We start from the raw sequence: 144,179 nt of genomic DNA on the forward strand, positions 1-144,179 counted from the left end.
ATTGTCTCAAAAAGAGGAATTGAAGCCGATCCAACAAAAGTCAAGGCAATCCTAGAGATGCAACCACCAAGAAATATCAGTCAACTTTGATCTTTGCAAGGGAGACTCTAGTCCATACGAAGATTCATAGCACAACTTACAGATAAATGTCATCCTTTTCAACACTTGCTACACAAAAACATCAAATTCAAATGGGATGATAATTGGCAATAGGCTTTCCAGATCCTCAAAGGTTATCTTCTGAATCCACCAGTCTTGATGCCACCAGTTCCAGAACAACCCCTGTTATTATACATATCCGCTACTTCAACAACACTGGGGGCACTCTTAGCACAACAAGATGTTGAGGGCAAAGAAAAGACAGTCTACTACATCAGTCGTACTTTGATGGGATATGAGCTAAACTACACACCAATTGAGTGTGCATGTCTCATCGTGGTCTTTGCTTCACAGAAATTATGACACTACATGCTAACTCATAAAACTAAGTTGGTTGCAAGGATCGATCCATTGAAATACCTTCTCAATAAAGCAATGCTTACTGGTTGACTAGCCAAATGGGTGATGCTCCTGAGTGAATTCGACATTGAATATGTAGACAAAAAAGCAATAAAAGGACAAGCTATCACAGATCAATTAGCAAATGCTCTTATGATAGATGATACTCCTCTAACTTCAGAATTTCCAGATAAATCCATCTTGACAGTATCACACACAGAGCTTTGGCAACTATACTTTGATGACTCATACACACAACAAGGTGTAGGAGCTGGCATCCTCTTCATCACACCTCAAGGGGATTCTATTCCAAAATCATACCGATTATCATTTCCTTGCACTAATAACATAGTAGAATACGAGGCATTAACAATTGGATTATGGATTGCAGTTCAGTGGAAGATCCAGGAACTTCATGTTTTTTGGGACTCTCAACTTGTAATTCATCAAGCAACTAATGACTACCAAACAAAGGATGAAAAATTAACGCCTTACACAAAAATGGTGGATGACCTGAAACAACATTGTACGAAGTTAAACTTTGAGTAGATACCAAGAGAGCATAATCGAGCCGTAGATGCCATTGCTACTATTGCTTCACTGATCGATCTACCACAGAATGAAACTCACTATGAGTTCTTGGTGGATAACCTTTTGGTTCCCTTGTATGAGATCACTCCTGCTGAGATGATATGTGTCATTGGTCTTGACTCCTAGTTATATGGTTACATTTTCACATACCTTTGTAATAATACCCTTCCTCTCGACTTATCCAACAACCAACGTCACACTTTCATTTGACAATCTTCTCGATATGTCATTTTAGCTGATATCCTATACCGTTGAGGTCTAGATGGCACTCTTCTTAGATGTTTAGAAAGGGATGAAGCTCAGATTGCATTACACGAAGTTCATGAAGGGATATGTGGTCCACATTCTAGTGGTCCTACCTTGGCCAAGAAACTCATTAGGACTGGATATTACTGGCACAATATGGAAAAAGACTCATATCAATTTGTCAAGAAATGTAAGAAATGTCAAATTCATGGAGACCTCATTCATGTGCTAGCACAAGAACTTCAACCGATTGTGACTCCTTGGCCCTTTTGCTAGTGGGGAATCGATCTCATAGGCAAGATAAACCCTCATTCCAATGGCCATAAATTCATTATCACTGCCACAAAGTATTTCACAAAATGGATTGAAGCCGTGCCTCTTACACAGGTCACTGGAAAACATTTTTCTACATTCATCCTCAACTACATCATTTGTCAATACGATATTCCTATTTCCATCATCACCGATAATGGGCATCCCTTCAAAAATCAAGATGTTCATGAACTTTGTGATCGCTTCCATATTACCCATCATTTCTCCACACCCTATTAACCCCAAGGTAACAATCTAGCTGAGGCATCTAATAAGACCATTCTTAAAATCCTAAAAAAGAAAGTCGATGATGCTGGCCGCAATTGGTATATCCAACTTAATCCCGCACTTTGGGCTTACCGCATAAGCGCCCGCACACCTACAAGAGCCACACCTTATTCACTTGTCTAGGTCGCTGAAGCTATCTTGCCTATTGAGATCGAGTTACCCTCTTTATGGGTCTCTTTGCAAAACATTATCAATGATGAAGACTATAGGGTCTCTCGCTTATAGGAACTAGAACTATTGGATGAACGAAGACAAACTTCTTTTAATCATCTTAAGGCTTATCAACAACAAATGAGTCGTAGTTACAATCATAAAGTCAAGCCTCACACATTTGAGGTAGGTGACTTAGTTCTTAGAGAAAATCCAAAAAATCAGCAAGATAGAGAGAAGAAGGGCAAATTCGAACCAAATTGGCTTGGTCCTTATATCATTACAATAGCCTATGGATCCTGTGCATATCAAATCTCAACCATAGCGGGTGAACCTTTGGAGGATCCTATCAACATGCACCTTCGTAGGTTTTACACATAGCTCTTCAGAATATCCTAATTCACAAAATACAAAAAAATAAAAAAAATAAAAAATACAAAAAAATCATAAAAATAAAAAAATCGTTACTTGGTGAAAAACTGGTAAATAGGCGCCTTGTGAGACACACAAAAAAAAAAAAAAAAAAAATTGAAAAAAAAAGAAGTAAAGAAAAACATTTCATCTAACGGTGAAAACCACTTCGGTGGCACCCTGGGCAAGTACCATGGTGAAAACCGACTCACCGATGCCATGTGTAGAGACATTGTTCCTCCCTCCTTCAGGATTCCATTTCATCCTTTCACTTTGCACACACTCACAACCTATCCGTCATAATAAACTTACCCATTCCCATCATGGCTCATTTTTGATCTACCCAAGATTGGTTAACCATTCATAATAATCCCTCCTTTTCACCCCTTTCCATCCATAATAAATCAGCTCATATCTGTGGCTAAGGTAAATCCTACGTCTAGTGATGGGTAAGGAACTGAGAGAATCACACATTTCAAGGAGTACAGTTTCTTCCAATTTTCTTCAATCTATCCGCACACAATCCACAATAAAGCAACATTTGCATCGCCAATCCGCAATAAAGTTTCATCTTCTCCGCAATAAAGTATCGGTTTTATGGATTCAGTCAGTTTCATATGAGAACAACAACAACAATGGGCTTCAACAAATCAAATTTTTCGAAAGACTTAGACAACATTATGGTTCAGTGCTATCTATCCTTTTGTGAAAGTAAACATTGTGACCACAATCAAATAAGACTTATACAAGTGACAAGAGACACTAAACTTGAGGACTATAGTGGATGTTGGTGTCGAGTCTTGGTTTTCTTTTGATTTTATATTTTGGTGACATTTCTTTTAGCTTTTCCGGGATGTCTTTGACTAGAGATTTTATCTCGAGGATGTCTTTGACTAGAAAGGCGAGGATGGGGTATCGTCACCTATTTTTCTTTGCTATCTGTGGATTGTCTCTTAGTAATGCTGTGACTTGTCCAAGTATATGAGGACACTGTGATCCTAGTGTGAACTGGGGCATTCCTTGTTTGCAACTGTCTGATCTCCATGCAAACATGTACAATGACTTTCTGGGTCAAACATATGCCTCGATTGTCATAACCTACTTGCCATAATAAAGCTCAATGATGATAACGCACAAGAAGCTCTTTCACTTTCATATACTTCTATCTTCCACCCCCCTTTCTTGATTGACTTCCATTGTCCTTCTTGAGTCCTTGTAGCCTACTATCACATGATTGAGTATAATGACACACCAAAAATATCTGCATTTCATGTAGTTGCACCTGCATTACCACATATTAGTATTTCATATATACATATAGATATTACAATTACATCACATCCTGCACACAACACATGTTAGCACATTTTACATTTTCATCATCTATATTTCATACATTCACATTTGCATCATGCATAACATATTAAAAACATAAAAGAACAAAAATATTGCATTGTATCATGTACATATTTGCATCCATATCATAAGTATCATATAGAAACATGCATCACATAGAAGCATAACATAGGTAGACATGCATATAGCTACCGCAAAGATGAATCATCTCATATATATATCAAAATCGTAAGTGTCATGATACAATGATGTCAAAATCATATGGCTACAATCACCTGAAGGTGTCATCATACAAAATGGTACAAAACTGATACATAGGGAGCCCTCTAAGGCTATGATGAACTCCCTCACTCAGAGCCAGTTGGCCTCAATGGAGTTTGAGCCCTGGAAGGATCCACCCCAAGATCATCTCTCCTGTCCCCTCTATCTGGTGGTGGTGGAGGACCCATAACCCCACCGCTAGATGCCTGTCTCCTATCTCTCCCTCTAGTGGTCGTCGCAGTCCGCGATGGTCTATGAAATCTCCTAGCCCGTTGCTCTGGTGGAACCATTCCATAGTATAGGTCTCTCCAGTAGCCTATCTCCTCCCTGGCCCGTAGAACATAGGTGTGTCCAGCTCCTGTGTCCTTTGCTGCCTACCTCCCTTCCCTCAGTGTTGTCTTAGCCTCTATATAGCGCTGAATAACCTAATCCCTCTCTCGCTCTATATCCCTTAGCTGTCTCCTGAGCCTAGTTGTCTCCCTCTCCAAATCTTGGATCTTATCTGCCTGCCCCTGACAGATCTCCCTCAAAGCTAGTCACTCATCCTCCTCCTCTCCCCCCTCACCTTGTCCCTGTCCTTGTACCTATCTGGGAACCTGTGCTGCTGGCACCTGTAAAGGCAATCCACCTCTTCCCCTCACTATGTGAGCCTGCCGAGCCTGTCTCTCCTCTCCACCTCCTCGGAGCCACTCTCTTCTCTACTATTGCGCCCCACCTCCTCCATCGGCCTCTACCTCCACCATCTCCATCATCATCTTCGTCACCTCCATCGTCTCCATGTATCGGCTCCCTTGGATCCGTCAGCCATGGACAAGGATGCTCTACCCAATATGCAGTGTACTCTGCATCCATGTCGACATCCTCTATATCCGCCCACATATCCCAAGGCAAGGGAATCATCTCTACTAGCTATGTCACTACCTAATCATAAGACAATAATGGACCCAATTGCATATGATCTCTCACTGTCCGTGCATACATCCCTGACCCCTGTGGCATCCGCTGTATCCTGCCAAACTGCCTGCCCACTCTATCTACCAACTCCTGCTTAAAAACATATGGAGTCCATCCGATCAGATACCTACTCCTGAATACATATGACAACTCCACTGTGCCATCCTCCCACTCCTCACAGTCCCGATACAACCTCCATACCACACTGTCTATCTCGTTAATCACCTGACGCCAGTACTCTAGTCTTCCAATCTATGGCTGCGACGTAATCATATCATATAAATGTACATAGCTATGCCCATGTCCTTTGCCTCTGAAGTGGATCGATCATGTAACTAACAGATGCTCATATGCCCATATCTGTAGTAATGTCACCCCGCATCCCAATCCTGCTGACCCATGATACACAAACTGATGCATCTATAATACAGGTGTTCCAGTAGACATGGTCCCCATACAAACTTGGTGCACTTTGTCACCAATGTCTCCAGTGTACTCCCCCATCTCACAGCCAACCCTCATGTCGCTCTATCAGGATAGATGAATCCACTGATCACTCCTGCCAACACTACTAGTAATGCTAATCCTATCTATGTCATGGTATCCCAAGCCACGTGTCTAGCCCTCATCTCGAGTCCTGGATCCTGAAAAACTTATCTCAGTGCATCTCTGTCTCCATCTCGATCATAAGGAACTAACTCCCCATTGATCGGTATCCGCATTATCCTATATACATCCTCTAAGGTGACTGTCATCTTACCCATCGACAAATGAAAAGTACAAGTCTATGAGTGCCATCTCTTAGCTAGCACAGTTAACAATCCCATGTTCGCTCAAAACTCAGGCACATACAGAATATGTCACAGGCCCATAGCCTCAACTGCTGCTCTCTCCTCAAGTGTCAGCTCTGGTCATAAGCTCTGAGTCGAAGGGAATCTCTTTGGTGACTCCAACATCGGTAGGTTCTCCTGCAGTCAAGCAAATCAACTGTGTCAATCCTAGTAGCATTCCCTGTTCATCACAAAGTGCTGCTCTTTTCAACACTCCCTGTTCATCACAAAGTGTTGCTTTCTATTCTAGTGGTACTCCCTATTCATCACAAAGTACTGCTCTCTATCCTAGTAGCATTCCCTGTTCATCACAAAGTGCTTCTCTTTATAGTACTCCTTGTTCATCACAAAGTACTACATTTTAACACTCCTTGTTCATCACAAAGTGTTGCTTTCTATCCTAGTAGCATTTCCTATTCATCACAAAGTGCTGCTTTGATCCTATCCTAGGGCCTCTTCTTGAGTGTATCCTCCTGAGTAGTTTCCTAATTGGCAACGTATGTTCTATCACAAAATTCTCAATCCTAGCCCTATCTGCTATTCTAGTCTTCCCTAGAGATTGTGCTTGAGTGTATCCTCTCAGTATGTTATCCAATTGACAACATGTTCATCACAGAACTACCGAATTGTCCTTGAAGACGCAAACACACTTACATACTGCAAAAACGTGCCTGCTCTGCAGAGGCGCACTTGAATCACACAGATGCGCCCTTGCTCTGTACAAATGCATCCGAATCACACAAACGCACCCCTGCTCTACATAGATGCACCTATCCTGCATAAACGTGCCTGCAAGACATAGACACGCTCGCATTGAACACATGCGTTGTTGCATTCATAGACGTGCCTCGCACAAACACAGACGCGCCTGACACCAACACAGACGTGCCTTAGCATTTTTTTCCCCCTTTCTTGACATACCTAAAGCGCATTTATTACCTACCTAACATGCATTTATGACAACATTTAATGCGACCAAAGTACAAAGAGGTTTTGCAGCTCACCGGCTCTCCTGCATCTGCTGGCCTCTGAAATCGGTGAACGTGATCGAATCTATGCACTTAAGCCATCGTTGCTGATTGTTGATTGCTCTCTACTCTCTCTACACTCTGATCTCTTGGATTAGTGGATGACTGAGGTTTTTTTCCCCTCGTAGTTTATTTTATAGACTACCGTAGCCCTAACCCTAGCCCTAGCTAGTCCATCTGGTCAGTCCATTCTACCATTTCTTTCTTATTGAGAGATTGTCTACGATCTTTTCAAATTTTCATCCAATCTCTCAAGGGGGCCTTTCATTCCCATCTTGGGGCAACTTTGTATCAATTCATCTTATCTTATTTGAAACAACGCGACAAGCTGCATTGTCTCAAAGAGGGGCAAAATGTAGACACCTAAAATTGTCCTGTCTAATTAAATAAATATTTTATTTATTTAATTATTTTACGCCTAATTCTTCTATTAATTAAATAAATATTTATTTATTTAATTAATTCATTTATCGTCTTCTATCTTTATTTCTCATTTAAATAAATATATTTATTTATTTAAATTATCTTTTTCTTAAATTAAATAAATATCTTATTTATTTAAAATATCCCACTTCCTCTATTAATTAAATAAATCTCTATTTATTTAATTAATTCATTAGCCTTTTCCACCTATGACACATGTCATTCATCTCTTAACTCATCCACTACCTACCCTCTCATTGTTTTCTTATTTTCTCTACCTACCCTCTAATCATAGCCGACCATTTATCTTTTACACCTCTCAATCTTATCCCTCCATTTCTTATAGTGTCTTCTATATAAGGAGATGCTTCTTTCATTATCAACCCTCGACTACTCTAGCATTCAAACTTTCATATGCGATCAAGTCTACTTGCAACCACATTTCCGTTCTTTGTTGAGCTCATGTGCACACATAAAATCTGAGAGCAAATATATCAAGCAAGATCAATGGAGATAGGAAGAATGGAGATCCAAACCCTATTGGACATGTGATGGTATAATCTTTGTGATTTCATTTGATTTGCATTGTCTTCGGTAATCTTCATATGTTATGGTGGATCTTTGTTGTTGTTAGGCTAGGGTTTTGTGGTTGAATCCATTTAGTCTTTCAATATTGTTGTTTCCATTTTCACCATATACAAGACCATCAATGAGCCAAATCAACCAAAACATTAAAAGGAGGATGAACCTTTAATAGATCCAACCTAAATTCGAATTCTATTAGGAAGAGGGTTGAATGCCGATTGAGGTCCTATTTCCCCTTTTGTTTGAGTTGAAATTGTGTAATTCTGAGTTAGGTTTGGAACTTGTGAATACGAAGTCTATTGGAATGAAATGATGAAAACATAGTGCTACATAAATCAAATAGAGCCACAAGATAGGATCTGAGATACATAAGAGGAGCATAGTCCACACCTAAAAATTTGGGAAAAATTGTTGGGACCAACGTGGAGAGCTCTAGTCCCTTTCTAGTGCCCTGGTCCCTTTGTAGCGCCTTGGTCTTGAGACAGTTTCAGAAAATCTGTAAAAGGTAGTTCTCCTTGTCTTGGTCTCCTCTGTCCTTTCTAGCCCTATATGGTCCTCGAATCTGTGACTTACACAACAAAAGAAAGAGAAAATTATGTTGTGGATGGCTATATAGGGATTTGCCTTAGTCAAAATCCTTGTTTTAGTGGTTTCCACCTCCACAAATAGCCGAAAAATGTATTGAAAATGTATGTGCAAGAATCTTCTATGTATACAAGATCCTAAATGAACAACAAAGTAGATCTAGAGTTCTACCCTACGCTTTGGAGAGAAAACCCTAAATGATTGTAAATGTAAATGCAAATTCTTCAAATCATAAATGAACTAGAGACCTAAAGCATGAATGTAAATCTGAAAATGAAGCTCATGCAAAGACATGAAATTAACATGAAACCATAGCAAACCCTAAGGGGGAGGTACAAGCCAATCATCAATCGATGATCTATTATTCTTCAATGTCTTCAAATCTCCTAAAGGGTGTCATCAATCGATGATCTATTATTTTTCAATGTCTTCAAATCTCCTAAAGGGTGTTGAAAATACTTGATGTAGACTTGGTGAATGTTTGATTTTCTATTGTAGACTTCATAAAACCTGCACTTTCACTTTTCATAAGAATCTCTTTCAATTGCTAGATCTTAGATCTTGAAATGAGGAAAGAAGGGGTTTAGGTAGGAGACCCTAACTTTGTTTTGATTCATAGGTCGACTTAGAAATGGAATTTTTCAACAATCTCTTGGATTTGAATATTAAAATACCACCTAAACATGCTCCCAAAATTCAGGGAGAAAAAGTCAGGACCATGTTGGTACCAACATGGTTCGAACACACGGTTTGAACAATTTTTCGCCAAATTTTTCGGGAAGCAAGATATTTTTATTTTAAAGAAAACTCCAGGAGTTTGTGGAAATTTGTGACTTTTTGATATGTGAAATCGGGCCTTGAAGGTTGAAATAAGAAATAATTAGGGTATTTGATGAAATGATTAATTGGGAGAATAAAATAAAAAAGGGGCACACTTGAGGTAAAGGGTCAAATTTTATGATGTGTAGAGTGATAAGAGAAGACCTTAGATTAAATTAAATTAATTAATTAAATACTTAAAGAGAATTTGAAATGAAAAATGCAAACACACTAAGGCAAGTGCTAACCTAAGGATGGAATTGTATCGCCCAATTAAGGGTGGACAATTTACGATGCTAGATTTAGGCCCCACTTTAGCGGTCATATGACACTACATGCATATGCAAGCTAAAGTACGAAAAATTAAACATTTTATGAAAAATGATATATTCATAAGGTGTTAGATGAAGCCCCTAGTGGTATCTGTAGTACACTATTAGGAACCACACCCTACAAAACCACATGTTAGATAAAATCACAAAATCATCTATATGCTTACTAAGGAAGTGATGAAATTCGAGGGTACCTATATGCCCCCCTATTTCAGCTTTCTCATTTAGTGAGGTGAAACAAGGTATCATGTTTACCATAGAGAATTGTGAAAAGAGGTGACAAAAAGTGCTCACAATGAAGCTTGATACAAGATCGAAGCGTATCATGGAATATTTGGTAAGAAAGAGAACTGAACCCAATTCCAACACAACCAAGAGTATGAGGATTGGAGATCTCTAACACAAGATGAAAGATTAAGCGAAAAAGAGATGAAAAATTAATGGTTTAGAAAATAATTACCTTTTAAAATCGTGAAAAAGTAGGAAGAGATCATTATGCAAAAGACATCCACCTTTAAGAGTAGAAGGGAATCTTTGATAAAGATATTATCTTGAAAAAGAGAAGGAAAATAAGAACACACACCTTCTCCAATATATAGGAAAAGAGGATTATTAGCAAATGATTGCACACTTTCACTAAGGAGAGATTGTTTATGAAAGATGCATCATTTCACAGAGAATAGGTCCTAAATAAGGAATACCCAAATTCTATGCAAGAGATGACATAAAATAAAAAATGCAACTCCACAAAGGAAAGGTGAATTGTCGGAGAAAGAATAGAAGATTGAAATATCACCTTTTCCCCCCAAGCATAGAGACAAGGACATTAAATATAGATCGTTTATAAAAACACTCTTCTAAGAGAAGGAAAGAGATCCTCATCAGGGATACACTGACAGACTTATAAAGCACTGAGAGTTGGGGGGGGGGGGGGGTTGAATCAGTGACAACAAAAAAAATACCACTTTAAGCACTGACCAATAGATATACTTAATAAGTTTACTCAACACAATTCATGCAATCCAAAATGATATTAAAGCATCCACAATAAGTAAAACATTCACCATAACACACGTGTTTATACATAGAAAACCCAAATGGGAAAAACCACGGTGAGATGTGACTCACAAGTTAACTATCTGTAGTAATAGGTAATTGATCGGTTAAGGTCTACAAAAGTGCTCTACTAGGAGTGAGTCTTGTTAAAGATCCCAAAGCTCTGTTAGGAGCTATACCTTGTTAAAGGTAGTACCCTATTAGGAGTAACCTCAGTAGAGGATTTTAGAATCCAAACTAATGGATCACCTTGTTAAAGGATTTGTACAATGAAGCTTGTTAGAGCTTACCTAGTTAGGGTATTTGATTGTTGTAGTGATTAGAAAACAACAGGTGGTGTGATCTAAAAGTAGTACAACTTGCTTGAATAGATCCTCTTCTGCACACTCAAAACTGCATCACCAACATATTCTGTAATGCCTTCAACAACTTAACACTTCTATCTCGCATCATATCATCTCATAAGAAATAGTTCATCATAATGTCATTATATAGACATTTAGATTTCATGTTGGCTTAGGAATCATATCATAATTTCCTAGGTGCAGTGTATCTAGACAATCTAACATAACTCATCACAAATTACCACCAAAATTGTCTGTTAGGGGTAGCTCACCACGACCGGTGATAACTCATCACACAATCAATGAATACCAATTGGAACACCGATACCGGTTAGAGTTAACCACTTCAACATGTAAACCAATTGTCCTCCATTTGCTTCTTTGATGGTCTTCGCTAAATCTTCAAGTTGGTGTCAAGTCATTCCTCAATATACCAATTGTCTTCATGTACCGGTTGACACTCTCTAAACCATCATAAACTAAACATCCAGTTGCAATACAAGTAACTTTTAGAAGTAATACTGGTAGACAATGTGAACATATGTGTGTGTGTACACGTTCCATCAATGATAACACATGAAGTCATTCATTACAATCATCATCAAGCCAAAAATCTCTCCCTTTGGCATTGATGGCAACACTTAGAAAATTTTACTTTACAACTAAGTGTGCTTAAAAAAAAATGTACAAACATAATTCAACTCCCCCCAAAAAATACATACAAAATTTTCACAACACATACATATTTCTACTCCCCCTTTGACAACAATACCAAATTGAAAAGTAAAATACATACACACATATATATAGCAAAATTTGCATCAAAAGTTTACATATACAAAAACTTAAAAGTCTGTATTAAGGAGTGTCCAGTTCAATTTTCAAGAAAATATTACTGAAAGTAAGCTTCATTTGAGAAAAATCATTTTCCCATGTTTTCAGTAAAGTTTCAGTAATCTCTATTGTAGTCATGACCTATGTAGAAAATTCTTCCATTGCATCAATTGTACTCATCTCTGGAGTAGCTAAAACCGCTTCTGTATTCTTATAAGCTCGTTGCAAGATGTCCACCTTTGATCTCAATAAGCTCTTTAACTCTTTCAGGGATTGGAGTCTCTTTGGCTTTTCAAAATCATATGAATCTAATTGAGTTTGCAAATTATCAATAAATTTTCCAAAAGCTAAGACTGAATCCTATAAAGGTATGTAGGCATTACATATCTTTTCCAGTTCCAGTTCTATCTCTATCCGCTTCTTAATTAAATCAACATAGAAAAAAATGAAACATTAGATGTGTAGGCTAGAATTTTGTCTCCTGTTTCAATAGCTTTTCTCAAAAGATCTTTGTTTAGGGATAAAGCAATTTTCCCTGTATCAATATCTTTCATTATTTGTTCTCCTCTTTTCTTCCTGTATTTTTTTCAGCCATAGTCTGAGCTGTTTCCTCAAGGGACTTGAGTTGGTCCAAAGCATTAGCAACCAATTGGCCAAGCTTATCAATAGGAGTTGACAAATTCCCTATAGTAGTCTCTGGTAGAAGAGTTGACAAAATCTCAACAACAGTTTGGATGGTTTCAGCTTCCTTCCTCTGTTCCTTAAGCCTCTTCTTCTGTGCTCTAGATTGCATCACAGTTGCAATCTCCAATAATTTTGATGGACTCATATTGTCAACATCTATAGGCCCTTTCATGCCAAATGAGTCATCATCATTATCATTCTGCTGCTTGACTAATGGATTTTCTAGTTTCTGCAAATTTCTCCTTCTCATTTTTCTCTTCCTCTTGTTCTTTCTCCTTTTCTTGTTCCGAGGATTTCTCCACAACTCTTTCTGCAGGTTTCTCCTTGGTAGCTTGTGAAACCGGTGGGAGTTGTGATTTCACTGGTTGATCTTTTACCGGTGGCAGTGGAATATCCACACTTGGTTGAGTTACCGATATATCCACTGCATTAACCTGTACAACAGTAATAACCAGTGGTTGCTTATCTAGTTCAATAATATTCCTAGATAGATCAATAGTATCCCGTATTTCATCAACAAAGATCACCAGTTGGGAAGTAGTGTCATCCTTTTTATTGATAGGATAGACAATATCAGCTTGCACTATTTCTTCCTCATCCATCTCTGGTCATACTTCAGGCTCTATTTTCTCATCATTATAAGAATTTGAATAGTTATGCATCTATTGAACATTTTGAGCTATCTGATGAGTTTCAACTTCAACAGATTGAGTTTTCCCATTTAATAAATTCAATCTTCTTGCCTTAGAAATAAACTATCATTTGTAATTATCAAGTAAGGCAACTAATTCATCTCTAGATAGTTTAGGAAAATATTGAATAAATACATTATCAATAATTTCTTGATCTTTGTCAACAACAATTTGCCACTTATTTTCAGGAAGTACAAAGAATAAAAAATATCATCTTTAAGGTCCCGAGGTAATCGATTGTACTGACATAAATATTTGATTACCTTTTGAACAATTTGTTCCTTTTGGTCTTCATCAAATGAATCAAAACATTTTTTGACATTATCAAATCTATTCCTCCCTAATGTTTTCAATGTCTTCTCAAAATTAGTCATAGGCTTGTAAGATAAGACATTGATAGGAATGCTTGCCTTTGGCACTTCTTCTACTAGTTTAGCTACTTTACCAGTTGCTTTCATTTTCTTGGGTTCCTCTTTTGTGTCAGTATCATCAAATTCTGATTGAAGAGTCAGTTGACAGCTTCTCTTCTTCGTTGCAGTCTGCTTTGTAGAATTTACTTTGGGTACCTGTTTCTTTTTGATTTGGACACTTCATGTCACTCTTGTATTAGTAGGTACAAAAGGTGTTGAAGGTGCTTTCTCAACCTTCTTCTTCTTCTTCTTCTTTCCTTTAACATTACTAGGTTGAGCACTATTGGTTTCAACTTTAACAGTTTGCTCCTCAACAATATCCAATCTTTTCTTCTTCTTTTCCACTAGAGATGCCAACAGGTTATTGGCATAACCAATCAATAAGTAATAATTGACTTCATAGCTCATGTCTTCCATTTCATCTTCTCTTGGTTCAATAGATTCCATCAGACAGAAATCAGTGGTGACTGTGAAAATGATGTCCTTAGCAAATTTTTTCACCACATCCTCAAGTAGCCTTACCCTCATACTCATTTTCTTTTGAAATTCATTGAAATACTTGTTCATTGCAACAGAGAAAGTGTTCTTAACAACCTTAATTCTATTCTTGATTTGAGCAGTTACCGGTAGGTCTTTAGACCATTCAATATCACTAATTCCCGGTAGGAAATTATGAAAGTAAAAGAATAAGCCAATCAATAACTGACCAAATTTGAACTTCTGACTGCTGTCCTTTTTAATTGACTATAGATTCAACATCAATTGACTCCTTATGGCTTGACATAGGTCATAATCTACATTCTCAGCAATCATTTTATAGGTTGTATTCACTGCTGCAGATGGTACACTGTTCATTCTACTGGAATAGAATATCCTGTAGCCTATAACCATAGTAGCCAATTTAACTTCTGGGTCCTTAATGTTATTAATAGAAAATGCACACCCATCAGAGATAGATGAGGTTAAAGTCTCTTTAGAAATTTGCCTCAGCTTGGGAACTTCATCGATTGACCAAAAACCAGTCACAACATGGATAGCTTCCTTGGCTATAGTGTGTGTCCTTTCCAGATAAATGTTTTTTCCATTAACACAACTAAGAATGATTTTTATGTGTTCCTCTTCAAAATCCTCAAGAAAATAAGCTGCATTGTGAAAACCCTTCTCATAAACCCTAATATACTCGGGTTGAATCTTTCCGCTCTTATCGCAAAGGGATTTCAATTGAGAATAAATTGATAGTGATCCTAAATCTTCAATTTTACAATCAATATAATAAATCACCTTTTACAATAACACCATTAGAAACTTGAGACAAAGCATTGTAAGATACTATTTGTTCTGATTCCTCAACCTCCATAGGTTTTGATGTGATCATTAGCCTCTCTACTTGCTTAGATGATGAAGCCATTCAGATAAAATTGATTCGAAAAGGGATTTACAAAGAAATACCTTAATTCTCGCATGTAACCTTGGTTACCAATTGGTTATTCAGATGCACACCAATTCCACCTTCACTAATCTTCAAATAAGCTTCAATCATGCAAATCACGACATAAATTCATCTAAGACTAGCTAGCAAATTTCTTTTTCGCTCTGCAAGTTCTCAAGAATTCTCTTTCAAATGCATTTAGGGTAAAAATAACATAGTAAAACTCACTTTTATCCTTTTTACCTACTGCATTAATTGCTCGACCACTAGGGTTACAAACCCTAATACGTCGCTTGACGATACATTCAATATTAACAGGTATAAAACTGGTTGATAAACTTTCAAAAAACTGATTGACAAAGATATCAAGATTTCACACATAATAACTCAAAAAGCAAGCTTTCTTACCACTCATCTTTCAAGGGGTCCAAAAGTAGATTTACCGCTATGCTCCCCTTAGCCCTGTTGAAAGGATCAATTCACCGGTGTAGGATTCTCCACACTGGGTGAAGGATTAGGTTCTTCTGCAGATATATCATCACTCTTCTTTTTCTAGATTCAGTTCATCTCTTCTCTGGTTTCCTCAATATTTACCTTCTTCTTACCTTTCTGATCTACAAAATGATTAACTGATTTGTTCTTCCGGGTTCTACAGAATTTCACCATGTGTCCCGGTTTATGACAATGATAACAGGCCATTCCAGATGATCTCCAAGGTCTTGCATTGCCTCTTCCAGTTCTCCTTTTGTAATTCATAGCCACATGACCATAATTGTTACAAATGGTGCAAATAACATTAGTTACCTTTTCCATCTCAAATGGACTAAACCAGTTGACATAAGATTTTTGCCAGTTCATGTTACCCCGGTTGTCATAGGTTCTCCTCCAGTTACCATTAGGTTTTGGATTAATGCGAGGTACTAAATTATTTGCTTCATATCTACATTCAACTAATCTATGTCCATACATGTTGCATGTAAAACAATGACCTTCAAATCTCTTAGATACATACCTAGTATTTGCATTGTAGCCTGTATTCCCATTGGGTCTGTTTCTACACACATTTGTAGTATGTCCAGGTTTATGACAGACAAAGCAAATAGGTTTAAAAACTCTCTTACCGGTAGGCTTGTTAGCCTTAGGAGCAATTTTGTCCTTGTGAATGTTGCTCTTTGATCCGGAAGACTCTCCTTTCTCAGATCTATTAAAGCCTAGTCCAGATGTATCACCTTTCATCCTCTGTGATTGGACCTTCTCATCTAGCATAGAAGAACTTTTATTGAACTTTTCCAGCTTTCCATTAGCCTCAGTGAGTTCTCTTGTAAGATATTCATTGTGTTTTGTAAGAGTCTCTCTTAGGGATGATGCCATTTCAAGATCTAGCTGCAAATCCTCTTTTTCTTCTTTCTCTGCATGCCAATGTTCATCCAGGGTTTCATTCTCTTGTTTGATCTTAGCAATCTCATGATCTCTTTCTTTGACAAGGTCTTCAGCTACCCTCCTAACTTCCAATTCTTGACTCATGCAGATAGTTAGGCCTTATAACTCTCTTCTCATATTTAGCTTTTCATCATTCAGTTTTCCAACTTCCTCAGCTAATGCATCAATGTTAGCTTCATCTGAATAACTATAATCAGATATTTCCAATAGTTGTTCAGCCAACTTTCTCCTTTTGACTTGTGAAGTTTTAAATCTGATCCTTAGGGTTTCAAGCTCTTCCTTGGTAGCTTCAAGCACTATAGCAATCTCAAAGTAGCTCATATCCCCCATGGTGGCTTTAGGGTTTCCTTCCAAGCGATTGAGCCTTAAAGAAGTTAGGCTCTGATAATAATTGATAGACTTCTAAAGAACTAAGACCGGGGGGGGGGGTGAATCAGTGACAACAAAAATAATACTACTTTAAGCACTCACCAATAGATATACTTAATAAGTTTACTTAACACTATGCATGCAATCCAAAATGATATTAAATCTACCACAATAAGTAAAACATCCACCATAACACAAGTGTTTGTACGTGGAAAACCCAAATGGAAAAAACCATGGTGATATGGGACTCACAAGTTAACTATCTATAGTAATAGGCAACTGATCGGTTAAGGTCTACAAAAGTGCTTTGCTATGAGTGAATCCCATTAAAGATCTGATAGGAGCTATACCCTATTAGGAGTAACCTCAGTAGATGATTTTAGAATCCAAACTAATAGATCACCTTTTTAAAGGATTTGTACAATGAAGCTTGTTAGAGCTTACTCGGTTAGGGGATTTGACTGTTGTAGTGATTAGAAAACAACAGGTGGTGTGATCTAAAAGTAGCACAACTTGCTTGAATAGATCATCTTTTGCACACTCAAAACTGCATCACCAATATATTCTGTAATGCCTTCAACAACTTAACACTTCTATCTCGCATCATATCATCTCATAAGAAATAGTTCATCATAATGTCATTATATAGACATTTAGATTTCATGTTGGCTTAGAAATCATATCACAATTTCTTAGGTGCAGTGTATCTAGACAATCTAACATAACTCATCACAAATTATTGCCAAAATTGTCGGTTAGGGGTAACTCATCACAACCGGTGATAACTCATCACATAATCAATGAATACCGATTGGAACACCGATACCGGTTAGAGTTAACCACTTCAACATGTAAACTGATTGTCCTCCATTTGCTTCTTTGATGGTCTCCGCTGAATCTTCAAGTTGGTGTCAAGTCATTCTTGCATATACCAGTTGTCTTCATGTACTGGTTGACACTCTCTAAACCATCATAAAATAAACATCCAATACTAATTGCAATACAAGTAACTTTTAGAAGTAATACTAGTAGACAATGTGAACATATGTGTGTGTGTACATGTTCCATCAATGACAACACATGAACTCATCCATAACAATCATCATCAAACCAACATACACATGTTCACAACATAGAAGGATTCCTTATAAAAGATACCACTCAATGAAGAAAATAATTTGATGAATAATTAAAGACTTTCAACACCAAGGAAGAGGTCCCAATTAAGGATATGCACTTAAGATTCATGCAGGAGCACCTCTTCAACAAGAAAATCATGGCTCTGAGGATGAAGACTAGGATCATAGTGGTTTTCTTAGTGTCTTGTGTTTATGCATGTTTCATGTGTTCAATAAAGACTTCACCATGTAAACCCATGTCACTAATTAGGCAATTTGATAAGCCAATTGGGACAATGTGGTCAATAGGGGTAGTAGAATGTTTGGTTTTGTGTTTGATAGGTTTTTTAGAATGTTTGGTTGATCCAAGTGTGTGGATCCCAATCTTAGTGAGTTTGACAACGTTTTTTTGCTAAAATGCAACTTTTCAAAATGCAGTTGATGTAAGCCTCTCAACATCTCCAAACTCTTCCAAATTTAGTTGGAAACCATTGGGGAGGTCTATAATTCTTGTGGACATGATTCCCAAGAGGGGTGATGTCGTGATTTGAAGTTGGAAGCAATAAGACACAAACAAGATTGAGTTTTCCTAGAAATTCTGAGTTTGCAGAAGTTGTACAATCTTGTACGAAGTGAATTGAGTGACACCATTAATGGAGTAGAGGGAGAAATGAACTATATTTTATTTGGTTGTGGTATGAGGGTTTGATTATTTCTAGGTAGTGAGAACCCTCCATTTTTCTGACTGTAACCCGAAAAGTAAGGGTTTGGCTAGGGTTTTAGCCAAAAATGGCCATATCTTGCACTCTAATCAACTAGAAGTTTCTTCCTTTGGTGGAGTGCAAGATTGGCCTATTTATTTTAGGATTTTCATGGGTTTTTTTAGGCGAGACTTGGTTGTGAGGAGAAAGAAGAAAAACTAGGTAGGCATCTCTATGTGACTACCTTAAGCAAATTTAGGACAGTCATCATAAAATCTGATAACAGTGGATTCCAGGCATGCAACCATGGAATTAGAGGTTATTCACCATTCACCACATGATAATAAATTTAGTTTTTCAGTTGGGGTACCGGTAATGGGGGTTTCTTTGTAAATTAGGCCTAATCACCCTAATTAGGTCTCTAGGCTTCTAAGGGGTTCAGATCCTTAGGTTGCAGATCTGGCCAACGCATTTTGGGGATGAGTGTAATTACCAAAAGGGTATCTAAAATGGTGAGTATTTTTTTAGAGTATATGGAATATTTTGGAGTTAAGGTCAATTCTCTCGCTAAATAGGGCTACTAGCCTAGGGGGTAGATTTCCAAAGGAGGTATAAGGATTTGAAGACAAAACCATAAACCAATACTTAGAATAGTCCTTAGTAGTCATGAATGGACCAATTATAAATCACCTAAGAGTGGGAGTCATGGGTGAGGCATGTTAGAGAAGTTGAAGCCATTTACTCATCTTGAGTAGGTGTTAGGCTTGAGTAGTGGAGAGTAGTTCAAAATCATAAGATGTGGAGTCCTTCCTTGTAGGGTCATTTTTTTCATTTGAAGTGTCAGACCCTAACCTTTTGGACTTGTCCTTAGGTGTAAGGAGGCCTCTGCATCAAAGATCTTCATTAAGGATACTTGTCCCAATATGAGAGAGGGAATCCCTAATAGGAATATACACCTCTACAATCAATGAGATCCTTATAGAAGACACTACTTCACAAAGGGGAAAATGTTTAACCACAGGAAGGAGAGATGTTTTAAACCACTCTTTCCCCCACACATAGAGACAAGAGATAGGACAAAAATAGGCTATTATGTTGCTTCCAAAGTATGATTGCATGTGAAATTGTACCATCATGAATGACAATGAGCCCCCAGTAAGTGAGCTACTAATGTCACATAATGATGAGAAATATAATAGCCACTAATTTTATTTGAAGATATGAGAAATTGGATGAAGAATTTGAATATGACATGTTAAATGCTCTACCATCTAAGAGATTAAAACCATGTAAAACAGGATAAATATTGAGAAGTCTTGATCAAGAGAGTAGTTTGTAGGAGAAGAATAAGACACTAAGTGATGTCCCTCCTGCTCACAAGAAACCTTGGGAGAAGGATAGGTATAATTCATTAGGGCCTTATTTCTAGAAGAGAGGATATTAGAATGAATAGAAGATAAAACCTCATAGGTGGGATTGGAAATCTCTTGAGGAGATTCATAAAGAGACTTGTTCATCACCAAAATTTCCTTATGAGAGGGATGAGTGTTGAGAGACATAGAGGATGATCTAATGGAGATGAGGTCATCATCACTACTAAATATAGCATTCAAATTGAGAGATGGTCTTTTGGACACTTTGGTGGTCTTTAGACACTTTGAGATGGTAAAGGATCAGTGAAAATTTGAAGGTTTTGATTAGGAGGAGCTACGGATTTGTTTCCTTTATCATTCACACCTACCACAAACATAGTATTGTTATCGATCAATTCTGGGATCTTACTTCTTAATGATTTTTTTTTTTCAGTATCATGACCATGCTGACAATGATATTAACAAAAAGATTTAGCATCAAAATAAGGGGAAGTTGTTTTTGATGGATCAATTGGTTTAATTTGGGGAAGTTTTAACACATTCTTTTGTATTAATTGAGACATAATGCAATGCACAGAGTCATTCAAAGGATTAAACTCTTTTTCTTTTTTAAAGAATTTAGATAAATATGGCACACCTGTAGCACCTATGAGTTGACTATTGTTGATGTTGTCATTGAATTTGATGAATCCTTTGTTTGGTTTTAACTTCACAAATGGTTTTTGAGTACTATCACCCTTATCACTCGGAGCCATGGAAGGAGATGATTGTTCCAATTGACTCACAATAAGTTGATAATTGTGAAGTATTATGCACAATTGTGGAAAGGAAGTAAAATCAGTTAAAATAAGTTTATCCCTAATGTCTTTTTGTAAACTAGCAATGAAAATCTTTTGAATGTTTGATCAGGCACAAGAAAATAAATCTGAGAATACAAATGCTTATATCTACCAATAAAATCAGTCACTTTTTCTTTAACACCTTGTTTACAATGCATTAAATTAGTCATAGTAACTTTAGAACCAATGTTATTGTGAAATTGTTGAATGAAAGCATTAGCCAGTTGTTGAAAAGAAGTAATAGAATAAGGAGGCAAAGAACAATACCATTGCAAAGTTCTATCCATTAATGTTCTAGTAAACAATTTTTCTAACAACCTTTGATCATGAGTAAAGTCACTACACAAAGTTTAGAATATTTTAACATGAGTTAAAGGATCACCTTTTCCATTATAAAGTTCTAATTGAGGGACTTCTACATGTTTGGGAGGGATGGCTCTAACAATGTCATTGGATAATGGGCTTGCTACATCAAATATGGGCACATTATACTTGTATTGATTCATAGAAGCAATTTGTTGTTGTAAGGAAGATATTGTTTGGGATAGACTATTGATTGTAGCTTCAGTAGAAGGATTGAAATGATACATGTTGGAGTGAGAGGGTGGAGTAATATTATTGAATGAAGGAAGAGATTGAGAATAAGAAGGCAAAACACTATGATAAGTGGGTAATGGAGGAGATTGGATAGCACATGGAAGACTCATGGGAGGAATGAAGGAATTGTGATTAAAGGAGTTTCCCCCTTGACTAACATTTATAGGTGGTGAATGTGATTGGGTAACAGGAGGAACACTCATGGTAGGAGAAATGAAAGAAAAGGTATTGCCCCCATGACTAACATTTGTAGGTATGACATTTTGTGTAGAAGTAGCCATGATGTTTGATGTGAAGGTTGGAACACTAGTCATGGAAGTTGTCAAAGGAATAGAATGATTAACTTGACTAGGAGTTTGTGTATAAGCTAGGTTTTCAGCACAACTCTTCATAGGCATGATATTAGAATCAACAATATGAGCAATACCATGCAAGATATCAACACCATGTTTATCACTTTGAATCATTCTTTTTAATCCTTCAATCAATGGGAGAGCTTCACTTTCTGGGTATTCTTGACTCATTCATTTTTGAAGATTGTCAAATTGATTGTCCATCTTTGCCAATTTATCAATGGATACTCTAGTTAGTGATTCTTCCTCATTGTGAGAATTATCAAGAGGATAAACAAGAATATCTGAGGATGAGAAGAAGCAGCAATATCCTCATTGAAAAATCTAGCAAAATTAGTCTCCATTTCCATGGTAATTAAACCTTGGGCAGCCTTAATTCTACAACTTCTTCTAACGAGTATACTATAAATAGTAGTAAAATTCATGCACTAGGGAAAAGAAATTGAAATTTCAAATTAGGGATTTGCTTAAATAACCTCTTAATTTAAAAATTTTGGAAGGAGAGAAAATCAAAATTAAAATTAGGGTTGTCCAACTTTAACCTCTTAATTAAAATTTTGAGATTTTGTCATGTTAAAATATTGAAGAAATCAATTAACTTTAAAAATTAGGGTATGTGTAGTCAACCACTTAATTTAAAAATTCAAATTGACAATGGAAATGTTGAAATTTAGATTTGTTTTCGACCTTAGGGTGACCTAAAATCAAGAAAATTTCACAAATCTCTAGAATTGTGCAGTAAAATACAATTCAAACAAGCTTCCGAAATTTGAGCAGAAAAAGTTGGGACCAAGTAGGTAGTGACTTGGTCCGAACACATGGTCTAACCAACTTTTACCAAATTTTTGGGGAAGCAAGATTTTGTGATTTTTATGCTAGTTCCAAAAGGATATTGAAATTGGAGATGTCGAGATATGCAAAATTTAAGCTTTGAATGTTGAAATAGGACACACTTAGAATGTTTGATAAAATGATTAATTGAAAGGACAACAAAATGGGCACACTTAAGGGCAAAATTTTTAAAAGGACAATGAGAAGCTTTAGATTTAATTGAGCCAATTAAATGTTTAAAGGAAAATTTGAATTTGCACAAGATTAATTTAATTTTTAAAATTAGGGTTTGTTGCATAAACCATTAATTTAAGAATTTAAATTTTAAATTTAAATGTTGGAAGGAGGGAAAATGAAAATTTGAAATTGAAGCAAAGACCAAATTCAAGATCTACACAATCCACAAGGTCAGTTTTAAAATTAAAAATTAGGGTTTTGTAATTCAACCACTTAATTTTAATTTTTTTGAAAATTGGAAGTGTAAATGAAAAATTGAATTGTAAAATGAAGAGTTATTAGATACGAAACAATCAATTCAATTTAGACTAATGACAAACTCAATTTTGAATCTAAAAATTAGGGTTTTTGTGAATTTAACCTCTAAACTTTTGAAAATTGCAAAGGAATTAAGCTTGGAATTGAAAATTTAAATTTTAAATTGTATGCACTCAAATCTGAAAACAAAATTTAGAAGCAAGCATAAGACATGTCAGGTTCACCAAAATGTTAAGTGGAAAATTGGGAACCTTAGCCAAATTCGCCACTTGGGAGAAAGGTGGGAACTTAACTAAGGTTCAATTTTCACTTGGGGAAACATTACATTCAAAAGAGGGGGAGGAATTTACTAGATCCAATCCCAAAGGATGCAAGGATTGAATACTAAGTATATTGGAATATAATTAGCCCTCTTTTGTAAGTTGTCAAGTTGAATTAAGATTGAATGCATGAAATGAAGACAAAGTATGTGGAAACAGTGAGCTATAGATTCGGGATTCAGTCATGCACCTGGATTTGAGAAGTTTGAGATGATTTGGAGCTGATCTGCAAAATCAAGCAAAAGTTGCAGGGACCGTGTCCGGACAGGGGCGCCGTCCTATCGGTCCTCCAAAATTTTCACGTGTCGAAAAGGGTTTTTTCATCTCTACAAATTAAGCTTAATTCCAAACGTACAGCTGCATACCTATTTCCTGCACACACAAAAGAAAGGGAAATGTGTTGGGAATAGGGGTTTGTCTTAAGATCAAACCCTGGTTTTGGAATTAACGAAGTGGTTAAAGTAATGTAAATGAAATGATTGAAAGTAGAAATCCTCCTCTTTGAGGGGATGCTGAATTGAATGAAATTGAAATGCTTATACCTCCTTGTGAAGTTTTGCTTGTGTCCACATGGAATTAGGGTTTCATAAAGTAGAATGTTGATCTCCTCTTCAATGCTTGAAATCTTGTCTCAATTGCTGCTCCAAAGCTTGAAGGAAGACTGCAAATGCTTAATTGCTCTTGAATGCTTGAATGCTTGTTCTCTTGAATTCTCAGATGCTTGATAATGATTGTGTGTTATGTCAAATGGGAGGGGAAATCCCTCTTATATACTTTCTAGTGGGTTTAATTGATTGATTTTTTGACTTGGGCCGACATAGGGAGGATTTTAACACTTTAATTTGAGATGAGCCAAAGGGAGGGACCCTAGAATAGGTCCCAAATAGGGGATCCCAAGGTGCCAAACCTTGGTCTTTCCTTATTTTGGGGTAGGATCAAGCTATAGGCAAAGTGCTATGTTGAATTACAATTTATTTTTGATGTGCATGAGCATATTCAGGTCTCCGATCAGGCCGAGGGGCACAAAAACTAAGGTGAAGACCCAAATGCGGATGGAAATTGCAAGGGGTACAATTTTAGGACATGACACATACATTCATTCACTACATTCACATTCTCTTTCAACTCTTTTTTCTTAGACTCCACACTTTGCAGATCTTCAAGAGCTGTCTTCAATTCTGCATCTTGCTAATATTCTCTGGTTGTACTTATTGGTGCATGATTCAACCAACAAGGATCTCCCTTAAGTAGTTAATGTAATACCCTAAAAATGGTCATCTAAACCATGGGCCCCTAATATTGACAACGTCACCAAGGTCCTAACCAAAGGCAATTAAATAAATCTTGAGCACACAATTAATTTCTAAAATCATCAATGTCACATGGAAAAATTAATCACTCAATATTAATTAAATATTTATTTAATTAATTGATCATTCCAAGTAAATAATTTTAAACAATTATCTTATTAATTTTATTAAATATCCTAGCATATTTAATTGAATAAATCAATTTGCCATTAAATCATCAAAAAGAGGAATTAATTTGATAAATAAAAATTGCCATAAATCTTCAAAAAAGGAAATAAATCAAAAAAGGAATTAATTGACAAAAAAAGAATTGAAAATTGAGAAAAGAAATCATTTGGAGATAATCTTGAAAAACAAATTAAAAATTGATAAATAATCTCAAAGAAAGCAATTAAAACAATTAAATATTAAAACTGAATGACATAGAGAATAAATCGGTTTTTTTTTTTTTCTGATTTTATCTTAATTTTAGTTCAATTTCCTTTAAAACTGAGAAAAGCATCCAATCACATCAATTCACTTGGATTGTGCTTCCTCTTGGAAAATCTTGACCGCTCATCATCATTTGATCTCAGCCTTTGGTTTCTTTCTGAATTATCTATAAATTCAGGCTCTCATCTCTCATTCAAACATCCTGGAGAATATATTGTTATTATGTTGTTTTTGGTCTAGGTTCATTGAGAATTTGCATTGAGATATAGCATATTATTTATTTTATATTGCTTAAATATTCATATATTGATTAAATCATGTTAGATTAATCTTGCATATCTAGCTTACATCTTGCATCCATTTAGCTCATATTCATGCTCATATAGATTTAAAAATCCTTCGTTTAGGCGTTGTCTAGTTACTGGATAGCTTAGCAAGCTGAGAGCAATCTAAACTCGCATCTACTAGAAGGTAGTGGGTCGCTTTGTAATGGTTTATTATTCATTGATTATTGATTTACTAACCATGCATCTAATGACTTAATTGAAGTGTTGTGTATTCCTGATACAGATACAGGTCCACTTTTCACACACACTTTTTTGGCGCCCACTGTGGGGATCGAACCCACGACTACAATAATTCTAATGTTTCTTGAACAAATTTAATGTTTGGTTTTTATAACTAATAAACATGTGTTAAATTTGCAAATAAAAATCTTTCTTTTTGCTTGTTCTTCCGTGATAGTAAAAAATGGTCTCTTTTTGGAGGGAATAACTTTTTATTGAACCGTTGGATCTAAAACCAATTTTTGATATTTTGTTGTAAAACAAGTTTTCTACAGTTTCACTGAAGCGATGTTCCTAAGAAGTTCAGGTTTGAAAGTTAGGAATGACAGAGTGCAGTAATATCATTTTACTTATTCTTCTGTGACAGTAAAAAATGGTCTCTTTTCAGAGGGCATACATTTTTATTGAACTGTTGGATCTAAACAAAATTTTAATATGTTTTGTAAAACCAAGTTTTCCATATTTACACCAAAGCGATTTTTTGAATTAGCACTAGTTGAAAAGTTATAAACGACAGAGTGCAATACTATCAAAACTGTCATAACTAGGTTAGTCATAAAAAATGGAAATTCTTGTTAGATTAGTTTAATTTATAGTTTGCATGCTAGAATTTTATTTTGATGATTTTTTTAATGTTATTTTGGCAACTAATTTTGGGCTTTTAATGTTTGCAGGTTTGCTTGACAAAGAATTTATCAATCAAACATACACCTGTCAAAGAATAAAAAACAACATGACTACTGATGCGTTGGTTTTGTAGGTTGCCTAAAGAGAATAGACCAAACATCGTGTAATCTTTAAATTAATTTTTAGGCACTTAAATTTCTATCTGGTTAAAGAAAAAATCTGTCTTTTGTGTTTTTAGAAAAATTTGAGAGGTAGGAGAGTATACTCTTGTCTTTTACAGACAATCGGAAATCTAGACCCTCGAAGGTTTTTTCTAAGTTTTGAGATTTGTGTACCTTTAGCGGGCCTGTCATAGTGGGAAAAAGTAATCACCCTGTGAGAATGACCCAAGTGAGTACAGCTGGACCTAAGCATTCCAACTCACTATAATAAATAGGCCTCTGGTGATTAAAGTCTTAGGGGATGGGATTATTTGAGTTTTTACTTTGAGATCTCTCATATTGAGCATTTTATAGGGCCTCACGGTCTCAATCACGTTTACATGACTACAACTTGTTTCGGTACCTTGTCGGGCTATAGGCCTCAATCATGCTTGCATGACTTCAAGGGGTAATTTCAAATGAAATTCCTGACTAAGAACTATAAGATAGAAGCTACCCTATTCACCTCCGAAAGGGGGATAATCTTTGTGCAAGAGAGATAGTAACTCTCCCAAGACACTTGCCATATCGTGCCCCCATTAACATTTGGAGTCGGCTAATATGGCATTGCTAATCTATTGCGTGAGACTTAGTGACCGTATTCTGATTAGCTATTGGCTGTGTACCTAAGTCAGCAAGCAAAGATTTTCTTCTCTAAGACAACTTCTGTAGGGTTAGCGTGTTGTGATTGCATTATTATATATCTTGTGTGTTTTCATCCCTGAAACTAAAATTGAAATACTAAAACTGGAGAAAACAAATCAACAACTTAGTGATAAACTTTGTCTGTGTCCAAAATGGTTTCCGTCAGTCATCAAAAACTTAGTCCTTATAAAAAACTGGTCTTTGTCAGTCATTGAAACTCTATCTGTCAGAATCTCATCTCTGTCCAATCCTCTGTCGTACGAATTCATGATTTTATCAGTCCTGAATAGTCAAAACTTTCTAAACTAGTCTACAACAAGCATAAAATTGGTTATCATCCTCCTAAGTATAAACAACCTTGATAGTGTACCCCTGTCGTTGCATTGCATGATTTTGTCGATAATCTCTCAGCTAGTTCAAACAACATCTTATCAAGCCTAAGTTAACTTAGATAACGTCTTACATAGGATAGATCATTCTTGAAACCAGACCAGATCTTAGTTACTTCACTCGATCACTATGTTAAAAAAAAACTAGCTACAATTTGATCTTGACTTCTGCAACACATCTAGCTCTCTGTCCTGTCGGTTGTAAATGCATGTTCAAACTAGAAGCTCTTCTAAAAATTCTGACAAAATTAGGAAGCCCATGGATCCATTAGCTCCAATTCCCTTGGCTACCTTGGCTCCAATGCTTCAAGATATCAAGAAAGAAATATATGACAAGAAAATCCAACAAAATAAATCAATGACTCCATTTGAAAAACAAATGCATGATATCAAGAGTGAGAAACTTCAAGGAATGCTAAAATGATTATATGATTTGACAATCAAAAGCCAACAAATAATTGACAATCAAAAGCCAAATCTCAAACAAGCTCACAAGGCACCTTCACCAAGACATAAAGACATTTCTTCAAAATATCCTTTGGATAGACAATTTACACCTTTAGGACAATCTATTGAGTTGACTTTGAAAGAGCTTCTTGAGCATAATCTTATCATATTTCCTGAAAAGACAACATGGGGATGTGAATTTGTGAGTAATTATTGTGCTTATCATAGACAAAATGAACATAAGACTTTGAAATGCATGGAATTAAAACATAAGATTCGAGATCTCATTGATAATGGTGTCATTGAAATTGAAGATCCTAATGACTCACCTAAAGAAAAAGAAGGAACTATTTCTAAGCATGATCAAAATCATGAACCTATGTCTAGCAAGGCTCCATATGTGACCTCCATCTCTTCCATAATGCCTCCATCTCCTAAAACTTCTCAGAAACAATCCATACCATCTCCTTCAAACAATGAAACTTCTCATGTTGACCTTCAAGGGATATCTCCTATGGAAAGCCAAGTTAATGGCAATATTGATACAAGTTCCTCTAAAGATTTAAAAATCCTAGATCCTATGCCATCATGCACTCCAATTCCAATCATACCCACTCCAGAAGACCCTTTCCAAAATGCTTCCCCATCATGCCAAAATATGGAGACCTTCCAAGAATCCCCTATGCCTATGCACAATCCTACCCCTTCTTTAGAAGTGGCTCCATGTCAAGAGGATAATCTGAAAAAATGAAGAAACAAGTCCTATCATAAATCAAGATCAAGACACCAAAACTCTCCAATCCCATCTAATGAATGAAAAAGATCCCATTTCACTAGATTCCCATGATGATCCCCTTATACCTTTTCATTTCTTCCGAGATGACTCACTTCTATCTCAAGAGCAAAGCATCATTCCAAATCCCATTCCTAATCCACTTCCTAAGCAAGATCATGATGCCTCTTCCACCTTTTCAAATGATCCTATTCAAAATGAAGAGTCAAACACCCTTCCTACTCTATCCAATGGTCCTCTTCCATGTCAAGATCAAAGTATCCCTTCATCTCCTTGTCATAATCCTCCATGTTCATTTCATGATCCTATCATACCTTGCAAGACACCTCCACCTCAAAATGGACTTGCCTCTAGCATTAAAAGTAAGAAGAAACCCTTTGTTAAAAAGATCTTTCAAAGCATGCATTATCAAACAAAAGGGTTAGACATTCATGAACATGGTATATTTGAACCCCCTTCTATAAAAGAAAATCTTGATTATATTAGCTACATTTCTCACTCTCAAGATGTTGGTATCTCTCATAAATCCTACATTTCTCCAGTTAAATCCAAATACATGCCTTCTCCTTCGCTGCTTCCATCTATTATAGGTCCCTATATCCCTCCATCCCTTATGCAGGATAAACAAAGGCACACATATTCGAGTACCTTCCATCCATCTAAAAGACCTCCATATCATTCCTATATATCCACACATTCTTTCCTCCCTCCAAGGAATTTGGATGCCAAGCATAAAAGTCATAAATCATGCAATCCACATGCATTCAAGGATCAACATGTCCCATCTAATCGACATGTCAAAATTAAGAAAAATATGATCCAAAAAGAAAAAGATAAATACAAAATGCTACAAAGGCCCACAAAGAAAGAAGAAAAGTCAAAAGTTATATGGGTTCCTAAGGCACTTGTACAAGCAATGCACTCTAAGGAACTACAAAAGCATGAAAAATAAAAAACCATGTGGATCCCTAAGAGATTGCTTGAAGAACAACAGTCTAAAGAAAAATCAAAATTGGCATCCAAAATTGTTGTTCCTCCATCCAAACCTTCCGAGTCAATTCTTCCATCACCTCCTTCATCCATTTTGGGTTCTTATGCCCCAAAATTTGTAACCTTTCCTCCATCCAAATCTCAAAATTTGAGATTCACTTCTCTTCCATATGTCCACCATCCCTCAAGGTGTGTGCCAATGTTGATATTTCCAACATTTCCATCTAGACATACACAATTCTTCCAACATCCCATCCATTATCCAACACCTATTTTTCACTCTTCCATCCCTCTTATCTAATCCTTTGCATAAATCCTTTCCCTAGTTTCATTTCATTATCCTACCAACATCTTTGAGCATACCTTCATAGCCATGGTCTATTGCAAATCATATTCCAAGGGAACCATCCAAAGAAGCGAGACGTTGGGGTCCCTCTTCCATCCCCTATCATGCCTCCATTATCTTCCAAAAAAAAAAATGATGAAAAAGTTAAAAAAAAAAAAATGATGAAAAAGTTAAAAAAAAAAGAAAAAAAGTAAAGAGAAATAATTTCATCCACGAGTGAAAACTACTTCTTGTGGCGCCTTGGGCAAGTACCATGATGAAAACCTGGCAAATAGGCGTCATGCGTAATCCATTATCATTTTGCACTTTACACTGGGGTCAAGTTCCATCCATATACATCCATCTATTATCCTTCTTCCTCCATTATCCTTCATCCTCCATTATCCCTCATTCGCTCTATCTACATTTATTTCCCTTTTCCACCTTTGATCTTGACAAGGTTAAGGATCTTTGTAGGCTTCATGTGTCCTATCTATTACACTTGATCCAGACCCTTTATCTCCTATCCATTGCTTGCTTACATCCTTCATTACCACCTTTGATCTTGATTATCCTATTTGTCCCCTATCCAGACCTATTCATTGATCTTGATCAAAACTACGGACAAAATGCAAAAACATGCTTTCCAAAAACCTCTTGACATAGCCACTTCTTTGGACCATATAGCTTTGTTACGCTATATCCTTGCTTTGCTGCGCTATATCCTTGCTTCGCTACGCTATATCCTTGCTTTGCATCGCTGAAATCCTTGGTTTATATTGCTATATCTGGACCCTGTGCTTGGATTAACATTTTGAGATAGTCCTTGAAAGCATCCACCATCATTCGCTTATCCATTCATGTACTCAAAATCCCTTTTGCCTTGCTAGACACTAGGAGCAAACATCAAAATCCTAAAAAATTATAAAATGTCCTGAACAAACTCCTAAAAATCTTAAAATGTCCTGAACAAAAATTCTAAAAATCATAAAATATCCTAAACAAACTCCTAAAAATCATAAATGTCCTAAACAAAATCCTAAAAATCATAAAATGTCTTGAACAAAATCCTAAAAATAAAAAAAACTCACTAAATAAATAAAAAAATGAAACAATATCAAAGCAAGAAAGCATAGACAATCCTTCAAACCAAATCAACCACAGACAAACTCTCAAGGTCTGCAATCAAACTTATTGCATGTCTTGTTAATCAATCTATCAAACTCTATCAAACATCAACATGTCTTATACAAGGAAGGGTACACTCGAAACCAGACAAATCGGTCTTATACGGGGTACTTACTCTTTGAAACTAGACAAATCGGTCTTAAATGGGGTACTTACTCTTTGAAACCAGACATTCCTATCAATGATCAAATAAAAACAATGACATAGATCAATATGGCTGCTGGATTTTGTCCAGGGTAGTTTTATCTCTTGTACTCAAATGTTGCATCATTTCTTTAGCTTGTACATATCTTTTAGTCACTTTTGTGACATCCTAGTTCTTTTAGAACTCTCATGGATTGAAACCAATCACTGTCCTAGTCTTAGGGTAATCAACTAAGCAATTTACATGTCTTAAGAAGTATCAACCAAGTTATCTTTTAGTCAGTGATACTTGGTCGTCTACTCCGAGTCAGTCACCTGTCTCTTGACTACTAAAGAGTTTTATCACTGAGTACACAAGCAAAACAACATTACTGAAAATAATCACTAAACAATTTGAGCTATGTATGAAAATTTTCTTTGTGTGCTCTCTTTTATATCGGTTTTCAATTATTATCCCTCTGAGTAACTCAAGGAAGTCTATCTTGACTAAGAGGAGCAAGGATTGGGGGCATAATATTTTCTTTGTTTTCTTCTTGTAGGAATGATTTTGATGATCTAAAAACATCTAATCAGTTGGGTGTCTGTGATAAGTTCCTTCACATTAAGGTGAAATCACCACACATACCTCGACTCTGCTTATTTGTATTCTACAGGGAGGTTCCCATCATTTCTTTGTCCGTTTTGAGGGAATTTCTTTATCACGCAATCCAGGTCCATACGAAATCTATCCGAGGATATGAACGAAAAAAGGGTCATTACGGACAAGATAATTAATATTGCACATAAAGAAAGGAACTCTAATCTACCTGCTATGTTTGTAAAATGCTCAATGATAAAAATTAAGCTTTTTAAATCTAGTGACTAGGTTTAGGTTGCATCTCATTTTGCATCTCATTTTGCATCTCATTTTGCATTTCATTTTGCATCTTGTGAATTTAGAGTCATTTCGGCATGGTAACAATGATCTCTTTATCTTTTGAATGAGAGTTGGAAGCTTCTTCATTTCTTAGCTAAGTGGTCTCTTTTTCATCATCATTTCTTTGATCGAGTACTTGTGTATTGAGATGTTAGCTGCATACATGAGCATCCTATATAGATCCATACATTTTATTTTATCTTTATTTGGATTCATATTATTGCATGAAGAAAAATAAACATTTGCATTACTCATTACTCATTTTCATCATTTATTTGCATATGAAAAAGAAACAAAACAACAAACATCCATATTCATTTGCATTTCATTCACCTATATTGAAAATATATGCATACATATAGAATAAAGCATATAGATGGACATCTCATAATCAATCAACACAAGTACGATGAAATCAAATCAAGAGCTTGTACATCGACTGTTCTAAGTCCATTTTTGGGATCGGAATCAAAATCTGACATCAATTCTCTAATCAAAATTTCACGATGTTGACCACTTAGCGCTTTCATCAACTGCTCATTGTCTTCCTCAATTTGTGCTCAATTTCTAATGAATCAACGCTGAATCTCAATTTTATTCTACAAATCAACTTTGTGCTCAATTTCTCGCTTAATTTTCAAATATTCCTCTGTATCACTTTGTGCTCAAATCATTATCATTGCTAAAAAATTTGCCTAAAATCACTGCGCAACCCTCACTATCTTTCGATTTTGCTCCCGAGGGGGCATACTCACGACCTTATGACCTCATATCTTCAAATGTTGAGAAATTTTTTCAAATCTTCAAGCAGCTAAGCTTCATCAAATCAATCATTGGGGGCATATCAGTTTTATCGCTTAAAATCAAGCTAATATTGTCTTTGTCTAAATCAGTCTCTTAATGTTAATCTATTTCATCACTTTCATCAAGCTGATTATTTGTTTAAACTCAATCAATGGTTTAAAGAGTATCTTCGATCACACACTCAATCTAAGAAGGTGTTCAGTTTCATCGCATCGAATCAAGCTGGACAGTTTATCTTCGCTCATCATATCTTGATCCATCAAGTTCAAGATTGATTTTATCCTCACTCACTATATCTAGTTCAATCAAGTTCTAGATCAGTAAGATCTGCTTCTTGATCAATAAAGTTCAAGTTCGACATCTTTGCTCTCTATCGGTCCTAGTTCAATCAAGTTCGGGATCGGTTTCGCTTTAATCAACTCTATTAAGTTCCATCGCTTCAAAACAAGCTAAATACCTCGATGTTCATCTGGTTCGTGATTAATCAAGTTCAGAACTGGTATCTCCTAGACATCAAATTTTCTTTGAACCAACGTGCTGCTCGCACATTAATTCAAAGAGAGGCAAATGTAATACCCTAAAATTGGTCATCTAAACCATGGGCCCCTAATCTCGACAACGTCACCAAGGTCCTAACCAAAGGCAATTAAATAAATCTTGAGCACATAATTAATTTCTAAAATCATCAATGTCACATGGAAAAATTAATCACTCAATATTAATTAAATATTTATTTAATTAATTAATTGATCATTCCAAGTAAATAATTATCTTATTTATTTTATTAAATATCCTAGCATATTTAATTAAATAAATCAATTTGCCATTAAATCATAAAAAAGAGGAATTAATTTGAAAAATAAAAATTGCCATAAATCTTCAAAAAAGGAAATAAATCAAAAAAGGAATTAATTGACAAAAAAAGAATTAAAAATTGAGAAAAGAAATCAATTGGAGATAATCTTGAAAAACAAATTAAAATCGATAAATAATCTCAAAGAAAGCAATTAAAACAATTAAATATTAAAATTGAATGAAATAGAGAATAAATTAGTTTTTTTTTTCTTCTGATTTTTTCTTAATTTTAGTTCAAGTTCCTTTAAAACTGAGAAAAACATCCAATCACATCAATTCACCTGGATTGTACTTCCTCTTGAAAAATCTTGACCGCTCATCATCATTTGATCTCAGCCTTTGGTTTCTTTCTGAATTTTCTATAAATTGAGGGTCTCATCTCTCATTCAAAGATGCTGGAGAATATACTGTTATTATGTTGTTTTTGCTCTAGGTTCATTGAGAATTTGCATTGAGATATCGCATATTACTTATTTCATATTTCTTAAATCATTTAGCTTAAATATTCATATATTGCTTAAATCATGTTAGATTAATCTTGCATATCTAGCTTACATCTTGCATCCATTTAGCTCATATTCATGCTCATATAGATTTAAAAATCCTTCATTTAGGTGTTGTCTAGCCATTGGATATCTTATCAATCTGAGAGCAATCTAAACTTGCATCTACTAGAAGGCAATGGGTCGCTTTGTAATGGTTTACTATTTATTGATTATTACTAACCATGCATCTAATGACTTAATTGAAGTGTCATGTATTCCAGATATAGATACATGTCCACTTTTCACACACACAATTAAGCTATCAAACAAGGGACCAAGCTTAGGTACCAATTGTTGAATGGTTGAATGGACCAAAATACTGAGCCGGGGGGGGGGGGGGTGAATTAGTATTCCCACACTTTTAATTTTTTTTTTTTCTGATATTTTAACATTACAATTAATCTCATCAACATGAATCATCAAATGCAGAATAAGTAAACAACATAACCACAAAAGAAACACTAGATTTTTACATGTGGAAAACCCAAATGGGAAAAACCATGAAGAGGGTTAACTCTCAAGATAATATAACTAGTTATATGGTGTTTACAAAATGGGTGACTCATTGTCGAAATGCCCACTACAATACAAATAAGTGAACTAAGGAAAGTGGCATCTCCAAATGCATGAAGTCTGTTTCAAGATAAGCTTAGATGTCAACTTACAACAACTCACAACAAATCTAGTAAAGGATCTTACCACATTGTCCACAACTACCTACAACAGATCCGGTAAGGGATTACTACAACACTATCTACACTCTGTCAATTCAACTACTTGTAGTAGATTTGGCAAGGGAATACTGCAACTCTGTCTGCACTTTGAATTCTCATGTACACCTTCACTCTTACACATGCATCATTCTCCACTTTTTACACTGCACACCACTCGTATACTACTACTGCTCTCTTTACCTTAGCCTTGTATGAGAATGAGAAGCTAAGCCTTGTATGGAAGGTTAATTGCTAAGGTAAATGATAAAATATCCTAAAAAAAATTTAGGAGTGTGGACACCAAAGTGAGGTCAAAACATAGTGTGAAATTGGTGGTGTATAAAAAATTTGATTTTATATTTCCCCCACTCTAAAAGGCTTATTAAACTACAACAATATGCATGCTATAGTACACACAAATAAGTATAAAGCGAATAATATCATAATACCTAAAAATGATACTATAGAGGAAGCTAGTTTTTTGAGCAAGGTAATCATGCAATTGGGTTGAGAGGTTGCAAAAGAATGCATTAGACCACAAAAAATTTGCGAAATAAATAATGCCAAAGAAAGATATAAAACTTGGACAAAAGAAGGATCATACATTTATATTCTACAAAATAAATATTTCAACAAATCATAAATCTTAAAAATATATGAACAAATATAAACTAAAATACAACATGAACAAACATGCAATAAAATCACAAGACAAATGTATAGGTGAAGAGAGAATGTAGGAGGAAAATGAAGAGACATTTTCTTAAAATGTGTTGTTGGAAAGGATTCCAAGTATGGTTTAAGGGATAACACACTATGAGGGTTAGGAGCTATACAATACCTCCATGAATCACATATGCTACAAAATAGGTTGTAGGGTGACAAATAAAATAATGCAAAAGGTAGGTTGGATATGAAGTGCATGAGCTAGCAAGTTGTGTTACACTAGGTGGATCATAAACTACCAAGGTAGGACTTATGAAGACCCACATACTAGAAAGCTATATTATGGTAGGTGTAGACACCTAAAAATGTCTCAATAATCACACACTAATTATTCATCTAAATTAATTAAGTAATTCTTTAATTATTTAATTAAGCTAATTATTCTTCTAAACTGAGTCAATCATCACCCTTCAACATTATTAATTATTCAATTATTATTCTTTAATTAATTAATTAATCAAATAGCCCTTTCCTAAATATTAATTATTTAATTAATTTCAATCAATTTCTTTAATTAAATAATCTTTATTATTTAATTAATTCTATTTCTAATGTTTAAATAATTTCATTTAAATTATTTAAATTAATTAACTTATTCCTCCAATTCCACAAATGAGGAATGGGGAGTTTAAATTAGTTTAATTCTTCCATTTCTTTCATTTATTCTATTGCATTATGTTTGATTTTAGCTAGATTAGTTAAGGACGTGATCATCCTTTTAGCCTAATTACCTTAATTTACATGATTTCAAGCATGAAAACAATGGTAAACCCGATGTGAAGTTACAACTTATTGATCTAACTGTCTAATTTTCTGAATTTGCAAGGCCGTACGGATCAACAAGATGGAATGTGCAATTGACTACCAAAAATTCACAATTGCTCATTCTGATGTGCAATTGATATTATTTTAGTTTGCAATTGAATTTAGAAAAATTTGCATTTGATTTATCTAGTGTGTAATTGCAGGCTTAACCCAGATTTCAAATTTCTTGTGACGTTCTGGCTTTGATTTGGTTTGCGAGATGAACCCATAAAAATCTTTCAATTTTAGAAAAGTTGATTTTTTTGTTGCATAAAATGTCTCTAATCCCATGGTAGGAAAGGTAACTTTCAAACTTTGAGGTGCCTGGAAGAGAAGAGAACATAGAAGGCAACAAAGAACCTATCAACGCCTTTTGAAAGTAGAGAGAAAACTTTGAGAACTTGAGCAAGAAGAGGCCACAACCCAATATCACAAAACTATACATCAATTTGATTTTATTAAAAAGAAATCTGTTTATTTGATGCACAATTGATTTGTCAGAAATTCGCATTTGATGTGACATAAATTCGTAATAGATCATATATTAGTTCACATTTGATCAAATGTTAGTTCGCAATTGATTAGAAGTTAATTCACAATTGCTAGAGTAGGTTAGATTGATTCTATTTTTGTTTTTTTGTCATTTTGTCAGAATTCTATTCTGTTTTTGCAAACAGAAAGTTGTAACCAAGAAGAAAGTTAGGTTGGAGAGACCACCATGTGTCAACTAACCTTTTCTAGTTTTCTTGCAAGGGTAGCTTAGAATCTTTCAATTTGGTGCACTGCTTTTTTATTTCCTCACCATTTCTATGAAGGATAAAATGAACACCATGTTTTCAGAGAGCAACATCTCCATCTAGACTAGAAAATTTTGCAATGAAGGTTTAAAAAGAATATTGTTTTCTATGTTTTCAAGGTGGTAGGCATATGCTCTCCCCTTAACTGGGTGACCAAAAAGCCAGACCCATCTTTTTCATGATTTCTGTCAAATCTGCATTAGGATAAAACCCTTACAAGGCTTTCCTACCAAGTAGCCCATAAAGCCAAGTGAGAGGGAATGACCTAAGTGGCAACGAATAAAGCCAAGTAATTCGAGCCACTATAAAATAAATGTGTTTGCAATAAAAAATGTAAGCAACAGGTGATACATGCTATCATAATGACATTATGCCTCCCACAGTGCCTATATGGTATGTAAAAACCTGAAGAGCGTAATGTCTTTAGACCAGGAGACCTCCTTAACGAACTATAACAAGGTGCTGATTATGACCACCTGAACGGAACTTTGACTAATATCTTTAGGATCTAGAGGCCAAACTGAGTCAGTAACCAAACACCGTGGTATCATAGTGCAAGGGTGGGTAAGAATCTTCCCCCAAGTACTCACCATATATCTCCGAGGATAATGAGCCAATAGAGGAGCAATCTTCTTTGGTTTAATTTCCAAACAAAGGCAACAAAACATGTGCACCCTAGGGTGTGACAGGGATGTTTGAGCTGACAGAGTATTAAGTTGTGGGCTATGGTATCATTTGTGACCTTTTGACCTTAGGAGAGTCTTCTTGATGTGCTATCAAAGGACCAAAACTTTATAAAAAAAAATGGGGTCTTGAAAAAGATTTCAACATTCATGGGAATTTGAAAAATTTCCTTAAACAACATTCTCTCTATGTCATTTTGTTTCTTGATATGTCTGTTGTGTCTTTTGCTACATTTCACCAAGTTCAAACATTTCAAAAAATACCAAAAACAAAGAGGAATATCAACCAAGTTTTGTCCAAAAAAAAAAAAGAATCTCAGAGAAAAACTTCAAATGTCAACATCAACATCAAAATTAAAATCGAACATTTTAACATTCAAAAAATGGAGGAAATTATATTTTCCGTAATCTTAGGTCCTAGGCATTTAGTCCATACATGGTCTCTTTAGTGTCCTCATATTATACAAAGTCCTTGGATAAGTCCCCGCTCCACACATAAATAGTTTCAATCTTTGTTCAATCATTGCATTATCAAATATCTAGATTCATCGTAGGATTCACCTTGGTCTTACATATCATAATAGAGTTTATTAAATTCCACACCTATCATCTTAGTTTCAAAGACAACCCTTGCATAGTCTATATTTTGGCTCATCATTCATTATAAGTCTTAAGAGAATATCCTTTGCATGGGTCTAAAAGGAGATGATGATTTTCCATTCGAACAACCCAATCTTGGACCAGACAATGATCAATTAGAGATAATTGATGGTCAGGATAATCTTGCTTGGGAAGTAAGAATTGATCTTCCGCAATATGAAGAAGTCGAAGCTGTCATAGATAATGAAATTTGGAAATCTATCCACCTTGATGCAAAACTAGAAAAAAAAATCAAGGAACAAAGAAAACAAGAAGAATTTTGACGATTTGTCAAAAAACTTATGGCAGATAGTCCAATCCCTCGTCAGAAACCTAAGTAGAGTGTCATCATTCGTAGATTGCATACATGCATAGTCAGTCATTTGCACAAGTCTTGCATCCATCTTAAATCTACCATTTGGATTTTAGAAGGTCCTAGTGAGTTATAGAGAGTCAAGATCACTTTGGAGATACATTGATGCCATTAACAAGATCACAAAAGGGTAAGATGAATCCAAACAATGACCCCTTGGTCAATCCAACTTGGAATATGGGTTTATCTACAATTCAACAATCACAATATAAAAGACCTGCAATGTTACCAACAAAAAACAACATGATGCTTTCCATAGATGAAATTCAACATAATCTAACACAAGAGGAACTAGAGGCATCTAAACAAGATCCAACACTTCTAATGGTTTTGAATGCACTCATCCATAATGACAGAGACTGATATCTCATGATATTAATTCAAAATGGGGCCAAGTTGCCTCCAGATGTTGACATAATGACAATCTTGCCACCAGGGGTAACATTGACCCAAAATGTGACTCAAGAACTTAGTGTGGTCCAAGTTCAAGCTGCAAAAAATTTAGCTCAATCAATAGTGGCATCTTCGAGCACTAGCGTCACATCTCAGACCACACCAAGTGTTACAATGTCAAGCATGTTGAATACTTCAACCCAAGCTACAACAACCATGGCTCAAAACACTATTTCTGCAAGCACATCTCAACCTACTGTTGGTATTTTGGTATGGTTTTGTCATTGATGTCAACACCTACTAAAAACTAGCACTTTGGAGATCTAGCAACATTCACCAGCAAGCAAGTAACTATTTCACAATTATTGGTATATGGTTCACTAGAAGGATATAATATTCACCAGTACCTGGAATGATATGGAAGACACTTGGTAATGTTGAAGACATCATGTGGATACTTTGTTTTGAAGAATTAATCATTGGTATATTCATATTTGCATATTTGCTTTTACCGACAAATAGGTCCAGGGTTATCTAGGGTTACACTAGTAGGTTTATCTTTTCCAGATCAGCATGGCACGCTATGGAGATAATTTATTATTGTTGTAAATGCATTAAGCTGACATGTTCAATCAATTATTGCATTGGATATTATATTGTATGTAAAATGTTTTTTTGTAATATCTTGTAGAGCCGACCTACTAAAAGTGGTCTTAGGGTATGGTATAAATGTAAGATCTTATTTGTAAGATTGAATGTGGAATGCAAAAAAAAGGAATTATGTGAAGGTATATGTGATATTAAGCAGAGGTATACATGAAGACATCATTTGAAGGTGAAGCTAGGTTTTTGCAGAAGCATATTAGCATTACACCGGTATTGAATCCAGCATATGAAGATGCTATTTTATGCAGTACATTCTTATTGGATTTAACCATCCACTTGTAGTCAGTGTGACTCCCATTTTGTGTTTGAGCAGTGAGATCTAGGCTGTTGGCCTTTCTGCATGTGCAAACCCCATTTATGTACACTTACTATCTGCAGTAGTATCATCTGATTGTGGGTAAGGTTTCCCACCATGGTTTTTCCCCTTACAGGGTTTCCACATACAAATATTGGTGTTATGTGTTGTGGATGACTTTATGTTTATGTTTCATGCATTAATTCTTATCGATATAGAAATTAACTATTAACACTGTCTACCGACATACTTAACTAGTTTACTGGTATTAAGCATTAAGCTGGTTAAATGGTTTTTGGTTTAAATTTATTAGACAACTGATTCACCCCCCCCCCCCCCCCCTCTCAGTTGTCTCCGGGACCTAACAATTGGTATCAAAGCTTAGTCCTCCTTTGTAGAAGTTTAACAACTTGAGGAGATCCAATGTCTACAAATTATTTCAGGAAGGACAGTCCTAAACTTGATGGAACCAACTATGGGATATGGAAGATCAGGATGGAGGCACATCTGAATTGCATCGGTAAAGACATCTGGGAAGTTACAAAGAAAGGTTATACTGCTGCTATAGCTGGTCAGACTGCTCCAACTACCTTAGCTAAAGATGAAGAGAATGATTGCAAAGCAAGAGAAGCACTTTTGAGCGCATTATCAGATCAACAAATCATGGGATTATCAGATAGGTCTACTGCTAAATCTATTTGGGATCATTTGGAAACACTAAATGAAGGAGATTCCATATTTAAGATTGCAAAACTTGAAAGCTTTTGAGTCAGGTATGAACATCTGAAAATGGAAAAAGATGAAAGGATTTCTGCTTTTATGGAAAGAGTAAATGAAATTGTTTTGGGTATTAAATGTTGTGGAGGAACCCTGAGTGAGGATGAAATTGTTTCAAAAATCTTAAGAGGTTTGCCACTGGCATATAAAATGAAGGCTACTGCTATAAATGAGTTGAGAACAATGCCTAATACATCAGTAACTAGGGATACATTGATTGGAAAACTTTCAGCCTTTTAAATTGAGGAATTTGGTCCTGTTGCTACTATAAAGACAGATTTGGCCTTTAAAGCATCAACATCATCTACTCCATCATTTGACAAATCAGACTGGAAAGCCTTTTATGCAAGAGAACTTGAAGAAACCAGGAAGGAGAATGAAGAACTTGAAGAACTTGAAGCACTATTTGCAAGGAAAATGCCAAAAGGTCCAGTTGGAAGTAAGTATGAAGGTAAATCACCCTTTAGATGTTTCAACTATAATAAGATTGGTCATATGGCTTCGAGATGCCCTGATAGACATGCTAGACTAAGAGAAGAAGCAAGAAGAACATACAAGCCTAATCCTCAATATCAGAGATACAGATTTAAGAAGAACAAAGACAAATCTTGTTACATTGCTGATGAAGGTGTGACTAATGATTCTGATGAGGATCCAGTAGACAATGGATGGGGTTTTGTTGCTATAACAGAGGATCAACTAGTACCTACTACTCAACTGGTAGAACAAGCCCTAGCAGCTAAAGTTGAAGCAAAGGATGAATGGATCATTGACTTAGGATGCTCACATCATATGATAGGAGACAAAGGCAAATTCTTGAACTTTCAAGAATACAATGGAGGTTTATTAAGATTTGGAGATGACAAAGCCTGTTCAATCAAAGTTAAGGGTTCAATATCTCTTGATGGTAAGCATAACATTGACAATGTCTACTATGTTGAAGGATTAAAGCATAATCTTTTAAGTGTTGGTAAATTAGTTGAGAAGGGATTTTAGTTACAATTTAAAAATGGAAAATGCAAAATCATGAATAGAACTAGTTTGGAAATTGCAACTGGTAACCAGACTAGAGGTAATATCTTTCATTTGAATAACAGTAAAAAGGCATGCTTGATTGCACATATAGATGAAAGTTGGTTATGGCATAAGAGACTATGTCATGTAAACTTTGATTGCATGGTAAAAATTTGTACTTCTAAGGCAGTTAGAGATCTATCTAAAATTGTGAAACCTCAGAATACAATTTGTAAGGAATGTCTATTTGGAAAACAAGTTATAGCTAGTTTCAAAAGTATTCCAGAAAAATCAAATAATGCTCTTGATTTAATTCACATTGATTTATGTGGTCCAACTAGAACTAAAAGCTTACAAGGTGATAGATATTTCATGCTAATTATTAGTGATTATTCTAGAATGTGTTGGGTTACTTTTCTTAGAGAAAAATCAGAAGCACTTGGAAAGTTCAAACTATTCAAAGCAATGGTTGAAAATGAAACTGGTAAGAAAAACAAATGTTTAAGATCAGATCAAGGAGGAGAATTCACATCTAAGGACTTTAATACATTCGGTGAAGTGAATGGAATCAGAAGATAGTTATCAACACCTCAGACACCACAACATAATGGAGTTGTTGAAAGGAAAAACATAACTATCTTGGATGCAGCAAGAAGTATGTTATCAGAAGCAAATCTACCACATGTATATTGGAGAGAGGCAGTTAGCACTGCTGTCTATACATTCAACAAAGTTCACATCAAAGGTGAAACCGGTAAGACCCCTCATGAACTATGGTTTGGTAATACTCCTACTCTTAAGTATTTCAGAATTTTTGGAAGTAAATGTTACATTAGAAGAGATGAGTATATTGGCAAATTTGATCCTAGAAGTGATGAAGGAATATTTCTTGGTTATTCATCTAAGAGCAAGGTATATCGATGTTTTAACAAGAGATTGCAGAAAATTGTTAAGAGTCCAAATGTAAAGATTGATGAACAATTCAGAGGAACTTCAAGGTATATAGACTTTGAACTGGCAACAAAAATTGTGACAAATGAACCTACACCAAATCCACCGTTACAGAATGAAGATACAATTACCCCGGTATCATCAAAGGATTCCACAGTAATTGAAGAACAACGACAAACTAAGACACCCCGGTATGTAAGATTGAATCATTCTGAAGATCAGATAATTGGAAACAAATTTAAAGGAGTTATGACAAGGGGAAAATTGGCAAATGAAGAGGTATGTCTTATTTCTCAAATTGAACCATCATCTATCAATGAGGCATGTGAAGATAAATTTTGGATTAAAGCTATGGAAGAAGAATTAGGACAAATTGAGAAAAATAATACTTGGACATTAGTTCCCCGACCTAAAGATAAAAATGTAATTGGAACCAAATGGGTATTTAGAAACAAACTTAATGAAGATGGTAAGGTTGTCAGAAATAAAGCAAGACTAGTGTGTAAGGGATATTCTCAGAAAGAAGGAGTTAATTACAATGAAACCTTTGCACTGGTAGCCAGAATTGAGGCAGTCAGATTATTCTTGGCTTTTGCAGCTCACAAGAACTACAAAGTTTATCAAATGGATATTAAATGTGCATTTTTGAATGGAGATCTTGAAGAAGAAGTATATATTGAACAACCTGATGGATTTTCTTTAACAGATGACAATGATATGCTTTACAGGTTAAGAAAAGCTCTGTATGGATTAAAACAAGCCCCAAGAGCTTGGTATGCAAGGTTGGATAAGTATCTGTTAAAGATTGGTTTTACTAAAGGAAATGCAGATAGCAATTTATATTACAAAATAACTAATGATGACATCTTAATTATTGAAGTATTTGTTGATGATATAATCTTTGGAGGAGAAGATGGATTATGTAAAGAAATTTCTATTAAAATGCAACAAGAATTTGAAATGTCTATGATTGGAGAAATAAAATTCTTTTTAGGATTGCAGATTTCATAGACTGATAAAGGTATATTTTTGAGTCAATCCAAGTACTTGAAATAATTACTAAAGAAATTTGGGATGGAGAACTGTAAATCGGTAAGCACACCTATGACTACAAATGACAAATTATCTCAAAGGGATGAATCTACACCTGTTAATCCAACTAGATACAAATCTATGATAGGATGTTTACTGTATTTCACACAAACCAGGCCTGATATTATGAATGCAGTATGTATTGTTTCTAGATTTCAAAGTAATCCTAGGGAAAATCATGAATCAACTGTGAAAAGGATTTTTCGGTACTTACAAGGCACAACAAATCTTGGATTATGGTATCCTAGAGATGAAAATTTTGACCTATGTGCATACATAGATGCTAATTGGGCAGGAGATGTGGATGATAGAAAAAGCACCACTGGAGGAGCATTCTTTCTTGGAAAAAGAGTAGTTTCTTGGTTGAGTAAGAAACAGAGTTGTACATCTTTATCAACAACAGAATCATAATATGTTGCAGCAACAACTAACTATACACAGGTACTATGGCTTAAACAAATGTTGAAAGACATAAAGGTAAAATGCAAGGAACCCATTACTATATATTGTGATAACACTGCAACAATTGATATATCTAAGAATCCGGTATTACATTCTAAAACAAAACATGTTTCTATCAAACTTAATTTTCTAAGAAAAAAAGTTGAAGAAAAGGAGATAAAACTGGTTTATGTGAATACTAAAGAACAGCTTGCAGATATTTTCACAAAACCTTTGCCTAAGGAGACTTTTGAATATCTCAGAGATCAGCTTGGAGTCATACCACCATTGGTAGAGACTTAGACAAATGATGATTGTCATCAACTGGCAGAGTAGAAATTCAAATCTTTTACTCCGGTCTTTTTGATGAGGAAGCTACTTCTTAGGGGGAGTAGTTGGTATTTTGTATGAACTTGATTTTTGTAACTTTAGAATTTGATGTCAAAGGGGGAGAGATATCTATGGAAAAACACATTATCTTTTTGAGGAGATATTGGTATGAAAATAAATCTTTGGATAAACACATGTTGCTCCCAGAGGGAGAAATTATTGTTTAAAGAAGATTGTTGGTTTTTGGTATTTGGCACTTTGATGGTTTTTCCATCTTGTGTTGCCATCAATGCCAAAGGTGGAGATTGTTGGTACTTTGGTATGGTTTTTTCATTGATGTCAACACCTACTGAAAACTAGCACTTTGGAGATCCACCAACATTCACCGGCAAGCAAGTAACTATTGCACAATTACTGGTATATTGTTCACCGACAGGATATAATGTTCATCGGTACTTGGAATGATATGGAAGACACTTGGTAATGTCGAAGACATCGTATGGATAATTTGTTTTGAAGAATTAATCATTGGTATATTCATATTTGCATATTTGCTTTTACCGACAAATAGGTCCAGGGTTATCTAGGGTTACACCGACAGGTTTATCTTTTCCAGATCAACATGGCACGCTATGGAGATGATTTATTATTGTTGTAAATGCATTAAGCCGACATGTTCAATCAATTATTGCATTGGATATTATATTGTATGTAAAATGTTTTTTTGTAATATCTTGTAGAGTCGACCTACTAAAATCAGTCTTAGGGTATGGTATAAATGTAAGATCTTATTTGTAAGATTGAATGTGGAATGCAAAAAAAAGGAATTGTGTGAAGGTATATGCGAGATTAAGCAAAGGTATACATGAAGACATCATTTGAAGGTGAAGCTAGGTTTTTGCAGAAGCATATCAGCATTACACTGGTACTAAATCAAACATATGAAGATGCTATTTTGTGTAGTACATTCTTATTGGATTTAACCATCCAACTGTAGTTAGTGTGACTCCCATTTTGTGTTGAGTAGTGAGCTCTAGGCTGTTGGCCTTTCTGCATGTGCAGACCCCATTTATGTACACTTACTATCTGTAGTAGTATCATCTGATTGTGGGTAAGGTTTCCCATCATGGTTTTTCCCCTTATAGGGTTTCCACGTACAAATATTGGTGTTATGTGTTGTGGATGAATTTATGTTTATGTTTCATGCATTAATCCTTACCGATATAGAAATTAACTGTTAACACTATCTACCGGCATACTTAACTAGTTTACCGGTATTAAGCATTAAGCTAGTTAAATGGTTTTTGATTTAAATTTATTAGACAACTGATTCACCCCCCCCCTCTCAGTTGTCTCCAGGACCTAACACCTACAACATCAATTTCCATTAGATCCAAATACAATAGTTAGAATGTGAACAAAGAATCAATAGGGATGAATAGCTAGTCAGCCAAGTGTCAACACATAGTTTTCATATTTCACACCACCTAGTCGAATCCAGGGTGCACAATTACATGGTCAATCAACATTTCAACAAGCTCCAAGGTACTCAAACACTATTCCTTTTGTAGGAAATGCTTATAGGGTTAGCACACCCTTGACCCAAATAAAGATCTTGGCTCAACAAGTAGAAGATCTCCAAAAGAAGATGACCAACATGCAAACTATTGGCATCCTGGTGCATTTTGTATGACCGGTGAATGAAATGGCTATCATTGTTGGCAACATTCATCTTCTAAGTATTCATAGTGCATTGACAAAAAAGTAAAGGATAACTGGTAAAGAACAAGATTTCTTATTCCTATCAGCAGTGAGTAGACCTGTATACAAAGGTTAATTGGCTAAACAGAGTATAGACCAGCTAAGCAATGTGTAGATAGGGTAAGCAATGAGTAGATCGACACACAGGAGGTCAACTGACTAAGCAATGAACAGATCAACACATAGGAGGTTAATCATCTGAGTAGATAAGAGATCGGTATACACGAGGTAACCAGTTATGCAAAATTTTATTGGTACTCTAGCATAATAGGAGTCTCAATCAACATACCAGGAAATGTCCAGTTGACATCCAGTTAAACTGACAGTCTTCTCTAGTCAACTGATAGACTTATCAGCATGAACGAATGACTTTATCAATATTCCTGGAATGATTTCTGCAAAGTAATTTAAGGTGTGGTAACAAAATTTTGAATCTAATGTTTTGGAGGGAAGTTAGCACCAGAACCAAAGGCAAATATATTCACACAATTCATTCTGACTATGTTGTTTTTTATGTGAAAAGAGATTAGTGAAAGTGAACACAAGGGGAGCAGAACAAAGTATAGCAGATACAGGTATGAATCAGTGAAGATGACACTGATCAGTTGAATAGAGCATGTAGAGAGGATCTATGAGACAAAGGTAGTGTCATCAGATAGATCAATCATCTTTGTTGCCTTCTAACAATTGCAACATTGTAAATCTCTTAACAGGGTGAACCTTAACTGGTTCTTCATGTAAAATCTCTTAATAGAGTCACTTCAAATATGAAGTTGTCAAATCCTCTAGCAAGGTTAACTTTAACATGTTCTAAGGTATTCTTAACCAGATACTAGTCACTCCTAACAGGGTGATGTTCTCGGGTTGAACAGATTGTAAGCTCTTAACAAAGCATCTTTCTTCATTGCAGTAAGAGAGAATGTGGGTTATCCCCACCATGGTTTTCTCCCTCTTACTGAGGGTTTCAACATATAATTACCTATGTTATGTGATAATTATGCGTGCATGCAAATCTCTTTTCTATGATGTTATTTTCTTTCATGATTTACACAATGTTTAAGACAATGCAAATGATAGTTGTAGATTGTTTATTTTGATTGGTTGAATTATGAGGAAATTACTTAAACTAATTCACCCCCTCTCTTAGTCACTGGTTAAATACTAACAATTGGTATCAAAGCTATGGTCCTCTGAAGTAAAGCTTGACAACTTGAGAAAAAAGATCATGGAAGAATACTGGTATCAGAAGCATATTGATGAAGAAAATGAAATTATTGCTCAACTAAAAGAGAGATTGAGAAAATCTCTTGGTAAGAGAAAGGAACTAGATCAAAAACTAAATGAGAGTCAAGATATCATAGATAAACTCTCTGAACAGAGTGGATATGAAGAAGTAGAAGAAGTAGTCTCAGAACTCATGGAAAAGAACAAGAAGCTGACTGAAGAAATCACACATCTCAAAAGAGAACATGAAAGTCAGGCCTTGAGAATGACTAAGATACTAGAAGCTAACATAAGTGTTGATGAAAGAAAAAGAGAGACAAAAGAATCTTTGTCAAAAGATGAAAGAGCCAGGAGGCTTGCTGAAGATGCCCTAAGAGAAAATGATGCAATCATGATTGAAAAAGATGAAGAAATCCAAATTCTCACTCAGGAGAATGAATACATACATAAGCATCTGCATGACAACATAGAGGAAAAGGAGAAGATGATGAAAGGGATTGAACAACTCAAGAGTGAGTTGAAAGATGCAAATGAGAGAAATGAGAAGTTGAGGAAATTCAATGAAATCTCTAAGAAGATAGATGAATAGTTGAAAGCTCAAAGAAGAACAAAGGAAACAACCAGTCTTGTCTACTCTGGTATAGGTCCTATGGAAACTGGAGAATCATCTAATCCAAAAATATGAAGGATGATAAAAGGAACCATTCAGAAGTGAAAGGTATGAAGTTTTTTAAATCTTCTTGTAATCATTGTGGTAAACTGAGTCATAAGTTTGATGACTGTAGAAATAAACCGGTTGGTCAAAAGAATATTTTCAGCTTTGATTATTATTGCCATAATTGCCATAAGTATGGCCACATCGCTTATGAGTGTAGATCTCAATCTAGCAGTATGTCAAATAGAAGAATATTCAATGGATATTGCTTTACATGCAATAAATTTTGACACAAATCAGAAGAATGTAGGTTCAAGTCAAATGTATCAAGATCACCATTCAAATCGGTTAGTCCTAATAAAAGGAGTAATCAGTTCAATGCCACCTGTTCCACTTGTGGTAATTTTGGTCATGTTGCAACAAATTGTAGAATGAGAATGGGTCAAAGAAATAATTCAAGACCATTGAGGACAACTGGTATGGCATGTTTCAATTGCCATAAGGTTGGCCACTGAGCAAGAGAGTGTAAGAGCCGATCCTATAACCGGTCTGAAGACAAGAACTGATTTAGCAAGAAGAAAGAGAAAAATGACCTAAAAGGAAAGAAGACAATTGAAAAAGTGAGAAACAGAATGAAAAAGATGTGGATTAAGAAGCAAGAAAGAAAATAAGGAGAAAGTCATTTTGAAACCAAGTCATCATCCATCGGTGATGACAGTTCCTCTTCTAACTAGGCATATTGATGCTTAGGGGGAGCACATATGGTAAGATTGTTTTTGAATTCCCTTAACCAATATAAGGTTATGTCTATCTACATAGTTGAGATGCATAAAAGTTATCCTAAATGTTCTTGTTTGAGAAATGTCTTGTGAATCAATTGTTTGTGTATCGGTATCAGTAACAAACAACTGGTAAAAGGTTAATTGGTGTACTTTAAGTTGTAAGTTTCAATACTAACCATTGAATCATAACACTGATAAATCTCAATGGATAAAAAAGGAAATATCAATACATTTCACTTACCCTAATGTCTCGTGAGCTTTCTCGAGCTCTTGTGTGACCAAAGACGATTGAAATCTTGCTAGTGATATTTGTGTAAAGAGTTCTAGCAAAGTGATAGTGGTGTTTGGTATTTCTAAGGAGAAGGTATTCAAACCACATTTGAGAAAAAATTGTTTGAAGGTCATCATGGCAGCGCCTATATCAACTCTTGTGTTGGTTGAAGCTATTAAAGAACCTCAACCCGAATTCAAGCTACATCCAACGAAAGTCAGTGAGATCGAAATGAATGGTGCCTTATCATTTGTGCCCTCTGGTGTATTATTGGTTGAAGATATTCACTCCTACATCCATTTCAAGCTTGAAGAACTTGGAGACAAATTCATTCAAAATGATTTTAAAGGGTTTTGTGTTAATGATTTGTTGAAGGCAAAATATTTACCTCTAAAGACCAAGGGTTTGTCAAATGTTGTTGATTTTCCTGATCAGTTTCATGCTGACTAGGTTAGGTATGTATTAAGTAGAGCTCATGATCAATTTTTGTGGCTGGAAGCTCAAGCACCGATTAAAATCACAAAGGATGTGATTTGAAGAGTGACAGGGTCTAGCACAATCGATGAAGCACTAACCCTAAGAACAATTTCATCAACTAAAGTCACTCAGTAAACCAAATCCAAATGTGATAGTAGAGCAATAACAATCACTCATATTGAGGATGCTAAAGTAAGATTTGTTTCTGCAGTGCTGGGTTACAAAATTTATCAATCAAGCCAAATGAATAGTGTGCCGAGCAGTGCCATACATGCTGCCTATCGAATCATCAAGGAGGATGCTACATATGATATCTATGAGATGATCAGAAGCCATTTTTTGGTGAACATGGAGAGAATCAAGAAGGGCAAAAAGCAATCTTTCAAATATGGCTCACTACTGGTATGTATATTTTTCTATGTGCAAAACTTCTTTCCCGGTAAGGGTAATATAGTATGGTCTGAAGAAAAACCTATCATGATTCAAATAGGTGAAATGATTAGGGATTTAGGAGATAGGTTTGGAGAAACAATGTGGGGATACTTTAAGGAATTTCATATCAGGATGCATAGAAGAGAAAGAATACCAATCGGTATAGTACAAAAGTACAAAGATAATATTTGCTTTCTTGTAAACACAGATTATTGCATTATTCAAGTGGTTCAACCCATAACCTTTTGGGTTCCACCTATGGGTTATGAGGTTGCAAAAAACATTGTTAAAATTCATGTAAACATTCTACTGTCCAAATGGGTAGACCACAAGGCTCTAGAGATTTGGAACTTGTGAGGAGGCAAGCTCCAAAATAAAATAGGAACTTTAGGTGCCAATCATGAAAAGAAAAGTAAGAAGAATGATTGATACCCTTGACAAAAAATATGGAGGTGAAGCATCCAGTGCCATTACCTCCATCGATACCAGTGAAAAAATAGGGGCCAAACCTAATAAAGATGAAGAACTAACAGGTGAAAAGAAGAAAGTGTCAATGACAAAACCCAAGGGGACTACAACTACCAAGCTAGCAACATATACAAAAGAAAAGGACATAGGGAATCCTATTTCTTCACCAAGTAAAGATAAACCGATAGGAGTAAATTATACCAAAAAGAAAAAGAGTGAAGGAAAGATTGACCCAAAGGCTGAAAAGAAGCCCAAAATGTATGAAAAAGAGGGTGATAACACTGACACTTAATTAGATGTGGAAATTAAAGAGGCTATAAGAAGTGGAAGAAAAATAGCTCTAACATTTGATGAATTGGTCCATGGATATAAGAATTTGGAGGTCTGTCTGGTGTTGGGAAAACATATTCCCTCTGTAATAAAGAAGACAAAAGGAAAATTGAAGAAGCCCTTATCTGGAACTTGCACAAGTTTTGTAGAACTCCTAGTGAATTATATGGAATAATTCCCTCAGATTTGTAGGATCAAATTGAAGGGAGATGGAAAACAAATCTAGCTATTGAGAAAGAGCACATGATAAAAGAACTCATGGAAGTGCAACATGATCTAGATCTTGAATCTTGATCAAGCTTCACTAGTGGCTGAAGCATGCATTCAACATTTTAAGAAAAGAAATGGAACAGGGAGAGTGGTTTTAGGTGAAGTTGAAGCAACATATGAAGAAATTTTTGCTTTGTGGAAAACAATCATGAATCAACAAAAGAAAGCTAAAGAAGAAAAAACAAAGGTAAATGAACAGGGATCAGAGTGCAGTTGCCCTTGATAAAGGGAAAGGTAAATAAAAAGGATCTACTAAAGGTTTTGATGTTTTCTCAGTTGATGAGATCATAGGAAATGTTGTGTTAGACATTCCCAATCTGACAAGGGATGTCGAGAAACCAGTTCATACTACACCGGTGAAGGAAGCTGATCAAACTAAGCATCCTGGTCAAGATGAAGTGGCAGTTGAAGACATTACTTATGAAGATACACCCCACAAAACTTCATTGACACCAAATCCTATTATGTGAAAAAAAGGCAAAGAGGAAGAGAAGAAAGTAGAGGATAAGAAAGTAGTGATGGATACTCCTCTGACAAAGATGAAGTAAGACTTAGAAGAGGAAAGTGAAAAGAAGAAAGTAAAACTCACCACTGCAACTAGCTCTGAGGTTGAGACTGTAGAAAAGGAAGATGGAACATAGGAGGAAGAAGAGGAAGAATCGGTCATTGATATATAGAAAATGACTCCCAAGCAATTGATGAAAGTCTCAAAAAAACTAAAAAGTTCAAGTTGAAAAGGCTAAATTAAGAGAAAAGAAAAAGAAGGCAAGAATTCTCAATTCTGCCAAGACAATTCTATCAGACCTAATCCTTGACATTGTTGTTGATGACAATGCATCCATCATTGATTAGTTAGGCACTCTTGTAACAACAATCGGTTCAGAGGCAACCAATCTGGAAAAGGTTGTAGTAAGACAATATAAATCAAGGAGAGGAGAAAAACTAATGGAAGAAATATCAGTTGGAAAAGTTGCCCTCTCAACCGCACAGAAGAGGTGAAAGATATACTACATGAAGTTGTCCAATTATTGGTCAAATCTTCAAGTTTTGCTGATTTATTCAGAGATCTAGAAGATAAAAGAACTCAGACTCAAAGAGAAATTCAAGATCTGATAGGTTCTTTTGATCCTCTTAACAGCTCAACAACAATCTTTAGTGGCAAGGTAAAACAACTCAATCATGAAATCAAAAGGTTAAAATAAGAAGAGGACAAATGAGTTTTTAGTTTGTTAGAGCTACAGTGCTATCTAGCACCAATTATTGATTTCATGCAAAGGAATGTTAAAGAAGCAAAATGTCTCATAAATGAACTTGACTACAAAACAGTTGATGATATGGAAAATTTTGTTGCAGTTTTGCATGGACACTTCACCACCATGAAAGAGGTAAAGCCTTCATGGGAATCCTCTTTGATGACAGCTCAAGAAAATTTAAAAGAAATTTTTTATTTACTTTGATAAATTATTTTGTATAGTCTTTGCCATTGATAGAAAAAGGGGGAGTTTTGATAGAGTTTGTATATTATGCGGTAGATGAATGAAACAGGGCTACAGGGGTCAGAAACAGGGGTTAGAAACTGACACATTTTTGTAATGTTTGCCACCAATGACAAAGGGGTAGTTTGTTGGCATTCTGGTGCATTTTGTATGACCGATGAATGAAATGGTTGTCATTGTTGGAAAAATCATCTTCTAAGTGTTCATAGTCCACAGACAAACAAGTAAAAGATAATCGATAAAGAACAAGAGTTCTTATTCCTATCGGTAGTGAGTAGACTGGTATACAGAGGTTAACTGGCTAAACAGAGTATAGAGTGGCTAAGCAATGTGTAGATAGGGTAAGAAGTGAGTAGATCAGCACACATGAGGTCAACCGGCTAAGAAATGAACAGATCAACACACTAGAGGTTAATCGACTAAGTAGATAAGATATCGATATACAGGAGGTAACCAGTTATGCATAATTTGATCAGTACTACAGTATAATAGGAGTCCCAACTGACATACCAGGAAATGTCCAGTTGACATCCAGTTAAACCGACCCTCTTCTCCAATCAACCAACATAATTATCGACATGAACAACTGACTTGACCGATATTCTTGTAATGATTTTTGCAAAGTAATTTAAGGTGCGGTAACAAAATTTTGAATCTAATGTTTTGGAGGGAAAGTTAAAGCCAGAACCAAAGGCAAATATATTCACACAATTCATTCTCATTATGTTATTTTTAATGTGAAAAGAGATTAGTGAAAGTGAACATAGGGGGAGCAGAACATAGTATAGCAGATACAGGTATGAATTGATGAAGCTGACACTGATCAGTTGAATAGAGCATGCAGAGCGGATCTATGAGATAGAGGTACTTTCATCAGATAGATCAATCATCTTTATCGCCTTCTAACAATTGCAACATTTTAAATCCCTTAACAGGGTGAACCTTAACCGGTTCTTCATGTAAAATCTCTTAAGAGAGTCACTTCAAATATGAAGTTGTAAAATCCTCTAGCAAGGTGAGCTTTAATAGGTCTAAGGTATTCTTAACTAGATACTAGTCACTCCTAGTAGGGTGATGTTCTCAGAAAGAACATATTGTAATCTCTTAACATGACATCTTTCTTCACTATAGTAAGAGAGAATGTGGGTTATCCCCACCATGGTTTTCTCCCTCTATCTGAGGGTTTCCACGTATAATTACCTGTATTATGTGATAATTATATGTGCATGCAAATATCTTTTCTATGATGTTATTTTCTTTCATGATTTACACAATGTTTAAGACAATGCAAAGTATAGTTGCAAGTTGGTTATTTTGATTGGTTGAATTATGAGTAAATTGCTTTAACTGATTCAACCCCCTCTCTTAGTCACCAGTTAAATACTAACACAAATAACTAATGACAAAAAGAGGTATACTATGGAGGATCTCCATCCTTATCCTTTTGAAAGGAATTTATACATGCTACCTCTTGCACCACATTTTGAGACTCCAAGATTTGACAAGTATAGAGGAAATGGTGATCCCCGAGATCATGTCAGAGAATTCTTCACAACATGTATAGAAGTGGCTCATGAAGATAAATACTTGATGCACCTATTCCCCAAAAGTCTTAAAGGAATGACACTAGAATGGTTTTCACACCTACCACCCAAGATTGCTTCATGAGGAGAGTTGGTTGAGCTATTCATCATAATTTTTTTAATTAAACATAGATAATCCAGTTACCCTAATGGATCTATGTGAAATTAAACAAAAGGAAGGTAAAGAATTTGCCACATTCTTACAAAGATGGAGAGCTCTATATCACATATGTCTTAGTCATATTCCTAAAGTTGAGCAAGTAGACATTTTACAAAGAACCTTGTTCCATAGATCAAATATGCATTGCAAATGCAATGTATAGGCACTTTCAAAGGAATCACAAAAAAAGGCATAAAGTGTGATAAGGGCTTGATATAACAAGGAATAGTAAAGAATCACAAGGATAATGGACCAGCCATGGCCACAAGCAATGAAAAGCCAAAATTTAGTCTAAGAACAAGAATGTTACAAATGATGGGGTTGTAGAAGCCTGTGTTGTTAATAGAGTTCAACTAGAGGTGTCACTCCAAGGACCAATTGATTCCTTCAATAGGAATCCAACTCAAAACAACAATGCAAATGCCAATGTGGCTCAGTCAAGCAATCCAAGGCCTCCAAGAATCAATGCACCAAAGGAATTTCACGCCATCGGGGGAACCAATTGAATCCGCTCTCAAGAAGTTGATACAAATTAATGCCATAACTTTGCCAAAAGATTGACCATATGAACCCGGTCCATTCAAGCCCACTTGGTGGAATGACAATGATTTCTGTGAATATCACCATTCCAAAGGACACAAAACAAAAAGTTGTTACAAGCTCAAGAACCTAATACAATACCTTATTGATCAAGGGGATATCACTATGGATGCCAATAAAGGATCAGCTAATACAAAGCACACAATATTCAAAGATCCTTTTGTTAAGCATGATAAATAGAAATCTTCTAGTTGAAATGCACAGAATAATAATGCAAACTATACCAATGTTTCATATGATTAGGCAATCAATACAATCAATGCAGGAGATAATATAGGGGCCACAATTACAGTGAATCCAAGGAGTAGAGTTTTTGATTTCACTTGAAGATCCAAGGTCACATTGCAAGGGGTACCATGAAACCCCCCTCCACCGACAAGAAATTACAATATGGTTGACCAACTAAAAAAGGCCCCAACCCAAATTTCATTGTTTGAGTTACTTCGCATCTCACCAATTCATAAGGTGGTCCTAGACAAAGCATTACAAAAATATATTGTTGCTAGAGATATAGATGAGAATAGACTTCAATCCATGGTTGGAAACTTGGTAGCTTCCAAAGTAGCATTCACTGAACATGATGTACCTATAGGCAGGCCTATGCATGATGATCCTTTACACTTAGAAGCTCTTATTCACAAAAAGAAGGTTCAAAGAGTGCTCATAGATGGTAGAGCTAGGCTCAACATATGCATCCTGTAGCTAGTCAAAGCTCTAGGTTACTCTGAACATTATATTGATCCTACCAAGAGAATCAATATCAAAGCCTACGATGATGAGAAACACCCCTTTAAGGGTGTAGTAACCCTACTAGTGCAAGTAGGACCAATTACTATAGATGTCACACTCCAAGTCTTAGATAGAGAATTGGGGTACAACATACTACTAGGATGCCCTTGGATACATGCCATGCAGGACATCCCATCAATATTTCACCAATGTGTCAAATTTCCTTACAATGGTATTGAAATCACAAATCCTTTTCAACACTGCAATTACTTAAGAGCAAGCACATATAATCAAGTACCCATCAATCAAGCAGCTCCACTCCACATGCAAATAGAATCCCTAAATATTGTAGAAACATCAACATAATTATCCCACACACCTACAAAACCTCCTCTCCAAATAAAGGATGAAGGGTGTGGTGAGTATTCTTGTTCCAAAATATTATCAATAGGACAATTGTCTCCTAGATCTTTTGAGAGAGCATTACCAAATATGAAAAATAAAAATAAAGGAAAATAAATTGTTTAGCTCTCTGACTCTTGTTCCTTTATCAGATGGGGAGAGATAAATGAAGAATCTCTAGATGAAGATGTCAATGGATGGCTAAATAGAGAATAAAATGACACTCCAAACATCAAACTCCCTTTAGAACAATATGGTAATGGTTTTAAGATGTTACAACAACATGGTTATGATGGAACCATAGGCTTGGGGGCACATGCACAAGACATCATAGAACCCATACTACCTTTAGAGAATCCTAAAAATTGGGGATTAGGGTACACTGGATTGAAAAGAAAAAGAAAGATAGCTAGACCAGATACCCCAATTATTCAAATCTTAGCAGTGACAAGTGAAGATCATGACCCAAAATCACCAAGGTAAAACAATGCATTACAAACACTCTTTCAGCTAGCATCCCATGTCAATATAGTGATGGAGACATGAATTATACCAACATCAGATACTTCTACACCTTCATCACCAAGTAGCACATGAACAAAAACAAGGATAGCACCAACAAGAGGTGGTAATTTAATATTACCCATATCTCTTATTCAAGAACTCAATGAAGCTTATATCATAGAATAAGAGCCAACCAATCAAGATAATCTCCCATTCATCATTGATAGAATTGACTATCCTAATGATCTTATAAGGCACTGAGAGGGGGGCTGAATCAATGCAAGCAAAAACAATATAAATCTAATCACCAACTTTAACAACTTAAAACTTATCAAGCATATGAGAAAGATCACCATATAAGAAAATGCCTAATAAAATAAATTCAACATAACACTAGAGATTATACATGAAAAAACCACAGTGGGAGTTAGTACTCACAAGATCCACTATATGTAGAACAAAGATCTTGACTAGTTAAGGTCTTACAACTATGCCCTGTTAGGAGCAGACCAGTTAAGAGTCACCCAGTTAAGGGATTTGAATGATATGCCCTGTTAGGACTAATGACCTATTAGGATCAACCTCGTAAGAGGATTTAAGACTTTGATTCAGAGCTACCCTATTAGGGGATTTACAAATTAAGGCCTGTTAGGACCAACCTGATTAAGGGATTTTGCTACTGCAAACCATTAGGAAAACAATAGTGATAAGATCTTCAAGTAAGACCTTCTATGTCTGATAAGATCCACTTTTGATCCTTAAAACATCAACACTTATTCATTATAGAACTTCCCTAATCACCACATGATCACATTCACAATACTCACTCATCAATTCTCTCTTCACACACATACCAACTTATACCTCTTCACACTTTATAAACATTTACATTTAGTCAGCTAAAACCTTGGAACAATTTCCTAGGTTCAATGAATCTTGACACACTTACATCACATGCTTTACATCTATCGTCCATTGACATAACAAATTAAAACTTGTGCCGTGTCACCGATTTAAGTGACTATATCACTATAGGTTAAGTGTTCTACCACTTTGTCTGTTCTATAAATCAAATATCACTCATCCCGTTGAATCTTCCAATGCAGTTGTGATCATAGCTCCAAATACTTGTCACCAACATTGTTGTGAAACCGCATCATCCTACTCTTCATGAATTGCCCATATCGATTGTCGGAATGCAACTTTGTCTCAGTTTATCGGTTAAGATGTTAATTACTGATTCTCTGTAAAACTATCTTTTGTACTGGTTAACCCTTACCAGTTGGCTTCTAAGACTTAGATGACTACAAAAACATTGTTGCCATTGATGATGACACAAAACTATTAGACAGTTCAAGTAACCGGAAGACAACTAAGAGGGGGGGGGAGGGGGTGAATCAATTGTCACAGATTACCAGAACATTTAGCAATTAAAACTTCAATATCAGAACCCAAAACATTAATAGTGGAATGTTTAAACCAAATACTGGAATAGAAGTTAAATCAATTAAGCATGAACAACAATCACATAATAAATACCATCCACATGACTCCAAGATTTATAAGTGGAAAACCCAGTAAAGGGAAAAACAATGGCGGGAAGCCTACCCACAATCAGATAATACTTCTGTAGTAAGTATGTGAATTACAATTGAGGGGCCTATTAGTCCCAATGGTGCTAAGAGGGGAGGGGTGAATCAACACTTATTTTAAATTTCATAATTTAACTATTATCTTAAATCTTCATTCATCTAAGATCTAACAATATACTTAATCACTGAAGTAAAATATGCAAGCATGAAAAGTTGATAGTGACACCAAGGAGTTATCTCGTGAAAACCCAATAGGGAGAAAACCAATGTGTGAGTAAGAACTCACAAAATTTGCACTCTTTTGGAGTATGCTCGGTTAAGAGCCATCCCTGTTAGGAGATTACAAAGACACTCTTAGGTGCCACCCGGTTAAGGGATTTTGATCAAGGCCGGTTAGTGCCTTTACCCTGTTAAAGGTAGTCCAGTCAAAGGACTTAGGACATCAGTTAAGATGTTACTCGGTTAAGGGATTTTATATTAGGGACTTGTTATAGTCCACCTAGTTATGGGATTGATGTTGTAGTTGTTAGAAAGAAACAAATGGATGATCTGCTGAATTAGATATTGATAGCCAGATTAGATCTCAATATGCATTCCACTCAATACACACTGATTGTGTCCTCTCTACACAACACCGGTTTCCTTCTTACTCTTTCTGCTATTCACTTAGCCGGTCACCTATCCCTTGGCATTGCACTTTGTTGGTCCTTTGACCTTTGGCTCTACACTCTGTCGATCCTCTGTCCTTGGGCTCTGCCCTTAGCCAGGTCTCTATCCTTCAACTTTGCACTCAGCCGATTCTCTCTCTATTGACTCTGCACTTAGTCAATCTACCTCACACACACATTCAACTATGCTAACACCTCTTAGCACTTCCTCTCACTTTGCTCTTCACCTTGGATTGCCTTCAACAAGATTTCCTTATTCCAAATTTCATGATCAAAACTTTTAGAAAGAGTTCTAGAACTCTTTATACATTTTCTATCAACACCTATAGGCATATCCTTAATTAGATCAATCAAGGATTTCAGAAGATTTCAAATTGAAACTCTCCCTCTCTTTCTCTGTGCGCCTTTTAGAAATTCTACCAAGTGTTCAACCAATTCTGCCACCGCATCTTCCAAGGATAGAAACTTTTGAGTCAAGTTCAATCAATTAAATGCGAACTATAGAATCCAGATGTAATCATGATTGACTACATGATAACTAAAAGTTATCTTTACCAACAAATGACTTGGCGTAGACACAAGCTTACCAACTCATTCTTTGCTACCGCAACTAAATAGCCGATCACTATTCGGAGATTTATGGTGATCGCCTGTCTTCCATCATACCTGTGTACCGGTATGTAATTATACTTCTTACTTTACCAGTTCATTCTTTGAATTTCGGTTTGTTGTGCTAGCATCATGTCTCTCCCCTATTTTCCAGTGAGTTACCGGTTGGTTGGAGCAAACAAGTTTTCTTGCCTGAGTCACCTTTTGTAACTTTACCACCACCAAAGTGATCGATCTTCTTGAATGATAGATCGGTTGACTTAATGTATGTTACCTTGAGTTGAAGTAACCTTTGATCATTCAATATCAATGTTGTTTCCATTCACTATTGCTTACTAAAAAGCAACACCACTTTACCTATACCACTTCACTGGTTAGTGTCTTCATTGGTAAGTGTTGGACATCAATGACAACCCTTATCACATATACCGGTTTTCTAGATTGACCGGTTTCATCAATGCCAACAATCCAACAAGGCCTACACTTGCAAGAAGGCCAATAGCCTAGAGTGCATTGCTCATAACAAAAGGAGTCTCACTGACTACATAGAAATATAGACTACAATCTAGAAGAAGTGTTTGAACTGCAAAGATAGCATCTCCTATGCCTGAGTACAGTTCTGGTTAAGCTCAATACCAGAGGACTAAATCCTCTTACATAAACCCAATTTGATCTCTATTGATCGACCAAATCCTCTGCCTAAATGATATTACATTATTTGCACATTACATATCCATATCCATTCCCTGACCTTATACCTATCATGATCTACAATAAGATCTTACATCATATATATACAAACGCTCGACCATAAACAATCAGGTCGACAACCAGACAATAAACCAAATACATAACTACAAAACATGTCAGCTTTATACCAAACAAATAATATCCAACACATAAGACATCCCAAAAACACATCGAGAGGTCCAATCCACATGTTACATTAAGCCATTCCATAACCTAGATTAACTGAGACCCAATATAGGTCCACACGCTAAAGCAATGATCTCCATCTAGCAAGTCTCAAACATGATCACCAACAACATCCTGAATCTCCACCAAAAGTTGCACCAACACCACTTATGCATATCATCAAAGATCTTCATCAAAATCTCTACCAGTGAAACCCTTGCCGAAACCACAAGCCAGGCTTCCAAGCAAACAGGACAACATTGAATCACCAGATTAAAACTAACTTACTGAATATGAACGTGAGTATCATGAATAAGACAATTTCATAATCAAACCATATTGGAGCTTATGTAAGATTAAATCATTTAGAGAAACAAATTATTGGCGATAAAAACAAAGGTGTGATGACTAGGAGAAGAATTACTGCTGAAGAAACATGTTTGATTTCTAAGTGTTGTGAGTGTGAAGTAGGGTACCTATAGCTGCAACACAAACACTCAATATATCATTACAAGAATGGTTATCAAATTAAAATAAAATGAAAGATAAGCCATGACAAAGCGACCTATCACCTCCTAAGAGATGCGAGTGTGGATTTTCTCTAAGATCTGGATAAGCAATCCCAGTGACTTGACTACACCTAGATGAGGGATTTGAAATGATAATGATATGCAAGATAGATGAGATTGATTATGGTATATTTATCTAAGAGTCTAATTAAGCTATGATGATGATTCAATTAAACTAAAAAAGAGATTGATTAAGCTACATGATTCAACAATTATGCTAGAAAATGATAAAACTATACTAGATCTAAGATGCAATTGCCTATAATAACAATGCTCAAATGATATGCTAAAATAGATATGCCTATAGTAACAATGCCTAAATTGATATGAGATCAGATCCTTTGTGCTCTAAAATGGGGGATATTTATAGGATTTCCAAGGCCATGGGTGAGGTGGCAGGAATCAATAGTCAAGATTGAGTCTCAAGATATCAAGGGTGAAATTGAAAGAGGTTGGAGAAGAGGTTGGAGGGAGGGACACTTGTCATCTCTATGGTGACAAGTGTCAAGGAGCCTTTCTCATAAGAGGGAAAGTGTCCAAGAGAGGAGACATGTGGCTAAAGTTCCATGTGTCTCAAGGGGAGAGTAACCACACCATAGGAGGTTAGGAGACATGCGGGTAATTTGAATTTAAAAATTGAAATAATAGGAAACGACTAATTAATTTTCAACAACTCATAAATTTATTTGTTTTAATTAATTAGGGGATTAGAAGAAATGAATTAAATGGGGGAGGGGATTAATTAATTTGAATTAATTAATCAAAAGGGACTATTGAAATGAACCTATTAAATAAATCCTTAGATTTATTAATAAGTAGATGAATGGGAGAATTTAATCAAATTGCTAATGAATTCAATTAAATTAGGAAGGGAGACTAATTAAACAATTTCTTATTCAATTAATTATCTTCAGACCATTTTTAGGTGTATACATTTTGCCCATCTTTTAAACGAGGTGTGATGACACACTGATTCAAAGAATAATCTCATTTTGATGATGATAATGGTTCGATAGGATGCCCCAGACATTGATTGATAAATTGTGGTATGATTATGCCCCCTCGGGAGATCAATTGAGATAATTGACTGTTGGAGTGTTTGATTTTTTGTGAAATTGATTTCCCAATTAGAAATGATTTGATTTCTGCAACCGTGGTTGATGAAAGTGCGAGTTCTTAAATCATGATGATGCTATTCTTGATGTGATGATTGACAAAGCTTGATTAAATTCGACAAGATTGATTAGTTTGATAAGATTGAGATTTAGTCTAGTTTCAGGAATGACACCTCTTGTATAAGACAAAGATGATCAAAGTGTCTAGTTTCAAGAATGATATATCCTGTGTAAGACTTGATCAGAATGTCGGGTTCCACGAAAGATACATCCTGTATAAGATATGATAGAATAGATTATATGAGATCAATTGATAGAATTGATAAGGTTTATTGGATAAAGAACTAATATTTTGTTGATATTAGGTTGTAGGAAGATTCATATATGCTGATGTTGGTTCTGTTGAGTGGGTAACATAAGATTTTTGCTAGGTTGACAATATCTAGAGAGAGATGAGTCATCAGTCTTGTTGGTTACCAAAACTACATATTGGAAAACCAAAGACTTTCCTAATCCTTAGTTGATCCAATCAACCTTGGCCAACAAACAGGGATGGTCAAAGACCAAATCCCTTTTCACTTTAGGCTCCACTAAACCCAGGTGGTTATACCTTACACTCTCAAGCACAAAAGAGGTCTATTTTGAGTGAATTTAAACTATGGGAATTAGCAAATGCAGGGATTGAAAAAGGTTTTCCTGCAACTATGCTAATAGAAGTTCTTTTTATTTAATGCCTTTAAAAATGATAAAATAAGTGTGAATATAGTTATGTTATGTAAAAGATTATTGTTAGGACTTTAAGCCATTATGAAAAAGAGCAGTACTTATAGAAATTAGAAGATTTGTTTCTTTGACAAGGACCTAATGCATACAAACTTATTCAACAAAGATTAATAACATACTAGTGCCTTTATCTGACAGTTAATGAATAACTTTGTGGACAAGAATCACTATCAACTCAAGAGACAATTATAAGACCATCACTGTGAAGGTTTCATTATGTGTTGTATGAACAATAAAAACCCAATTTTACATTCAAAACAACATCATGTGATGGCACATCACAACAAATCTAAAAGATTTATCAAGAGGACATATGATTCCATGAAACACAAAATTACACATAATGATCTGAAGATAAAAACATGAAATCTTGTATATTAACTTCTGGAATAAGAATGTACACAAAAATTGCACTTACAAATACTCCAATACATTCAGTTAGCACAAAATAAACTCCTCATTCCTATTAGACCTTTCTAAAACATAACACTTGCAACCCATCCAACAATAGAATTATCTATGTTCATGATACAAAAATGACTTACTACATATATGTGAGCCAAAGGATTTTAATGAAAGTACACACCTTTTCATCCTGCTAAACTAAACTTAACTAAAACCTAACATATAACTGCTTAACTACTAGACACAAAATATAATAAAAAATTAGTTCTGGCCGTTCAGTATTGTATCACACTTTGGTATGTGCTCCAAATACTTGTTTTCCTTGTGAGTGCTGGTGTTGAATACAATATCTCTGACAACGATTTCCATGGTAACCAATCTCTCCATCTACTCACCTGTCTCCTTCATATCTAAAACATCTTATTGGGCAACATTAAGGGATGTGTTAAGTACATTCGAGCATTCTGCAATCCAAATCCCTTTGTCCTTTAACTGCTCTGCATCATCCACAATATTTGATACACCATACCTAACAATATCTTTGCAATCTTTAAATTCCTACTTAATGTCTACACCAAATGCCTTATGCTTGTTCAACCTACTCTAGATCTTCTCAACCATTTTCTCATCGACACTCTTCTCTTTCAACAATGCCTTCAACCTGTTCAAAGTTCTTATATGAGAAGCCATATTATCCTGGGTCTTCTGACAGTTTGTCCACAATTCTCTAAGAACTTCCAATAAATGTTCAAACCTATTAGTTAACAAAACACAAGCAACATCTACCCTAGCAGTCTTGATTTGCCTCTTTAACTTAATGTTTTCCTTCATATAGTCTTCATATTTCTTCTTCCATTGAACACTAGTATAAGCTATCTATGGTACTTCATGACCATGAATTCTCAATAGGTCTTCATATAAATTCTTAGATTTTTGACCCTCTTTTACCACCCACTGCATTTGGGCCTTATTCAATTTTGCAATGTCAATCCCCAAATATGCGGTGATAATTGGATTAACCTCTCCCACTTTCAGCTTCATCATGTGCCCAAATACCTTATGTACATCTATGATCTTGGGTCTCTTATTTGGAGGTTATAGGGCCCAAAGCAACATTTCCTCTTCATTTGGATCATACCTTGATCCAATGAAGATATCATCAACACCCAGTGTGTCCAATTTTACATCCTTTCTGTCAGAATGCAACAAGCTATCAAAGATAAAAGAGGCACTTAAGTCCCATCCTGGGAACAAAATGATGCCTACCTCACTGAGAAGTTGTCTCCCTCTCCGTGGTGTCATTGTGGCCACTTCTGCATCAATGTCTTCTTTTATTTTTTTAAGCATCTTTGCTTTATTTTTTGGGATAACATTTGGTATGTTCTCCCTTAATTTTTCCCTTTGTAATGGTAGACAAATGACTTGAACTCTTTAGACTGCACAAATACCTCATTTGCAATAAAAGTTGCATGTTGTTCAAGTCTTACATCTGCATTGTCATATATTCTCACCATGATTTGCTCATGGCTTTCTGCTACTTCTTCTAATCCAGGTACACAAAGGGTTGATACAGTTGCATTCCCATCAAACCCACTCTCTAAATCTCCTTCTCTTAGTTTCTGAAGCCTCTGCTTTCACTCTTCTAATTTTTGGTTTAATTCCTCTAAGAGTGCAGCAACCTCATCTCATTCCTTATTTCTAAAGAAATCTTCACCCTCCATGGGTATATGCAAATACTCTCCCAGATTTTGGCTCTTCCTGTAGTAGTGGATATACCCCTCTGGATCATAATTTTTCTGAGCCTCGTATCCATACAAATTATACTCATCTACTAGCTTCTTTTCTATCATCTCATAAGCCTTGGTAGATACAATGGTGAAGTCTCCAAAATGCAAAGTTACAGGAATAAATACCTTCTTGTGTGCACCACCCAAATGCTTTGCATTTGACATACTAAGCTGCCTAACAATCTCTAAATAGGCAATCCTGTCAGGAACTAATGTAGGCAACATATATGGAACACCCTCAAAACCATAAACCCTGAAAAAGGTGAAATTCTGACATACAAACCAGTCACCCCAATTGTGGCTGACCCTAGTGTCTCCAAAAGCATGGGGTCTCAGGAATCTCTTAATCTTAGGTGAGATAGACCCATCACATTCTACTCCAAACAATCTATACAAAGGTTTAACAAAATATTCTTCAAACAACACATAATGTGATTTGGCAAACCTCGAGTCCCACAGGGATACCCATAATTGAACTGGTTGGTCCTATCCATCTTTTTTCCTGGGAGTCACCCTTAATTCCTCTTGCCACAAACCTTTCATCTGCCCATGAAACAAAACCATATGCATTAGCAATGAGTAAAATTTAAAAGTAGGGTTAGGTTTCATTTGAAAACTCAAGAACCTTTCATGTAGCTTCTTTGCTAAGTAAGTCACATAATCAAACAGACTTGGCTCGTGCATTTGAATATTTGCAGCCAACACCAATGGGCCTATCTTTTTGACATCAGGTACTTCTTCCCTGCAGACCTGGCCGCATGCCTAGTATGTGTATTGCAAGTATTGTCGGAACAAAGTAATTTCGAAAGGAGGACCATCCTACTCTATGAGTCATCCTTTCTCCTTCTTATGAATTGCCAACTTCCACATTGTGTGAGGAGTGTCCATTTGGGTATACTTTTCTTCTAGGTTTGTAAAGGATAGGGGCATGTATGGCTCATAAGATGTACCAAAAACCTCCTAAATAGACCCAACAGATATCCAGATGAATAGATCCCCATTGGGGAATTGAATGCATCTTTTTTCTTTGTTTTACTTCCTAGTAAGCAATTCCAATAATCTGAGATTCAGAAAAACATTTGGGACCACCAGTCTGCCCAAATTTATCATCCAAGGGTTCGACAATGGCATCTCCTTGTTCTACCTCAGGTAGTGATATAGAAATAATTTGTGGCCCTTATGGTTGTCTAGATATCTCCAACCCCTTTGTATTTGTCCTCCAATTTATCCTTGGGTGGCAAATAGGTTTTAGACATCCTCGACTTAGCACCAGATGACTCCATTTGGTCAATCATGTCTTGGTTCAATTATTGCTTTTGCACACCCTCTATAGACTTCATCTTTTTGATTTAGCAGACTGTGTCTGAAATCTCTATGTCTTTCCTTTTCCCTTGTGAACCAAAAGCCTCCATGGTTAAATGCTTGAACTTTCAAATTACCTATGCTTCTTGTCTACAACTTCAATGTTGATGGCTGAAAACACTGTGAATAATTATGGCATGAAAACTCTTTCTTTATGCTAGATAAGCAATGACTAGAGTCTATAACAATCATAAACTCATCAGATTTGCTTCATGTGGATTCAATCCACCCAATCTCGAGTATTAAATAATGGCCATCATATTAGATATTCCAATGGCTAATCAATGTAACCCTACCCGATAATTCAATTACTTGGTGCCACTCGCATTTTGCATTCCTTCAATTACCTTTTTGTCTTTCTGATTGGCATAGGTCACTCCGATCAGTCCATCAGATCTCTCCCCAGCCATTTTTCTTTCTTCCTCAAGGCTTGGCTTATCCTGATGGATCACCTTTCCTTTCTAAGTCAACTTTGCTTTATGTTAGATTGGGGTATGTTTCTCCGATGAAACCTCCTTCTGTTTATCCCTCAAATCACTCCATCGGGCTTTGGAATGAATCACTTAATATTTTATTTGATGGTCCCATGACATCTAACTTTCCTTTTGATTAGTATAAATTTTCCTTATTTCTTCATCGGGCGTTGGCATAGCATATATTCCTTGCTTCCAATGGTTATAGTTTCCTCGATAGATCTGCCCTCTATGGCATTCTGCCCATCGGGCCTCGACACAACTTTGAAAATGCTTCTCTGGTAATGTAAGTTACCCCGATGAGTCTTTTATCTCAATCCCACTTTACTCTCATTATCAGGTTACTTTGATCTATCGGCATAGATTTTTTCGATGTGATCTCTTCATGCTCGACTCCCTCATCGGGTATCAAGATGACTCAGAATACAGCTCCCCGATGATGTATGTTATCTCGATGAGTCTTTCTCCTCTTTTTGCTTGGTACCACTCTATCAAAGAAAGTATCTCCAATATAGTCTCCTTCTTAAGTTGGTGTTACCAAATTTTGCACATGCCAAAATTAGTGCCCTAATGAAGCCTTGCATTCATTCATTTTGAAAAGATCAAATCTTGAACTAGGGAGAAATGCATTGTTTTTGTCTAGCATGTTTGCTTCATGTGCAGATACAGGAAAGTAAGACAACATGTGGGTTAAAATGTGGCTCCCATGAGGGTTGAGCTCAGAATGTTGTAGACCATAGAGATATTTATGCTCCATTGCAAATGAAATAGCTTGGCCTATTAAAACCTTCAAGAAAATTTATGTTGGCAAGTGTATCGCCGAATCCCCTGCGTAGCTGATGAAAGCCCAAAAGAAGCTCAGAGAAAATACAATCGGCCTGTGTAAAATTTTTACTTGGGCACCAAAGAGGGTTTTAAAGGGCTAGAGAACTTCCAGCATTTTCAGTTGTTAGGCAAGAAGAACATTTATCCCACATTGGTCGCGGGGAGGAGCATTTTTTTATTTAAAGCTAAAGTCACATATAACTATAGTGTCAAAGCTTACGAGCTTTTGACAAGAAGTGTCTCGTCACCTAGTGGACCCTGCATGCGTGCACATCTCAAGACATCTTAATTTTGTGACCGACAGGTGAGAAGAGGTTAAAGGTCGAGTAGTTTGAGGGCAGATCGCGGTGATCCAACGGCTGTTACTATGTCATGATGGTAAGATGCACATCGGATATCATCGCGACTTGGTGACTGATGATGTGGCAGAGCAGAGGGTATAAGACCAAAGATACATGGAAAACATGTGCAGCTTCAGTGGCTGGTGACATGACATGAATGGACGACATTGAGTAGATCTTGGCTGCAATGAGTTCCGAAAGAGTTTCACTAAAGGCTCAGTTTCATCAACATAATAATATTGATGAAACCTTAGGCTTGATGAGACTAGTAAATGGTTCACCGAGAGAGTAGTTTGGCCAAAAGAAGAGATCTGACAGAGCAAGATGAGTGGGGACTAATGATGTGGCACACATGTGGTGCCTAGACGGATCTCTGGAACCAATCAGGGGGTGATACATGTTGACATGCATCACAAGAGAGAAGGTTAGTTGGGGTTAAAGGTCGAGAAAGTTCAGGAAAGATCAATGACAATCTAAAGGATCTAAGGGCCATTGCTATACTGATATAGAAAGAAGCTCGCTAGTTATCATAGCAACTTGGTGACTAAGCACATGTGGAAAAGGCAAAGGAAATGTGAGCGAATAAGAGATTAAAGATTGAGCAGTTTGAGGGAAGATCAATGGTCGTCGCTATACCGCATGATGAAGGTGCTCAATAGTTATTTCCTGTGACTTGGTGACTGATGACTTGGAAGTAGAGGTGGCCATCCAAGTGGCCATCTAGGTGGGCTTAGAGAGAAAAAGAATCCACCACATGGTAGAGGGAAGATGAAGAACCAAGGCAGACCAAGAGTAAAGATCAAACAGATTGATCACATCCAACGGTGATCGTACAGATCCGATGGTGGTTGCTAAGCCACAAGGAAAAGTTGCTCGCCTAGTTGGCGACAAGGTGGGTCCAGTCCAGATGGCGGTCCAGATGGAAGACAAAGTGGACCCATGAGAAAATCAGAGGCTGACACGTGTCAAAAGGCTACAGACGAGTGGATGTATATATTTTCTAGGTCAACTTTGAACTTGAACTTTGAATGGATTTAAAGTGTTTCAACAGTTCAAAGTGGTTCAATGGTTCAAAGTTCACTGATTTAAAGTGGTTCAATGGTTCAAAGTTCACCGATTTAAAGTGGTTTAATGGTCCAAAGTTCATTATCATCACTCATTTCCCGTGGGCCCAGGATGAAGAGAGAAACAAGATAAAAGAGATCAAACAAGGAAAGGCAAAAAGGAAGTAGGTTCCTGAAGATCTAGCGGTGATCGCTATACCACATGATGAAGATGCGCGGTGTTTATTCACCAGGACTTGGCGACCAAGTAGTGGGGCCCGCTAAGGAAGCAATTTAGAGGAAGAAATAAAGAATGCAGATTAAGGTTGATTGGATGGAAGAGCTTCATTCTGGTAGTGAGTCTAGGCCGTGCTAAGATGGCAGGGAAGGAACTCCCGAACCAACTAGGAAGTGACATGTGGTGGGCCCGATAGAAAAGCAGGCGAAATGGAGCCTATCATCGGTCATCAGAATAAGTGTTTCAGTGCTAACCCGATGACCTGATGAAGAAAGCAATGGTAGTTATAGTCAAAAGCCGAAAGTAGTGGTAGGCAAAGTAGTGTCCAGGGATCCATACAAAATGAGAAGAAAAAACCATCAGGTAGTTTGAGGTCTGGTTACCCAGCTCAGAGAAAGTCTACATGAGTCTTTCTCATGATCTTGAGGTGATAAGGATTGATTTTTAGTGCCATATAGATCAAATTTTAGTTGACTAAGAGTTTGAATTGAATTGCATGAGTTTTTTCTCATGATTTTGAGCCTTTTTGGTGGCTTTTTATTTCTATGAGAAGATCAGTTTTTAGAGGAGATATTTTCAATGGGAGTTCATCTTCAGTCATTCTAGAGTTATCTTTCCTCTACCTTTTGGAAGGTTTTTGTATAAAGTGAAAACGCTTTATCTTTCTTCACTAGTTCTTGATGATTCTCTGGTTGGTTTTAGTAGAGAATACATTCTTGTAGATCATATGCAATTTTATGACATAATTCTGAATAAAAAATTACCAGCTTATGCCTTATGTCTTTACAGTTCATTTTCTTATCCTTGATTGAGAGTTAGTTTATTGTGTTATTGTCTAGATAGCCTTTGAATTTTCTGTCTCATTTGTAAGTTACAAGTTGTGCATTGTGATAAATTGGCTCATTGGGTTAATTGTGAAAGTTTTCTTTCCTTTCAATTTCTTGAAGTTTAAATCCTTTACATGAAATATTTATGTGTTATGAACCAGAAGTCTATTTGTGCAGATTGGTGTTTTTAGGATTGTATCTCTATCATTTTGAGATATCTTATTGATGCTTCACCTTCATGTAGTATTTGTAATTTCTTTATTATTTCATTTAAGTTTTCCTATCCCTTTTCTTGGTAAAGATTTAGAGTTTTTCATAGGGAACCAACCCTTCATCTGGAGGTTAATTCTCACTATAGGCAACCCACAGGCCTGAGATTATCCCATGTGTTACCAAGTTCCTTGAGCTTTCATCTTGTGCACTACGTGTGCAATTTGAGTGACAATAGTGTTTGGCATGCCTGATGGGACATGTTTGAACTATCCCAGTTTAACAAATATTCACTCTTTCTACTTTTGGTGTGAGGAGCAGCAATTCCAACCTTCAGACGCAACAATTTTCATACCTGGCGACTCATTTTCTTGGTTTCTATGCAGATCTAGTGACATTTTGTAGCATACAAGATAGTATCAAACAAGACAAAGTGAGGATCTGGTTGATCATATTGAGCTACCACCATCATAGAGAAGGTCAAGGATAACAAAAAAGATAGAGAAAGCAACAAAATCAGCAGTTGAGTTTCTAAAAGTTCTTCAGTTGAAGTTTTTCAAGAAATTCTAGATTCCGATCTCCTGTCTAATTCTTCTCCTCTACCTAATTCTCAGCCTAATTTTGCCTCCTGCATAAATCCTCTTTTTGCAACTACTCCAATTCAGCCATCTATTACCCAGAATCCACAAGTAAATCCACCTGTTATCCCAACGACTCTACCAAGAGCTTAGCCTTTTGTACCTTTCAATCAAGACAACCCTTTGAATTTTACTCATTATGATGATATTCCTGTAGCAGCATTAAAAATCCTACCTTTTTTTACAGGAGAAGATCATAACACTCCCATAAAACATATAAGGGATGTAGCTTTTGTCATGCCCAAAATTTAGGGCAAAACGGAACAAATTTTTTTTTTTAAAAGATACTATTTTAATTAACAAGTTCACTCTTGTGACAAACGTTAACAAAATTTTTATTATTAAACTCGAGCTAATTCTGAAACGAACTAAGCATCGATTAATCGTTAAATTTTAATTGCGGAAAACCTACTAGTTAAATTCTATCTCCAAGAGATACTTAGTCAATAGTCTTATTAAATTATTTAAACTGAAGGAAATAGGAAAGATATTTAATTTATCCTCCAATATGACTATATAGTCTTTTCAAATCTTTTCTTTAAATTCCTCTTCATAATTTGTCCCAACATTAAAATCAGGATTATATAAATATATATACATATATACATATTTGTATATGCATATATTTATATATTTATAATTTAATTACTTATTTAAAATACTCAAAAATTCATATATATATATATACCCATATATATATATATGGATATTTATATATATATATTATATATTTGGCAAAAATGACAATATTTTAATTCAAAATTTAAAAACCATTACATCTTCCTAAATATTATTTCATAATGTTGCCCAACCCTAATTTGGGTTCTGATTTCTTATATAAACATTTTCTAAACCAAATAACATATTTATTTTTTTATTTAAAAGCTAAACTGCCCTAGCCCCTTTTGAGCTAGGGTTTAATCCAATTTTTTTTAAAACAGTAATATTTTTTTTCGCTGGGCCGAAGCCCTTGGCGGCCATGAAAAAACATGATATCGTAGGTCACGGAGGAGGAAGGCAGGCCTGGCCGTGCGTGCGCCACTATGTGAGCGCACAGTGGGCGCCGCGGCACCACTGTGTGCCCACACAGTGGGAGCCGCGAGCGGCTCCACTGTGTGTGCACACAGTGGGCGCCGCGTGGTCGTCCACTGTGCGTACCACAGTGGAGTCCGCGGGGACCCAAAGTTTAATTTTTTTTTAATTTTTTTTTTTTAAATATAATATATAAATATATATATATATATATATATATATATATATATATATATATATATATTTTGATATTTACATAACTTAAAAGATGAAATTTATTCCAATAAAAAATACATATTAATTTTTTTTTAAAAAGAAGAATTTACATGCAAAATTTTTAAGCTAATTTAATAAAGGGAAAACACATAAAGATAAATCAGATTTATAAGTATATATATATATATATATATTTATATATATATATATATTTATATATATATATATATTTATATATATATATATATTTATATATATATATATATTTATATATATATATATATTTATATATATATATATATTTATATATATATATATATTTATATATATATATATATTTATATATATATATATATTTATATATATATATATATTTATATAAAACCAATAAGCTTTTAAAATCATTGCTAACTACAATACAAATTAAAATTCTTTTAAAAAGATACAAAATATTCTTCTCTAGAATAAAAGGAATTTTTTTTTCATTGATTTTTCTCCTCTAATCTAATATTTACATAAAACTACTTTTTTATTAAAAATACATAAAAATCTTTCAACAATAATAAACTTCTATTTGCCTCAAGTAAAAATATAGGTAGAATCTAAATGAAAACAATTCTTTTATTTTCTTCCAAAATTCAAGAAGCTTTTGCAAGCAACACAAATTAACTTTTCTTTTTCAAATAAACCAGAAGTAGAAATAACAAGCTTTTCTTTTTTAAAACATCTCTAAGATATTCTACCAATTCTACAGAATTGTTTTCTCTGAATAGTCACAATAGTAAGACTTCAAGTCTACTTTCACAAATTACAACTTGCTTCTTTTTTTCTTATGAATGAGGCATATATCTTTAACAACTATAAATAAACATCTGCAATTGAAATTCAAGTATCTTCAATAACAATCTTCTGAATCCCTCTCATGATTCCTATTCTCTTTCCTCTGAATTTCCTGCATAATAGAAAACACAAATATGACCATGGAGTGCTCACCTCCCAACCTAGGCTAACTGGTAGCCACCCCCGAGCTCGGAGAACCAATTCCTAGACGGGTAACAAACAGGAAAACACATAGAAAGCATTGCATACAGATTTTTTTTTTCAGACACATTCCCAACTTGGCTTTCACAACACCACACTCTGGTGATGAACATTTTCAATGGGTGGTAGTGGACCAAATACCCTGAGGAGAACTGCAAGTATGAAATAAACAAGAAGCCACCTCATGGCACAATAAAAATATCAAGAATCTCAACCCCTTAATCCTTATGCCCCCCAAAGGCATTCTAGCCTTATATCCCTCCTTATGACCCCCATTGCACAAACAGGCCATGCAGCAAGGGTCACACAAAGATCCCTTGTGATCGCTCTCAAAAGAGAGTCTCTCACTCGAGGGCTGTCACTGCTACCACCCTCAAGATCCTCTTCTCTCCCAAGAGTAAGAGATCTTGAGAAAACTCCCAAAACACATCAATTCAAAAAAAAACAAAACACCAAAAGAATTTCTCACATAAACTTTCAAGAATATAGATTTCTTATTCAACAACTTCCAGACATAAACAAGAAGAAGACATTAAAAGTAAAAATTGAAACCAACCTTAATTTGCTCAAAGGTTATAAGGATATCTAAAGAAGAGCTACCCAATCCACAAATCTTTTTTTTTATTCAATTTTCTCTATCCCATAACATTATTTTTCCTTCCAAATTTTCTTCTGTCTCCAAAAATGGAGAGTGGGTGATTACCCTGCTATTCCCAAAAATCTTCCTTAAGAAGCTCTCTCACTGAGTTCTCACAGGATTCTCAAAAAAAAACAAAAAGAAGAAAGAAAGCAAAAATGCAAAAAGACTCCTTCCCAAAAGGAAAAATCTTGATTTTATTTCACTTCAATTTTCAATTTTCGCTCAACTCAAAAAAACCAATTTTTAAAGCGTTAAAAAGGTCATTATAAAGTAGAAACTTGCCTAAAATTACCCCTAACCCCTAGGTATACCTTATGAGCATTAGGAAACCCTATTAAACTACCCCTAGGTGTTCATTTAACCCATTTTAAACCCCTTTGAAGTTTATTTTCGGGTCAAACATAAGTTGACCACTCCAAATATTATATTCCCAAAGTATTTATGACAACACATTAATTTATTTAAGAAACTATAATTAAACACTTTCCTTCCAAGAGACAAAATAATTAAATTTAAATACACACGTGTCAAGTGACACAATTAAAACACTTTTACAAAAATAAAACATGAAACTGTCTCTTGAGGTTTTTACACATTAAAATTTAATTAACACTTTAACACTCATGCAGCATATACAGTTACGAATAAAATACAACACAAACGGGGTGTTGTCTCTCCAAATAGACAAACCCTGGCTTTACGAACATACATAAGTCTAGGTTTGATTCTTCGTAATTTTTCATGGTCACATGGTAAATTTCCTGCGCATCTCAATTTACACATTAGTACTTCCAAATATCCAAATATAATATAATTCAATACTATAACAATGCACATCATCACTTGCATACAATTTTCATCTGCACAGATTGAATACATCTTTTATCAAGCAAATTCACATAAGCAATTTCATCCCAATTCACATAAACTAAACATACATCATGGTTCTATATTCAGAGTAAAGTCCTGCAAATTCAATAACGACATCTAACATTGAAATATCATCCTATCTAACAATTATGTAGTGTTCTATCTCATAAAGCATGTAAGTAAATCATCAAATCATAGCAATGTTATCCAAGTCCTGAAATCATATAAATTCTAAGTCTCAAAATGCATCAAAATAAAGTATCCATAATAGTCTAAAATATAAAATCCACTGAATGTCAGACTGAGTCGAGGTGAGGCCTCACAACTTTGTTGTATGGTGTACATCATATCACACAAGAGAATGTTGAAATTAGACTCTTGGCTACCTCATTTAAAGGGAAAGTGCTTCAGTGGTTCAGAGGACTACCTATAAACTCAATTGATACCTGGGATCAACTAGGTGATAGATTAAATTCACAGCTTGAGGACAAATATGACCATTTGTCACTATTAGAACAACTGAGTACCATAAAGGGACCCCCTCAAGAGCAAATGACCGACTTCAATTTTTTGTTTCCAGAAGACTTGGAGAAAAATCCCTCTCATGGTAAGGCCTACTCTTGGTCATGCATTTCTATCTTATCTTAGAGCCCTTAATAGTGACATTTCAGTCATGATTCAATCTATGGGTGCAAATACTCTACCAAATGCATTTGATGTTGCTATTAGGGCAGAAAAATGCCTAATTCGGGCTGGTAAAATAGCCCCTAGGCACCCAATGCCCATATTTCTAGAAATACAACTTATTGTACCTCTTTTAGAGCCTCCTCTAGTCATTGTCCCACCTTTACCAGCATTGAATTATCAAGTTGCATCCCAAACAAATATTGTCACACTCCTGAATCAAGAGTTTCAGGAGTTTAAAAATGAAATGAAAACCATGTTCCAAGGCTTTGGTAAAAAAATGACCAATATTGAGAAGCAAGTTTACTAGAACACCAAGCCTTATCAAGCCCCTTATCAGAATAATCAGCAGAACAAGCCTCCTTATCAAGCTGACCCTTAGGGTCAAAGGAGAAATTATAATCAAAGATCCAATACACATTACAATCCCAACACTACCAGCACATCCAAAGATATCATCCCAGCTCAAAATAACATGGCATTGAATTATGATTGGTGTTATCCTTGCAACCAAACTCATAATCAGACCACTTGTTTGAATGGTATGCTACATCAAGCACTCATGGTTCAAAATAATGTTGTTGTCTCAGAAGATAGTACTCATGGAACTCATGATCAACAAGTTTCTCATTTGGAACAAGGCCCAAATGTTACGTTGGTCAATTGGCAAGGTGAAGAATTCTCTGGAGTAAGTCAGCCACAAGATTAGAATCAGCCCTACACTTCTATTGCAACCAATACACGGTCCAAAAAGAGAGCCATTGATATAGGACAACAAGCTGATAAAGGCATCAATCAGGCTTCTACAAGCCAACAAGCATCACCTAGACCTCAACCCACTCCAAATATACAAATCCTACCAAAAGGGCAACCAGTGGTCAACAAGGATCAGCCAAGAGGTCAATTACCAACAACACAAGTTCAAGAGGATGCCGATGTTAAAAGAGGGCAAAAGAAGGTTAGTACAAGCTCATTTAATATTTTAGATCAATTGAAAAAGACGCATGCCAGTGTCTCAATGTGGGATTCCTTATCTCTACCAAGGCAAAAAGATTTGCTTAAAAATGCCTTGTCTAACATCTCTTTGTCACAAGAGCTTCCTAATGAGCAACCCAAAGTAGTCTTATCCAATGTCCCTAAAGAAAAGAAGGGCAAACAAAAAACTTAGAAGGTTAAACCCCCTCCTTTTTATCTGACTTTAATCATAGGTCAGCACCTAGTGCATAATTGTATGATTGATTCAGGTGCAAGTAGTTTTGTCATGCCAAAGAAGATAGTTGATAAGCTGGGTTTGACATATGAGCCTCTTTCAAAAGGGGTATTCCAGTTAGATGGGACAATAGTAAACATAGTAGGTGTGATTAAAAATTTGGATCTCATATTGTATGCATGCCCAAACTTCTGAATCCCACAAGATGTCTACATCATAGATCTTCCACCTTACTTTGCTTTATGTTTGTCCAGAGATTTCACAACCAAGTTGGGTGGGTATTTATCTTCTAAATGGTCACACTTTTTTTTTCAGAACAAGATATGGTACTAAAGTGACCATAAAATTAGAATTGTTAGCTAATGATCATATAGAACCATACATCCCAAGTGTTGTTAATGCAAATTTGTCTATACAAGAATCTAATGAACAACCTGATATCCTAGATCCAAACACTCCAATAGAAGGGATACCTGATGTAGTATTAGATGAATGGGTAGTAGAGAATGATGAGGAAGATCCATTCAAGCATATGGAAGAATTAGAGCTAGGTGTCTACATGATCCATGAAGAAGGTGTCGCTGTCCCTAATCTTGAAAAGGATGACATTCAATTGCCCAATCAGCAAGGTGAACAACAAAACACTGAATTATGGCAACTCTATTTTGATGGCTCGAGGAGCAAGGTTGGTTCTGGTGGTGGTATTATGTTAATCTTTCCTGAAGGTAAGAAATAATTTTCATCCTTTAGATTTTCTTTTAGTTGTACTAATAATATAGCTGAATATGAGTCACTTGCACATGGATTGGAATGGGCTAGAAAAAGAAATGTAAAGTGTTTGCATGTATTTGGGGACAGTGAGCTAGTGGTAAATCAAGTAAGTGGTGTCAATGTGACTAAAAATAATGTCCTTAAAATGTATAAGCATAGGATATGGGACTTAATTGAAGAATTTGATGCTTTCAATCTGCTGTTAGTGCCTAGAAATCAGAATAAGGAAGTAGATAAGTTGGCTGCCTTGGGTACTCAATTTGACATACTAGATGAGGTAAGCAATATTGAAAGACAACAATATGTCAAAGTGGTTGTTAGGCCTTCAATTTTAGATAACAGTGTCAATTGGTAAGTCTTTGATTCAGATGAACAAATTATTAATTTTCTTATTGAAGAGGCTGAATTTGCAGCTGGTAATTAGCATAAGTTTGTAAAGCAATATGAAAATCAGATTCTTCAATTGAAAACTAATAAGTTGCCAAATGGATTGGTAACCCTTGAGTCAATCTTTAACATTGATGATTAGGTTAGAAAGGAAAAGGGGAGCATGCTAGTTAAAGAGGAGCACTATGAACCTATTGAGATCTTCAAAGATATGTTATTAAAGCTTGGAAAGGTATGTACAACTGATGAGAAACAAACATTTGTTTTTCTTTGTCAAGAGTTCAATGATGTATTTGCATGGCAATATGAAGATTTGAAGGGTTTTAACCCCGCATTAGCCCAACACACCATAGAGTTGGAAGTTGATGCCAAGCTTGTGAGACAAAATCAAAGGCCTCTTAATCCAAAGCTTGAGCATCTCATGAAGACAGAACTAAACAAGCTGATCCAAGGTAATATCATCTTTTCTATAAAGAATACATCTTGGGTTTCAAATTTGGTTCCCATAAGAAAGAAGAATGGTGAGCTTAGACTTTGTGGACATTAGAGATCTTAAGAGAGCTTCTCTAAAAGATCATTACCCGCTGCCCTCAATGGAACAAATCTTACAAGTAGTTTCAGGTTTAGATAGATTTTCACTACTTGATGGTTATTTTGGTTATAATCAAATTCTGGTAAAAGAGGATGACCAATTTAAAACTACCTTTACTACATAATGGGGAACAATGGCATATAGGAAAATCCCTTTTGGTTTGTCTAATGCAGGAGCAACCTTTCAGAGGGCAATGGATATGGCCTTCCAAGGTCTTATAAATAAATTTATTTTGGTTTATCTTGATGACATAACCATTTTTTCAAAGCATGTGGAAGAGCACTTTTCTCACTTAAGGTAGATTTTTGAAAGGTGTAGAGAATATGGAATATCTTTAAATCCCCAAAAGTGAATTTTTTCCGTACAAGAGAGTAAGTTGTTGGGCTATATTGTCTCCAAACATGGAATAACCATAGATCCGAAGAGGGTAAGTGATATTTTAGCTTTACCTTTACTTGCACATAAGAAAGGCCTTCAAAGATTTATAGGCAGAATCAATTTTGTAAGGAGATTCATCCCTAATATAGCATTTATTTTGAAGACATTGACTAGCATGCTTAAGAAAAATGTTACTTTCAGTTGGTCCAAAGAGGCTAAGAATAATTTTGAAGAAATTAAGACTGCCATAGCATCAACACCTACTTTGATTAATCCAGACTTTGCAAAGGATTTTATATTATATGTTTTTGGTACTTTTGATACTATTTTAGCTATGTTGATTCAACATAATAATGAGGGATTGGAATAGCCAATAGCATTCTTCAGCCAAGGCCTAGAAGGGTACGAACAAAATTATTCTTTTGTTGAGAAACACGCATTAGCAGTCATTAGAAGTCTAAAGAAATTTAGACACATGCTTTCAAATAACAAAATTCACCTAATGGTTGCTCATCCTAGTATAAAAGATTTTTTGTTGAATAGAGATCTTAATGACAAAAGAGCTGGTTGGATCATGACAGTGATGGAGTATGATGTCAATATAAAGGTAACAAAGCTGATTAGAGGTAAGGGAATATGCGAACAACTCGCTTGTCACAATGAAAATACCAAACAAGAAAGTGAAGAAGCTGTCCTAGTTCATGAAGACAATGAGCCAATTGTTGTAGTAACACCTCCTACAAGTTGGGTGCAAGAAATGATGAATTTTCTTGAGACTGGTGAGTGTCCTAAAGGCCTGAACAATGCTAAACAAAGATACTATAGATGTCAAGCTATCCCTTATATCGTTTGGGATGGAATTTTGTTTAGAAAATATTTTAATGGTGTATTCTTAAGATGCATAGATTCAGATCAAATTGAGAGAATATTAGAGGAATTCCATAATGGACCAGTTGGTGGTCACTTTGCACCACAGACTACAACATTAAAGATCATGAGGGTAGAATATTTTTGGCTTGATTTGTATAAAGATGCTTATGCTTGGGTAAGGAAATGTAAGAATTCTGTAATATTTGCAGGCAAACAAAAGATGATAGCTCTACCCATGCAACTTGTTCAAATTGAACAACCATTCATGAAGCTGGGTCTTGATTTTATTAGAGTCATCAATCCACCTTCAAGTTCTGAGCATAAATGGATCTTGACAGCTACTGATTACTTTACCAAGTGGGCTGAAGCTGTATCCTTGAAGGAGGCAAATGAAAGTGCTGTCCTAAACTGTTAGGATTAATGATAGTCCCAAAGATACTAGGAGGGGGGGGGGGGGTGAATCAATATCTATTTAACCTTATTAAGTATTTTGCATTCCAAAACAATGTATCGATAAACAAGAATTAATGTAGTAAATAGGAACACTAAAGACAACATAGAAAACACACCATAACACAAGATGTTTAACAAGGATACCCAGTGTGGGAAAAACCTCGGTGAGATTTGTGACCCACAATATTCACTCACTGGCCAATGAATAAATATTACTTACAATAGGGGCCTGCACATGCATGAAGGCCAACTACCTAGAGCTCACTGCTCAATCTACGAAATGGAAGTCTCACTAAATTACAAATGGATTATGAAAATCCAATATAATGTACTGCTACAATTCAACATCTGCTATGCCAGGTTCAATACCGGTTTAAGCTCATACTATAACCATAAACCTTATACAAAATCTGCCTTAATATTCGCTCATCACTTCTATTATCATATGTTCATCCATACAAAATGATTTACAAGATCTCATACATATATGAGTCTATTACAATATGCCATGTCGGCTTTACAAAAGATATTTACAATTAAATACAATAAACAAAAGTTTGTTCCTATCAGCTAGGGTGCCGGTATACATTCTTGCCTCTATCGGTGAAGTATCTGTCGATGCCAGTGCTTGCCAGTGATTTACCAGATGAATGTCGGGTGGCATCCTGTAGGTTGCTGGTAGGTTTCCATCAATGACAACACCATCATTTCTTACTATAGTGTAGAATGTCAACAATCTCCCCCTTTGGCATTGATGGCAACACTCGTGATAAAAATCAAAAAATCTGTTTCCAAAAATAAAGTCCAAAAAGTTACCAAAAATGTGTGCTCCCCCTGAGCAGATGATCTCCTCTGAATAGCCATTTTTCTTTGTCCACTACTCCCCCTTTGACATTAATGACAAAGGTTGTCAAAAATTGTCAGATGAGTGCAAACTTTCAACTTGAACTTTGTAACCGGTTGGTTACAATCTGGAATATGTCTGCTAATACCAAGTTTAAGCTCTGTATAAATCTGTTGCTGTCCTTCATAGTTTCCTCAGTTCTCTAGATTGTACTGGTGAGATGATGCATATGCTCTTCTGGTGACCTTTGACCTTGAATTAATGCCTCAAAGATTTCTTTCCTCAGAGAGATAAGGTTGTCTAATTTAGGACTGAGTTTGTGCTTAAGCTCTCTGGCTTTTGTCTTGATCCTTTCTTTCTCTTTCTCTAACTTCTCCAAATTTTCCTCAAATAAAACAAATTCTTGTTCAATAACTGATATAGGTTCAGATGAACCAATGATATTATCATCTATATCATTTATCTCCTTTTGAACTTTGCTTATTTCCTTATCAATGTCCACTGTTAACAGATTTGTCTTGCAAGTATCTCTGTACAGTTCCTTATACTCCAAAATTGTTGTATTCAGTGCCGATAAAAGTGTATTGATGTGTTTCATGCATTTGTTTATTATTTCCTCAAAGAATTTTCCTTTTTCCTTTTCCATTTTCTCCTTGAATGTTTCCTCATTAATTTGATCAACTGTCAGTATATTACCAACAATATATTTAGACAATGTGTCTAACTGACTTAAAGAATCATTTACATTATCTACATTGCATTTTGGTGAAATCATCTTAAGAATGGGTATTGTGTCATCAATCGCTTTATAGGCCAATGCATTACAATATGTTATTTTCTTTATTGAATCCAGAAGTACTTCAGTCACATTAGTAGGTCTAAATTCGGTCAGTGAAGTACCAGATGTCTGACCAACTACCTTTACAATCTCAGTGCTTCCAGTGGGAGTAACCAATTTTCTTGTATCGACCTCTGGTAGATGAGTTTGTGTTTGCATTTCTACTAGCAATGGTTTTGGTTTCTCAGTGATTGCCGGTTGCACTACCTCAATGTGTACCTGTGAATCAGCTAGTTTCTCAGTTGGTTTCTCTGCACTATCTCTGCTTGCTTTGCTTTCCCTGTTTGTGTTTCAACCTCAATATGTTCTGTCGATTGCTTAGTAGCAATATCTTTCTTTACCTCTGTGTTATAATTATCCACTACAATGTTTACTTCCTGAGTATCAATGTTCATAGTGTACAAAATTTATGACTCAGGGTTAGTGTCCTCATGTGTTGTGTCCACATTCTCAGTAGCCGGTGTGTTATCAGTCTGTACTGGTGGAGTAACCAAAGGTGGTGGTAGGTTGTCAGTTACTTTTATGTTTGGTAATCCACCAACTTTACCTTTTCCTTTGTCTCTGTCCTTTTGATAAACCTTGAAAGTTTTCTTAGGGCTGTTCAGCTCTTCCTGTTTTTCCTTCTCTACAAAAAAGATGTCCCACTTGTCTATTGTTTCCTCTGCAATTTTATTGACTCTACCAGTCATTAGGCTTACATGCCAGTGTCCACTTGCAAAAATTGATCTATTAGCTTCGCTAATTAGTTCATCAATTTCCTCTACAGAGTTAACCAGATGTATAGCTAGTAATTTTTCAATCTTTAGTTTCTTATCTAGCTCCATAACTGCAATCCTCTTAGCATCTAACCTCCTGTACAATTCATTTGGTAAATCATCTACAACTTCTATTAACACTTTCTTGTATATGTCAAGATGTAGAATTATGCTATTCTCAATACTTTCCTTTTCTTCATTAGTGAATATATTGTACAATTTTCTAACATTAGCTAAGTTACCATCATCAATTATCTCACTTAGTAAGTTGTCCAATGGTGGTAAAACCTTTTTTTGCTTTTTCTTGGGTGTCAACTTCTTTGCCAGTGGTCTCACTACCTATTGCTTCTGCCTTGGTGTTCTTGTTTTCTTGGGTGGAGGAGAGGGTACCTGTTGGGACTCATTAAATTTGAGTGAATTTTAGAGGCCCAATTCAAAATTTTTCTCTGCATTTCCAAATGATCATAAAATGAGTCAGTTTGAATGGCCTAGTTAGAGAGAGGGTAAAATGGAGCCAGTTGATTTTGAAAGGGTAAGGCTTGGGAAATGTGTCCTACACCTTTCATTTAGCTAATGAAGTGTTCTGAAACTTTCAAATTTCAGTTTGGATCAATTTATAAGGTACCCATTTCAAGGGGTGAGTTGAAAGTGCATTTTAGGTGCAAATGCAGATTTTACCAAGTAGCCTACTTTGAGCGCCTATAACTTTTTCCCTCTTGATCATCATGATGAAATTCAAAGTGGATTGAATTCTGTGCATAAAATTATGCCTCCATGGAAAATTTCAAGTCTCTAGCAATTCATTTGCTCAGTTTAGCAAGCTCAATCTCTTTGTAGTTTGTATGGTTTGACAAGTCCCTGTTTCAGCTTCTAGTCGGAGCCTTGTTTTGCATAAGTGTAAAAGTTGCCTCAGTGAGTGTCATGTTAGAATGTTTGTTCTCAACCATTTTTGGTATAAATGAAAAGCTATGTTTCCAGTTTCAAGCTCCTGCCAATCTGTTTAATCAGTTTTCAAAAGGGTTTCTTGAGCCATCTGTTTCAGTGTTCCATACTTTCATTGCTACATCAGTTAAAGTAGCTATTTTCATGAGCAGACCATTTGCACCCAGTCAGCTTTTTGGTCAAATTGAGCATTCCAAGTTTTGATATGTACTTCAAGGTACCTATGCCTCATATTTCAGGGTCTACGGAGATCGTTTGATATTTTTAAGAAAGACATCATGAGTTTTATGCGCATTGACTTCATCAGGTCCACAGTGTCGACAAAGCCAGTTGGTCATCTTTGACCATTAATATCTCTTCACCCAGGATTTGGATTGAGAAACTGCTTGGTAGAGTTCATGCTTGTATATCAGAGTACACGCCTGTCATTTTGCAAAGTCCAAAAAGGTGTTTTGACTAGTTTGAAAATTACATCTCTATGATTAAATGCGAAAATGTGGTGCAAGTGCCTAAAAGTTGCAAAACTCAGTTTGATGATCCGAAAATTTTTGCTGATCGATTCCAGAGGTATGTTTAAGGTTCATGAGGCATTTTGAAGGTTAGTTGCATGAATTTTTTTTTTTTTAGTCAGACCCACTTTTGGGCCCAACCAGGCTCATGCTCGTGCATTAATTCTATGGTGAAATGGTCTTAAATTCATGGCAAATGTATATCAATGTCAGCTCGACTACAATTCACAAGTAGGATGGTGAGAGGCGACTTTAGTTTACTTGTCATCTATGGATTGATGGACGTATATCTTGCATGCTAGTTATAAACTTCAAATAATTATCAAAGAGTATATGCAAATTGTAATGCTAAGCCCAGGTTCGGGTGGTGTAGAAACTATGTAGTAAAAGAGATCTGTTTTGGAAATGAAGCACACATTTCAATGTTGCAAGGTGTAGAACAACTTGCAGATGTAGTGAAGGTGACCATGGGACCAAAGGGTCGCAATGTCATTATAGAACAAAGTTTTGGATCCCCAAAAGTCACTAAGGATGGTGTCACTGTTGCAAAAGGCATCGAGTTTAAGGATAAAATGAAGAATATTGGTGCAAGCCTTGTCAAGAAAGATGCTAATGCAATGAATCATGTAGCTGGAGATGGTATAACATGTGCAACTATACTTACTCAGGCAATATTCACAGGGTTGTAAATCAGTTGTAGCTGGTATAAATGTAATGGAGTTGTAGACATTAATGTTCAAACAAATTGTAACTGGTATGAAACCGGTCATCGTGGTTGAGGAGGCATTTAAACTTTTAAACAAAAGCAATTTATGAGTTTTAGGCAAATGTAATGGGCAGGTTCCCAGTCAAATTTCCCCCTCACGCGCCTCCCCTCTGCGTGGTTTTTGAGCAGCATTTAGAAACTTTTATGCAAATGCAAGTTGTAGGTGTAGATTTTCTCCTCCCTACCGTGAGCTCCTATGTGGAGAGTGAGGAGGGCATGAATAAAGTTCAAACCCTTTGGCAAAGGCTGCATAAACTTTCAACTAAATGCAAACAGTGCAAAGCCCCCCTACATCTTGTAGCAATCATAAAACTCCAACTTTCAACCATAGCAAATTCTCTCCCTCTACGTGGCATGGTAAAGGGCATTAAAACAAGTTCAAGAAAATGCAATATGGCAAGTGCGTGAGCTTCTGCGAGGTGGGTGAGCTATAGAAGGAAGTTTAATGAGCATAGAAACTTCCAAGCAATGCAATTGGCAGGTGCATAGCCTACGTAATATGTGGAGGGGCCAACGTTAAACCTCCTGTGTGTGGTTGAAAAGGGCATTATAAACTCCAGCAAAATGTTTGGCAACCATTGAAACCTTCAGTAGAATGCATTGACAGGTGTTTAATCTTAGTCCCACATGCTCTCTCCTTGCCCCTACGTAGTTGAAGAGCATTTAATGTGCAAATAAAGGCTCAAAGCCAATACCCCCCTCCCATTTTTGAGTAGCGCCATGGTAGTTTTTAGAAAATGGAAATCTACAGGTGTATAACTAGTTTAATGCCATGAACTTTGCTAGCACCTCTTTGGTGAAGTGGTGAAGGGAGATTTAAAATCCCAAACAAATGCATTGGCAGCCATGAAAAACCCAAGAAAAGCTCAAAAAATGTGTTGCCAGGCAAAATACTTTAGTCCCACATTGGCTAGGTGAGCAAAATTTTTGGTATTTAAAAGCAAGAACACACTCATTCATAGTGTCAAAGCCTCAAGGGCTTTTGACACAAGGTGCCGGTTGAGCTCAAGACGGACCCCACATGCATGGGCATGGTTCTCGAGGTGACCAAGGAGGCCGAGTGGTGACCAGGTGGACCCCACGCAAGCATGGATCCCGAGGTAGGTGATTTTTGTAGAGAAAGGGTGACTTAACTGGTGAACAGGTTGAAGGAGATCCGACGACGTGCACTGTTTCGTGAAGCGGAGGTGCTCGTCAGTTAAGCATCACGAAGTGGTGAAAAGATTAATGAGTCAGCAAGTTCCATGAAGATCAATGGTCCGCGTGATTTTGTGAGGCAAAGATGCACGCTCGTTACCCTTCGTGAAATGGTGAAAGATGATGTGGTGGGTCCAGCTCGCGGGTCCCGCTGACATGGCGAGTGAGGTGATGATGACATGGCCGACAAGTGGCACTCCAGTGGCGATCCAGGTGGCTGACAAGTGGCAGATTGATGAGGTGTCATCATAGATGGCGCCTAGTGGACCCTCTTGATGAATCACAAGCTTCCACGTGGTAGGGCGTCAGGAGTTAAAATGGATTGAAAAATCAAAATTAAATATATAGTGCATAATATAATGTGAAATTAAACAATTTAAATGATGGTTTGCATTCCAAGTTTAATTCACCTAGAGGTTAGTTTTTGGCCAAATATGCAAGTATTGTATATCACCGGAAAGCTCGTGGAATGAGGAATCTAGTCATGAAGTTTGTTTCAACAAATATGATATATTTTGAGAGAAGTTTCCATGGGAAGGAGAAAGGAAAATATTCAGTTAGGGAAAGAAGACACTTGGTAGTGTGTTATGCAAATATGATCTTTTCCCCTCCTCTTCTTATTCCCATTTCTTCTCAATTGTAAGGGTTCCATAATTTTGGAGAAGTGCTCCAGATTTTCATGGCTTCCAATGGTGAATTTCTTGACCCAATTTTGTAAAATCTCTTTGGTTTATTTTAGGGTATAGAGGTTACATTGCAGTCTTGGAGATGTTTTTTTTTTAGTTGAAGGTCTTACTTGTGTTAGGCATGAGTAAATTCCACATAATATTGTCTCTAGGCATGTATTTCATCGTTATAAATTAAATCCTCAAGGAGGATGGAATTTGTCAATTTCAAGGAGATTGTGTGATTGTTTGTAGGTATCCTTCAATGAAGGTTTTAAATTATGTAATCAGTCATGAATAAATGGAATATGTGTCCTAGATCTGATAATTTTGTGAATGAATCAAGTAATGCATTAGTATAAGGTATTGATGCAAGAATATCTTGTAAGGAAAATACATTTTTAGCTATGATTTGCATTTTGTAGTTCTGTGTGTGACTCTGTTGCCCAATGAACAAGGCATTGGTCTTTGAAAGATTTGGGGATAGTTGCAGATTTACAAATTTAAAGACAAATCTATTTCTCTTTATGTTTAGGGGTTTGTGTTCTATTCATTCCAAGCTCCATTTCATCCATTATTTGTATAAGATCTAGCCAATTTGTATGTGTTTTCTAATTTGTTGAGCTTGTGGAATGATCTATCTGCTTATTGTTGATGCAATCACATGTCTGTAACTATTGTATTTAATGCATCAAAAGGGTGTCCCCCCTAGGTCTAGCAGAACTTGAAGTGCGGGAGGATCAATTAGAGTCCTATGTTATGTTGTCCAAGTCCTGATGTGTTCTATAGAGTGAAATTTTCCATTTGATAGAAGGATTGCAGGTGAACTTGGGTTAATTAGTTTTGATGAACAACAGTACCGGTGAAGGTTTTCTCTTCCTATCAACTCTTTTAAACTCAGCAGGTATCTCACTGTCAAATGATGTACCAACCAGTGATATGTGTGCCTCTATTTGTAATCCTTCTAGGTCACTTTCCTTTATTCCAGTTATGTTCATGAAATTTTCTTTTATTTCCTTAACTTGTTTAGATGCACTCCTTATGTACTTTTCTCTTCTCTTTCTCTGTTTCAATGTTTGTACATCACTCTCTATTGTTTCTACATTTCCAAAAACCTTTTCTTCTAGTTCTCTAGGTGCCTCTAACAAGGCTTTAGCATAAGTTTCAATGATATTTACATCTGCCTCATACCCCATTTCTATTACCCATACAGTTCTAGGAAGAATTGCCTCCATCCAGATTTCATCCTTTTTTATTACAAAACATATTTCTTTTTCATATTTGTCTACAATACTTTGTGGCAGTCTCTCTCTTGCTTTCATTTTTGCTTTGAAGGTTTTGAAATACTCTGTTATATTGTTTTCCTTGTCAGTGCCCATACCAGTGAAGATTTATAGCAATTGTTTACCTACTGGTATATCATATCCAAAATCTTTCTTTCCAACACCGAAAACTTCTTTTGTGAAGTACAACATGAGGCATACAAGAAGATTGACAAAATGAAAAGTTCCTTTCTTATCACCTTTGATCTTTTTTAGATTGTCTATTAATTCATCCTTTAGCCACTCACATACATCTATTTTTGCATCATTATTTACCATATCATAAGCACTTTTAATGCAAAGACTGGAAACTGAGTTAAGTTGGTTTGCATGCGTGGTCTTATAACCTAGGATCATGCTTATGAATCTAATATTTTCATCTTTGACATCATTTACTCTTAGGGATTTGCTATCATATGTTGCTCCTGTTAATGTCATGACAATATTATGAGGAACCTTCTTAGTCTTACCTAACCTGCTACCGGTGGAGGGTAAACCTGTCACTGCCCTAATTGCTTCTTTGGTGATTTTGTAAACTAAATCTAGCCAAAGAAATTCTCCATGAATTCTGCTAAGGACAATTCTTACTACCTCAGGAAAATCAGGGATGTCCAAGATTTCCACAAAACCTAAAGTTTCAATTACCTCGTGCTCGGGTTTAACATTTCCATTTTCATCACAGATAACAGTTTTAAAATTTTTCAATATTTCCTCAGAACCTAATTCCTCAATATGGCAATGAATATAGATTCTAGGGTTTTCAGCATAAGCAACACCGTTTGAAATTTTTGAAAAAGCACCTATGGAATCATCTTGTTTCACTATCTTGGGAATGATTTTAAAAATGGGCCTAGGGCGTTTCACAACTTCCACAATAGTAGGGTTTGCAATAAATTCCAGAGCAGAGGAGGAAGCCATTGATAAATACCTTAATCTGCCTGATAATGGTTTGAGTGCTTGAAAGAGATTGCTTCACTTCTTCACCTTGGATGTCTTCGCTTCGATTTTCATGCTCTTTGAAAGTTTGAATGCTTAGTGAATTGAAAAAGGGGGAAAACCAATGATTTATAATGTCTTTTCTTCCAACAACTGCATTAAATGCTTGCTGGTTAAGTGAAACTTAACACATCTGCCGATAAAGAAGAAATCTATCTTCTCACCATCTACCGAGGGTAATTTGCATGATATTCAACTTGCTGCAATACCCCCAAAGGGTTACTTTTTCAGTTGGATGAAGAGTTTCCTGTCGATGGAATAATACTCTGTTCTACCGGTGAAGGAATAGTCTCATCAACATTCTGATATGTCTTTCTAATCCATTGTCTTGAAAATTCTTTCTTTACCTCATCAACCTTCTCCTTGCCTTTCAAGCTGGGTCCTTTATTGTTTGCACGTGAAGTCTTGCTTCTACAAAATTTTGTAATATGTCCAATCTTGTTACAAGCATAACAAGTCACATTGTTCTTCTGAATAGCCTTTCCATATCTTATGCCGGTTTGTGTTCTGCATTGATTAGATAGCTGCCCAAATCTTCCACAAATAGCATCTTACATTCATTCTTTAGTTTTCTAAATTGTGACCAATTTGTTTGCATTTGGAACATTGACCAGTGGGTGCATTAATGTTCTGATTGTTTCTAGATCTACACTAATTTTCTCTATGACCATACTTGTTATAGTTAAAACATTTCCCATTAAATTTGTAAGCATTAGGTTGTCTTACCGGTTTACTGTGATCATGATTGTTTGCAGTACCAGAACTTTCTCAAACTTCAAATCCAAGTTCATTAGTGTCTCCATTAGGTTTCTGACTTTACAGCATATCATCAAGTTCTTCTGAACTTTTCTTGAATTTCTCTTTATGTTGATTTGCAGTAGCCAACTCATTTTCCAAAATTCCCTTTTGTCTCCTAAGTTTAGTTTTATCATGTTCCATGTGAATCAAATCTATCTTCAACATATCATTTTCATGACTAAGTCTTAGATTTTCATTTCTAGCATCATTGAGTCTGCTAGTCAAGTCATCTTCATTCTTCTTTCTGTCTTCAATGTCTTTACAAAATCTCATAGTCATGTCTTGCATTTCATTCCTCAAAGTTATGTTTTCTTGCCTCATCTTGTTTACAAGATCATTAAGAGTTTCCTTTTCATCATAATCACTCTACATCTTCTCATGAAGTTCTTTTCTCTTATTTCTAGCAATAGTGAGATTCTCCTGAAGTCCTTGAATGAATTCCTATGCAGTCCTCAAATCATCTTCAACTTTTATATTCTTCAACTTCTCTGCATCATAGTCCACAAGAGCTCCTTCTAATTGCTTTCTTAAGTTCTCCATCTGTATTGGTGTCAGAATATTCCTCAAATTGTTAGGCTTTTGAAATTAGAGGACTAGGCTCTGATACCAATTGTTAGGATTAATGATAGTCCTAAAGATACTGAGAGTGGGGGGAGAATCAGTATCTAACTGATGAACAAAATATTTAACCTTATTAAGTATTTTGCATTCCAAAATAGTGTATCAAGAAACAAGAATTAATGCAGTAAATAAGAATAGTAAAGACAACATAGACAACACATCATAACACAAGATGTTTAATGAGGAAACTCGGTGTGGGAAAAACCTCGGTGGGATTTGTGACCAACAATATTCACTCACTATCCAATGAATAAATATTACTTACAATAGGGGCTTGCACATGCAGGAAGGCCAACTACCTAGAGCTCACTGCTCAATCTACAAAATGGAAGTCTCACTGACTTACAAATGGATTATGAAAATCCAATATAATGGACTACTACAATTCAACATTTGCTATGCCAGGTTCAGTACCGGTTTAAGCTCATACTATAACCATAAACCTTATACAAAATCTGCCTTAATATTCACTCATCACTTCTACTATCATATGTCCATCCATACAAAATGATTTACAAGATCTCATACATATATGAGTCTGTTACTATATGCCATGTTGGCTTTACAAAAGATATTTACAATTAAATACAATAAACAAAAGTTTGTTCCTGTTGGTGAAGTGTCTGCCGGTGCCGGTGTCTGCCGGTGATTTACCAGATGAATGTCAGGTGGCTGCCTGTAGGTTGTCATCAATGACAACACCATCATTTCTCACTTGAGTGTAGAATACCAAGATAAAATTTTATTAGGAATTATTAGTAAGGTTAGGTTGATGAATAAATGATGAACAGTTAGTACTAAACTGGTACTGAGAGGGGGGGGTGAATCAGTACAGGCAAAAACACTTTTCCTGAACCGGTTTGACTACACACATTGAACTTTGACTGTCAAGCAATAACACCGGTCTAAACCAGATTACTACCGGTAAAAAACAACGAGAATGTGAAAGACATAAACCAGTAACCCTTAGCTTTCCATACAATCTAATACCTCATTTCCACTTCACCCTTATGCATAAACAGGTAATCTATCATCAAAAAATATAATGACTGCTAGTTCAACATATGTTACCAGTTTGACATAAAACACTAAACCATCACATGAAAGGCATCACACATGACACACTGAGTTTTCATGTGGAAACCCAACTGGGAAAACCCATGGTGGGGATGAATACCCATAAGCTGCTCTTTGAACTCTCTTGAAGTTCACTCTGTTAGGAGCCTTGTCTGGTTAGAGACTATTACAATAGGTTCTGCTAGGAATCGATCCTGCTAGGGATCACTCGGTTAAGGGATGGCTAAATACCCGGTTAAAGGTTAGAACCCTGTTAAAGGTTACCTTGCAAGAGGATTTGAAGAACTCATTGAATTGAGTCACCTTGTTAAAGCTACTCGGTTAAGGGATTTTCCAACTGCTGAAATGGTTAGAAGTCAACAGGTAATACACTGATCTAATAAAAACACTCAATGCCAAGGCAGATCTGCTTTAGCTCCTTTTCTTCGGCAATCACACTCTGCAGGTATCAACACACTTCTCCAGTATAGCAAGAATCAAGTATCACTCACTAGATACATGCATACCATTTGCCAACAACTTCAAAATGAAAAACATCATCGACCTTATAGGAAACAGATAGGTCGGTAGCATAAACCCTAAACCCTAAACATTTAGGTTTTACAATCCAATCGATTCAATCCTGATCATTAACCACACTGCATCAAATACAATAGTCTTGAACAGATCTCAAGATGTTCTCCAACGTTCATTCTTTGCAACTTCAGGAAGTTGATAATTCATCACGCACTCTCCACCATTTACAGAGACTTCGCACATTCCTGAGCTAGATAGGATCAATCTCCATGCAAGATCCTCAAGGAAATCCTTCATGCACACAAGGCTGATGTGGCAACACTTATCTGGTTTTCATTACAATGCTAACTCATCACAAGATGTCATCGGTTGAATCGCACAATCTTGGAATGCATCAACCAAAAACCTTGAAGCTAAGACTACCAACCGATAGTCATGCCAAATGAAACCCCAATACTAAACTTCCATTTACCGGTTCTTATTCCAACATACCGCTTCACTTTTTCACAAATACTAGTTTACATCATCATACCGGTTCTCTTGCTAGTTTGCTTACTACAACATACCAGTTCATACTTCAACATATTGACATCAATGACAACATACAATATCATCATGTCATCATGCTCTGCACATATACCAACAATCTCCCCCTTTGGCATTGATGGCAATATACAAAGATATCTTTATGATTCTGCTTCACATCTTCTCCCCAATACTGCAGATATCTTCTCCGCTTCACATATTCTCCCCCTTTGACAACAATGCCAAAGTGGAGGCATACACATCTATGTTTCACTATGCTGCTCCCCCTAAGGAGTAGGATCCTTCAACACACCAATCCTGAAAAAGATATATCAATGTAAGACCTGATTGATGTGGAGCACACACCTTTAGTTCACCTCTTGAAGGGGAAACACCCCTAATTCACCTCTCAAATAGGTAAAGGTAGCCTTCGGTAGAGGTTTGGTGAATATGTCTGCTAACTGCTCCTTACTGGAAACATGTTCTAGTACAACCTCTTTGTTTTGAACCTTCTCCCTCAAGAAATTATACTTGAGCTCTAAGTGCTTGGTTCTAGCATGTAAAACTGGATTCTTGGAGATGTTAATTGCACTTGTGTTCTCACAAAATATACTTATCAGTTCAGATACAGGAACTTTGAAGCCATTTAATACATGATTCATCCAAATTGTCTAGGTGCAGTTCATAAATGTTGCAACATACTCTGCTTCTTACTCATCCATGAGACTAGTCTACCGCCAAGAAAGAATGCACCACCGGTTGTGCTCTTCCAGTCATCCACATTACTAGCGCAATCAACATCTATAAACACTTTTAGGTTGAAATCATTACTGTATGGATACCATAATCCATAGTCAATAGTTCCCTTCAGATATCTAAGAATCCACTTGACTGCTACCAAGTGGGATTCTCTTAGGCTTTTTTGGAACCGTGCAGTAATTCCCACTGCATGTGCAATATCCGGTCTTCTATGTAATACATAGTGTAATTTACCAATCATTGATCATTATTCTTTTTCATTTATCAACATTGAGTCATCCTTTTTTGATAATTTACAACCGGTCACCATCGGTGTATCAACTGGTTTATTGTCTTCCATGCCAAAGGTCTTCAACACCTCTTTGACATACTTGGACTGAGTGATAAAGATTCCATTTCATTTGTTGAATCTATAGCCCAATCAAGAACTTAATCTCCCCTATAAGTGACATCTCAAATTCCTTTTTCATCTCATCTGCAAAATCATTACTCATCTTGTCATCTCTTCCAAAAATTATGTCATCAACAAATACCTCACAGATTAGAATCTGATCTCCTTCTGACTTCAGATAGATATTGCTATCTTCACTTGTTCTCTCAAATCCAATATTTACAAGATGGGAGTGCAAGCATTCATACCATGCTCTAAGTGCCTGCTTTATTCCATACAAGGCTTTATGTAGCCTACAGACCATGTCACTGTCTTCTGATAGGGCAAACCCATCTGGTTGATCTATATACACCTCCTCTTCTAGTATTCCATTTAGGAATGCAGATTATACATCCATTTGATATACTTTGAATCCCTTGAAGGATGCATATGCAAGAACCATACGAACTCCTTCCAATCTGGCTACTAGAGAAAAGGTTTCTCCATAGTCTTCTCCTTCTTCATGAGCATATCCTTTACACACTAGTCTGGCTTTGTTTCTTACCACTGTGCCATCTTCATTCAGCTTATTTCTAAAAACCCATTTGGTGCCTATGACATTTTTATGCTCAGGTCTGAGTACCAAAGACCATGTACCATTCTTTTCTATCTGGTCAAGTTCCTCTTCCATCGCCTTGATCCATTCTTCATCTTTATGTGCCTCTTTAAATGTTTTAGGCTCAAATGCAGAGATCATGCAAGAATTTTCTCTGACCTTTCTTCTTGTAAGAATTCTTGCATCCTTATCTCCTATGATCTGCTTTGAATCATGATTTAGCTTTACATACCTAGGAATGATCTTAGTTGTTTTCTCTTTCTTTTCTTCTTCATCCTCATCTTCATCAGCATCAGCATCTACTAGTGTAGGAGCACTATTACTGGTGCTAGGCAGTTTTGCAACCGGTTCCCAGAAGGTTACTACCGGTTCCTCTCCTACTTGCTCACTGCCGGTTTCCTCAGGTTTCTCAGAGGTTTCATCAACTCTAACATTGATGCTTTCAAAAATTCTCTGAGTCCTATTGTTGAAACATTTGATAGCTTTTCTCTTTGTGGAATACCCTAAGAATATTCCCTCATCACATTTTGCATCAAACTTGCTCTGATGTTCACTCCTCTTGATATAACATTTTCTACCAAACACTCTAAAGTAGCTTACCATTGGTGTCTTACCGGTCCAATACTCATAAGGAGTTTTATCCTTACCTTTCTTGATGAGTACCCAGTTCATTGTGTAGACTGTAGTGCTCACCACTTCTCTCCAAAATGTGTGAGCAACTTTTCCTTGGATCAACATTGTTTTGGCTACTTCAACTACAGTTCGATTGTTTCTCTCTGCTAGGCCATTCTGCTATGGAGTCCGGGGGGAAGATAGTTGCCTCTTGATGCCGTTCTCTTCACAGTACTTGTTGAATTCACCAGAAGTGAATTCTCCTCCTTGATCAGTTCTTAGGCACTTAATCCTTTTACTGCTTTCATTTTCAACCAGTGCTCTGAAGGCTTTGAACTTTCCAAAGGCTTCAGACTTGTCCTTCAAGAATGTGGCCCACATCATTCTTGGGCAATCATCAGTAAGAATCATAAAATACCTATCTCCCTGTACACTCCTAGTTTTCATAGGACCACACAAATCAATATGCACAAGATCAAGTAAATTGTTTGCAGTGAAATATTTATCTTTGAAGGTTGAGGAAGACATTTTCCCTAGTTGACACTCTCTGCATAAAGGATTCTCCGGTTTGCTCAACATATGCAATCCTCTAACTACCTTGACCTTACTGGCCTTCACAATATTATCACAGTTTACATGGCAGAGTCTCCTATGCCATATCCAGCTATCATCAAACTTAGCCATTAGACATGTACTGATATTTGCATTCAGCTGGAATAGGTTACCTTTGGTCTGCATACTGGTGGCCATCAGTTCACCACTCTTACCTTTTATTTTACACACTCCATCTCTGAATTCTAGAGTGAGTCCATTATCATTTAGCTAGGCAACACTCAAAAGGTTGTGTCTGAGACCTTCTACCCAATACACATTGTCAGCACTACTTTTTCCATTCAGAGAGATGGACCCTCTGCCTTTTACCATACATGGTGCATCATTACCAGAATGAACCACACCACCATCATACTCTTCCAGAGATAGAAACTTACTCTGGTCACTAGTCTTATGGTGAGAACAACCACTGTCAATAATCCACTCATTGGAATTATCAAAGCAGGAGACAAGAGCCTTCTTGTCTGACACATCTTCCTTAACTGCTACAAACACAATGTCTTCACTATCTTCATCTTTTGATTCCTCATCAGTGACACCTTCATCAACTACTACTAAATAGTTTCTTCTGTTTCCTCCTTTGAACTTCTTGAACTTCTCTGATTTGTCCTTGTTATCACCATTAGGACAACTTACATCAATGTATCTTATCCTATTGCAAGAAAACCATTTCAAAAGGAGCTTACCTCTGTATTTACCAGTTCCCTTAGGAAGTCTCTTGGCAAGAAGAGCTTCAAATTCCATCAAGATCTCCTCATCATCCATTTCTCTGCTTTGTCTTGGTTCACCACTGGTACTAGCTTCTTTGCCCTTTCTAGATGGTGCATCATATGATCTAAAGGCTGATTCAGTCTTCTGAATATTGCCATCATAATTATTTAGCTCATAAGATGTCAACTTAACAATGATGGAGTCTAGGGATACCTTTGTCTTGTCTATAGACCTCAACTCCTGAATAGCAGCAACCCTTATTGAATAGATTGGTAATAAGGATCTCAAGACTTTGCTAACAATAGTGGAATCATCTATTATACGACCTACACTCTTGATGTCTCCAACAATAGTTTTGATTCTTATTCCATATTGTTGAATGATCTCTCCTTCAACCATTTGCATGTCTTTATCCTCAAGAGCATCCCATACTTCTTTGGGATTGTCTTTATCCCAAACATCAATAAACTCAATGTCAGATATACTGCTGATTAGGGCTTCCATGACTTGCCCATTCTCCTGAATCTCTCTCCTTTGATCATCAGTGAGAGTACCGGTAGGGATAACATAAGCATTCTCAACATAGCTCCAGTGTTGAGAACCCATGCTTTTGATGTATATCTTCATTCTTTCCTTCCATATTTTAAAGTTGTCTCTGTTGAACTTTGGACCTTCCCTCTTCATCATTAGAGTATGATCTTTTCCTCAAGTGGTTAAGCTTACAACACAGAGGACCTAGAGGACACTCTAATACCAATTGATGAATAAATGATGAATAGTTAATACCAAACCGGTACTGAGAGGGGGGGGTGAATCAGTACATGTAAAAACACTTTTCTTGAACCGGTTGGACTGCACACACTAAACTTTAACTGGCAAGTAATAACACCGGTCTAAACTAGATTACTACCAGTAAAACACAGTGAGAATGTGAAAGACATAAACCGGTAACCCTTAGCTTTCCATACAATCTAATACCTCATTTCCACTTCACCCTTATGCATAAATAGGAAATCTATCATCAAAAAATATAATGACTGCTAGTTCAACATATGTTACCAGTTTGACATAAAACACTAAACCATCACATGAAAGGCATCACACATGACACACCGATTTTTCACGTGGAAACCCAACTAGGAAAAACCATGATGGGGATGAATACCCACAAGATTCTCTTTGAACTCTCTTGAAGTTCGCTCTGTTAGGAGCCTTGTCTGGTTAGAGACTATTACAATAGGTTCTGCTAGGAACTGATCCTGCTAGGGATCACCCGGTTAAAGGTTAGAACCCTATTAAAGGTTACCTCGCAAGAGGATTTGAAGAACTCATTGAATTGAGTCACTTTGTTAAAGGATTTACACAAAAGCCTATTAAAGCTACCCGGTTAAGGGATTTTCCAAGTGCTAAAATGGTTAGAAGTCAACAGGTAATACACTAATCTGATAATAGCACTCAATGACAAGGTAGATCCACTTTAGCTCCTTTTCTTTTGCAATCACATTCTGCAGGTATCAACACACTTCTCCGGTCTGGCAAGAATCAAGTATCACTCACTGGGATACACACATACCATTTTCCAACAACTTCAAAATGAAAAACATCATCGACCTTATAGGAAATAGATAGGTCGGTAGCATAAACCCTAAACCCTAAACATTTAGGTTTTACAATCCAGTCGGTTCAATCTTGATCATTAACCACACTGCATCGAATACAATAGTCTTGAACAGATCTCAAGATGTTCTCCAACATTCATTCTTTGCCGCTTCAGGAAGCTAATAATTCATCACGTTCTCTCCACAGTTTATAGAGACTTCGCACATTCCCGAGGTAGATAGGATCAATCTCCATGCAAGATCCTCAAGGAAATCCTTCACGTGCACAAGGCTGATGTGGCAACACTTATCTGGTTTTCATTACAATGCTAACTCATCACAAGATGTCATCGGTTGAATCACACAATCTTGGAATGCATCAACCGAAAACCCTGAAGCTGAGACTACCAACCGGTAGTCATGCCAAATGAAACCCCAATACTAAACTTCCATTTACCGGTTCTTATTCCAACATACCGGTTCACCTTGAACATACATACCACTTAAATTTTTCACAAATACCAGTTTACATCATCATACCAATTCTCTTTCTAGTTTTCTTACTACAACATACCAGTTCATAACAAAATACAATATCATCATGTCATCATGCTCTGCACATATGCCAACATTGGATCCCTGATTCTATTATTTCAGACAATGCATTAGCTTTTGTAGGATTTAAGATTACTGATTAGGCTGTCCAGAACAACATATTTTTGATTACTTCATCCAATTATTACCCTCATGGTAATGGACAAGATGAGTCTATTAATAAGAACTTGATTAGGATAATCGAGAGGACAATAGAAGATAATTAGAGAACTTGGCACAATTAGTTTTAACATGCATTGTGGGCTAATAGAATCACCCCTAAGAGAGCTGCATGTATATCTCCCCATGTCCTTGTTTATGGTAAAGAGGCAAGACTCCCAATTTCAGTTGAAATGCCTACACTAACTTTGATTAGAGAGCTAAAAATGTTGCAAGAAGAACCCATGCATGTTAGGTTGGCATAACTAATAGAGTTGGAGGAGGTAAGAAAGCAAGCACTGTTGACTATTGAAAATCATCAAACTCAAATGAAGAGGACTTTTGACAGAAAGGCAGCTCTGAGAGTTTTCAATGAGGGAGATTTGGTTTTGAAATGGGGTGAATTAAAGAGTAAGCCTGGAAAGCATACTAAATTTGATGCCATATGGGATGGTCCATACATAATTACTGAGAAAAAGCAACATAATGCTTTTCAGCTTTCAAAGTTGAATGGTGAGACCCTTCCAATCCCAGTATGGGATTCATCTCAAAGATTTCCTTTGAGATTTCATTTAAGTTAATAAGTGTCGATACTCATTCTGTTTTTGCTATTCTATTTTTCAATAGGTGCTCATGCACAGTTTTGTGGTTTCTGTTTTAGGAAGCACCACTTGTTTATTCCTAGTTTTCCTGTTTTGTTTTGTTGTCATGCTACGAAGCAGCTGAATTTTCAATAAGTTCCATTTGGAGAGAGGGCTGAAATGACTCCATAAGCCCAATGGATAAGTCATCACTGGTCTATAGTGTTTAGCAGGAAAACACTTCACAAAAGTCACCAAAAATGTTACCAAATTTTGCACATGCCAAAATTAGTGCCCTAATGAAGCCTTGCATTCATTCATTTTGAAAAGATCAAATCATGAACCAGGGAGAAATGCACTATTTTTGTCTAACTTGTTTGCTTCATGTGTAGATACAAGAAAGTAAGACAACATGTGGGTTAAAATGTGGCTCCCACAAGGGTGGAGCTCAACATGCTGTAGACCACAAAGATATTTATGCTCCATTGCAGATGAAATAGTGTGGCCTATTAAAACCTTCAAGCAAATTCATGTTGGCAAGTGTATTGTTGAATCCCCTATGTAGGTGATGAAAGCCCAAAGAAGCTCAGAGAAAATGCAATCGGCCTGTGTAAAGTTTTTACTTGGGTGCCAAAGAGGGTTTTAAAAGGCTAGAGAACTTCCAAGCGTTTTCAATTGCCAGGCAAGAAGAACATTTATCCCACATTGGTCATGGGGAGGAGCATTTTTTTATTTAAAGCTAAAGTCACATATAACTATAGTGTCAAAGCTTATGAGATTTTGACAAGAAGTGTCTCATCGCCCAATGGACCCCGCATGTGCATGCATCTCAAGGCATCTTAATTTTTAGACCGGCTAGCAGGAAGAGGTTAAAGGTCAAGTAGTTTGACGGAAGATCATGGTGATCCAACGGCTATCGCTATGTCACGATGGTAAGATGCACACTGGATATCATCGCGACTTGGCGACTGATGACATGGCAAAGCAGAGGGTATAAGACCAAAGATACGTGACAGACAGGTGGAGGTCCAGTGGCTGGTGACATGGCACACATGTGTTGGTATTATGGATATGTTGCTTGGTTTTGTCATTGATGTCAACACTTATCAACAATTATCCTTTTGGAGATCTTTGATTATGTTCACCGGCAAGTTCAGTGATCTATGCACAATCATTGGTATTTGGTTCACCGATAGGTTATATTGTTCACCGACACTAAGGATGACTTGTTATCATCTAGAGATCACTTGGTTATGTCGAAGACATGGTTTGGACACTTGGTTTTGGAGATTTGATTATTGGTCTAAATGGGTTGACATATTTGCTATTACCAGCAAATTGGTCTAGGTTATGGACTGACATGCATTATCTATTCTAGATCAGCATGACACGTTATGGAGATGGTTTAATCAATTAATATTATTGTTGAGCCAACATGATGCATCACATCTTGACTTGTTCTAATTGATTTTTATTGTAATATTTTTTAGTGAGCCAATCTACACATTTGGTCTCAGGTTTTGGTATATATGTAAGATCTCAATTGTGACATTAACATGGCATGGGTATGATATGTAAGAAGGTATTGTAAGGTTATATTTAGTATATGGGAATATAAGAAGAGATACTCACACAGACATCATTTGAAGATTCAAGGAAGGTTTGAAGAAGACAATCAGAGCTTAACCAGTACTGAATCTAGCATAGAAGATGCTACTTTGAGTAGTACATTATCATTGGATTTAATCATCCATTTTGTAGTCAGTGTGACTCCCATTCTGTGACTGAGCAGTGAGCTCTAGGCAGTTGGCCTTTATCCATGTGTAGACTCCATTTGTAAACACATACTATCTGCAGTAGTATCATCTGATTGTGGGTAAGGTTTCCTACCGTGGTTTTTCCCCTTATAGGGTTTCCACGTACAAATCTCTATGTTACGTGTTTTGGATATTGTTTCTCTTTTTGTTTCATCCATTATGCTTCACTGTTACTATTATTAAATGTTAATCTGTTTACCAACATTTAGTTTGGTTTACTGATATTATGTTTCAAGTTTGGTTAAAATTGTATTTGAGATAAAATTATTAGACAACTGATTCACCCCCCCTCTCAGTTGCCTCTAGGTCCTAACAATTGGTATCAGAGCTCAGTCCTCTTTTTATAGAAGTTTAACAACTTGAGGAGATTCTATGGCAACTAACTATTTCAGGAAGGACAGTCTGAAACTTGATAGAACTAATTATGGTATATGGAAGATCATAATGTAGACACATCTTAATTGCATTGGAAAAGACATATGGGATGTTACACATAATTGTTATGTTGGTCCTACACCGGGTCAACCTAATCCACCTACATTGGCTAAGGATCAAGAGAATGATTGTAAAGCAAGAGAAGCACTTTTGAGCGCCTTGTCAGGTCAGCAAATCATGGGACTATTAGATTGATCTACTGCTAAAGCTATTTGGGATAAGTTGGAGACATTGAATGAAGGTGATACCACTGTCAAAATTGCAAAACTGGAATGCTTTCGGGTTAGGTATGAAAATTTGAAAATGGAAGAAGATGAAAGAATTTTTGCTTTTATGGAAAGGGTTAATGAAATTGTTTTGGGAATACAATGTTGTGGAGGTTTCTTAAGTGAAGATGAAATTGTTTTTAAAGTTTTAAGAGCATTGACATAGACATACAAAATGAAAGTAACTGCTATTAATGAGTTGAGAACTATGCCTAATACACCAGTATCTAGAGATACCTTGGTTGGAAAACTTTTAGCATTTGAGCTTGAGGAGTTTGGTCCCGTTGCTACAATTAAGACAGATTTGGCTTTCAAAGCATCATCATCTACAACATCTTCATCATCATTTAATAAATCTAATTGGAAAGCACTCTATGCAAGAGAACTTGAAGACATCCGAAGGGAAAATGAAGAACTTGAAGAGCTTGAAGCACTATTTGCAAGAAAAATGCCTAAAGATCCTATTGGAAGTAAGTATGAAGGTAAAGAACCTTTTAAATGTTTTAACTATAATAAAATTGGTCATATGGCATCTAGATGTCTGGATAGACATGCAAGATTCAGAGAAGAAGCTAAAAGAACATAGAAGCCTAACCCTGAATATCAGAGATACAAATTTAAGAAAAATAAAGACAAATCATGTTACTATGTTGATGAAGGAGTTACTACTGATTCTGATGAAGAACAAGGAGACAATGGATGGGCTTTTGTTGCAATAATTGAAGGTCAACCGACACCTACTATTCCACCGGTAGAACAGGCCCTGACAGCTAAAATTGAGGAAAAGGATGAATGGACTATAGATTCTGGATGTTCACATTACATGAGTGGTGATAAAGTAAATTCTTATCTTTTTAGGAATACAATGGAGGTCTAGTAAGATTTGGAGATGACAAAGCTTGTTTGATTAGAGGAAAAGGCACTATATCTTTTGATGGTAAGCACAATACTGACAATGTTTATTATGTTGAAGGTTTGAAGAACAATCTTTTGAGTGTTGGTCAATTAGTTGAAAAAAGATTTCAGTTACAATTCAAGAATGGTAAATGAAAAATCATGAATAGAACTGGTTTGGAAGTTGCAACCAGTAATCAGACTAAAGGTAATATCTTTCATTTGAATAACATTGAAAAGAAATGCTTGATTGCACATATTGATGAAAGTTGGTTATGGCATAAAAGACCCTGCCATGTAAATTTTGATTGCATTGTGAAGATTAGTTCATCTAAGGCAGTAAGGGATTTACCTAAGATTTTAAAACCTCAGAATCCGGTATGTAAGGAATGTCAATTGGGAAAGAAAGTTAGAACAACTTTCAAAAGTATTTATGAGAAAACCAACAATGTTCTTGATTTAATTCATACTGACTTATGTGGTCCGACAAGAACAAGAAGTCTACAGGGAGATAGATATTTTATGCTAATCATTGATTGTAATTCTAGAATGCTTTGGGTTACCTTTCTCAAGGAGAAATTAGAAGCTTTTGGGAAATTCAAATTATTCAAGGCACTTGTAGAGAATGAAACCGAAAAGAAAATCAAATGTTTATGATTAGATCAAGGAGGTGAATTTACGTCTAAGGAGTTCAATACATTTTGTGAAGTGAATGAAATTAGAGGACAACTATCAGAACCCCAGACACCCCAGCAAATGGAGTTGTGTAGAAGAAGAATAGAACTATTCTAGATGCTTCTAGAAGCATGATATTAGAAGCAAATCTACCTCATGTATATTGGAGAGAAGTAGTGAATACATCAGTTTACACTTTCAACAGAGTTCACATCAAAGGTGAAACTGGTAAGACCCTATGAATTATGGTTTGGTTATATTCCTACTCTTAAGTACTTCATGTTGGCATTATGTGAACCGGTATGAGGACATAATGAAATTGTGTGTTGTCATTGATGTCAATATGATGAAGAGAAGAGAACCAGTATAACACTGTGAATCGACATTTGTGCCAAAGTGAAGTGGTGTGTTTGTTCAAGGTGAACCGGCATATGGTTATGGGAACCGACACATGGAAGTGTTGTATGACTACCGGTTGGTAGTATCAACTTCAGGGTTTTCGGTTGAAGTGCTTCAAGCCTGTGTGGCTCAACTGGTGACTTTGTGTGATGAGTTAGCATGTGAAGAGGGGAAAATAGATTTGAAAGGTAAACTAATCAAAACACAACAAAATAAACATGCAAAATGCTAAAATATCATTAAAAGACCATTTCACCTTGCTATTTTACCTTCTCCTTCGGATTGAGCTTGATGATGCTCCACTTGATGTGCTCCTTTGATTGTTGGATGTGGATGGCTCTCCAATATTGTGCACAAATGATAAGGATGAATGATAAGGATGAGATGATCAAGTTGCCAAGATGATTTCTTGGGCTCAAAAGGGCAGCATAAGCTTACTGGATTTCAAGATGTTTTTGAATGAAGGGATGGAACCCTATTTTATAGGAAGAGGAGAGGAAAATGGATGGCTAGGATGAATTCAAGATGAAGGGATAAGATTTACTTGTGAGCTCACACAAGCTCTAAGAGAGGGTGTGGAGACCAAGAAATATGCCTTAAAGGCATTTCGTATCTCCACACTCTACAAGATGCATTGGAGGAATTAAAAATTCTCCAAAAACGGATATTATGGGGATTAGAAGAATAAAAAGGAATTAAAAATTCCTTGGGAGAGGGAAATACCTAGAGGAATGTGAGATTTCGAAAATCTTACATTCATCTAGAAAAAGAGCTTTTAAAGCTAGTGGTTGGATGAAAGGACAAAGAGTTGACTTTGTGGCTAATCATGATGATTAGCCATTAATGACTCATTAGGAGGGGGATTAGAGGAAATGTTAGGTGGGATTTATATTTGTAGGAGAATTTGACTAGGAGAGAGAATGAGTGGAGGGAATAAAAAATTAGAAGAATAATGTTAATTGAGTTTAGGGAGTTTCTAGAAGAATTTATTAGGTTAATGATGAATTAAGAAGATGATTTGTAGGAATCATGTAGGTTAACTAATTAATTGAAATTAATTAGCTAAGAGGAAGATTTATGAGGATTTGATTTTTTAGAAGAATAAAGAAAGGGATTGATTTATTAAATAAATCATATGCTATAGTGACAATATTAATTATATTTAATTAATATTGAGAAGAATTTTAATTAATTAAAAATAATTAAAATAATTATTTTTAAGTGTCTACAACATGATAACGAAGAACAGATCATGTTGCCCTGCAAGCCTTGTGTGCGTGAAGGATCTTGCATGAAGGAGATTGTTCCTATCTACCTCGGGAATGTGTGAAGTCTGTAAACGGTGATAACGTGTGATGGGTTATCAGCTGCCATGAAATCGATGGAAAACGAACGATGGAGAATGTCTTGAGATTGGATCAAGACTGTTGTTTTTAATGCAGTGTGCTCAATGGTCAGGATTGAACCATTTGAATTCCTTAACCTAACAGGTTTAGGGTTTAGGGTTTATGCTACCAACCTATCTATTTTCCTATAAGGTCGATGTTGTGATTCTTTCTGAGGTTGTTGGCAAAATGTTGTGTGTGTGTATCCAAGAGAAGAGATATGTGATTCTCGCTAGACCAGAGGAGAGAAGTGAAACCTGTAGAGTGTAAGTGCAAAAGGTGAAGAGGAGCTTAAGCGGATCTACATTAGCATTGAGTGTTGTTACCAGATCATTGTAATACCTGTTGATCTCTAACCACCTCAACAGTTGGAAAATCCCTTAACAAGGTAGCCTTAACTAGCTTGCTGTAAATCCTTTAACAGGGTGACTCAAACCATTGAGTTCTTGAAATCCTCTAACAAGGTAACCTTTAACAGGGTTTAACCCTTAACCAGGTGATCCCTAACAGGATCGGTTCCTAATAGAACCTATTGTCTCAGTCTTTAACCGAACAAGGCTCCTAAAAGAGCGAACTTCTAAAGAGTTCAAAAACAAGCTTGTGGGTATTCATCCCCACCGTGGTTCTTCCCAATTGGGTTTCCACGTGAAAAATATGTGTGTCATATGTGATGTATTCTTCATGTGATGCTATGTTGTTTTCTGTCAAGCGGTGAATCATGTTGATCTAGTTGCTTATATGTATATCTTTAATGGTAGATTACCTGTTCATGCATTAGGGTAAAATGGAAATGAAGTGTTAGATTGTATGAGAAGATAAGTGTCAACCGGTTTATGCTTGTCTCAGTTATTCTAGGTTTTGCTGGTTGTACTCTATTTAAAGACCGGTGTTACTGTTTGTCTGTCAATACACAACGTCTGCCGACAAACTGGTTTAAGATTGTGTTTTTGCCTATACTGATTCACCCCCCCCTCTCAGTACCAGTTTGGTACTATCCGTTCATAATTGAGTTATCAATTGGTATCAGAGCATCCTCCAGGTCCTCTATGTTATAAGCTTAACCACTTGAGGTAAAGATCCCAGTCTAATGATGAAGAGGGAAGGTCCAAAGTTTAATAGATACAATTTCAGTATATGGAAAGACAAAATTTAGATATACATCAGAAGTATGAGTGCTCAACACTGGAGCTATGTTGAGAATGCCTATGTTTCTCGTACTGGTACTCTCACCGATGACCAAAAGAGAGAAGTGTAGGAGAATGGGCAAGTCATGGAAGCCCTAATTAGTAGTTTATTTGACACTGAGTTTATTGATGTCCAAGATAAGGTAAATCCCAAAGAGGTATGGGATACTCTTGAAAATATCTATGGCGGTGATGAGCATGTAAAACAAGCTAAGGGAGAAAGCCTTAGAGGGAAGATTGAGGATATGCAGATGGTTGAAGGTGAGCCCATTCAACAGTATGGAATAAGAATCAAAACCATTGTTGGAGATATCAAGAGTGCAGGTGGTAAAATGGAAGATTCCACTGTGGTAAGAAAAGTCTTGAGATCCTTATTACCAGTCTATGCAATAAGGGTTGCTGCTATTCAGGAGTTGAGAACAATAGACAAGACTAAGGTATCCCTAGAATCCATCATTGCAAAGTTGATAGCCTATGAGCTAAATAGCTTTGATGGCAGTGTTCAAAAGACTGAATCAACTTTCAAAGCTTCTGTTGTACCATCCAAAAAAGGAAAAGAAGCTAGCACTAGTGGTGAACCAAGACAGAGTAGAGAAATGGATGATGAGGAGAATTTGATGGCATTTGAAGCTCTTCTTGCCAGAAAACTACCTAGAGGAATCGACAAATACAGAGGTAAGCTCCCTTTGAAATGCTTTTCTTGCAACCAGATAGGACATATTGCTGTAAATTGTCCTAATGGTGACAACAAGGACAAACTAGAAAGGTTCAAGAAATTCAAAGGAGGAAACCAGAGAAACTGTTTTGTGGCAGTTGATGAAGGTGTCACAGATGAGGAATCAGAAGATGAAGAAAATGAAGATATTGTGTTTGTTGCTATCAAGGAAGATGTGTCAGACAAGAAGGCTCTTGTCTCCCAGTTTGATAATTCCAATGAGTGGATCATTGACAGTGGCTGTTCTCACCATATGACTGGTGACCGGAGAAAGTTTCTATCCTTGGAAGAGTATGATGGTGGTGTGGTTCACTTTGGTAATCATGCACCATGTATGGTCAAAGGCAGAGGGTCCATCTCTCTAAATGGAAAAAGTAGTGTTGACAATGTGTATTGGGTTGGTGGTCTCAAACACAACCTTCTGAGCATTGCCCAACTGAATGATAGTGGTCTCACTCTGGAATTCAAGAATGTAGTATGCAGAATCAAAGGAAAGAATGGTGAATTGGTGGCCACTAGCATGCAGACCAAAGGTAACCTATTTCAGCTCAATGCAAATATAAGTACATGTCTTATGGCTAAATTTGATGATAGCTGGATATGGCATAGGAGACTCTGCCATGTAAATTTTGATAATATTATGAAGGCTAGTAAGATCAAGGCAGTTAGAGTGCTGCCAGTGCTAAGCAAACCAGATAATACCTTGTGCAGAGAGTGTCAATTGGGGAAAATGTCTTCCTCAACCTTTAAAGGTAAACCTTTCACTGCTGACAGTTTGCTTGATCTTGTGCATACTGATTTGTGTGGTCCTATGAAAACTAGGAGTGTGCAGAGTGATAGGTACTTCATGATTCTCACTGATGATTGCTCAAGAATGATGTGGGTCACATTCTTGAAAGATAAGTCTAAAGCTTTTATAAAGTTCAAAGCTTTCAGAGCATTAGTGGAGAAGGAAAGTGGTAAAAGGAACAAGTGCCTAAGAACTGATCAAGGAGGGGAATTCACTTCCGGTGAATTCAACAAGTACTATGAAGAACATAGAATCAAGAGGCAACTGTCTACCCCCCCAGACTCCACAATAGAATGGCCTAGCAAAGAGGAATAATAGGACTGTGGTTGAAGCAGCTATATGTTGATTCAAGGAAAGATAGCTCACACCTTTTGGAGAGAAGCGTGAGCACTACAGTCTACACAATGAACTGGGTACTCATCAAGAAAGGTAAGGATAAAATTCCTTATGAGTATTGGACCGGTAAGACACCTGTGGTTAGCTACTTTAAAGTGTTTGGTAGCAAATGTTACATCAAGAGGAGCGAACACTAGAGAAAATTTGATGTGAAATGTGATGAGGGAATATTCCTAGGGTATTCCACCAAGATAAAAGCTCTCAAGTGTTTCAATAATAGGACTTAGAGAATTATGGAAAGCATCAATGTAAGAGTTGATTAAACCTCTAAGAAAACTGAGGAAACCGATAGTGAGCAAGCGGTAAATGAACCAGTTGTAACCTTCTGGGAACTGGTTGTCAGTCAACCGAGTACCAGTAATAGTGTTCCTATACCAGTGGATGTAGATACTGATATTGATGGAGATGAGGATGAAGAAGAAAAGGAAGAGGAATCTATCAAGACCATTCCTCGGTATGTCAAGCTGAATCATGATCCTAAGCAGATCATAGGAGATAAGGATGTAGGAATCCTTACAAGAAGAAAGGTCAGAGAAAACTCATGTACGATCTCTGAATTTGAGCCTAAATCATTCAAAAAGGCACATAAAGATGAAGACTAGATCAAGGCAATGGAAGAGGAACTTGACCAGATAGAGAAAAATGGTACATGGTCTTTGGTACCCAAACCGGAGCATAAAAATGTGATTGGTACCAAATGGGTTTGTCAAAAATTAGCTGAATGAGGATGGCACGATGATTAGAAACAAATTCAGACTGGTGTGCAAAGGATATGCCCAAGAAGAAGGAGAAGACTATGGAGAAACCTTTGCTCCTGTAGCCAGATTGGAAGGAGTTCGTATGCTTCTTGTATATGCAACTTTTAAAGGTTTCAAAGTATATCAAATGGATGTAAAATCTACATTCCTAAATGGTGTCCTTGAAGAGGAGGTGTATATAGAGCAACCAGATGGGTTTTCCCTATCTGAAGACAGTGACATGGTATGTAGGCTACATAAAGCCTTATATGGTCTAAAGAAGGCACCTAGAGCATGGTATGAACATCTGCATTCCCATCTTGTGAAGATTGGATTTGAGAGAACAAGTGAAGATAGAAATATCTACCTAAAGTTTGAAGGAGATCAGATCCTGATATGTGAGGTATTTGTTGATGACATTATATTTGGTGGAGATGACAAAATGAGTCATGAGTTTGCAGATGAGATGAAGAAAGGGTTTGAGATGCCACTCATAGGGGAGATTAAGTTCTTCATTGGACTGCAGATCCAAAAGATGAAAGATGGAATCTTTATCACTTAGTCCAAGTATGTCAAAGAGGTGTTGAAGACCTTTGGCATGGACGATAGCAAACTGGTTGGTACACTGATGGTGATCGGTTGTAAACTATCCAAAGAGGATGACTCAACATTGGTTGATGAGAAGGAATACCGATCAATGATTGGAAAGTTGCATTATGTAGTGCATAGCAGACCAGATATTGCACATGTAGTTGGCATTACTACAAGGTTCTAGAAAAGCCCAAGAGAATCCCACTTGGTTGCAGTTAAGCGGATTCTTAGGTATCTGAAGGGAACTTTTGATTATGGATTGTGGTATCCATATAGCAAGGATTTCAACTTAAAAGTATATAAAGATGCTGATTGGGTAGGTAATGTAGATGATCGGAAAAGCACAACCGATGGTGCATTGTTTCTTGGTGGTAGACTGGTCTCATGGATGAGTAAGAAGCAGAGTTGTATCTCTCAGTCTATAGTGGAAGCAGAGTATGTTGTAGCTTTCATGAACTACACTCAGACAATTTGGATGAAGCATATATTAAATGGCTTCAAAGTTCTTGTATCTAAATTGGTAAGTATATTTTGTGACAATACTAGTGCAATTAACATCTCCAAGAATCCGGTTTTACATTCTAGAACCAAGCACTTTGAGCTTAAGTATCATTTCTTGAGGGAAAAGGTTCAAAACAAAGAGATTGCACTGGAACATGTTTCCAGTAAGGAGCAGTTAGCAGACATATTCACCAAGCCTCTCCCAAAGGCTACATTTATGTACTTAAGAGGTGAATTAGGGGTGTTGCCCCTTCAGGAGGTAAGCTAAACGAATATGCTCCACATCAATCAGGTATTGCATGGTCAAATTTTTTTTGTTGATTGATGTGTTGAAGGATGCTACTCCTCAGGGAGAGTAGCATAATGGAATAGGGAAGCTTGTGCCTCCACTTTGGCATTGTTGTCAAAGGGGGAGAACATGTGAAGTGGAGAAGATATCTACAGAAATTGGGGGAGAAGATGTGAAGCGGAGATATATATTTGTATAATTCCATCAATGCCAAAGGGGGAGATTGTTGGCATTATGTGATCCGGTATGAGGACATAATGACATTGTGTGTTGTCATTGATGTCAATATGATGAAGGGAAGAGAACCAGTATAACACTGTGAACCGACATTTGTGCCAAAGTGAAGCAGTGTGTTTGTTCAAGGTGAACCGACATATGGTTATGGGAATCGGCACATGGAAGCATTGTATGACTACTGGTTGGTAGTCTCAACTTTAGGGTTTTCGGTTGAAGTGCTTCAAGCCTGTGTGGCTCAATCGATGACTTTGTGTGATGAGTTAGCATGATAAAAAAAATAGATCATGTTGCCACATAAGCCTTGAAGGAGATTGTTCTTATCTACCTCGGGAATGTGCGAAGTCTGTAAATGGTGATAATTTGTGATGGGTTATCAGCCGCTAGGAAATCGGTGGAAAACGAATGATGGAGAATGTCTTGAGATTAGATCAAGACTGTTGCATTTAATGCAGTGTGCTCAATGGTTAGGATTGAACCATTTGAATTCCTTAACCTAACAGGTTTAGGGTTTAGGGTTTATGCCATCGACCTATCTATTTTCCTATAAGGTTGATGTTGTGATTCTTTTTGAGGTTGTTGGCAAAAAGTTGTGTGTGTGTATCCAAGAGAAGAGATACATGATTCTTGCCAGACCAGAGGAGAGAAGTGATACCTGTAGAGTATAAGTGCAAAAGGTGAAGAGGAGCTTAAGCAGATCTGCATTGGTATTGAGTGTTGTTACCAGATCATTTTAATACCTATTGATCGCTAACCACCTCAACAGTTGGAAAATCCCTTAACAGGGTAGCCTTAACCGGCTTGCTATAAATCCTTTAACATGGTGACTCAAACTATTGAGTTCTTGAAATCCTCTAACAAGGTAACCTTTAATAGGGTTTAACCCCTAACCGGGTATTCTAGCCATCCCTTAACCAGGTGATCCCTAACAGGATCGGTTCCTAACATAACCTATTGTATCAATCTTTAACTGGACAAGGCTCCTAACAGAGCGAACTTCTAAAGAGTTCAAAAACAAGCTTGTGGGTATTCATCCCCACTATGATTTTTCCCAGTTGGGTTTCCACATGAAAAATATATGTGCCATGTGTGATGTCTTCTTCATGTGATGCTATGTTGTTTTCTGTCAAGTGGTGAATCATGTTGATCTAGTTGCTTATATGTATATCTTTGATGGTAGATTACCTGTTCATGCATTAGGGTGAAATGGAAATGAAGTGTTAGATTGTATGAGAAGATAAGTGTCAATCGGTTTATGCTTGTCTCAGTTATTCTGGGTTTTGCCAGTTGTACTTTGTTTAAAGACCAGTGTTACCGTTTGTCTGTCAATACACAACGTCTTCTGACAAACCGGTTTAAGATTGTGTTTTTGCCTGTACTGATTCACCCCCCTCTTAGTACTGGTTTTGTACTATCCATTCATCATTGAGTTATCACTTCAGAATATTTGGAAGAAAATGTTACATTAGGAGAGATGAGTATATTGGCAAATTTGATCCTAGAAGTGATGAAGGAATATTTCTTGGGTATTCATCTAAAAGCAAAGCATATAGATGTTTTAATAAGAGATTGCAGAAAATCATTGAAAGTGCAAATGTGAAGATTGATGAACACTTTAGAAGAGATTCAAGGTCTATGGACTTTGAACCGGTAGTTGAGAGAATCACAAATGAACCTATATAGAATGCACCGGTACAAAATGTTGATCTAGTCACACCATCATCATCAGAGAATTCCACAGTGACTGAAGAACAACAACAAGTGAACATACCCAGGTATGTTAGATTGAATCACTCTAAAAGTCAGATAATTGGGAATAAGTATCAAGGAGTTATGACTAGAGGAAGAATGGAAAATGAAGAGGTATTCTTAATTTCTCAAATTGAACTAGCATTAGTTAATGAGGGAGGTGAAGATAAACATTGGATTAAAGCTATGGAAGATGAATTAGAACAAATTGAAAAGAACAATACATGGACACTGGTTCCCCGACCTAAAAATAAAAATGTAATTGGAACTAAATGGGTATTCAGAAATAAATTTAATGAAGCTGGTAAGGTAATCAGAAACAAAACAAGATTAGTGTGTAAGGGATATTCACAAAAAGAAGGAATTGATTACAATGAAACCTTTGCACCGGTAGCTAGAATTGAGGCAGTCAGATTATTTCTTGCATTTGCAGCACATAAGAACTATAAAGTTTATCAAATAGATGTTAAATGTGCATTTCTGATTGGTGATCTTGAAGAGGAAGTTTACATTGAACAACTTGATGGATTTTCGTTGAAAAATGATAAAGATATGGTTTGCAGGTTAAGGAAAGCTTTATATGGATTGAAGCAAGCTCCTTAAGCTTGGTATGCTAGATTGGACAAATATCTTTTGAAGCTTGGTTACACTAAAGGTAATGCTCACAACAACTTATATTTCAAAGTGACTAATGAAGACATTTTGGTTATTGAATTTTTTTTTGATGACATCATTTTTGGAGGAGAAGATGGAATGTGTAAAGACTTTTCTAATAAGATGCAGGCAGAATTTTAAATGTTTACGAGTGGGAAGATAAATTTTTTTTTAGGATTGTAGATTTCTCAAACTGATAAAGGTATATTCTTATGTCAATCAAAGTACTTGAAGGAATTACTGAAGAAATTTGGTATGGAAAACTCTAAACTGGTAAGTACTCCTGTGACAACAACTGATAAACTATCATTGAAGGATGATTCGGCCCTGTTAATCCGACAAGATATAAATCCATGATTGGAGGTTTATTGTATTTGACACAAACAAGACTTGATATTATGAATGTAGTATGTATTGTTTCAAGATTTTAGAGTAATCCTAAGGAAAATCATGAACCGACAGTGAAAAGGATTTTCCAATATTTACAAGGCACAACAAATCTTGGTTTATGGTATCCTAAAGATGAAAATTTTGATTTATGTGCATAGACCGATGCTAATTGGGTAGGAAATGTAGATGACAAAAAGAGCACCATCGAGAGTGCATTCTTTCTTGGTAGCAGATTGATTTCATGGTTGAGCAAGAAACCGAGTTGTACTTTACTATCAACAATAGAATCAGAATATGTTGCAGCAACAACTAATTGTACTTAGGTATTATGGATTAAGAAAATGTTGAAGGACATAAAGGTAAAATTCAAAGAACCTATAATCATCTATTGTGATAATTCAACAGCAATTGATATATATAAGAATCCGGTATTTCACTCTAAAACTAAACATGTTTCTATCAAATACAATTTTTTGAAAGAGCATGCTGAAGAAAAAGAAGTGATATTGGTTTATGTGAACACTAAAGAGAAGATTGCAAATATATTTACTAAGCCTTTGCCTAAGGAAACCTTTGAATATCTCAGAGAGCAACTTGGGGTTATACCCTCACCTGTAGAGACTTAGACAGTTGATGCTTGGCATCAAACCGATAGAATTTACAGAGAAACCTTTTTTCGGCTTTGATGGAGGAGAGATACTTCTCAAGGGGAGTAGTTGAGTACGTTGGTTCTATGAACTGGTTGTATCTGGTATTTATATTACCTTGGCATTTGATGTCAAAGGGGGAGAGATATCTATGGAAAAACACATTATCCTTTGGGGATAGATCATTCATTAGGGGAGAGATTTTTACTCTCTGCATTTGCATTTTAATTTTTGGTATTGATCTATTCTAGAGATTGTTGGTTTTTGGTTTATTGGCATTTTTGCTTTGGCACTTAGATGGTTTTTCGATCTTGTGTTGCCATCAATGCCAAAGGGGGAGATTGTTGGTATTATGGATATGTTGCTTGGTTTTGTCATTGATGTCAACACTTATCAACACTTATCCTTCTGGAGATCTTTGATTATGTTCACCAACAAGTTCAGTGACCTATGCACAGTCACCAGTATTTGGTTCATTGGTAGGTTATATTGTTCACCGGCACTAAGGATGACTTTTTATCATCTCGAGATCACTTGGTTTTGGAGATTTGATTATTGGTTTAAACGAGTTGACATATTTGTTGTTACTGGCAAATTGGTCTAGGTTATGCACCGACATGCATTATCTATTCCAGATCAGCACGACACATTATAGAGATGGTTTAATCAATTAATATTATTTTTGAGCCGACATGATGCATCACATCTTGACTTGTTGTAATTGATTTTTACTGTAATATTCTTAGTGAGCCAACCTACACATTTGGTCTTAGGTTTTGGTATATATGTAAGATCTCAATTATGAGATTAACATGGTATGGGTATGGTATGTAATAAGGTATTGTAAGGTTATATTCAGTATATGCAAATATAAGAAAGCTACTCATGTAGACATCATTTGAAGATTCAAGGAAGGTTTTAAGAAGACAATCAGAGCTTAACCGATACTGAATCCAGCATAGAAGATGCCACTTTGAGTAGTACATTATCATTGGATTTAATCATCCATTTTGTAGTCAGTGTGACTCCCATTCTGTGATTGAGCAGTGAGCTCTAGGCAGCTAGCCTTTTTGCATGTGCAGACTCCATTTGTAAACACATACTATCTACAGTAGTATCATCTCATTGTGGGTAAGGTTTCCCATCGTGGTTTTTCCCCTTACAGGGTTTCCATGTACAATCTCTGTGTTATGTGTTTTGGATATTGTTTCTCTTTTTGTTTCATGCATTAAGCTTCATCGGTACTATTATTAAATGTTAATCAATTTACCAACATTTGGTTTGGTTTACTGGTATTATGTTTCAAGTTTGGGTAAAGTTGTATTTGAGATAAAATTATTAGATAATTGATTCACGCTCCCCCCTCTCAGTTGCCTCTGGGTCCTAACAAGATGGACGACATCGAGTAGATCTTGGCCATGATGAGTCCCAAAAAAGTTTCATTGAAGGCTCAGTTTCATCGACATAATAATATCGATGAAACCTTAAGTTCGATGATAATAGTAAATGGTTCACCGAGAGAGTAGTTTGGCTGAAAGAAGAGATTGGAAAGAGAAAGATGTGTGGCGACTGATGATGTGGTAGACACGTGGTGCCTAGGTGGATCTCTGGAACCAATTAGGGGGTGACACATTATGACATGTGTCACAAGAGAGATCAGCCACGGTTAAAGGTTGAGCAAGTTTAGGAAAGATCAACAGTAATCCAAAGGATCTAAGGGCCATCGCTATACTGCTATAGAAAGAAGCTCACCAGTTATCATAGCGACTTAGCGACTAAGAACATGTGAAAAAGGAAAAGGAAAGGTGAGTAGCTAAGAGATTAAAGATTGAGCAGTTTGAGGGCAGATTAACAACCATTGCTATACCACATGATGAAGGTGCTCGATAGTTATTCTTTGTGACTTGGTGACTGATGACGTGGAAGTAGAGTTGGGCATCCAAGTGGGCTCAGAGAAAATGAGAATGTGCCACATGGTAGAGAGAAGATGAAGAACCAAGGTAGACCAAGAATAAAGATCAAACAGATTGATCACATCCAATAGTGGTCGCACAGATCGAACGGTTGTCGCTAAGCGGCAAGGAAAAGTTGCTTGCCAAGTTATCGCTGTGACTTGGCAATAAGGTGGGTCCAGTCTAGATGGTGGTCCCGATGGAAGACAAAGTGGACCCGTGAGCAAATCAAAGGCTAACACGTGGCAAAAGGCTATAGATGAGTGGATGTATATATTTTTTAAGTCAACTTTGAACTTGAACTTTGAACCGTTTTAAAGTGTTTCAATGGTTCAAAGTGGTTCAATGGTTCAAAGTTCACCGAGTTAAAGTGGTTCAATGGTCCAAAGTTCATTAACATCACTCATTTCTTGTGGGCCCAGGATGAAGAGAGCACAAGGATAAAAGAGAGAAAACAAGCAGAGGTAAAAAGAAAGCAAGTTCCTGAAGATATAGCGGTGCTCGCTATACTGCATGATGAAGATGTGCGATGTTTATTCACCATGACTTGGTGACCAATTAGTGGGGCCCACTAAGGAAGTAATTCAGAGGAAGAAATAAAGAATGCAAATTAAGATTGATCAGATCGAAGAGCTTCATTCTGGCAGTGAGTCCAAGCTGTGCTAAGATGGCAGGGTAGGAACTCCGGAACCAACCAGGAAGTGACACGTGGTAGGCCTGATAGAAAAGCAGGTGAAATGGAGTGTATCATCAGTCATCGAAATAAGTGTTTCAGTGCTAACTTGATGACCTGATGAAGAAAGCAATGGTAGTTACAGTCAGAAGCCGAAAGTGGTGGCAGGAAAAGTAGCGTCCAAGAATCCATGTGAAATGAGAAGAAAAAGCCATCAGGTAGTTTGAGGTCTGGTTACCCAGCTTAGAGAAAGTCTGCATGAGTCTTTCTCATGATCTTGAGGTGATAAGGATTGATTTTGAGCTCCATATGGTTCAACTTTTAGTTGACTAAGAGTTTGAACTAAGTTGCATGAGTTTTTTTCTCATGATTTTGAGCCTTTTTGGTGGCTTTTTATTTCTACGAGAGGATTAGTTTTCAGAGGAGATATTTTTAGTAGGCATTCATCTTCAATTATTTTGGAGTTATTTTTCCTCTACCTTTTGGAAGGTTTTCGTATAAAGTGAAAAAGTTTTATCTTTCTTCACTAGTTCTTGATGATTCTTTGGCTGGTTTTAGCAGAGAATACATTCTTGTAGCTCATATGCAGTTTTATGACAAAATTTTGAATAAAAAATTACCAACTTATGCCTTATGTCTTTACAATTCATTTTCTTATCCTTGATTGAGAGTTAATTTATTGTGTTATTGTCTAGATAGCCTTTGAATTTTCTGTCTCATTTGTAAGTCACAGGTTGTGAATTGTGATAAATTGGCTCAATTGGTTGATTGTGAAAGTTTTCTTTCCTTTCAATTTCTTGAAGTTTAAATCCTTTGCATGAAATATTTATGTGTTATGAACCAGAGGTCTATTTGTGTAGATTGGTGTTTTTAGGATTGTATCTCTGTCATTTTGAGATATCTTATTGATGCTTCACCTTCATTTAGCATTTGCAATTTCTTTCTAGTTTCATTTTAAGTTTTCCTATCCCTTTTCTCGATAAAGATTTAGAGTTTTTTACAGGAAACCAGCCCTTCATCTAGAGGTTAATTCTCACTATAGGCAACCCACGAACCTAAGAATTATCCCATGTGTCACCAAGTTTCTTGAGCTTTCAGCTTGTGCACTATGGGTGCAATTTGAGTGACAACAGTTGGTCTATCGGGTATCGGGCTAACATAAATTAAGACCTCTCGATGATTCGATGTCATCTCTATAAATAAACCACCCCATCAGTTGTGGGAAAGAGTTCCACCGATAACCCCATCTGGTATTAGGATAACATTTTTTCTTCATTCCCAATATTGTAGTTTACTCTGATGACTCTGTATTCTTATCATATCATCATCGTAAATATCCCCGATGGATTACCACTAAGTCGCACTTCTTCATGCCACTCATGCCTTTTAGGAAACATCATTGGCACGAGTTACTCCGATCAACATACTCCGTCCTCCTTGGGTGATCTCATCAGGATGACTTATGTCGATAATCAAAATTTTGCATTTTTTATATAAGAAGCCCTTCTCCATGGATGCAACTTTTAATAAGCATATTGAAAGGTTTCTCCCACACCATTGACATCTCTGAACATGCTCACAAGTCTTCTCTATGTTGATCTTCCAAAAAGTGCTCTTGTAATGAAACTAATTGTGAAGATGAGGATTACCAGAATGCATGAACTAATAGATGGAAGAGATAGCTGATAGATAGCACCTGTTTGCCAAGTTTTCACCATCTATTTTCATTGCACATTTTCCCATATTTGATTTTTTTAATTTTTCACTGTTTTTAATGTTTTTTGTATTTTCTGCTTTTTCCCTGCTTTTGGTTTTTTCTGCTTTTTTCAGACATAAAAATTCTTCAAATGCATGCTATTCATGGGTTCCTCAAGTTGATCCCCATCTTGTGTTGATAGATGATATGCTCCTGGCCCAAATACTGTTGTGACCACAAAAAGACCTAACCAGTTTGGTTCAAACTTCCCTTTCTTTTCTCGATCTGCCTGGTTGGGTGGATTTTATTTTAGTACTAGTTCTCCAACTTGAAAGACCTTGTGATTGTAACTGCGACACATTCTTTACTGATATACCCTAAAAAAATCAAAGACATGTTGTCTTCATTCATGAATAAATTCTAACTCTTGCAATCTAGATACTCATTGTTCTTCATCTGGGATAAGGTCTATTGATGACACTCGTAGAGAAGGTATCTCTACTTCTATTGGTAGTATTGCTTCTAATTTATAAAATGATAACTCAATGATGAACGGATAGTACTAACCTGATACTCAGAGGGGGGGTGAATCAATACAAACAAAAATACAGTCCTAAACTGGTTTGACAGTAGACACTTCAAATGACTGGCAAGCAGTGACATCGGTTTGAAATAGAGTGTAACCGGTATCGCTAAGAATGAATGAGACAAGTATTAACCGGTTACTCACATAGCTTTTCACTCAACTCAAGACTACACTACCATTTCACCCTTATGCATAAAAAGGTAATCTATCATCAGATCATAATAACAGCTAGTTCAACATGTTTTATTGACAGGGATAAAACACAGAACCATCATATGCTTGACAAACAATAGGAAAGCGTCACAAGATAAAAGCATCACACATGACACACATATTTTTCACGTGGAAACCCAACTGGGAAAAACCACGGTGGGGATGAATACCCCCAAGCTATTTTTTGAACTCTTTAGAAGTCCACTTTGTTAGGAGCCTTGTTTGGTTAAAGACATTACAATAGGTTCTGCTAGGAACCGATCCTGTTAAAGATCATCCTGTTAAGGGATGGCTACAATACCCAGTTAAGGGTTAAACCCTGTTAAAGGTTACCTTGTTAGAGGATTTCAAGAACTCAATAGCTAAAGGATTTCGAACTCAATAGCTTTAAATTACCCTATTAAAGGATTTACAGCAAGCCAGTTAAGGCTACCTTGTTAAGGGATTTTCCAACTGTTGAGATGGTTAGAGATCAATAGGTATTACAATGATTTGGTAACAATACTCAATGCCAATGCAGATCCGTTTAAGCTCCTCTTCACCTTCTGCACTTACACTCTGCAGGTATCACTTCTCTTCTTTTGGTCTAGCAAGAATTACGTATCCCTTCTCTTGGATACACACACACAACTTTTTCCAACAACCTCAGAAAGAGACGCAACATCAACCTTATTGGAAAATAGATAGGTCGGTAGCATAAACCCTAAACCTGTTAGGTTAAGGAATTGAAACGGTTCAATCCTGGCCATTGAGAATGCTCCATTAATTGCAATAGTCTTGATCCAATCTCAAGACATTCTCCATCGACCATTTTCACTGATTTCATGGCGGCTAATAACCCATCACACATTATCCCCATTTTACAGACTTCGCACATTCCTGAGGTAGATAGGAACAATCTCCTTCATGTAAGATCCTTCACTCGCACAAGGCTGACACGACAACATGATCTTTTCTTCATTACAATGCTAACTCATCACACAATGTCACTGGTTGAGCCACACAGGCTTGAAGCACTTCAACCGGAAACCCTAAAGTTGAGACTACCAACTAGTAGTCAAACAACGCTTCCATGTGCTAGTTCCCATAACCATATGTTGGTTCACCTTGGACAAACACACCGTTTCACTTTGGCACAAATGCCGGTTCACAGTGTTATGCCGGTTCTCACCTCTTTAGCATATTGACATCAATGACAACATACAATGTCATTATGTCCTCATACTAGTTCACATAATGCCAACAATCTCCCCCTTTGGCATTGATGGCAATATACAAAGATATCTCTCTACTTCACATCTTCTCCCCCTTTGACAACAATGCCAAAGTTGAGGCATAGGATTCCCTATTCCATTATGCTACTCCCCTGAGGAGTAGCATCCTTCAACATATCAATCCAAAATAAATTTGACTATGCACTACCTGATGGATGTGGAGCATATGCTTTTAGTTTACCTCCTGAAGGGGCAACACCCCTAATTCACCTCTTAAGTGCATAAATGTAGTCTTTGGGAGAGGCTTGGTGAACATGTTTGCTAACTGCTCCTTACTGGAAACATGTTCCAGTGCAATCTCTTTGTTATGAACCTTTTCCCTTAAGAAATGATACTTAAGCTCAAAGTGCTTGGTTCTAGAATGTAAAACCGGATTCTTGGAGATATTAATCGCACTAGTATTGTCATAAAATATACTTACCGGTTTAGATACAGAAACTTTGAAGCCATTTAATACATGCTTCATCTAAATTGTCTGAGTGCAGTTCATGAAAGCTGCAACATACTCTGCTTCTATTGTAGATTGAGAGATACAACTCTGCTTCTTACTCATCCATGAGACCAGTCTACCACCAAGAAGGAATGCACCATCGGTTGTCCTTTTCTGGTCATCTATATTGCCTGCCCAATTAGCATCTGTGTATACTTTCAAGTTGAAATCCTTTCTATAAGGATACCACAATCCATAGTCAATAGTTCCCTTCAGATACCTAAGAAACCGCTTGACTGGAACCAAGTGAGATTCTCTTGGGCTTTTCTGGAATCTTGTAGTAATGCCAATTGCATTTGCAATATCCGGTTTGCTATGCACTACATAATGCAACTTACCAATCATTGATCAGTATTCCTTCTCATCAACCAATTCTGAGTCATCTTCTTTAGATAGTTTACAACCGGTTTGCTATCTTCCATGCCAAAGGTCTTCAACACCTCTTTGACATACTTGGACTGAGTGATAAAGATCCCATCTTTCATCTTCTGGATCTATAGGCCAATGAATAATTTAATCTCCCCTATGAGTGACATTTCAAACTCTTTCTTCATCTCATCTACAAACTCATGACTCATCCTGTCATCTCCACCAAAGATAATGTCATCAACAAATACCTCATAGATCAGGATCTTTTCTCCTTCAGACTTCAAGTAGATATTACTATCTTCACTTTTTCTCTCAAATCCAATCTTCACAAGATGAGAATGCAGACGTTCGTACCATGCCCTAGGTGCCCGCTTTAGTCCATATAAGGCTTTATGTAGCCTACATACCATGTCACTATCTTCAGATAGGGTAAACCCATCTGGTTGCTCAATATACACCTCCTCTTCAAGTACACCATTTAGGAATGTGGATTTCACATCCATTTGATATACTTTGAAACCTTTAAAAGCTGCATATGCAAGAAGCATACAGACTCCTTCCAATCTGGCTACAAGAGCAAAGGTTTCTCCGTAGTCTTCTCCTTCTTCTTGAGAATATCCTTTGCACACTAATCTGGCTTTGTTCCTAATCACTATGCCATCCTCATTCAGCTTATTTCTGAACACCCATTTAGTACCAATGACATTTTTGTGCTCTGGTCTGGGTACCAAAGACCATGTACCATTTTTCTCTATCTGGACAAGTTCCTCTTCCATTGCCTTGATCTAGTCTTCATCTTTATGTGCCTCTTTGAATGTTTTAGGCTCAAATTCAGAGATCATACATGAGTTTTCTCTGACCTTTCTTCTTGTAAGGATTCCTGCATCCTTATCTCCTATGATTTGCTTACGATCATGATTCAGCTTGACATACTGAGGAATGGTCTTGATAGATTCCTCTTGCTTTTCTTCTTCAACCTCATCTCCATCAGTATCAGCATCTACATTTGCCAGTGTAGGAACATTTTTACTGGTACTCGATTGGCTATCAACCGGTTCGTCTACCACTTGCTCACTGCCGGTTTCCTCATTTTTCTCAGAGGTTTCATCAACTCTTACATTGATGCTTTCCATAATTTTCTAAGTCTTATTGTTGAAACACTTGAGAGATCTTCTCTTGGTGGAATATCCTAGGAATATTCCCTCATCACATTTCACATCAAATTTGCTCTGGTGTTCACTCCTCTTGATGTAACATTTACTAACAAGCACTCTAAAGCAGCTGACCACAGGTGTCTTACCGGTCCAATACTCATAAGGAGTTTTATCTTTACCTTTCTTGATGAGTACAAGGTTCATTGTGTAGACTGCAGTGCTCACCACTTCTCTCCAAAAGGTGTGAGCTACCTTTCTTTGAATCAACATGGTTCTAGCTGCTTCAACCATAGTTCGGTTATTCCTCTCTACTAGACCATTCTACTGTGTAGTCCGAGGGGCAGACCATTGCCTCTTGATGCCATGTTCTTCACAGTACTTGTTGAATTCCCCTCCTTGATCAGTTGTCAGGCACTCGATCCTTTTACCGCTTTCCTTCTCCACTAACGCTTTGAAAGCTTTGAACTTTACAAAGGCTTCTGACTTGTCTTTCAAGAATGTGACCCACATCATTCTTGAGCATTCATCAGTGAGAATCATAAAGTACCTATCACCCTACACACTTCTAGTTTTCATAGGACCACATAAGTCAATATGCACAAGATCAAGCAAGTTGTTTGCAGTGAAAGATTTACCTTTAAAGGTTGAGGAAGACATTTTACCCAATTGACACTCTCTGCACAAGGTATTATCCGGTTTGTTGAGCACCGACAACCCTCTATCTGTCTTGATCTTACTAGCCTTCATAATGTTATCAAATTTTGCATGGCAGAGTCTCCTTTGGTTTGCATGCCGGTGGCCACCAATTCACCATTCTTTCCTTTGATTCTGCAAACTCCATTCTTGAATTCCAGAGTGAGGCCACTATCATTCAGCTGGGCAACACTCAGAAGGTTGTCTAAGACCATCAACCCAATACACATTGTTAGCACTACTCTTTCTATTCAGAGAGATGGACCCTCTGCCTTTGACCATGCATGGTGCATCATTGCCAAAGCAAACAAAACCACCACGATACTCCTCCAATGATAGAAACTTGCTCTGGTCACCAGTCATATGGTGAGAACAACCATTGTCAATGATCCACTCATTGGAATTATCAAACCGAGAGACAAGAGCCTTCTTGTCTAACACATCTTCCTTGACAACAACAAACATAATATCTTCATTTTCTTCATCCTCTGATTCTTCATCTGTGACACCTTCATCAACTGCCACAAAATAGTTTCTCTAGTTTCCTCCTTTGAATTTCTTGAACCTTTCTGGTTTGTCCTTGTTGTCGCCATTAGGACGGTTTACAGCAATATGTCCTATTTGGTTACAAGAGAAGCATTTCAAAGGTAGCTTACCTCTATATTTGCCGGTTCTTTTTGGAAGTTTCCTAGAAAGGAGAGCTTCAAATGCCATCAGAATCTCCTCATCATCCATTTCTCTGCCCTGTCTTGGTTCACCGCTAGTGCTAGCTTCTTTTCCTTTTCTGGATGGTACTTTAGAAGCTTTAAAAGCTGATTCAGTCTTTTGAACACTGCCATCAAAAATATTTAGCTCATAGGCTGTCAACTTTGCTATGATGGAGTCCAGGGATAACTTAGTCTTGTCTATTGATCTTAGCTCCTAAATAGCAGCAACCCTTATTGCATAGACCGACAATAGGGATCTTAAGACTTTGCTTACCACAGTGGCATCTTCTATTTTACCACCTGCACTCTTGATATCTCCAACAAAGGTTTTGATTCTTATTCCATACTGTTGAATGGTCTCACCTTCAACCATCCACATATCTTCAAACTTCCCTCTAAGGCTTTCTTCCTTAGCCTGTTTTACATGCTCATCACTGCCATAGATATTTTCAAGAGTATCCCATACCTCTTTGGGATTTACCTTATCCTGAACATCAATAAACTCAATGTTAGATAAACTACTAATTAGGGCTTCCATGACTTGCCCATTCTCTTGCATTTCTTTCTTTTGGTCATCGGTAAGGGTACCGGTAGGAGCAACATAGGCAGTCTTAACATAGTTCCAGTGTTTAGCACCCATGCTTCTGATGAATATCTTCATTTTGTCTTTCCATATACTTAAATTTTCTCTATTAAACTTTGGACCTTCCCTCTTCATCATTAGACTGGGATCTTTACCTCAAGTTGTTAAGCTTATATCACAAAGGACCTGGAGGATGCTCTGATACCAATTGATAACTTAATGATGAACAGATAGTACTAACCTGGTACTAAGAGGGGGGGTGAACAATACAGACAAAAATATAGTCTGAAACCGGTTTGAAAGCAGACACTTCAAATGACTGGCAAGCAATGACACCGATTTGAAATAAAGTGCAACCGGTATCACTAAGAATGGCTGAGACAAGCATTAACCGGTTACTCACTTAGCTTTTCACTCAACTCAAGACTACACTACCATTTCAGCCTTATGCATAAATAGGTAATCTATCATCAGATCATAATAATAGCTAGTTCAACATGTTTTATTGACAGGCATAAAACACATAACCATCATATGCTTGATAGAAAATAGGAAAGCATCACAAGATAAAAGCATCACACATGACACACATATTTTTCACGTGGAAACCCAACTGGGAAAAACCACGGTGGGGATGAATACCCTCAAGCTGTTTTTTGAACTCTTTAGAAGTTCACTCTATTAGGAGCCTTGTCTGGTTAAAGACATTACAATAGGTTCTGCTAGGAACCGATCCTGTTAAAGATCACCTAGTTAAGGGATGGCTACAATACCCGGTTAAGGGTTAAACCCTGTTAAAGGTTACCTTGTTAGAGGATTTCAAGAACTCAATAGCTAAAGGATTTTGAACTCAATAGCTTTGAATTACCCTGTTAAAGGATTTACAACAAGTTGATTAAGGCTACCTTGTTAAGGGATTTTCCAACTATTGAGGTGGTTAGAGATCAATAGGTATTACAATGATCTGGTAATAGCACTCAATGCCAATGTAGATCCGCTTAAGCTCCTCTTCACCTTCTGCACTTACACTCTGCAGGTATCACTTCTCTCCTTTTGGTTTGGCAAGAATTACGTATCCCTTCTCTTGGATACACACACACAACTTTTTCCAACAACCTCAGAAAGAGACACAACATCGACCTTATAGGAAAATAGATAGGTCGGTAGCATAAACCCTAAACCCTAAACTTATTAGGTTAAGGAATTCAAATGGTTCAATCCTGACCGTTGAGAATACTCCATTAATTGCAACAGTTTTGATCCAATCTCAAGACATTCTCCATCGACCATTTTCACTGATTTCATGGTAGCTGATAACCCATCACACATTATCACCATTTTACAGACTTCACACATTTCTGAGGTAGATAGGAACAATCTCCTTCATGCAAGATCCTTCACGCGCACAAGGCTGACATGGCAACATGATCTATTCTTCATTACAATGCTAACTCATCACACAATGTCACTGGTTGAGCCACACAGGCTTGAAGCACTTCAACCAAAAACCACGAAGTTGAGACTACCAACTGATAGTCATACAATGCTTCCATGTGCTGGTTCCCATAACCATATGCTGGTTCACCTTGAACAAGCACACCGCTTCACTTTGCCACAAATGCCGGTTCACAGTGTTATGTTGGTTCTCACCTCTTCAGCATATTGACATCAATGACAACATACAATGTCATTATGTACTCATACCTGTTCACATAATGCCAACATAAACAAGAGAGAAAGATGTGTCACCTGTTGGCATGCAGATACTGGTATGGTAGGCCCATAGAGAAGGGTTCAATTGAATATGCCAATCTCTGCCAACATCATTCACTGTCTTTTTGAGGATTTTTAAAATAGTTTTGTTTGATGCTTTTGCTTGTCCATTCCTTTGTGGATAGTAGGGTGTGGAAAATATGTGTTGGGTCTTGAATTTCTCACATAGCTCTTGGACATCCTAATTCTTGAATGATTGCCCATTATCAAGGATAATGGTCATGGGTATGCCATAGTGACATGATGTAGTTCAAGATAAATGCAACAATTTGTTTTCCTATGATATTGATGAGAGGTACTGCCTCAATCCATTTTGTGATATTTTGTTGCTACAAGGATGAATTTGTGACCATTGGATAAAGAAGGATTTATCTTTCCTACTAGATCAAGACCCCATTGGTAGAAAGGCCAAGATGTTGCCAAAGCATGAAGTTCTTGTGCTACTGTATGAATTAAATTTCCTGGATCTGACATTGTTTGCATGTTTTAGCTATCTAAAGAGAATCTCGTTCCATAGTTGGCCAAGTATGAGTTTTTTTCAAAAGGGTAAGACCACTTGAATGAGTGCCACAAATGTCATTATGGACTTCATTTAAGACCTTCTCATATTATTCTTGTTTGAGACATCTTATAAGAGTACCGTCTAGACCTCGTTTAAAAGGGGTATCCATGACGAGATTATAATGGGAGGATTGGTGAATACAATTTTTCTTTTGGTTCTTTGATAGGTTAGGAGGGAGGATATTATCTTTCAAGTATGTGTAAGTTTGGCCATAGCGAGAGGAATCATGCCCAACAAGGTGATAAATAGTTTGGGAATCAGGACAATTATGTGCAGGGTAAAACAACTCTTCCACCATGAATTTGTAATGCTCTTGATTTTGCTGTGTCTGAAGGAGAGAAGAAAGTGTTGCCATGGCATCTACTGCTTTGTTGTCATTTCTTGGAATTTTTTGAAAAGTTATTTCTACAAAATATTTCTTGACATCATCAACCATCTTTTTATAAGGCATTAGCTTTTCATCCTTTGTTTGGTAATCATCATTGATTTGATTGATGATGAGCTGAGAGTCTCCAAAGACTTGAAGTTGTGTAATGTTCCATTCTATATCCATTTTGATACCTTTAACCAAAGCTTCATATTCTGTTGTATTGTTGGTGCATTAAAAACTTAATTTGTACACTTTTGGAATTGTATGACCTTGTGGTGTGATTAATAGAATTCTTGCTCCTGTTCCATGCTGTGTATATGAACCATCATGTTTTTGTGGTGACCGTTAGGATATCGGCATCAGGAAACTCAATCTATAAAGGACTATCATCTTGAAGCAGTGCCTCGGCTAGTTGGTTTGCAATGACTTGCCCCTTCATATCTTTTCTATCAACATACGCAATATCAAACTCGCTTATAATCATGATCCATTTTGCTAGTCTTCTTATTAATGTTGCCTTTGCTAAGCAAATACTTCAATGGATCGATTTTAGCAATCAACTTGATGGAGTGAGATAGAAGATAGTGTCTTAATTTTTGAGAAGCAGAAACTACTACCAAGCATGCTTTTTCTATTGGTGAATAGTTGATCTCGTATCCTACTAATGTTCTGTTGATGTAGTAGATGGCTCGTTCTTTTCCTTCATTGTCCTGTTGTGCAAGAAAAACTCCTTATGATACTTCGGTGGTTGATACATAAAGTAACAATGACTTTCCTGGAATTGGTGACATTAGGATGGGTGGTTGCATGAGATAGGCCTTGATCTTATTGAATGCATCCTCACATTGATGGTCCCTCTTGAAATTAATATTTTAATGCAATAAATGAGTAAATGGTTGGCATTTATCTGCTAGCTGAGCAAAAAATCTTCTGATTGACTCTAGTCTTCCTTGGAGTGATCTGAGTTGATTGATATTCATGGGAGATGCCATTTCCATGATTTCTTTGACCTTAGCTAGATCTACTTTGATACCTCTAGTTGAAACAATGTATCCCAATAGATTGTCAGAAGTGACACCAAAGGCACATTTCTTGGGATTGAGTCATAGCTTATATTGTTCTAACCTATCAAAGATCTTTTCTAGTATTCCTATATGGTCTTCTCTATTGTATGATTTGGCCAATATGTCATCCACATAATCTTCCATGAATGTATGCATCATGTCATGGAATATCATTTTCATAGCTCTCTAATATGTAGCACCTACGTTCTTTAGTCCAAAAGGCATGACATTCTAGCAGAAAGTACCTCATGGACATGTGAAAGTTGTCTTTTATTGATCTTCATGTGCTATTTTAATCTGATTGTATCCAGAGAAAACATGTAGTGTCCAGCAGTTAAATCCACAATGATGTCAATGTTAGGCAAAGGAAAATCATCCTTTGGACATGCATTATTAGGATCTCCAAAGTCTGTGCATATTCTGATACTTTTATCTCATTTGGAAATAGGAACAATGTTGGATACCCATTGAGGATAAACTATAGTTCTAATGAATCCAACTTCCAGTAATTTATTTAGTTTTGCTTTGACTAGAAGAGCAATATGAGGATGCATCTTCCTTAATTTCTGTTTAACTGGTTTGGCTCCTGGACTGACATTTAAATGATGCATAATAATCTCTGGATCTAACCTCGACATGTCTGCATATGACCAGGTGAAATTGATTTGCCTTCATTTGAAGAATTCCATATATTAATGCATTTCTTGCTCTAACAGAGAAGTCATTGGATGGAGAATCTTTGGTTGTTTTGTTGTTCCAATGTTAACCGCCTTTGTTGGTTTGATAAAAATAGATGACCTTTCTTGACAGTGCACAGGTAAAGTATCAAGTCTCCCATCTTTCAGTGCCTCGAGGAGGTTTTCACCATTAGATGCATCCTTTCTTTTTACTTTTTTCCCAATCTAATGTTGCCAAGAAATGGTTTTCAACATTAGATCTGATATTATTTTCTTTATTTTCACTTTTGCGACCGGGAGATTTGGTACCCACTTGACTAGAAGATGCATTGTTGAAATTCCTAGTGAAAGTTGTTGCGGGTTCAATTGCATTAAGATATATAGATATGGCATGGTCATTAGGATAGGTATCAATGGCAGCATGTCTTTCATTTTCCCAATCAATAAGTTCAGGGTGGATTAGAGGTAAGGGGTCATCAGGTTGAGATGTTTCAAGGGTATCAAGGGTCATGATAGATATGTCAAAGTTTTTGATATGTATTTCAATGTCTAGAACGATACTCTCATCATAATTACCTCATACAAGGAGCTCCTGATCATCCTCGATTAAGTCCAAGTCAACCAAATGTGATTCTAATTCAAGTGGGCTAGTTCCTAACGTTTGCCTTACATACATGTGAACTACATCAACTCCTACATCTTCTTCAAAGCAATTTTCTTCATCTCATTCTTCAAAGTGATAGGAATCCCATTCCCATTCATTAGAATTTGTCTCACTTGCAGCTTGCAATCTAAATTTTTTTCATATAGTGTTTGATTTGTTTCTTCTGCTTTTCTTGTTATATCTTTTCTTCTATCATATTCAACATCTTCTGGAATGATATTGAGTTCTGTCAACCTTACTCTGAGTTCTCCTTGATTAGTACTAGGTTCATTCTTATTTTGATTAAGAGTTAATGCTACTTGGAAGGTACCATTAGTTTGTTTTTCCTATTGATTTGAAGCTTGCTTCTTTTTCTATTTCATGTTTTCTTGTGCTTGTTGCTTGGCAGATGCTTCTTCCCTTTCAGTTGCAAGTTTTTCTTGTCTGTTTTCATATTCCTCTTGTTTTTGGTGAGAATATGTGTCTTCTGGTAGAGTAACTTGTCCATACCCTAAGCCTGCTTTGTCTGTAGCCCGCTGAGTGTAAGGTTGGATAGGTTCTGAGATGCCTTCTTTTCTTTTTCCTATAGGACCTGTTCCAGTGTATCCCAATTTTTTGAAGAATGTTAAATCCTTTTCCATACTATTTTGTAGGTATTCTGACATTGTTAATCTTTTGTTGGACTTCTTCATCCTTGTACAGCCACTGCAACACATCTTTGTCTTTTGTTTTCTTTGATAAGGTCTCAATGCGAACAAATTCTCCATCAAATATTGACAGATGTTTCACAATTGGTTGTTGTTTAGAGTTTGATAGTTTTCCATAGAACTTAGGAGAAAGTGGTAGTTGTGATATTGAATATTATCTATTCCTTTGATCTCTTAGTTACATTTATTTTTCCATACTTGACAAAATTGAGGCAAATGATTTTTCTTTGGTTTGTGTGTTCGAAGATGATGCCTCCCTATTATGAGGAACAATGATCTCTTGAGCTGGTTTTAGATTACTACAGTACTGAAATGGATTTGAATCTGCTGAGATTGTGATTTCTTGTCCATTGTAGGGAAATTTTAGGCACTGATGATATGTTGATGGAACAACTTGTATGTCATGTATCCAGGGTCTTCTTAGGAGTATGGTTTATGATAAGTCCAAGTCTAGAACTTGGGATGTTGTGTCTTTTTGCAAAGGTCCCACTCTGATGGGTAATATCATAATTCCTTTAGAGAAATGATCTTCTTCATCATAAGCTTTGATGGTGATCTTTTTCTAGGGGTCAAATGCATCTTTTGAATAACCTAGAGCATGAACAAGACTCAAAGAGAAAATGTTTAAGCCAACTCCCCCATCTATTAGGACACGTTTAAGTGTCTTATGAATGAGAACTTAGATATGCAAGGGAGAATTATGGAGATGTTGCAAGGACATGTCATCTTCTTCGGTGACTGATAAGAAGTGAGGGGTTGTGAGATGTCCCACCATGGTGTGGAATTGATCTATATCAAGATCCTTAGACATTGTTGTATCTACTAATGCTCATTCAAGATTTTCTTTGTGTGCAGGTGAAATCTTTAAAAGTTCTAAGATGGATATTTGTGCGAGCATTTTCTATAATTGATCCACTAGACTATATTGTTTTGCAGTGGATGACATGTTAGTGGTAGGACCCGGCAAAAAAACTTTAGCTTTGCTACTTGTGATAGCATGAGAAGGTTCTTGATGTTTCTTTTCTTTAACTACATTCATATTTACCACATTGTCATATGTATGAGCGTAGTTTACCTTTTCTTTACCCTTACCATTATGTGTTTCTGATGATTCACCCTTCTCATAGTTTGGAAGCAGGGTTTTAAAAGTTGTATGAGATTCATTTGTCATATGTCCATCCACAGGTATTACTCCATTATCAATCAAATCTTGGATAACATGTTTTAACCACTGACAATTATCTGTGTGATGTCCCTTTTTTTGATGGAAACCACAATAATGGTTATCGTTCCACTAAGAGGGTTTTAATTGAGGTTCGTAGTTCCTTCCTTCTAGCAAAGTAATCAATTTGTTTGTGAAAAGTGTCTTTAGTGCTGACCCAAGTGGTTTACCAATGTTTGTAAATTTCCTTCGAAAGAAATTGTTGGAAGTTGATTTTTGGTGATTGTTGTTTTGTTGAGTTGGTGTTGAGTGAGTGGATAAATTAAAAACTGGTTGTTTTGGTTTTACATTGTTGTTATCCACTATTCTGTCATTGACAACATTTTAATTTCTATTCCAAAATTTAGGATTATCATTTTAATTATTGCTAATATTGTTGTTAGGAGGATTAACTCCTTTGTATAGCTTCAACACACCCTTCTTTACCATAGCTTCTTCCATTCTGATACCATTATCATTCATCTTTTCAAAATTTTGATGGCATTGCATTTTGAGATGATAGCTTATTTGTCCATTTAGGTTGTCGATGAATATGTCTATTTTCTCATACTTTGGCACCGTTCAAGGATATCGTGAAGCTAAACATCTCCATCACTGTAGAAACATCATGAAAGTTTCTCCACTCTTTTGTTTAGTATTACATAAATAGAGCATTGTTACCTCATGTTGAGTGTTGTAAGAGTATTGTGAAACAAACTTATCCACCAATTCTATGAATGATCTAATTCCAAGTGGAAGTTTGGAGAACCATTCCATATCTAGTCCACTTAAGCTCTTTGGAAATAATCTCATCAAGTAGGTATCCTCATGTGCAAAATCCATGCTCATCATGCAAAATTCCCATCTATGATCCTGGGAATTAGTGCTTCCATTATATTTATCATATCGAGGAGTTTCACAACCTGTAGGAAATGGTATCAAGTTTAGATTTTTGTTGAATGGGTAAGGACATATTTTTTGAAGCGAGTATCTTCTAACACTTCCTCTCTGCTTATCTTAAATTTGTGTTTGCAACATTTGTATTTGTTGTGTAAGACCCGTGATAGGATTATCAATATGATTTGTACTTGTATAACCATGAGTGTGAATTCTAGTATGATCTTGATCTCTTCTTGTATCATCTCGACTCTTTCTTGTGTCCTCATTAGATTTGACATGGTTGAGAATTTCTACATCCTTTTTGGGAATGGAAGTTTCCTCATTAGTTCTTGTGTTATCAAGAATTTATGTGTCATCAATTTTGAGACCAAAAATATCCTCATGTCATTCGTTATTAGGGGAAGAGTAACTTCTCTTTTGTGCTAATTTTCTCACATCAAAATCTTTGGGGAGTGTAGCACCAGATTTAGCTAACATTAGGAAGTGTTTCTCTTTTTCTCCCTCCAATATTTTTGCCATAAATTTATTGAATTTTGGATCTTGTTTGATTTCTCTAAGATGTTGTTCTATTATTTTTGCTTCTTCTTGTATTTCTTTCTCATGTTCCATGTTTCTATAATCTTCAGTTATTTAAAATGTTTCTATTTTAATTTCTGCAATCTTCCATCTTTACGCTCTAGTTAAAATAGGCATATACGTGTGTTGGATATTGTGCAAGGATTAGATTGTCTAAAAGTTGTTTCGATAAGTGATCAACTATCAATGTAGATATGATAGAGTGATATGACACAAAAAGATGATTCGGGTGTTTAAAAGTTTGCTTTTGATCTTCAATTTTGGAGTGCAATGATGATAATTTTGATAAAACCAAGTCCAATAGGAATGATATATCCTACGATGTGGGACAAAGTTATCCTGACCAAATGTTGTAGTTTTGTGATAGAGGATGATAGATCTTGATGAGAAACTATGTTTTGTGTGATGAGTTTATCAAACAGGGTGATAATGCACTTTGAGTTGTTTAGATCTTGAACTTGTTGAAGGATAATACTTAAAAATCTTGAGGTGTTTATTTCTAGAATCTGATTTGACAGATGATAACTTGACCAAGAAAACCAAGAAGACAATCTAAAAATAGAATGAAAAATATCAGGTGTTTATGCTCACTATAAATTGACCAAGAAAATATGACAGATTTGAAAAAGACATGCAAGAAGACAGCTGTGAACTGATAGAGATAGAAATTTGTATGACAGTTTAGACAACCTTAGATGACAACCTAGACAGGCCCATATGATAAACTAGAATTCTCACACGACAAAGGCATAAACTCATACAAGCTTTCTCATGGAACCAGACGAAAAAAGATAACACAAATCCTTTGTTAAACTAACTTGTACGTCAATTCTCACCAAACCAAATGATAAACTAGATTTCTCATATGACAAACTAGAAAACTCGTACGACTGAGGACAGAACAGAGACAAAAATTTTGTTTAGACATATTTTTGATCAATGAAGTTTGATGTTTTTCTTTTGTTTTCTAGTTTTAGATGTCTGATTTTCTATTTCAGGGATGAAGACACAACAAACAATTGATATGATAAGTGACCTCAAGCACAACATGCTAAATCCTAAGGAAGTTGGCTGAGAGAGAAAACCTTTTCTTGCAAACTTAGGGACACACCCAATAGATAATCAAAATACGACTGTTGAGTCTCATGCAATCGATTCTCAACACTGTATTATTGAACTCCAAATACTAAGGGGGGCACGATATGGAAAGTGTCTTGGGAGAGTTACTATCTCTCTTGCACAAAGATTATACCCCTTTCAAAGGTGAATCAGGTAGCTTCTATCTTAGGGTTTGTAGTAAGGGTTTCCATTTGAAATTACCCCTTGCAGTCGCAAGCGCGATTGAGGCCTATAGCCCAACAAGGTACCGAAACAAGAAGTAGTCACACAAGCGTGATTGGAACCATGAGGCCCTACTAAATGTATGAAATGAGAGATCTCAAAAGAGAAAACTCAAATAATCCCATCCTCCGAGACTTACCCCCAGACGCTGATTTTTTAGAGTGAGTTGGAAAGCTTAGGTCTAGTTGTACTCACTTGGGTCGTTCTCACTGGGTGATTCCTTTTTCTCACTGTGACAGGCCCACTAAAGGTAATCAAATATCAAACATAGAAATGCTTCAATGGTTGGGATTTTTGATCATCCAAATGGACAAGAGCATACTCTCCTACCTTTTAGACAACTTCTCAAACATAGAAAACAAGATGCTCATTTACCATTAGCAAAATAAGTGTGCCTAGAAAACTTAAAGAAGACACAAAGTTTGGTTGAGTTCTCCTTTAGGAAACCTACAAAATAGATACGCTAGTAGTCTTTTTGTTTTGATGAAATGAAGCTTTAAAAAGTGTAATCTTTGATAATCATCCTGCAAAAACTAGTTAGGCTACTAGAAAATTTTGCAAACAGACTAGGGTTAGCAATAGTAATAGCCAAATTGAAGCATGAAAACCCTAAAATGTAATCTATTTTGAAAACAGAGAAGAAGAAATTCGTACGAGTATTCTCACCTACTCGTACGAGTATTATCACATGCTCGTACGAGTACACAAAGAAACTCGTATGATACTGCAAAGGTACTTGTACGATATTCTAAATTAGACCCAGCTAGAAACTTGGGAGATTGAAAATTTGATGATGCCAAGAGGCCAAAAATGAGATTTTCGGCCCCACGGTGGGCACCAAAATGTCATGAGTGTGAAGTAGGGTACCTGTAGCTGCAACACAAACACTCAATAGATCATTATAAGCATGGTTAGAAAATTAAAAGAAAATGAAAGATAAAGCATGACAAAGTGACCTATGACCTCCTAAGAGATGTGAGTGTGGATTTTCTCTCAGATCTGGATAAGCAATGTTGGCATTGTGTTGTCATTGATGTCAACCAGTATGGGATGACTACTGATATGAGAGATGTATGTGAAACACAGTCATGGAGGAGTACATGTTGAGATATCTTTGATATCACCTTATGTTGCAGGACACCGGTAAGATAAGGATGCAAGACACTAGTAAGGTAAGGAAGAGAATATCATTTAGATGGATGACCACTCCATCGGTACACAAGTTATTGCCTAACTTGTAAGGATGAAATGAATAGGTTATCGGTACAGTGTATCCTCAGTAAGGAGAGTATGTTAACTGATAAGTGAAGTGTTGACAATGGGCAAGATGCTTGGATGTTGTTTGTGATGAAGAGGCAGAATGTTACCTAAATCACATCAACATCGAAAGAGAAGAATGAATAGGTCACCGTATGCTATGAGGTTGTAGAAAAGGAGGACTCCCAATGGATGAAGATGCAATCACTATGGGAAGAGATGACTAACAGTGAATGTGCCCACACCGGATCACATGTGCCTATTTGAAGGTTTGCTGCACAAATAGGGAAGTCACATAAGTGATTGCAGGATGCAGAGGACAAGGTGTTACTCCACCAGTAAAGATGAAGAGTAATGAGTTTGTTAACTTGAAAAATTGGTTGAGATTTGGTCTGAGTTGATCAGGGAGAAGGCATGGCTGAGTAGATGTAGATAGAGGAAGATTGGCCTGATTAAAGATGGAGTCTGTGGAAGGTTGATGACATGGTGTCATCAAGAGGTTTTACCTATATGAATGGTCACCGGTAATATGGACAAGGTGCAGATGAAGAAGACTCCCTACCTAATGAAGATGAGTATGCTTTGGATAGACATGTCTAATGATTGGTTAAGGAGTTCCATCAATAGTTTAGCATAGTACAGACATGAGGAGTTAACTGATACAGTGTAAGATATCGGCAGGCTTAGTAAACTAGCAGAAAAGAGGAACAGGTAGAGTTTTTGGTCGGTGATCCTATCTAAACTGACATGAAGATCCAAGATGGTAGTTAGTCGACATGAATTCTATTTGGAAGTCAAGGTGGCAGACTTGCATGCAGTGGTAGATAGAATGTGCACCAATGAGGTAGGTACAAAGTTGGTCAACATTAATGGCAGATCTCACAAATCATGGGATGTGTTGCAGAGGTTTGTGGCTTGAGGTCTGGAGGACAGTTGAGAGACAACTCAGAGTGAATGAGGAGATCCATGTAGATGAAGAAAACCATAATATCAATCTTGGTGTTTGACCAAGAAATCAGCATACAGGGTAAAAAGAAGATTGCCAAAGATAGAAGGCGTGATCAAGAAGGCAAGACAAAGGTGGTGATGAGGAAATAGCTTTCTGGGTGATTAGATCAGACAAGATCTGATTGGATTTGGTTTGCCTCAAGGTAAGTGAGGAAACTCTAACTGCTGAAAGTTTGAATTAGTTTATGGTGGAAAAACCAGGCTATAAATATGTAGGCCAAAGACATAGATAAGGTGTTGCTGCAGAGAAGAGGATAGAGCTGTTGTGAAGTGATTGAGTGTTACTTCTGCATGTGAAAGCAAATCATTCAAGTGCTCAACAATTAATTGAGAAGAGACTCTAAGAGTGAGGATGAACCAGGTTGAAGTGTTCAACCAGTAGCAAAGCAGAATCGATAGTGTCCATACCGGCAGAGCATAAGTGAAGGAAGCTGTAGAGAAGGTAGACATAGAATTGATAGAGCGTAGTACCAGTGAAGAGAAAAGAGTAAGGTGAAGATTCAGTAGAGAAGAAGAAGAGGAGAGGTGTACCAGTAGTAAAGTAGTATATGAGAGCAGCAGAAGAGGTGTACCGGTGTAGCAGAGAAGGTATCTCACCAGTAGAGTAAGGTGTATGAAATGGTTACAAGATTCACTTGTAACAAGATAACTACTTTAGTAATTGATGTTTTCATTATGATCACTGAGTTGTAGATGCAGGGATTTTAGCTCCTAAATCAGGTAGGGGTCAGTGCTCCTTGGGCTGGTGCCCTAAACATTGTAACATAGATTTGATTGTGAGGCTGGATTGGAGTAGTAGATTCCAACAACATTGCTCACCGAGTTTTTTCCCATCTTGGGTTTTCCTCATATATGATGGTGTTATGTGTTGTCCCTTTGTGTTATTGCATTTGTATTTCTGTCTTCCCATTGACCGATAAGTCTGCATTGTGTTAGATCCCATAACTGGTATACACACCTAGGTTGTTAAAGGGAAATATTTGAGAACCATTGATTCACCCACCTCTCAGTGGTGCATTATGTCTGAAAATTGGTATCAGAGCCTAGGTTCCTATTCAGATGAGATTTATCCATCTTGGGTAGATTTTGGCTTAAAGACACAATGGTTTGTTTAGTGTCAATCCCTGCTCCAATGTTTAATGGATCTAACTATGCCATTTGGAGTTGCAAAATGGAAGTCTACCTATCCTCCCTAGGTTATGATGTCTGGATGGCGGTTGTTAATGATCTCCCTAGGAATTTTAGTCCTCCCACCAGTCCTGAAGAAGAAAGAAGAATGCAAGTGCAATGATGGAGCCATGAAGGCTATTCTTTGTGGGTTAACAAATGATGTCTCCTCATAGGTGGACAGATGTAAATCGACAAAAAGCTTATGGGAAAGATTGAAGAAGCTTGATGGAGATGAACCCTGCACATTTGGATCAACTTATGAGAGTGAGAATAACAATGTAGCAGATACATGTGCAAATGGTAAAGGAAGATCAGAGTGTTTCAGTGGCAATGGTCATGAGGAAACTCATCTCTTCATGGCCCATGAGATGAACATTGAGAATCACACGTCAAAAGGGGATAATGCAGATAGATCCCATTGGTATTTTTTTTGGCAGCGACCTTGAAGAGGATGAAGAGGAAGGAGACAAGGTAGATAGATCTATCTGGCGAGATCTATTTGAGAGTGAAGGTGAAGAAGAAGAGGAAACAAAAGTTGATCTTGAAGGTGAGCTTGTGAATGCACTTGAAGAACTCAATAGGGTAAGAAAGGAATACAAGCTATTAAAGAATGCTGCTATAGTGGAGCAGAACCAGTTGACTAAATGCCTTGAAGAATTTGAGAAATGCATCTTAGAGTTGAATTCTCAAGAAGAAGGAACCAAGGAATGTCGGTGTGCAGATCTAGCATCTAGGCTAGAAGTAAAAGATAAAGAATATCTGTAGCTAGTTGGAGAAATGGAGATTCTCTGAAATGACCTTGAGAAATATAAGGATGATCTCAATGTGAGAATCTAGTTTGATGGCAGCAGTGATGCCTTGGACAAAATGTTGAAGAAACAAAAGCATGTGAAGGATACTGAAGGTTTAAGTTGTGGTGCTGGTGAATGCTCCACCAGCAAGAATGTTCCCCATAATGACATTCTGTTTGTCTCCTCCAATGGATAAAACAAAGGCCAAACCTTCATAGTGAGAAATTATCCCTGGAAGAAGGTTGATCTAAACACAACCGGTGAGGACTTGTAGACAAAAAGGAAGACCAGTGCTACAAGAAGAAAGAACAATGCAGATCCCAAAGGTAAAGGGAAGATGAGAGAAGACAACTTCATCAAAAGTAGGAAAATAAGGAAGAAGCAAAGAAGACCTCCTACCGGTACAGGACAAAAGAAATGCTACCACCCACAAGGAAAAGCAAGTGTGGGAGAAGAAGAGACTAGATGGAAGAGTTGCACAAAATGGACAACCAAGGATCCATTCTCAAAGAAGAAGAAATGGAGATGCTAAACCGGTAAGTTCTCCTCATGCATGGCAAAATAAATTTGTAAGTCATATGCCATCCTTTACCGGTTACTACTTTGCATGTAATGCTTATGGCCATAGGGAAGAGGAATGTAGAAAAAGATCTAGAAGGAATAATCTAGGATCCCATAGACATCATGCATATGAGAAAAATGTATCAAGGAATAGATACATGCATGTCCCCTCTCCCAGTTATGCAAATATTGTTTGTCATAAGTACAATAGATTTGGCCATAAAGGGTTTGAATGTAGGAAGAGGAACTTGCAGTCACATGGAGGTCAATATAACAACTATGCTCTATAAAAAGGTGGATACAGAGCATATGGAAGTCAGAGACCTGCATGGAACCAAAGGAGAAATGTCCCTGTAGGAGCAAGAGGTCCACCGGTTTTGGTTGCTAGACACAACAACATGACCAAGAGAAGATGGTCAAACTGGTATGTCAAGAGATTCCCCAATCATGAAAATGGGATGGATGTTGTGTGGTATTATAACATTACTTCTATGTGTGATGTAGAATCCAGAAATGGAAGGACCCAAAAGTAGAAGAAGGAAAGACCTGCTCCCAAGATTGAAAATGGGAAGAATAAGACCAAGAAGGTATGGAGGAAGAAAATCATGGACCGACACATTCAATCCACATGTTATATCTCCTAAGGCTTAGAGGAGATGCAGGACCTCAGGAGGAGTAGCACATTGAATTTATCAGTCATCCCCTTAGTGAAGAAGGACACATGGAATAACAAACTGTTATCAGTATGAAGGAATAATATGAGAAGATAAGTGTGTGTAGAGGCTGCCTTGACTACACACCTACAGGGGAATGTTGGATCACTACTGTTGTGTCAGAGTATGATGAGATAAAAATTGGAATAAGACACAAAGCTCAAGAGTCACAGGAAGGTGCTCCAGTAGTGACAGTGGTTTGGTATAGGAGACCGGTATGTGCATGATGTTACTGACATAAATGCTAATAGGTATCTATAGGTTATGTAGGCCAATGAGGTTGGAGATCATTGCAATAGCTCTAATGGCATATAATGTGAAGTTATGTCTTAGGTGGTGTTGAAGAAGACCTAAATGACATATGTTGGCCTGGTGCTTAATCATGCAGACATGCATTCTTTTGTAAATGGTTTAATTTATGGCATGGTGATGCCATTATATGGCATTGTGTTGATTCTGGATCATGTCATAGGCTGTGGTGGATATAATCAAACTAAAGATCATAAGATGATCACATAGATACAACTCAACCAATATATGGAGGAGATTGGAGTCTCAGTATTCGACCTGACCGTAGATGAGGACTTGAGATGCATGACTCAGGGGGGGTTCAAGTGGTCATGATGAAAAGCCAACATGCTTGAACTTGTAAGGATACTGACTGCCCAAACTGCAGGTGATGCAAATTGCAGTAGGGGTACTTAGGATAATTTAATGGTTATGGGTATCTACTTGTCATTTGGCTAGTTGTATTCATAGTACAATCATATTTGATTCTAAAAAAAATTGGGATCAAACGGGAAGTGATGCAGTGTGACCGACAGGTAAGTAGTGCTCACTAACACATCCCTCTGTAATTGAGCATTTTAATAAATGGTATAATATTTGCATGCTCAATTGGTGTTAGTTGATGGTTGAGTCCTCCATCTCAAGTGTTGTGAGTTAAGAAGATATAATAATTTGTAACAATTTGTATCAAAGGAGGGGAGACATCTGGTTAAAAAAAAAGGGGGAGAAAGAATTATGTCAATGATCGGTAAATACAAGGATGAATGATACCCTGACAATCCCTTTGCCATTATTGTCAAAGGGGAAGAAGTATTTTGTAGTATACAACATACTACATGTCTTGAGAATCCATGGATTTGAGAAAGGGGGAGAAGGTTTATGTAGTATGTTGGATACTACATAAGTTGACATTAATGCCAAAGGGGGAGTTTGTTGGCATTGTGTTGTCATTGATGTTAACCGGTATGGGATGACTATCGGTATGAGAGATGTATGTGCAGCACTATCAAGGAGGAGTATAGGTTGAGATATCTTTGATATAACCTTGTGTTGTAGGGCACCAGTAAGGCAAGGATGCAGGACACAAGTAAGGTAAGGAAGAGAATGTCATTCAGATGGATGACCACTAGATTGGTACACAAGTTAGTGCCTAACTTGTGAGGATGAAATAAATAGGTTACCGGTACAATGTATCCTCGGTAAGGAGAGTATGTCAACTGATAAGTAAAGTGTTGACAATGGGCAAGATGCTTGGATGTTGTTTGTGATGAAGAGGTAGAATGTTACCTAAATCACATCAACATTGGAAGAGAAGAATGAATAGGTCATCGGTATGTTGTGAGGTTATAGAATAGAAGGACTCCCACTGGATGAAGATGTAGTCAGTATGGGAAGAGATGACTGACAGTGAATGTGCCCACACCAGATTGCATGTGCATGTTTGAAGGTTTTCTACCCAAACAAGGAAGTCACATAGGTGCATTGTAGGATGTGGAGGACAAGGTGTTACTCCACTAGTACAGATAAAGATTAGTGAGTTTTTCAACTTGACAAACTGACTGAGATTTGGTCTGAGCTGATCAGGGAGAAGGCATGGTTGAGCAGATGCAGATAGAGGAAGATTGGCTTGATTAAAGATGGAGTCTATGGAAGGTTGATTACATGGTGTCATCAAGAGGTTTTACTAGTATGAATGGTCATCGGTAATATGGATAAGGTGTAGATGAAGAAGACTCCCTACCTAATGAGGATGAGAATACTTTGGATAGACATGTCTGATGATCGGTCAAGGAGTTCCACTAATAGTTTAGCATAGTACAAACATGAGGAGTTAACTGGTACAATGTAAGATACTGACACGGTTAGTAAACCAATAGAAAAGAGGAACCGGTAGAGTGTTTGGTCGATGATCCTATTTGAATTGACATGAAGATCCAAGTTGGTAGTTGGTTGACATGAATGCCATTTGGAAGTCAAGGTGGCATACTTGCATGCAGTGGTAGATAGAATGTGCGCCAATGAGGTAGGTGTAGAGTTGGTCAGCATTAATGGCAGATCCCACAAATCAGGAGACATGTTGTAGAGCCATTGCAGAGGTTTGTGGATCAAGGTCTGGAGGACAACTGAGAGACAAATCAGAATGAATAAGGAGATTGAGGTAGATGAAGGAAACCGCAAGATCAATCTTGGTGTTTGACTAAGAAATCAGCTGACAGGGTAAAAAGTAGATTGCCAAAGATAGAAGGCGTGACCAAGAAGGAAAGACAATGGTGGTGATGAGGAAATATATGTCTGGGTGATCAAATCAAACAAGATCTGATTGGATTTGGTTTGCCCCAAGGTAAGTGAGGAAACCCTAACCGCCCAAAGTTTGAATTGGTTTTTGGTGGGAAAACCAGGCTATAAATATGTAGGCCAAAGGCATAGTTAAGGTGCTCCTGAAGAGAAGAGGATAGAGCTACTATGAAGTGATTGAGTGTTAATTCTACATGTGAGAGAAAATTATTCAAGTGCTCAATGTATACCTAAGAAGATAGATTGAGAGTAAGGATGAACCAGGTTGAAGTGTTCAACCGGTAGTAGAGCAGATGTGAAGGAAGTTACAAAGAAGGCAGACATAGAACTGACAGAGTGTAGTATCGGTGAAGAGAAAAGAATAAGGTGAAGATTCAGTAGAGAAGAAGAAGAGGAGAGGTGTACTGGTAGAGTGTACTAGTAGTGAAGTAGTAGATGAGAACAATAGAAGAGGTGTACTGGTGCAACAAAGAAGGTATCTCACCGACAGAGTAAGGTATATGAAATTGTTACAAGTTTCACTTGTAACAAGATAACTACTTTATTAATTGATGTTTTCATTGTGATCACTGAGTTATAGCTTAGTGCAGAGCTTGTAGCTCCTTTGGGTTGTAGCCCATAAATCAGGTAGGGGTTGGTGCTCCTTGGGTTAGTCCCCCAAATCAATGGTTGTATCTCTTTGGGTTGGTGCCCTAAACATTGTAATAAATATTTTATTGTGAGGCTTAACTAGAGTAGTAGACTCCTAACATTGCTCACCAAGGTTTTTCCCATCTTGGGTTTTCCTCGTATATGCTGGTGTTATATGATGTCCCTTTGTGTGATTGCATTTGTATTTTTGTCTCCCCACTGACTGGTAAGTTTGCGTTGTGTTAGATCCCATAACTGGTATACACACCTAAGTTGTTAAAGGTAAATGTTTGAGAACCACTGATTCACCCCCCTCTCAGTGGTGCATTGTGTCTAACAAGCAATCCCAATGACTTGACTACACCTAGACAAAGGATTTGAAATGATAATGATATACAAGCTAGATGAGATTGATTATG

At 36.6% G+C, this 144,179-nt stretch overlaps 1 protein-coding gene across 1 annotated transcript; it reads right to left on the bottom strand.

Annotated features, from left to right (window-relative positions):
* Window positions 1–12,781: 12,781 nt before the first annotated feature.
* LOC131860249 (uncharacterized) lies at window positions 12,782–83,483 on the bottom strand. The gene is made up of 3 exons (XM_059214632.1): window positions 83,373–83,483; window positions 83,052–83,171; window positions 12,782–13,021 (listed from the first exon to the last, which is right to left on the bottom strand). Exons 1-3 carry the CDS (start codon window positions 83,481–83,483, stop codon window positions 12,782–12,784), a joined length of 471 nt encoding a protein of 156 aa, XP_059070615.1.
* Window positions 83,484–144,179: the final 60,696 nt, after the last annotated feature.

Source organism: Cryptomeria japonica, chromosome 11, assembly GCF_030272615.1.
Source record: "Cryptomeria japonica chromosome 11, Sugi_1.0, whole genome shotgun sequence".
NCBI lineage: Eukaryota > Viridiplantae > Streptophyta > Pinopsida > Cupressales > Cupressaceae > Cryptomeria > Cryptomeria japonica.

Excerpts from the sequence above, each read along its gene's own strand:
- LOC131860249 (XM_059214632.1), bottom strand. The coding sequence starts at position 83,483 with ATGACTGGTAGAGTCAATAAAATTGCAGAGGAAACAATAGACAAGTGG. Across the intron at positions 83,172-83,372 it reads GCCCTAAGAAAACTTTCAAG|GAAGTAAACATTGTAGTGGA; the intron begins GTTTATCAAAAG and ends ATTGATACTCAG. Across the intron at positions 13,022-83,051 it reads AAGCAAAGCAAGCAGAGATA|GTTAATGCAGTGGATATATC; the intron begins GTGCAGAGAAAC and ends ACTGTTGTACAG.